The 144,179-nt window shown below is 46.9% G+C and overlaps 1 protein-coding gene across 1 annotated transcript; it reads left to right on the top strand.

The window, feature by feature from the left end:
* The first annotated feature begins 437 nt into the window (after positions 1 to 437).
* TUFM (Tu translation elongation factor, mitochondrial) lies at positions 438 to 95,304 on the top strand. Its single transcript, XM_085618989.1, has 11 exons — positions 438 to 554; positions 11,695 to 11,741; positions 27,811 to 27,970; positions 36,285 to 36,451; positions 62,160 to 62,264; positions 62,575 to 62,739; positions 63,225 to 63,357; positions 87,239 to 87,343; positions 91,219 to 91,370; positions 93,444 to 93,563; positions 94,619 to 95,304. Exons 1-11 carry the CDS (start codon positions 515 to 517, stop codon positions 94,787 to 94,789), a joined length of 1,365 nt encoding a protein of 454 aa, XP_085475115.1. The 5' UTR covers positions 438 to 514; the 3' UTR covers positions 94,790 to 95,304.
* Positions 95,305 to 144,179: the final 48,875 nt, after the last annotated feature.

Raw genomic sequence — 144,179 nt, forward strand, 5'->3', positions numbered from 1 at the left:
AAAGGATCCCACTTTTTTCAACCCACCAAAACCCTGTAGTGCATACCGCAGAAAGTATGAGAGATTGTTTTGTATTTCTATTAAGAATTATAATTAGCTCTATATTTTCACTTATTGTAGTCTCACTTCGGTACTGACAATTACTCACTATTTTAGCTCATCCTCTTTGCCAAGGAAATATAAAGTACCAATATATTTTTTAGATTTGCAATACTTATTTGGGGAATGTAATCGCATGCTATACAGCAATAAAACGTTATCCTATTTATGATTATGACCCAACCGTGGTCTGTTTCTAGACCTATCTACCTTTTAGAAATTAGGAGCCCTTTCCAAAGTAGAGTGAGAGGGCATACGTTATTCGCCAGGTTTGTGGTGTAATTTGTGTGTTCTCGAATGCGTCGTCTATCTTTTGTTTTGAGCGGTGGCTGGGTTGTGAAACTGTTTCTACTTCGATGGCTGAATGCGGAAATGAAATTCCATGGGATAGACGTCACGTCCTGTCTGATCCAAAATGGCGGCGCGCATGATGCTGGTGAGAAGCCGAGGGGTCGGTAAGTTAAGGGTCATTAAAAGGGTATTACGGGACGGGAGATGAGGATTGTGCGATGCCTATGTCAGGACAGGAAATCTTGCAACCCTAAATGTATTATTACTTTAGCAGAACCCTTTCATCGTTTCCACCAGCTTTTCACCCCAACGTGCTACTACCATTGCAGAATTAGACACCACCAGAATACTATCTTAAATAGCCCTCGCCGCCAGCTCTTACTTAGCCAATACTTCTGTTTGCCAACTTGATTTTTAACAGCCCCTCTCACCACCTAAATCCCTGTACTCGTCACCCAAGGACTACAACCGACTACACTATCATTTCCAATGCCATCATCACCTGTGCCTGCCACCCCTTTGCACCCCCACGTCAATGTACCACCCACATTCGGTTTACCAAAGATTGACGAGTGGAACTACGACCCGGAAATAACGGTGGTCACTATAGGGCGGCAGGTACGCCAACCCCGCTTAGGAACGCAATGAGACGGTGTCGCTGAAGTGATGTACTCCACATTTTTAAAACTCTGAAGCGCAAGCAATACACCTGGATTGTTCATTCAGATTTTCATTTAAATACAGGATAAAAAACCTCCAAAGGAAGCGCTACCCCAGTATAAGTCAGTTAAAGAAGAAAAAGGTTCATTCATAATTACATAAACCAAGACTAATTCCCAAAATATTAGCAGTTCTCCTACATTCCACTGAACTGTTGAGCTTCCACAAACCCGAAGTTTAAATACATTTTCACATATCACGTTACACACCTGAACAATGGACACTTTTCCTAAAGATTGTACATATAAATGGTTTAATGGCTGATCAAACATCTTCATACTTAGACAGTGATACCAAGTCAACGATGCAGTATTTTCTTTATTTATATTTCAAAGTATTTTATTGATTTTTATAAACAAGACATCAGCATTTCTGTTCCCAGGTTAGCCAATCGTAGTTTGTATAGCAGTGTTAGCAGTCACTTCGATACATATGCTTAGCTAACCCCACCTGACGTGGTTTGGTGAGGACAAGAAGAAAAAAAAAAGGATGAAATAAAAAAGCAGAAGAGAAAGAAGGGTGCAAGGAAGGTTCTGTACTTGTGAGGCGTATAGGCCCGTGACCTGGCCTCCACGTCAATGGCTTGCTCCTGGCGAGGTAGGGAGACACGTCGGTCCAACCGCTTCGTAGAGCCCTAGTGATTGCGCTCATTTGCATTATTTTTGCCGCACTTAACGGGGCAGGGGGGTGTGTCACTGGGGTGGATTGGTCTCATGGGGGTTCGTAGAAGTCTAGGTATGTGTTGAGTGAGTTCCACATCCCTCTGGATGCTGGTTTCCAGGGAGAGTTCTGTAGTGAAATGTTGTCCGCACCTCCGAGGTGCGTAATCCAGTTGAGCCATCCCTTGTATGAGATCTTAATTGTGTCCTTCCAATTGGCTAGGACCATTTTCACTGCTGCGGTCAGCAGAAGGTCAAGTAGGTCCTTATCGAGCTCTGATCTTAGTTCTCTGGTCATGAATGCGGTGGCGAGGGAGGATAATTCAGTTGTTAGTGTACAGCCCAGTACCCTGTTTATAAACCCAAAGATTTTCTTCCAGTACGTTTTGAGAGTTGGACATTGGTAGATAAGGTGTGCTAGATCCCCTTTTTCCTTGCTACAGTTCCAGCATAGCTCCTTGTCCCTGAGACCTAGCGAGAATAAGCGTGCTGGTGTTCAAAAGGCCTTGTGGAGTAGCCAACATTTTGTCTGTGAGAGCACTGGTGAGATTTTATTGCGTGAGGCAGAAGCCCATAGTGTTGCCAACTCTTGTTCGTCCATTGTTTGTTTAATTTGTTTTTCCCAGTAGTTAATTGTCTTAGTGTTAAGATTGGTGGAATTTGGTGGAATTTGGGTGTAGGAGTTTGTATAGGTGTTAGACCTAGTGTCCAAGTCTGTTGATGTTTGCCATGTACTGGGATATTGACGGCTGTACGTGCAATGGTTTGCTTTTGGACAGGGCCGTTTTGATTTTCAAAAAGTTGTAGAATTCAATCTCTACTAGGTTATGTCTGGACTTCAGTTCTGCAAACGTGGCGGGATACGCTCCCTCTTCTAGTTGGTATGGGTGGTGAAAGCCTTTCTCTATCCATGTGTCGAAGACTAGGCATTTCCCCTTGTATAGGATCCTACTGTTGGCCCAGAGTGATTACAGTTTAGAGCCCCTAATGCTGTTTTCCATTTTCTTATCTATCTTAAGTAAGGCCATTTTTGTGTTTTTAAAGATGGACGTGGAGGCGTGGTTATGTCTATTATCTGTTAACGGTGCCAGGGGTTTCAGGTTGTTTAGTATGGCCCTCTCTACTTGTAGCCAGGCCGGTGTGTATCCGTTAGGGGGAGATATCCAGTAAGAGCCTTGCTTTGCTATAAAAGCTATTTGGAGTATCCTGAAGTCTGCTAGGTTTACCCCCCCCCCCCCCCCCCTCTAGGTTTTTCTCTAATCTTAGTTTTTTTATGCTTATTTGCGCTTTCTTCCCTCTCCATTGGCATTTGGAGATCAGGATGTCTATCTTGCGGTGGAAGTCATCTATGAGTAGGAGTGGGAGCATACTGATCAGGTAGTTAATCATTGGGGTGATCATCATTTTGATTGTCTCAATTCGGTCCCACCACGTTATGAATTTTGGGGACCGGCCTCCAGGAGTTTCTTTATCTTTTCTAGCAATAATTTCTCGTTGTGGCCTAGTGTGCTCATTAAGTCACACCCAAAGTGTATTCCTAGGTATTTGACAAATCCTGTTTGCCAGGTTAGCCCTGACCCCCCTAGGACGTCCGTGGTGCAGTGGATGTTCAGGGCTTTACATTCTGATTTGTCCCTGTTGAGCTTGTATCCTGAATGCCCGAAGTATTCCCCTATGGTGTCTATCAGGGCCTCAATTGATGTCTTCGGTTGCTCCATTACTATTAGTATGTCACCTGCGTATGCGGCGAGTTTTTTTCTACGCCATTGACATCCACCCCTTTTATCTTTTTGTTTATCTTGATGTCACGGATTAGGGGCTCCATTGCAAGCAAAAATAGCGAGGGGGGACAGTGGGCAGCCCTGTCTTATTCCCCGCTGTAGTGTGAGAGGTTCGGAGAGTGACCCGTTAATGACAATACAGGCTTTTGGGTCCCCATACAGGGCCATCACCATCCGTATATACCCTTGCCCTAGGTTCAACAATTGCATGCATCGCTCCAGGAAGGACCAGGAAACTCTATCAAAGGCCTTCTCGGCATCAAGGGTAATGGCTACTGCTGGCTCTGCTTTTGTGGCCGTATGGTCCAGTATGTGGCAGAGAAATCTAGTATTGTCGTTAGACATCCGTGTACGTAGGAAACCCACCTGGGAATTGCTTATCAGGTTGGGTAGGACGGAGTTGAGTCTGGTGCCTAAGATTTTTGCGTAAATTTTGCAGTCCACATTAATAAGGGATATGGGTCTGTAGTTGTTGGGTGACAGATGGTCCTTTCCCTCCTTTGGGATCACTATTATGTTTGCTTCTAACATGGTTTGGGACACAGTCCCTCTATCTGCACAGTGATTATAGACCCGCTTCATGGTAGGTTTCAGCTACTCTCAGCTTTAGGTTAATACATGAGTGGTCTGAAACGAATCTAGGCGCTATGTCTGAGTGTTCTATTAGGTGTGTGTGGGGCCCTGAGATCAGAATGTAGTCTATCCTGCTGTACGAGTTGTGTGGGTTGGAGTAGAATGTATAGTCCCTAGTGTCGGGGTGCTAGAGGCGCCAAGGGTCCTTGAGGTTAAATTTAGAGCAAATGTTTTTGAGTGTGGTGTGTGCTTTAGTCGTCTGATATTCGCAAGGTGATTGTCTATCTAATATATGGTCCAGTGGTATTTTACATGCCACCCCAATTGTAATCGCTAGACTAGGCATGAACCTCACATTCCCCCAAAAAACACCATGCGAAAGCAGCTCCTGTAGCGCATCACTTCCACAACCACACCATCATACAGAACATTAAAGTAGCAGCTCGCACACCATACTTGCACGCCGGTCCGGTCTCGGCTCCACCCGAAAGATACTGTAGACACTGGAATCATACACCCTCGGTTATCCGATGTCGTCTTTTTTTTTGTTTTACATTATTATTTACTGTTGTTGGATGAGGTTGAACTGTTAAAAAAAAAAAGAAAAAATATGTCTAATGCACAGACTTGACATTGGAATGCCCATTGATATATTTACTTATGACACGTTTTATGATGCAATTCTAGAGTTGGATCTCCTTGCGAAATGTACTTAGCAGTATGCATTGATGTTCTTACGAATTGCCCTCGCTGCCATGGAGAGGCGTACTTAGCACCTTCACCCTGGCCCTCCACTGGAGATGACAGAATGCGGGCTGTAGGAGCCCGAAGGGACTTGTATACGTAAATGTAACCCCCACGCCCCAGGCATGGCTGACAATGAAGTAAAATGACGGAAATGTTTTGAGTTATATGCAAAGTGTTCAGGAACAAGTGATATCGTTGACGTATTGATGTGCACAGCTGCTTGTGGACTAATGTACTAGAAAAGATAAAATGCAATAAAGATATAAAAAAAAAAATTATATATATATATATATGGTTCAGTGGTATATTAAAATCCTCACCACCACTATGAGGTCGTTCTGAGGGAAGCTATCTAGTTTGTGTGAAACTCCCTCCCAAAAGGTCGGGTCGTCCGTGTTTGGGCTGTATAAGTTAGCTATGCGCTGTCACTTTTCCTGAATTTGGCGGGGCCACTAAAAGAGAATTGTATGTTTTTCTTCCTCATTTTATCCCGTAAGGCAAGGAACCCTTTCCTAGTGTCCATCGTGGGTTTAGAGTAGTCCTGCGTGAAAATGATCTTCTGCCCATTCCATGTGATCTGGTGGTTTTTACGTGCAAAGTTGAAGATGGCTTCCGTGTGCTGTGACCTCCGAGGTTTGTAGATTATTGGTCGGGCCGCAGTCCTTGTTGTGGATCTGAAGGCAGGGACTCTATATGCGCTGTCAAGCTAATTCGAGTTAGCGAGTTTCTTCAGAAAGCTAAAACAGAAAGCTTTTTTCGAAGGAAAAGAAGAAGCTGCATCTGATATCAGCAAGGGCGATACTGGCCTAAGAACAAAATCTACTTTCACACCTCCACCCCATGCAATACAAGCTGAAATCACTGCTTTCGAACAGGCGGTCTATCTTGAAATAGAACCTCTTGAAGAACCAAGGCAATTCAAGAATTTGACTGCATCTGAATTCGAGGCACTCGACAAACTAAAAACAAACGCCATGATAACTATCAAACCTGCCGATAAAGGTGGGGGCGTAGTGATTCTGAACACCGTGGACTATGATAATGAATGCCAGCGCCTTCTGGCCGATAGGAAACATTTTCAACCACTGACCCTACACCGGAGCTTAGGGCCCGCATCTCGGCCATAGTGAGTGAGGCAGAAGAGAATGACCACAAAACATGAGGCAGAATTTCTGACAGAAGGGGACAATGTAGTGCCATACTTTTATACACTACCGAAGATACATAAAAACAGATTCTATACCCCCCCCCCCCCCCTCTCCGGGACATCCAATCATCTCAGAGATAGGCTCCTTACTTGAACCTCTGTCGCACTTCTGCGATTTTTTTCTGAAACCTCTGGTTCAGCAAACCACTACCCACCTTAAGGACACCAAGAATCTCCTTAACTTGCTCCAAGAACTACCTATCAATACTGAATCCACCATACTTGTAACCCTCGATATCGAGAGCCTTTATACCAGCATCCCCCAGGCCGATACCATCAGGGTCCTGGGGGAAGCCCTGGACAACACCACCTGGGAATACCAGACACCCAAGACATTTATATTGGAATGTGCCACTTTGACACTAAAACACAATTTTTTTTTTAACACAAAGGTGACCTGTACCTCCAGTCTACCGGAACTTCAATGGGCAGCACTTTTGCCCCGAGTGTGGCGGGCCTTTACGTCCATGACTATGAACATAAATTCATCCAAAGTGCTGACAACCCATATGCCTCTTCCATCAGTTTCTGGAAAAGGTACATAGACGACATTCTTCTGGTATGGCAGGGATCAGAGACAGACCTCATGTCTTTTTTACAATGGATCCACACGTTAGACCTTAATCTGAAATTCACACACACTTTCAGTTGTCATGAAGCAGTGTTCCTTGATGTAGTCATTACAAAATCCAATGGGTGCCTTACAACAAAAACCCCATTGTAAACCTACGGCTAGGAACAACCTCCTGGAATTCTCCAGCTTCCACCCAAGATCCTTAAGGAAAAATTTACCCTATGGACAGTATTTACGGGTCAGGAGAAACTGTAGCAGTCTGAATGACTTTCGGAGTCAGTCCTCTGACTTAACTACCAAATTAAAGCATAGGGGTTACCCGGACAGAATCCTAAACGAAGGCTACAAAAGGGCAAGGAATCAGCCAAGAGAGGCACTGCATGAAGAAAATCCAAGAGAAATCCAAGAAATACCCCTGACGTGTGTCACGACCTTTAGCAGTGTATCCAACACAGTGAAAAAGGTCATTAATAAACACTGGGGCATACTTACCAGTAACAATAGACAATGGGAAAAACACTTTTTTAATTTAAAAAGGGATGCAGTCTCAAGGACACCTTGGTCCATACTCGTCCGAGAAGTCAACCTAACAGCGTCTTCCCTTCTATAACTGAGTCATGGGGCCCTGCCAAAAATTACGGGCCAATTCGCTTGTGCTAACTGTAGCATTTGTCACCTCACTACGCACACCAGAAGTCTTAGACCTTGAACCAGGAAAATCCTGGACACAACGTGCCCACACCAATTGTAACTCCGCAAATGTGGTCTATTTGATCACTTGTCCATGTGGGTTCCGGTACGTGGGCATGACCACACGCAAAGTAAATTTGCGTGTGTGCGAACGTCGGAGTAACATCAGGTGTGAAAGAGTCACCACCAAACTGAGCGAGCATTTCACACAACCACACAACCAATGATTTAAGGTGGACAGTGATTGAGCAAGTCCAAGGACAGAGAAATACTCAAACAATCCTCTTTGAGAAAGAACAGCGGTGGATGTACCGGCTGAACACACACAAGCAAGGATTAAATGACAACATCCCGTGGGCAACGGCCCTGCAACGTTAATTGAGTGCGCTGTCTCTCCCCACGGGTTGCCTGTCCACACAACACAGTCTGTCTGGCTATTTAAAACCATTTACTTCTCCCCATTACAGTGTCTGTGCCCCCCCCTTTTTAGGCAGGTTGGTCTTACTCCTCACCTATTCCTAAACAGAGTGTCGTAGGATCGCAATATCCAATAATCTTGGATGACCAGTTTAGCTGGTCTTTTCTCCTTTTTTCTCCCCTCTTTTTTTCCTTTTTTTTCTTCCTCCCTTTTCTTCGTCCTTCTTTCTCCTCTTCTTCCCTAATCAAACCCCCCCCCCTCTTTCTTTCCACCCCCCCCTTTTTTTTTTTTTTTTTGGATGTATTCGAGCCGCTTTTTTTTACTATCTCCATGCGAGCACAACCATCTATGGGCTGCCTGTGTTTCAGTGTGACTGCCGATAAATCTTGAATTATTGAGGCAATTTGGGACGATACACAATTTTTATTGTGTTTATTAGGCTTTCACGCATAATATAGCCACGAGTGCCCCCATCGGCCGCAGCAATACCGCTGATGCTCCGTCAATCCTTTTGACAGCGTGGGGTAGCACGTAATGTATTCAGTGTTTATCAACACTCCTCTCGGCCTCGCTCTGCCATATTCAGCCACGAGTGCCCCCATTGGCCACAAGGATGTGTACCTAGCCACCTCCTGTCTTGTTTGGCTGCCTTTGTTCAGCCTTGAGATACGAGTATCTCTATTGGCTCTAACGACCATGTGATCGCTTCACCACTCACGCAGCCGGTGCCGCCCAGCCTTTCTCCGGTTTCGGTGATTTCTTTCACCTGCATCTATAAATTGTGTCGACCGACCCCGTTACTTTACCATCGGGGTCCGGCTTCTTGAGGTATTGCGCAGGTACCGAGCGGGTGCCTAGCAGCGAAGGCATGAGTTTCACGGCAATTACAGAAGGAGCTAAGTACCCGCGCCATTTATCCTTGCAGTAATTAACCCCTTTCCTCTTACACCACCTCCCCCCTTCTCTCCCTCCCCTCCGTCCGCTTTCCTCCCCCCCCCCCCCCTTCCGCCTTCCCCTCTCCCCCCCCCCCCCCCCTTCTTCTTGTGATTTTAGGGTGTGCCACTGTGCTACCACCCCCCTCCCGAGACCCATGGTGTAATTATTGGTTACACTCCATGTAAGATATGTTTTGACATTGTTACCATCAGTGCCCAGCGACACTGTTTCTGGATTTATATAGCATCCATAGTCCACCAGGCTAATCGCTGTAGGCAAACGCCGCTTTGGGCATACGGGGCGTGACACCCCCTTTTGTTTTTTGTTTAAAATTTTTATTCATCATGTTTACATTTGAGTGCACTTGTTTCATCACAGCAGCACGTCTGGCTAGTGTTAAGGTTCAAGTGCATCACAATGAGCACAAGTGTCTGTATGTACGTCTCCTGAACAAACTGATGAAAATAACGCCTAATTGCTGTTCCTTTCTTCTTTTCGTTTGTTTGTCTATATTTGTTAAATTCACAATTCTATTCAGAATAAACTCGGTTCCTCTCATACACTAGATCCTAGTGAATGTGGCTCCTCTCAATACGAGGCTGATTAAACGATTTTTGTTTTAATAATTTTTCACATTTACACCTATGGTCAGGGTGGGCCAACACCGCCAAGGTTCACCTTTTTTACCGGTCCTGAAGAATGCCTCATTAATGATTATATTTAGGCAGAAACATGTTGACAAAACACTAGTGGATAGGGCTAGACAATTTATCTAGCCAGTATATCCCTCACTTTGTTTTTATACATGTCTGATTGGCTATTAATAAAATTTATTTTGTGACACAATCTAGACTTTTTTAACTCACTTTCGCTTTAACTGAACACAAAAAAAAAAACAGCTCCACAGTAATTCTGGCGTCGAAGCACACCAGGGTGGCATTCGGCCTCTCCTGGTGGGGCCCGATGATGAAGCATGTCACCAACCAGGTTGGTGAGTGAGGGCTTTATTAAGAACCTATTTGGATTCTTCACTTGTGCTCTATTTATATGCTAAACAAATGAGTACACTCTTCTGTTGTTTTTGGCACTAAGAAAATACTTAAAGTATTATTGGTGGCCTGGCATGGATGTTGCTCTTGAACAATTGTAAATAAATGTTCGGAATGCTTCGTGTCTGATAAAAACTGGAAACTCAATAAGCTGAAAGCTAGTATAATAACCTTTTACCGGAACAAACTTGTTTCAAAGTTGCAATTGATTTTTCAGGACCGTTTCAAGTGTTGTCATAAGACATTACATTTTTGCTTGTGCTTACTGATTATTATTCTAAATGGATATTTTATGAATTTGTTTCCATGCCTACCACTGACATTTGTATTGATTTCTTTTTAGAAAAGGTCTTTACTAGTGAAGGAATTCCTAAAATACTTGTTTCTGACAATGGCACTCATTTTGTGTCCAAAAGAATGATGTTCTTTTTGGAGAAGTATAACATCAAACATGAGAAAACGCCTCTTTAATTTCCAGTGGCAAATGGATTAGTGGAAATACTTTTTAAAAAGAATCCGCATTAGCATCCAGGTTAGATGTATGCACGTTTTTACATAAGAAAGTTTGGAGCTATCTTAATACCCATCATTTCGTCACAGGATTTTCACCATTCTTCTACTAAGAGGAAAAGATTTGCTCCTAGATCGGTTGATGTTTCGGGTCCACATTTGGTTGAAAAGGGGTTAAAACACATTCTAGTGTTTATGGTTGTGTTAGGGAAAATTTCAGTTGCAGATACAAAATGGCTCCGAGTGATGCTGAAATGGTGCAAAAAAGTAAGAAAAAATATAGAAATATGAGACTGGGTGTTTGTTAAAACAGTAGTTAAAGGAGAGTAACTTTTCAGATCCCACACAACTTGTATGCCTCGCACGGTCTGCTGTTTTACTTAAAGGTCGTGGGTGGTAAAATAAGGGTGGTGTTGTATGCATTAAACTGTTCCAGAAGGAGCTGAATGAGAAGAAGAAACAAGTCCATCATAATCTTGAGAATAGTTGTGTTATGTGGAATATAGGGCATGTTAAGAAAAGCTCTGCTTCTGGAACTCCTGAATGTGTTGTTACAAGTATCCCTGACAGCCTGATTGATTGAATGTTGAGTGATCTGGAAGAGACTGGTGGAAAAGGAGAGTCAGTAGGTGCCAGTAATCTCAACACAAATGTGTGTGATTCTCTTATTTTTGGAGAGTCAGTAAGTGTGAGTAATCACAACCCTACTGTTTTTGGTTCATCTGTTTCACTTTCCACAGGTAATGATACTAGGAGGAATATCATGTTGCCTGTAAAGTACAAATATTATCATTTATATTGACTTTTTTTTTAGTTTCTCTTGCCATGTATATTCCTTATGCATTTGTAGGTTATTTGTAGACTTTGATATCTTTTGGTTGTATTAAGTTTTTTCCTTCTGTTTTCTGTTAGGAAAGGGAGATGTGGTATTGGGGCTGTTGTACATGTTGTGCACGTGTATATGTTGTGCACGAGCTGGGTACATATTGTGTAAGCCTGTGTGTTTAGATTCAATTTTATGTGTTTGTCTTCTTTTGCCTTGGTTGCTGCTGCTCTCCGTCCAACATTCCAACTAGATTATCGGTCTGGACAGCAGCATTTCCAGAAGGTTCCTGCCTGCTCTTCATGGGCATTGGTATTCTACTTAATAAACTTACGCTTGCACAAGACAGTTTCTTGGTGTGAGATTTATGTGACCTCTGGACACCACAGTATGGTTACATGAGAGAGGGAGAGAAACTGACGCAATTAATTGTACTGAATCTGTCTCTCAAAACAGGGACGTGTATTAAATTTGTAGAAATGTGTCTGGACGCTGAGATTGAGTTCCAAAAACTGGGAATATTCTGGAAAATCTTAAATCTTTGTGCACCCTCCTGTTAACTTAATGTGCCTATTTGTTAAGTTAATCTCATTTGTGATTTTTGTCTTTTCTTTTAGTTTTAGGAAGGACAGTTTCCAACTTTCTGCATAGCAGCCTCCAGGCGGTGAGTCTTTGTTGCCATTGATGCCTCATTTTGTACTCTTGTGTGTTTTGTCTTTATGCTGGTGAAGTATGCAGGGCTGAGCATTCATTGGTTTGGTGATGGTTGGTTTAGTACATAATCTCAAAGGGAAAGGAGGAACATGACATGGAGGAAGCCCTCTTTAAAGATCTCCTGTGTACCTTGTGTATATTTTGCAGGAGCACATGGGTCTTCCTCTTGGTGGGAATAGCTATTTTCTAAGCTTTAGAGGAAAGGGAATCAAGATTTTATTAAAGACAGCGAGGCTCAGATTATATGCAGTCTCTTTTAATGAGCTCCACAAACGCACCACAGTACATAGCAACATGATCAACTTTCAAAGGCATTTTAATCCTTCTGGAACTGTCTCTTTGCAGATTTCAGATAATATATTGAATCCAAACAGAAAATGATAAGGCCCATCCCCTTCTCCTAAGACTTCTCCGAAAGTCTTTAATCTAGAAGCACCATTGGCTCTGCCCTGAACATAGTCCTCCTTCACTAACCTGCAAACAAACCACATATCTGCTATGAACATATACAGAAATTACCCGAGTGCCTAGTCACCAGAAGAACCCCATGAGAGTGAGAAGCAGAAATGTTTGTTACACATGACTAATGTACACACTATCATTCTGTTTAGTATTCTTCAAGGATGGGAGGGTCACCAAGAGAGGGATATTCTGAGCCTCCATGTATTTAATTACATCTTGTTTTTCTTTACACTATCGCTGGAAAATCACAAATTAAAATATCAAGATTGAATGCTGTGTGTGAGGAAATGGTGTGTATAGTGTGGTATGATTGTGTGTTCTCACCATATAATAAATACACTTACCAACCCCTTTAGAACCATTAGGTTTCATTCGTCAAACCTTCAGCTCAACTCTCGGTAACTGTGGCTCTGAGCAGCAAGGCTTACACAAAGGAACAAGTGTAAAGTATTTAAACAGCACCAAAGCAATTGAAGAAGAAATCAACAAGACCGCAAAGAAATATGATGCCAATTTATAAAAAATATACTCTTTTAATGTATTTTCAGACACTACAATGAAAAAATTAGCAGAGTGTTCCGTAGCAATAGAATTTACAAGGTATATTTAATCAAAGCAGTTCATTCAACAGCCAACGAGCATTGGCAAATTCAACAAATTTGATACTTTTTCACCAAAAAGGGGGGCTAGTTGTAATGTTGTCACTTAAGTCAATCAAATCTAGTAGGGAGCCATTCATGGGGACCAGCAAGGTCTTTGGAATCCGTTACCTCTACAGGCGAAGCAGTCTCCAGGAAGTTCCAAGCACTTTATCCCCTTTTGCAGTGAATTCCAATGGAATTGGTGCTGATGCAAGGGATGCTGAAGATGCTCAAGGATATGGTGCGGTCGATGGGGGTCTTCCTGAGATTATTCCTTGGTCCATGAAGGGGGTGAGGTCCTCGTTAAAGGGTCGGGGTCCCTCAAAGTCCTCTTGGGGCTAGCAGAAGTCCAGTTGCCACTGGGCTACTGGTCCTCTGGTATTGCGGTCACAGCCAAATCCTTCCCTGGGTGATAACTCTGCTTCTGGGCGACCAAGCTGCGCTCCGATGACTCTACCGGGCTCAGGGAGTTTGGGTGCAACTTTAAGCATCAGGTCCTGGTCTCTGGTGCTGCACAGCGACATATGGCGGCAGCTTGAAGATTCTGGACTACCTACTTGCCTCAGCAGGCTTCTCAGCTGCTGTGTCCCAGTGTTGTGAACAGGAGGCCAGCTCCATGACTTTTAGTCTTTTGGCTTTGTCTGGGCACTGGAGACTACTTCTTCTCGAGCAGGACACAGCAGGCACAGTCTCTATCCTTTGCCGGTCACCAGATTCAGCTGGTGCAGTCCACTTTGGTGCAGACTCTCCTTGCCGGTGTCACTGTGCAGCAGGGCAGTCCTTCTTCGGTCCTTCTTCCACTCCAGACAAGATCTGAGTTCTGGGTGGATTCCTATATTGCGGCTACTGCAGGCTCAGCGGATAGAGGCATAAAAACATTATGGCCAAGTCCGAACAGACAATGCAACTATCCAGCGATCTTTGTTGAGGTTACTAGCAAAGTTTGGCCTTCTCTACAGAAATGGTGGAACTCCAGCAACGTGTCTCTGACCGGTACGATGTGGGATCAGCGGCAAAAAGTCCATTGAGGGTCATGATTGTACTTGGACTCAATGCAATCTAAAATTAAGGACTTAGAAAATCGACCAAGACGAAACAACCTCCGTGTTTTTGGCATACTAGAAGGGAAAGACGGTGACGATCCCACATCAATTCATGGTAAAGCTGTTAGGGGAAGCATTTCTCGAATTTGATGCCTGGGACATGGACTCTAAGATCCGAAGGGTGCATAGGCTTTCTATTAATTGGGTCAACAAAACGAATTCCTCCAGTGCCAGGCCAGTGAACTCTCGCTCCAACCTGATATACATCAGCAATTTTCTCTTAACACACATGCTATTTCTATTAAAGCTCAACCCATCTCGCCTGTGGTGGTTGATTCCATGTCCATTTCAGGCCGCTCAGATCTTTGTAAATCTGCGATGGACATGCGCTAGAAAGTTCGTCAACTCATTGATCCGCTAAAGGCTGTCGAGTTTGGAGTCCAGGATTATTCTGAGGTTGTGTGTCCGTGGGATAGGATGACTCCCCGATGGCGGGGGCCACCAGGAGTTGTTCCAGGCGTCGGGGTGTGGGCTCATGATGAGTACTTCGGTTTTGTCTGTGTAGAGCTGTAGGCAGCTGTTCTTCATCCACCTGGCGACCCCGTCCATTCCTTCTTGAAAGTTGTGTTTAGAGATGTTGGGTTTGTTAGATAGGGAGAGGATGAGTTGGGTGTCGTCTGAGTTGGATACAATGTTGAGTCCATGGGGTCTGATGATGGGTGCGAGCTGGGCCAAGTAGATGTTGAACAGAGTGGGGCTGATGGAGGATCCTTGAGGAACTCTGCAGGTGGTCGGTGTGGGGTCGAGAGGAAGAATGGGAGTCTGACCCGCTGCGTTCTGCCGGAGAGGAATGAGAGGATCCCGTCGAGGGCCTTGTTCCGGATCCCTGCATTGTGGAGTCTGTTGGGCTAGGGTGCGGTGAGAGACTGTGTCGAAGGCTGCGGAGAGGTCCAGGAGGGTGAGGGCCACAGTCTCCTCTCTGTCGAGGAGGGAGCGTATGTCATCTGTTGAGGTGAGGAGGGCGGTTTTGGTCCTGTGGTTTTTCCTGAAGCCGAATTGGGAGGTGTTGAGGATGTTGTTTTCTTCAATGAAGGCGGCGAGCTGGCTGTTGACAGCTTTTTTTAATGACTTTCACCTGGTACAGGAGTAGGGAGATGGGTCTGAAGTTTTTGAGGTCGGTGGGATCTGCTGAGGGTTTTTTCAGCAGCGAGTTGAACTCTGCGTGTTTCCAGTTGTCTGGGAAGGAGTCCTTCTCGAAGGAGCGGTTGATGGTTCGTTGTAGCTCGGGGGTGATGATGTTGGAGATGTTTTGGTGCTTCGCCATATCATTTCGCGGCGACTGCAGGTTTGTCTGGATTCTCGGAGTTCGGTGGTGAACCAGCTGGGTCTCTTGGTAGTTTTCTTGACGGGCGATGGTGTTGGCGCCGTTGGCCATCCAATTGTGCAGGGTAAGGGCTTCAGTGGTTGGGTTATTGTCCGTGGCGGTTGGAGTGGAGCTGCTGAGGGAGGTGATGAGCTGGTCGTCGGGAATCTTGTTCCAGTCCTGCGCGGGAGCTGGAGTGGAGGTTTGCGGGTGGTGGTTGTCTTGAAGGTGAAGTGGATGCAGCGATGGTCCATCCATGGGAGTTTGGAGTTGTGGCTGAAGGTGGTGGAGTTTCCTGCTGTGAAGATGGGGTCAAGGATGTGTCCTGCCGTGTGTGTGTGTGGGTTCTGGTATGATCTGTTTGAGTCTGAAGGGGTGTCCAGGAGGGAGGTGGAGTTGCGGTCTTGGAGGTTGTCAAGGTGGAAGTTGAGGTCTCCCAGCAAGGTGTAGTCGGTGGAGGTGATTATGTCGGTTAAAGGTGCGCGGGGTCCAGGCGGTCTGTAAGTGAGGGTGCCTCGGAGGGTGGTGGTAGGGTTGGTCTGTGAAGATGTTCCATCAGGTTTGTGGGCTCGTCGGTGTGGGTGCTTAAGCGGAGGTTGGATTTGTGAGCGATGGCCATGCCTCCTCCAGGGGGGTTGGGAGCAGTCCTTCCGAGTGATCTACTCACTTGTCTGCATAGCCACCTAAGAAGTCATTAATTGGCACTGTCTACTATGGTTTTTGCCAGTATATGGTCAACGAAAGTCATGGAGTAAGGCTCTGTCTGACTAAATATTACCTTCTGAAGTTCTTGCCGCCTTAGAGACTGTGGAGGGTTCTGTACATTCCTTTAATTTAAAATGTCAACAATAAAAAAATACATGCATGTTATACTACACTCCTGATGGAATTACAAGGTGGACTGGGATCTGCAGGAAGGATAATACCTAGTTCTCCAATTGTGGTTGTATGGTGGCCGGTATTTTACATCTGTGTGCTGCTTGTCCTAACCTGTTGGAGTTCTGGACAGGTGTGAGCCAGCTTTCTAGATTGTACACTTTCCACGACACACAGTTCACATATAAGGAGATTATGCTAGGCTATAGAGTGGAAGCCAAAACAAATGCTATCTATAATCATTGTGCCGGCCAGGCTCTACATTGTCAGAGCTTGGATTTCTCCAACGCCTCCTAGCATAGCTTAGTGGTGGGCAATTATGCAGCAAATATGAGTTGGAATTAACACTGGCTAAATGAAGGGGGGCTCGATCGATCAAAAAATATGATCTTATTTTGGCTAGAATCAGTTGGCATGCACATGCCAATGTCAACCTCATTACTGCAAACCAATTTGCTTGACCTGATGGCTAAACAGTGTGGGTCTGTCCGAGACTATGGTAAAGTCTTTGATTGTTTTCTGATATTTGTATTATTGTCATTGCTGATTAGATATGCTGTAAGTATCCAGCTGGCTTTGCACTCGCATTTGTTTCTTTTCTCATCTTTTTTTCTTCCTCTTCGTTTTTCTTCCGCCACTATCCTACACATTTAAGATGTAATTGTAATGTACTCCAAAGTTCGGGCTAACCCTTAGCCTAATTTATTATATGTTTTTGTCGTGGGCTTAATTTATTTTTGGTCAATATACCAATAAACATTTTTTTTTAAAAAGCAAGTATTTTTTGTTTTAAGGAATAGTTTTCAAACATGCATTTTGAAACGTTCATGCTTCCACCCACCCTGACAATGCCAATGTGAACTATGAGGCAAGTCAGTTATGGCCACCCTTTGGATTGCCGAGTTGCTATTCTACATGGACAACATTTTAGTAAAATCAAATGCTGGACAACTTTTCGTACAGCGCACATCCTGAAGGTATGTATTAGAAGAACATATTATATGTAATAATAGAAAACTAGCATTGGCAAACCCAGTAGATTTCACCTATCCAAAATCTATTGTCTTAATGTTTTTTGCACATGTTGCAGATGACTATAATAAAGATGTGAAATAACGGAAAGAGCTACCAACTTGAGGAACTGGGTTTGAGTCTGCGTCGGCTCAACATCCTGTGATCCTTGCCAAATCATGTCATCTCCACAATGCCACAAAAAGTGTCTTCGTGTAATATACATGGTGTTCTTAGAAAGCGCTGGAATACTTTATAGAACTTTTAAGTGCTTTTTATAAAAGCTGGCCGTACTGTGAAAATAGGTGATCCATACACTTTTAAGGTATGCTTGTGTCCTAGGTGAGGAGAAAAGGAAGCCTGCGAAGTAGGAATCCCGAGAGGGGATAGAGGATGGGTCAGGAAGTGTGGTGGCCGCGGTGGAGGAGGTGGTGCTCGCACTGCATCACAGGGAGCACTGGGACGGCAGATGGTTGGTAGGGAGCAGGGAGATATCGTCCAGAGCTTGGTCCAAGTTGGGGGTAGTAGTAAAATATAACAATAATCTGTATTCAGTGGGTTTCCTAGAACTCTTGGCCCCTGTGCCGCAGCACCATTCAAATCATGGCCTTAATCCCTGCAAGGTAACTGTACTTGTGACTGCTTGTTTAGTAGTAATAAAATAGCATTAATTGTTGTTCAATGGCTTCATAGACCTTTTGGCCCCTGTACCTGCTGCAGCATTCAAATAGCCCTGGTGCCTGCAAGGACAAATTAGGAAATCATTTATATCCAGTAATACATCTGTTCCGAAAAAGGCACAGTTGTAGACAGAATACATAATTATTGTGTGGCTAAAAATAAAAGCACAAAAGCTTTCATTAAAAAGCCACTTTAAAATTCTCTAACTCTCCAAAACGAGTTGCCACAGTTGTCATAAATAAAGCATATGCTTTACACATCAAAGTGGCTCTTTGCTGTGAAAAGTTCTTATCCTGTGCTTGACAGTAAATGGACCATAAACAGTGTAAATTGCCCAAGATCACCATATGCTAGTCTGATGCCAAGACTGAAATACGGTTTTGTATTTTGTTCCTAAAAAAGCAGCTTCACAAATTAAATGGACTCACCAAAAAGAAGAGGACTTTAGCAAAAAATGTGTTCAAAGTTAAAAAGTCTCTGCAAAAATTCCAAACATGTATTTCATTTATATGCAAAACCGTTTCATCTTAGTAGTACTAGTACATCAGACTGAATCGGTGCGGTCCGCAAGCGCTCTCCTGAACTTTGCATTTGGCTTCCGTTGAAAATGGGCAAGCATTTATTTACAAGTTAATCAATTTGAAATAAACAAAGAACTAGTACATCAGACTAAATCAGTGCAAGGTTTTTTTAATGTGTAAGTGTAGGAAGCTGGATATTTATATAGTGCATCAGGCAAACTCCAATTGGTTTACAGAGGCACAAATGCTCTCTTTTGTGGTAGTTTGGGCGACCAGTTGGGCGTATCAGAGGGTGGTGCTAAGCATTTTTTGTACTCAAAGAGGCAAAAAATGAGACACATACACCCAAGAATAAATCCGAGACCAGTTGAGTAAAAATCATATTGTTAATTAAATGGTGATACCAGGAACTTCGTTATCAAGTTAGTACTTTTGCAGTTATGAATTTTTAATGTAAAGTAAAAAGGTTCAATATTATGAGTCTTTATGCAGCAATGCTTCCCTATGGGAGAAAAGGCATATGCTGCATACAGTAATTTGCGATCGGTTTCTGGGGGTCTCCTTCGGGACTTGGGGTCGTGGGGGGCTAATGTCCAAAGTACCACCAGCAGTTACTCGTTACCTGCTCTGGAGAGTCTGGTTGCAGAGAGGCTGGTTGGGCTGGTAGCTGTGCACACTATGCCAGTGGAAAGAAGGGGATCACCTAGAAGCAGGCTGCAGAGAAGGGCTTGGAGACCAGTCCAGTAGCTTGCAGCGGGGGGCTCTTGTCACAAGGGTTCCGGGGACAAGGGGTACAGCTGGGTCGTCTGTACCCAGGCTGGGGCCCTCTGGTGCAGAGTGAAATGGTTGGCTGGGCTCTGTGCGTCCTGAAGTCTTGTGTTTGTTGGTCACGCTGGGTGAAGGTGCAAAATCAGGACAACTGTACTTTTCAGGAGGTGGGTCTCTGCAGTGCTGATATCCCTTACTGGCTTCTCAGTGCTGGAGTCCGAATTGGACTCTCACAACCTTTGTTTATTGAAAGGGGTCCGGTACTCCGAGTATTAGTCCTGTTTGCCTCCGGTCGGTCCTGTGTCCTCTCACTTGGTGGGGGAACAGATGTGACCTTCAGGAGCGCAGGGTCCTCTTACTGTGGTCTGCTGCGTCTGGCTAGCCAGGGAGTGGCAACTTAGTAGATTGCACTTTGCGTTTCGGTGCCTGCAGACTGAAGGGCAGTTTGTCCTCTTCCCCTAGGGAGATTACCCGGCAATTTGTGAAGGCTGGCATTGTCTCCTTTTCGTCGAAGCAGGTCTGCCTCAGAATGAGTCGCTGCTCATGATTGTCAAGAAGTGGTGCAGGCAGGGTTTGGTTCTTAGAGTCCACAGCAGTCTTCAGTTCTTGCAGCTCTTCTTTGTCCTCTCTTCTTTATCTGTCCAATCGAATTTCCTAGTAGCAGGGGTGCCACCTAAATACTCATTTTGGGGCATTACGGGGAGTTACAGGTAGTAGCCAATTGGCTTCTTAACATTTGGGTATCTACACCCATCTCTATGACCACTTCCTATAGGAAGTGGGCATAACCCTGACCCAGAGAGCCTAATTGCACCAAAACTAAGATTGTGGAATTCTAAAAGTCTTATTCACTTCAGGTAGCCCACCTTATGGGTGTTACTAGCCTGAGATGGGACATGCCTCCTGACTTGCTAATTTTCCCACCTGTCCTGATGCCAAATGGGCCCGGGGCAGGGGGTGGCATTTCACCTGTCTGGGGAAGCCTTGGGTCGCATATCAAAGGCGGCCAAAGGCCTTTGAAGCCTCCTGCCTTGATATGCCAGGCATTGCTTCTGCCCTCATAGAGCACTGGCTATCACCTACAGGGGAGCATAAACCTGACTGTGGTGGCAGGCTGGTCTACACCAGTCAGCCAGTACACATGTCTGTAGGTTTTCTGGGGGCACCTCTAAGGTGCCCTCTGTGTGCTTGTATTAATAAATCCGTCGCTGGAATCAGTGTGGGTGTATTAATACGAGATGATTGATTCCAAACAGCTCTAGTTTTAGTGAATCCATCATGTAGCTAGGGAACTCGTAAACCCCAGTGTCCAGCACGTACTCAAAATGGCTTCCCTGTTCACCTGAAATATCGAAGAATCACTATTCTTTTAATCTTTATTTCGATCAATAAGATCATAAAAGATATGCATAACAGTAAAATTATTAAAAGCCATGGAACATGAATTGTAGTGCATTACATTGGCAATTTGTCTATTAAAATCAAGTAAAAGTACAATTCAATTAAAAATCATCAGTACAATAAATTGTAAAACTTTAAGGCAGAACTGCGACCTAGTTCATATAACGGGTACGAATGTGCCACATTGCTGTTTAAAATTTGGCTACCGCAAACACAGTTGAAGATGATACATCGGTTTTTAGTACTCTATAAGCCGTGTAACACTGTCTGAACCCTAGGTTGTTAAGCAAGGGAACAAGCCAATATTTTCTGGGTTTACTATAAGCAGTACAAAAGAATATCACGTGCATTTCGCTTTCCAGGCGATCTAGACATACAGGGCATTGCTCGGTGGACGAGGGCTGAGACCAAGTACTGGTGAAGGACCTGAGGGGGAAAGTGCCAAATCTCCACTGTAAGAATAGTTTTCTGGTCATAACAGGGCTGATTCGGTCCAGCACAAGTTCCAGGTGATATGAATCTTTAAATTGAATAAAAGAATTGGTTAAGGAACCCAACTTTGTGCTTTCTAATAGGGAAGTTAGTTTAAAATCATAATATTCTTTTGATAAGACTTTGCGTGGTACATTTCTGCAAGAATTTACAGGATCTAACCATAATTCCGGCCTTCCTAAGCTCTCGCACATTCGTTTGATATATTTTAGCCAGGGGATGTTTGCTATCTTTGGTCAGAGTAAAATCTCCTGTAACTCCATCCTGTAGCTCAAGAGCTCCGGTGTGCTCCAAATTCGACGCCAGAAATTTAGTGGCTTTAGACCCAGTTCTTCTTCGATTGATCTGAGACCAAGGTCTAGTCTCAGAGGGAGAAGCGGGGTAGTTGGAGGTAGAGCCACCAGCTGTTTGATGAATTTGTTTTCGGTGGTGTTGAGGTTTTGGGCCGGTAAATGTCCCCACATTTCCCCCCCATAGGTAACTGCACCCCTGGCCTGCATGCTGTAAATTTGAAGAAGTGTGCCAATGGGTTTGTAGGTCGCCCTGTTTGGTAACCTGCAAATACCACCCGTTAGCTGTACCAGTTTAATATTGGCCTTTGTCCGATGTGTATCCCAGGTCATATTTTGGTTGATAGTCACCCCTAGGTACTCAAATGTAAAAACCCTCTCTAGTCTGTGTGCCTATGGTGGGGTTGGGACGTGTCAATGGCGGGGGATTAAGAATCATATATTTTGTTTTCGAAGCATTGATCTCCAGCCCCCGCTCTGCACAGAATAACGAGAAACCATCCAGAACGCGTTGTATTCCCATTGGGGATTTTGACAGCAGCAGGGTGTCGTCTGCAAACATGATGGCAGGCACCCTGCTGCCGCCGAGCTTTGGAGCATCAATGTTCCCCATTTTAGCCAAGTAGGCGATTACCCCGTTGACAAAGAGGCAGAAGAGGGTAGGTGCAAGCACACAACCCTGCCTCACCCCCCTGTCAACAGGGAATCTTTCTGAAAGGGTCCCATTCCTGCCACACCTAACCCTCGCAAAGTTATTTTGATGTAACCGTATCAGGATATTCAAAATGTCTACAGGAATACCCAGGTCCGCCAACACTGACCATAATCTGGCTCTTGATACCAGATCGAAGGCGGCACGCAAGTCTACAAAGACCGTGTATAAGCTTCCGCCCTCGATTATTGCAGTTTTCCAGAACAAGAGGTTCAAACGGAAGATCTGGTCCGTTGTTGAAACTCTCCTCCTGAATCCCGCCTGGAAGGGGCTCAGAATGGAGGATTCTTCCATCCAAGTTTGGAGGCGGTCTAATATCAGCCTCCCAAACAATTTCTGTGGAACATCAATGAGGCTGATGGGCCTGTAGTTGGCTGGGAGCAGAGGCGATCCCTTCTTGTATATGGGGACAATCTCTGCGCCCAGCCAAGTACAAGGCACCTCCATGCCCCTCAAGACTGCGTTAAAAATCAACAGCAAATATGGGGCCCACACGTCAGGCTCTTGTTTAAATAGGTCTCCTGGGAGCCCATCCAAGCCAGGCGCTTTACCTGTTGCCAGCCCGTGAATCGCGGCACGTACCTCCCCCTCCGTGAAGGGGTCCCCCTCGTGTTGCCTGTGTATTTTGGGCGATGCTTGTGATGGGGGTCTATCTCGGACCTTATAAAGGGACTGGAAGTGATCCTGCCAGATTTTGGCTGAAATATTGGGCTCAATGGTCGAAGCGAGCTCCTCGGACCCTGTGTTTACTATTCTCCAGAATTTACGGGAGTCCCTGACAGCTAAGATGATGGTGAGATTCTCCCATTCTTCATAGTCCCAGTCAATCTTAGCATGGGTAATCAACTTCTTATGTTCCCTTCTACAAGCCTGTATCACCAATCTATTTTTGCCCTCCTTTATCGATGTCAGCAGGTCCTATTTAGCCTTTCGGCATGCAGCGTTGTACCAGCTGGGGCATTTTGCCCTACTGGCTCCCATCTTTCCCATGGAAAAGAGAACGTCAGCCGTGGACTTAATAAGGTCCTCATGTACCGACCCCAATTGTTCATGAATTCCGTGGGCGCTAGATTGGTCCAGTAGTGCGCTCACCTGCTCTAGTGAGGGAACAACCCGCGCGTACAACTCTGAGAGTTTACCTGGATTGGCAGCTAGTTTTTCCCACCTTACTCTCCGTCTATTGTTTGCAGGAACCATCCCTGTGGTGGACCCCTCATCTCCAGCCCCATCTACAACTATACCCGGGAGGAGATATTCTAATTCAAGTGCGTTGTGGTCGCTCTCCTCTCTGGGAATCACCCTGAAATCTATAACATGGGACCACGAGGACAATTGGACCAGAATATAATCCAATCTAGACTCCCGTCCTGCTTTATTGAATGTACAGATAGCGGGGATATCGGACTTCGTACGTCCATTGCATGCCCTGAGACCGTGTGAATCAACTTCGACATCACAGGGGCATATCTACTCATGCAGATATGTATGTATGTAGGAAGCTGGCTCTGTATATGGTATACCACTAAGTGGTTATACCGTGCACAGAGTTCAGAGATTCTGCCAGAAGCGTGCAGGTCTCAATGCAAACCCAAAGTGCTCTATTTGTGATAATGTGGGCGAGCAGCCTTAGGCCTTACACAGAGGAGTGTAAGACATTTGTTGTGCACACAATGACCAATAAATGACACAACTCAAAAAGCAGATTCACACCAATTTGATAAAAAATCAGCTTTGCTCAGCATTTATTTTAAGACCAAGATCTTAGCAAAAAGTTTAGTACATTTTTAAATAGATATTCCTTCCATTTTCAAAAGTGGGCACTTTTCAGTCTTTGCAATGTTAACCTGTGGAGGAAAACAACAATGTTGTTTTATAGGTTAAGTAGCCCACTTAAAAATATAGTCTTCGGGTTGCAGGGTCAGCAGAGGGCAAGGTTCAGGTAGGCACAAACCCTACACCTCCAGCGGCACTGAGGCGGCCTTGTGCAGAGGTCAAAGTTGAAGATCAGGTCCAATGTTATCCATTAGAGACTGGAGGTGCTTGAAGAGGCACTGCTTGCAGGTAAGTAGATCGGTTGCAGGGCTCAAACTTAAGAAGTTCAAACGAGCACAGAGGGGGCCATGAGGCAGCACCAAACATACACCACCAGCGCCATAGGGGTGGCAGGGTGTAGGGTGCAAACATTGTGTCAGACGCCCAATACAATTCAGTGGAGAAACTCAGTTTGGAAAACAGGCTGCAGGCAACGAACTGAAGGCTGCACGAAGGAAACCAACAAAAGTAAAGGTGAGTGGGAAAGCTGTAGGTTGAAGGCACACAGTCAGTCGAGCCCTTCAAGGCTCAGGAGCATCAGGTGCAGGGGTGTCCTTTGACGTTGGGTTTCTCTTACCAGAGCTAGTCTTGGTCGGGGAGCCTTTGGATTCGCATTCGGGCATCATCGTGGAATCAATGAGGGGGTCAGCCAAGGCTGGACTTGGATTCAGGATCACTGGGGAACCTTTTCTGCAACGGTGGTCACCTGGACACAGGCCGGAGGCGTCGGGTGCAGAGTGGTCAAGGATCGCAAATCCGGAGAGCACCAGAATCCTTGGTATTGCTTTCTTGTAGACAGAGCCACTGTCCTCGGGAGTTGTGGTCTTCTTCAGAGGCAAGTAGTCCTTACAGGGGTTGTGGAGGTCGCAGACTGCCAGACAGGTGACTTTTCTTTGCAGGATCTTCGAAGACTGCAGACAGACTGGTAGGGCTGGGGCCAAGTCAGTGGGTATCAACAGTCTCTGCACAGTGTCTTCCTCGTCCTGCTTCCTGGTTGGCAGGAACTACTTTGGGGGTTTGGGGGAGCTACCTAAATACTAAATGTAAGGGGTGTTTTAAGAGCGTGACAGGTAGGGCCAATGCTTCATTATGACACCCTACTGTGGAAGGCGCATAGTCCTAGCCCTGATTGGAGGAGTCCCTCATCTTCAAGATAGCGGGGACTAAAAGATGTGCTTCACCACACCTCTTACAACTTAAGGGTGAAGTTGCAGAGATGGGCACACGCCACCCATTCTTCCTAGCTTTTACCGCTGGTTTTCCTGCCCAAGGTGGGGGTGTAAACCCGGGGGCTGTCGTCTTCTGCTAGCAGCAGAGGCTAGGGGTCGCATTACAAAGGCAGAAGGCCTTTGAAGGTTTCCTCTCGAGCAATGTGCCGATCCTGGTGGCGGATGTGTATCGCCTCCGTCCAGGATATGCTTTGTTTCTGGTTCCTGCGAGCGGGGGCTCTCTACCCAGGTATCTAGAAACATGTCCGGTGGTGGCAGGTTGCCTAAAGCCAGTCTATGACCACACCAGGGTTAGGTTTTCAGGGCGCACCTCTGAGGTGCCCTCTGAGTACATGTTTCAGTAAGTCCCACCTTGGCATCAGTGTGGGTTTATTGAGAGGAGTAGTTTGGTACCAAACACTCTTGGGTTCAGAGAAGCCCTCCTGGTGCTGTGGAACTCGAGGTATTGATTTTCCAGCCCATGTACTCTATGGTTTCCCTGGCACTTACAGTATCTGAGAATAGACTTAAATATTGTAGGAGCACATATGCTTACGCAGATATGCCCACACCTCTGATATAATGCACCTTTCCTTGGGGATAAAGGTCTGCTAGAGGGGTGACTTAACAATACCTCAGACATTGCTAGTTGGCATGTGCCATGTCAATTTTGTCGTTTTGTCTACACCGGGTCATGCATGCTGCAGTGGCAGTCTGCATGGCCTAGGTATGGGGTCCCCAGTGGACCTTTTTCAGTCCCAATGCCCTAGGTACCCAAGTACCATTTACTAGGGACTTAGATGGCTCCTAAAGGGCCAATTGTGGAATAGTTTTAGGGAAGAAGCATTGGTACAGTGGCCCTGGTTGGCAGGGACTCTGTGCACTACTATCAAAACCACGTAATTTTCCAGGCAAAAAAGTGGGGGTCCAACCATGTCAAAAGAGGCACTTTTTCCACTGTCCACACATGTGGTATAGTGCGCATACCTCAGGGCTGTAAGGCCTGCTTTTGGGGTGTCTTACCTATACTGCATGCAGTGTTTGCAGGCATGGCACACAGGAGGATTGCCATGTGGTTTCCTTCACTTTTCTCTGCACCATGGCGCACCCTGCAATGGCAGTCTTGATGTTTGTGCTGAGGGATCTCTTTGGGTGGCACAATGTGCCGCAGCCCTTAGAGACCCCCTTTAGCCTCCTTGCCCTAGCTACCAGGGGTACCGTTTACTAGGTACTTACAAGGGGTGCTAAAGTTATTGCCAATTGGGGGAACAATTGTACAGTTTTAGGGAAAGAGATCTTGTACTGGGGACCTGGATAGCAGGAACCCAGTGCACTTCTGTCAAAATTGCATCCGATACCAGGCAAGAAGTGGGGGTGAGCATGTCAAATAAGGGGCACTTTGCTACAGTAAGTAATAGTATTCAAACATGATTTTAGAAACGTTCATGCTTTCACTCACTGTGACAATGCCAATAGTGAACTTCATGCCCCACAAATGAAAAGCAAATGTTTTGTGTAGCCGTAGAAGGAGGTACCTTTTGAGGTGGCTATGTCTAAAAAAAAATATTTAAAGTGCACAAGCGGGCTTCATGGAGAACGTACGCTGCATTCCTCATTCCTGTAAATGCTCTGACTTCGAAGTCAGCCATAAGCAAAATAAACACCAAGCTCCCTTGAAGACGCAGCTTGACATTTGACCTTTGTCTTTGAATGCCCAGCAGATGTGACGAGATCAGAACAATATTTACAGACCTGTTTACTACAGAAACCTATTTTGTGAAAGAATACTGTAAACACAGATTTGGCATACAGCGGTACAAACTGGAACTATACAGACTAAAGCAAATAAAACCACCAAATGGAAAGCCAGAAAACATGTTACAAACCACAAAGCCAATGGCAAGCAATGGGCAGAATGCATTCCCAAGTCAACTTTCTGAAACTCCCCAAGATGTATTTCGCATACCACACAGCTGCTGTGGCGTACCAAAAGATTGGAATGTTATTGAAGGCATTCCAAAAAGATTGTAATGTTATTGAAGATTGGTTCTTTTGCTATGAAATTGTAACTGTGGGAATCTCAATAAAGGAGGCTCCATATTATGGGACTCTCCAGTCATGGCATAAAACCTGTAGGGTTGTAAAGATCTCAGGCAAATGATCTGAAGGGATGCACTGCGCTTGAAAAACCTGGTACATAATTTATAGGGCTGTGCAGACATGCAGGGTAATTTGCTATTGTCTGTAGAGCTGTGCAGAAAAAGTGGAAAGGGTTAGCACCAAATCTACAGGGATGCTCACACTCTCCGTGCCCTAGCACAGAGTTTTAATTAATACGGATTTCTGAGAGGCAAGTGGAAGATAAATTATAGAACTAAACTCTATCTTCAGGGTCTGGCACAGGAGACTCAGGATTTACAGAGGTTTGTGCAAACTTGCAAAGTGGTTCCCATGACATTTTATGCAGTGACTTGGATGCTAATTCTTCTTGGATCAGTGTTTTTTAGTAATTTCCTAAACACCATATGTTAACTATATACACATTAATACATTCTCACTCGGCGGGGTGGGGGGGGGGGGGGGTGGTCCTGGAGATAAGTTTCTGGTATCTCATAATCTGGAACTTTGAGAATTAATGAGGATGGGCAGTGTTTGTCTAACAAAAACAGTTGTGTATTCTGACTGAGTAAAAAGGCTCCTTCTCCAAATGACTTTTTCTGCATCTTCTCTACTTTCAGAATCTTCTTGCCCAGCCAGCAGCTCTATGCTCTGTACTACTGCGGCAATATGCTGTGGAAGCAAAGAAAACATATCAGCGGGACAAACCTCACCTGAACATTGGCACCATCGGGCATGTGGATCATGGCAAGACCACCCTGACAGCAGCCATCACCAAAAGTGAGTCTCCCAACAACCACAAGACTGGAAGACTAAAGTCCTGCCGCATTCATAGCCGATTCACCCCACCACTCCTTTCACACAACCACATGCAGAGGGAAAAGATGACGGGTTACTTCCTGTAGCGACTGTTGTACACCTGATCCTCAGCCCTCTCTTTGTGTGCGATGTAGTTTTCTATTTGAAACCAAACCACAACACTTTACGGAGCAAAAATACCCAGAAAGTAGTAATCACGATTATAGCATTAAGACAAGTTTAATGTGGAATAGAGAAGCAAGGGTGACAGAGTTGATATTGAGAGAAACATATTGGGTTTTAGCTGCAGAAAACGGTTATCATACATGTGATTGGGATGTGAGCCCATGCATGTTTAGACTGGTTGAAGTAAAGATGGATTATGCAATGTAAGACTTGTGTGAACAAGAGGTGGGGGTAGGGGTATTGGATTAGGATCAGCCGGATGTAAAAGTAGGAGTGTTAAATGCTGGATTTCATGGAAACAGTTCATGTTCAAGAAAGGATGGTCAGAGCGGCAAAAGGAAGATGGGAAAAGAACTAGTTGGTTGCCTCGTATTAGTATAAGTGATATTATCCAATAAGTCTGTCCGTGAAGCTCATAATAGTTTGTTTGACAGTATTTAGTCAGAATGTGAGATTTTGGTTTTCATTTTATGATGTGGTGTACTGTAGCAAAAACAGTGGTTGTTCCGGAGGATCCCAACATGCTGTTAATATCTGCAGAGCAGATGTTCTCAAATATAGAGTTTGATGTAAGTTCTAAAATGAGTCGATTTGGGTTGGAAAAAATAGTTTCTATAGAAAGTGGTCATATCTATGAGCAATTCTATTTGTAATCACTGTGAAAACACATTTCCTATATGAATCTAAGAGGTGGCTTGTGAATAACATGTTTGGTAGATGTGTAGTTATTCTAATGCAAACACTGAGCATATGCTGACGACGTCCTTCCCCTGAACAACTCCAAGTCCTTAATACCGAATTTCATGCAACAAATTCATTTCTTTGCATCCATTTCTGATTTTAAGATCAATGAGCAAAACGTTAGAAACACCTTAGACTGATGAATAATGAGTAAGTCCTTTGTAAATCCTGTATTTTCAGTTTTGAGCACTCAAAGGTTGCTGGGCCTTGTCCTACATTGATACTTTTGCTAACCATTAATGTCACAATGCCAAATCACTTAATCTCCCTGTGCCTACTAAAAACAAGCATTTGCATTGAAATAGGTCCCACATTTGTGACAGTTTGAGCAATTGGCATTGGAAATGACAATGCCTTTGTGTTCAGAAAACCTACAAAGTACATGTTAACCTCTTGCAGGTTTTCAAAACCCATATATAAAAGGCAATGCCAATAGCTCAAACTCTCCCAAATTTGAGACCTATTGCATTGCAAATGCTTGTTTTAATAGTTGCCTTATTGCCAGTGTTCTCCTATTAGACTGAGTTGTGGTTGACTCAGTGAGCTTTGAAAGTTTACAGGTCGCCTTCTGTTTTTTTTAAGTGATTGACCAGTATACTGCCATCCAAATTTACTTTGTTGAACCACCATGCTCTCCAAAGGTCACTTTAAAAAAAGATGTTACTGTCCAAATGTGTAACACCTAGACAATGCCTCCACCCCAAGAAATTATTTGGGTCCCCTAGTGATGTTAGTAATGTCCAGGAGACCTGGTGTCCACTTGAAGACACAGTCCAATATATTGATGTTGAGGGACTAGTTATATGATTGCAGAGGTGTCATAAGTTCAAGTGCTGACATATAAGGATCTCCCAGATGTAGTCACTATATGTTACCTGGTGGTGGGACACCCACAGGGAATGGGGGACACCTACAACAGGCAATTGTTTCACCAGTTGATCTTGATTACTGGTCTTAATCGGGCTAGACTTGACTGTGGCTGCAACCAGTGATCGCTGCTTGAACATTAGGGCCAGAATAATGGTCAAACAGTTTGAGAATTAAAAGTTTCCTAGCAATCGTAAGGGAAAGTTTCAATTGTATTAAGGACACGGAGGTCCTTGCAGTAGTGTTCAACTTTAAAAACTACCTTTCCCATCAAACACTGTGAAAGGACTACAAAACAAATGTTTATACAACGACAACTCAGGTCATGTCCATATTTCTGATTGTATCATGGTCAACCTCCTCTTTCTTGAGTGTGACTGAAAATTCTCCAGTACCTTTCTTTACTCCCCTTTGGTTGACTCAGAACTTGGGGAAAAATTAAGCACGATCACGCACTTATCTAGTCTAAATGGAAGCCTCAATGCAGACAACAAATAATGAACAAGCAAATTCAGGATAGCATGTAAAAGACTCGAGTACTTTCAGTTAAAGAAGAGTTATCATACTTAGATCTTAAGACCATTTGGGCCACAATCCATGATTTCAGACCATATTCCAATAGATTAACCATGCTGGGTGAGAAGTTTACAGAAACCTGGGCGGAAATAATCCTCGCCTCAGTGTCTTTTATAGAATTGAAACATCCCGTTACAATTGCTTTGAAATTTGTCATTCTATGTCCGGACCAGAGGCGAGGATTATGCTCATTCGAAGCTTGTCAACCACCAAAGATGCCATATCTATCACCGGTTTAAAATAAAACCGTTTGAACATAGTCTGAAGACCAATCTGCGGCATTATGAATATCCTCTAGTCATGCACCTAGACTAAGGACTTTAGAGGCCATTGTCTTTCTCACAGAGTGAGCTCCAAATTGCGACGCATCAATGTGTGCATCTTGCATGACCCAACGGATCCATCGGGCAATAGTGCTTTGAAAGGTTTCTTCAGTGCTATCAATAACTGCCACTCTCAGTGAAGGCAAACTTCTTCCGTCATATTTTCGTATGTCTTCAAACATCATACATCAAAAGACAAAAACACTAGTTTAGGAGACTTCTCGAAGGACGGATAGGATGTCACTCTGGAATTTGATTTTGTTCTCTGCAAAATGTTAAAGGTAACCCCTTGTTGAGTAAAAACCAGCCCGGTAATGTCCAGCGCCCTGGCGTCAGAAACCCTGTGGCAGGAGATTAAGCATAACAACATTGCCAATTTTGCGAAAAATTCCTTTTGTGACAGGAAATCATTATGCTGCCAAGACTTAAAGGGGAGCACCTTGTTAACATCCCACAACGATGAGTAATGCGGCTCCGACGAAGGAAACAAGCCGAATCCCCCTCATTAATTTGCAAACCAGAGGATGTTCTCAAACGTCCACTCCTTCTTGAATCGGCATATGGCCAACTGAGATCGCTGAATGATACAAGTTGATAGTTTGCCTGGCCCAAGAGCTTAAAGAGGCCACAAAATTCAATATGGGGACAACATCACATCCCAGGGATCTTCAACTGATTTGAAGACACCAACCAGAAGAACTGGAACCCACACTTGCGACCGCCAGTGCGGAGTGATCAGTGCTCTGTTCGCCTATTGCTATTGTAACGGAGTTGAAAGGCGCATGATCATCGCAAAGGGGAGAAACGCATACCTGTGCTCTGCAGACCAATCTTGGAGGAAGGCATCTGTCGCCGCCCCCAGATGATTCATGTAGTAAACTGCTGAGCTGTTATTCATCTTGAGAAGGACACAACAAGTTACCTGGTCTTTTTGTCCAGCATTGGACCGCAAACGAGTCCACCATGAGCTCCAGACAATTTATATGCATTGCCTGCTCTACAGCGGACCATTTTCTGCCTGTGAATGAGTCCCCGCAGCGAGCGCAGCCCCCCCACCACCCCAAACTGGACTTGCTTGTGTCAGACTCAATAATTGACTAGATCTGGATCCAAGCCGAAAATGGCCCAGCCGCTCCAGGCCTTCATGTGCACCAATCGCCACCACATTTTGTCCTTGACCACAGCCGTCAAATGGACTTGTTTTGAGTACTCGATGCCCCTGCGGAGATGGGAGGCTTTGAGCCACTTGCTGACTGACCCTGTAATGTTGCTGGCCCGTAAAAATTGCTTGAATCGAGATCGATAGTAGACCTACCATGCTCGCGAACTGTCTTAACGCAGTTGCATGTTTGGACAGTGTCTTCCGAACCTCCTGTCAGATTTTCAAAAATGTTTCGCGACGGGAGACTTAATATTTTCTCTTGACCACAAAACCCAGAAAGATGGTCTGCTTTGAGAGAGTCAAACATGACTTCTTCTTGTTGATGATAAATCCTAAGTCCTCCAGGAGGTAAATGGTTGTTTGCAGTTTGTGTGCCAAGATGGCCCGATTCTGATCTATTGGCAGAAGATCGTCCACGTAGAGGATCAGGCGGTAACCATGGGCACTGAGGTGTTCAATAACTGGCTTCAAAACCTTGGTAATACACCAAGGGGTAGAGGAGAGACCGAATGGTAGGGTCTTGAACTCGTAAACCCGTTCCCGACATTTGAACTGTAGAAATCTGTGATGGGGGAGAAATGGGGAGGGTTAAATAGGTGTCTTTGAGTACCATCCAGTCATCTGTTCTCAAGAGATCGTGCAAAAGGTGTATGCTCTCTTCAAGTGGCAATACGCTAGCCATCCATTGAATTATTTGAGGTTGACTACTGGCCTCTGTCCCAGCCCCACTTTTCCACTAAAACTATGATTGCTGAGGAACGCCTATGGAGGAAGATAGGTAGGGGAAATCGCCTGCTTACTGAGTAAGTCTGCCACTTCTTACTCTCTCAAAGCTGATTGGGTGTCTGAAAAAACTAATTACATGGATGTGAGGTCTGGGAGGGCGAACCTTAAAATTCTATGTGAAAACCTTGGACTGTTTTTGCAAAGCTCATGCATCGGAGGTAAGAGCCTCCCATTTGTGCAAGAATAGAACTACACGACATCCGACCTTTACTCCTGAGGAATGGAGTACACTCAACTGACTGGGTCGACTGGAACTGTTCCCTGGAGGCGCCTCTGTGGTTACGTCCCCTTTATCCTCTTCTGGTGGGGAAGAATTCCCCGTAGCAGGACTGTTCCTGCCCTTTACAGAAGCCTTAATCCCAGAGAGGGCCTTGGGTGTAGAAATGGCCAGCCAGTACCCTCTGCCATGTCTCCCACAAAAAATCGAGAGTGGAAAATTTTCTTGAATGAGGTCTGAACCTTGTCCATGGAGGTATACGTGGGGACAAATTTGCCTAATTCCTTTTATGAAAGGCTCTCAGAACAGCTCTCCTTTTACCACTGCCCCTGTCTCTGTGGTCGCCAAGTCCCCTAGTTTGGGCTCCACCTTTATGAACCAGGAGTGGCCCGCTCTGCTGATAAAGTGCAATGAGCTTTCCCCAAGAAAATAGCTGCCCGTTGTGCCCAACCTAACGGCGAGTCTGGGGAAATCCCTGAAGCCGAAGCCTTGGCCTCCTCCACCAGCTCCAAAATTTTCATGAGGGGCCTTATCACATCCAATAACGTGTCCCGACAGGACTTCCACGATCTGTTGGTCCCTTTTTTGGGATCACAGATATATTTCTGATGAAAAGTAGCCATCCTAGTATCTATCTCCGGCGTAAGGGCCACCTTACAGACAAAGGACTGGCGCGGGCATTCTGCTTTAAGGCATGCACGCACCTCCTTCTCTAGAGGGTTTCCTTAGTCAGCTTTCCACATAATTGCCTACTTTTGCCGTTGGGAACCAGTCTGCTGAACGTGGGTACACCATTTCGTCAAGATTAATTATGTCAGAGATATCTTCCGCCTGAGCGGCTTTGGGGGCCTCATGGGTAGGGTCAGGAGAGGGGTGCCAGGGCCTGCTTAATTATGGGAATCTTCATTTTTCACCAATGGCGGTGAATAGGGGTAGGGTAATTCGAGTTGCGCGCCAAATGCATCCTCCGTGACTTCCTCTTGAGGGTCGGTGCGCACCAGGAAGGCCTTTTTTTAGCCTCTCAAAGTCACCAAGATCCATGGAGGGGTCACCTTTGCGTTTGTGGGGTCGTGTCTCCTGTAGGATTCCTTCCGGAAGGTGTAGGGTGAGTCTGGCACAGATCTATGGGTCTGGCACATGTGTGCCAATTTCATTCATGAGGTGCGTTTCAAAGGGCCCCATGGCTGCCACTACGTCCTGGTGAACCGAGGCGTCAACTGCCTCACAGAATTCATCATCCAAGGGAAGGATCGAGATGGGCTCTTCCTCTTGGTCGTGCTGCATGGTATCTTAATACGGGATGAAACACAGGCTTTAATTCACATAGTGCCTTATTGTTACAGGTCTTTTTTAGGCAGCCCTAGAAGTCTTGATTATGGCACTGGATGGCACCAGTGTCAATTGAGCTTGCACAGATACACCTTTTTGGGGGGTCTGCGCTCTGAGGTTATACTCCTTCGGGGATCATGCGCCCCGGGGCTAATACTCCCTCAGTCTTATTATATAGGGAAATATACAATACCGCCTGGGCCCCAGCGGCCACGCGCGCAATGTGCTAATTAGGGATGGTTTAAATTGCCGAAATACAGACCCGGTGAAACGAGGGGTTAGCCGCTTTGTTGAAAATGCCCGTACAGGCTTTATACAGACCCCAGCGGGGCGTCAAAGGGCTTACAAGACGGCCCAGATAGACCGAGGACTCCGCGGGACGTCGGCTCTTCCATCCTCCATCGGAAATTAGCGTGACCCCTACGGAGCAACGAGATGTGGCACGCGTTCTCTGAAGCTCCGTATGCCCTTTGACGGGCGAATTGCCTCACCGCACTTCAGCGGTCCCGGGAATCATCGGCGCATGTAAGTCGGAAATGGAGGGCTGACTTGCGCTCCCGCGGCAGGACTCTGTAAGGTGAGCCACAAAAGAAAATGAAAATACGACATTTTAGTAGTAAAGAAAAACGGATACTCATCTGGCTGGAAGCAAGAAGTTGATTTTATGGACATGACCTGAGCTGTGATTGGATGAACTTTTGTTTTGTAGTCCTTGCCCGGTGTTTGATGGGAAAGGTAGTTTTTAAAGTTGAACACTGCTGGAAGGAATAAAGAAAAAGTTTAGCATAATGCTTGCATCTGGTCCCGACATAGAATAAAGTTGATCTCCACCAGCAGAAATGGACCAATGTTGAGGTGCAGACACACTGTCTCCTTGTGCCTCTGTGCTGAACTGAGGTTTGTAGGGGCATCTTTCAGGCAAGGAATTGGCTGGAGCAGTGTAGGCTCCCCCTTGCCTATCCATGAAAGCTGTGGTGCTGCTCCTTGGCCTAGCTATTCATTTTGCTTTTGCGCTGGTCATCAAATAACTTATTTCTAATAAGAGCCGCATCACGCTGCTGCTCCAAATCCACGAGCCCTCACCTAACTCGGCAGAAACACTCCCGTCCTTGCCAAGAGCTTAATTTCTGCTCTCGACCCACTACCTCGCAACTCTGCAATCCTCATGGTATTGGCTCACTCGGCACAAACAATTTTCGGTGCTGCATTATTATTCAACCAGCCGCAACATATCTGACCGACCTCCATGATTCGCATTTGCTCATGATGTGATTCCACATCAGTGAGGTGTTTCATACAGGCTGCACTGAATTCGTACCTTTAACGTACACCATCACCAATCCAACTTGGGTAGGTCTCCAAACGAGTCGGTAAATATTAATAAAGTTCATTGTACAGGCTACTGAATCTGTCCTTTAAATGCTACCCTGGAAGTATCTTTAATTGCTGGACTCAATTTGGTAGGCAAAAGGAATAGCCCATACACTGCTGTTGATCTCCTGAGGTGAGCTAAAAAAAGTATAGAACAGGGGTTCTTAACCTTTTGACTTCATTGGACCCCCCCCCATCCCCCCCAAGCACACTGAATCGTTATAAGAAATCCCAATGAGTCGTTATTGGAAGCAGAAGACCCTCGGCCCAAGCAGTTTCTATGATTTGAACCTCAAAACAAGTGTAAGTAAAATACAAAAACCAGTATACACTATACAAATATTGAACTGTTTTGTTTAATTCACAATTGGATGTGGAAAAAGTTTCATTTTTCAATTTTGCTTCTTTATTTGTTTATATTAATGTAAAAGCTATTTAATTTTGAAAACTGTTGTGAACACCCATAGGTCAAGAACCACCCTTGTAGAAAATTCAGGCAGCTCCTTAATTAGACCACCTGTAAAATAATACACTTACTTCAAATACATGCCCACACACTGGAGAGGTTAAGAAGGAATCTTCTTGTCGTTCTCTCTTTTCTTCCTTAACCCCCATCAGCACCCTCTTTGCTTCTACATAAGAGTGCAGGATATTTGTGAATACTGGGTAATGTTTACTCTCAGCAGTTAGAGTGCCAAGAATTATCATAATTCTGACACTTGGTTTTACTCCCCACAGTTCTTGCCGAAGCGGGGGGAGCTAAGTTTAAGAAATATGAAGATATTGACAACGCTCCAGAAGAGAAGGCTCGTGGGATCACCATTAATGCTTCGCATGTGGAGTACGCCACTGCAAACCGCCACTATGCACATACGGACTGCCCTGGGCATGCTGACTATGTTAAGGTATTACATCACGTTCCCTGGTATAGGCTGACTGCCCTATGGAGAGTTTGGAAATTGAGAAGAGGAGAAGAGGCACTGGGGTGAAAAGGGGCAAGGGGATATTTGATCTGGGATCGGTCCTCAGACGTAAAGGATGAGGCCAAGAAGATAATGTGGGGTGGGGGATTTGGGACAGGAGGATGATAGTTTATTTTCGGAGATATTATATAGTGGCTACCTAGACAAGGAGACCAGTGATGTGTTTCAACAGGAAACTTGACTTTGTGTGCCGTACAATGCAGGTTACATGCACACTTTTGAACGTTTTCAGAAGCACTAAAGGTGATTTGATGTTGGATACAATTCACATATTTACAATGGTCCAGGTTTGTATAAAATATGTAAGTTTATCCTGATTTATGCAATAGTGGGATAGGAGTATACATGCATTGAGATGGGTCTTTTATTGTGGGTCTTTTACTCTTTTCCTGGGGTCAAATGTAAGGGTGCCATTCTTGAGTGGGGGGATTTTTCCACCAGGAGACAGAGGTGAAAGATAAGAGGCTAATTTTCTGCTTATGTTTTGGGTACCTTCAGAATCCGCTTGTTAATGCTGTTGGTGGTTCAGGAGTGGTTGGTGAAGGTGTTAACTTAGTAGGTACTCAGATTTCAGAATATTATTGTCCATTAAATAATTGCAGTTTTAGATTGGTAAATGGGGAGAGTCCTGAGAGGGGGAGAATGATGAGTGTGTACTTTGGAGAATTCTAAGACAAAATAAAGATTGGAATGAACCCCGTTAAGGCAAATCTCTTCATCTGGTGAAGTTTTACTGCCATAAATCAAGCATGAAAAGACAGTCCGGTAGGTTTCTATGTTGTATTTTAATGTAGCGGACAGCAGATGTGCCCATCTCCCGTGCTGTCCATGGAAGCTGCCAAACATGGAACGACAGCCTCAAACAATGGGTGGATTTGCAAATGCACGTGAAATTCCACTGCACGATTAAAGCCTCATTACAATTCTAATATAATAGTATATAACACATCCCCTTTCCTTCCCAACAAAAATGGAAAAGGAAGAAATAAAATAAAGGAACTTTGAGAAAATAATAAGCATGTTGCATTATTACAACCCTGCACGCAATCAAAACACTGACTGTACATAATCTTTGAGAAAGGTAGGTGGCCTGCGTTCCTTTACAGACCTTTTCTCAATAGCAACATCGTGAACAGCTGAACACTCAGTGTGAGAACTCGCACAAGTGAATGGCTCACATTCTCTTACAGACCTGTTCTCCACAGCAACACCTTGAACCTCCGAAGACACAGGATGAGAGCCCACACAATTGCCATCACTCATTAACATAATGGCACTTTCTCTGTCATCGTTCCTAACGGGACATTCGCCACCTTTCTAATACAGAGCCACCCTCTGACGATTCCACTTCTCACCATTCTCAAGTAACACATGAAAATTATATACCTGTTTGATTTTACACGGAACCCTACATTTTGATAAACCCTCCACAAACCTCTCCGCTTTGATCTTAATCCAATCACCAACCTTGAAATTATGACTCGTACCATCAGCAGCCACAGGGCCAGTTACCTCCCTGTCCTGTTTACTACGTACCACCGCCTCTCTCAGCCATGCTGATACCATTTTTGAGCCTGGTAACCTACTCTTCATGACCTCAAAGGGGGATTTGGAAGTTGCCTCTTGCACATTGGTGCTGTATGCCCACACCATCTCCTCGACTTGCTGCTTCACACATTCTCCACAGCCATTTGAATAACACCATTCACCAATCTATTGGCCCTTTCTACAATGCCATTACCCCGGGGATTATAGAAAGAAGTGCGGTGTTGGCAAATACCACACCTTCTTAAAAATCTCAATATCTCATCAGAAATAAGTTGTGTGCCATTGTCTGTAATGATTATCGATGGAACACCTTCCTCCAAGAAAATACTATTCAAACATTGAATTGTACTTTTGGTGGTGACTTCTTTATTAATTCAACACAAACCTATCTTGAAAACGCATCAACTAATACCAAAGCAAACCTCAATTTACTATGCAACTCATTAATCGGTAACCAATCCTTCCACGGAACAGAAGGTTCTCCTGGCTGTGGTGTTATTGCAAGAGTGATGTTGCCATTATTCTTGGATGTCTACAAACTGAAAATGTGACTAAAGGAACTTATAACATGTGAGCACTAAACTGCAACTGAATGCTGTGTATTGTAAAGCTATACTAATAAAGTATTGTCAGTGTAGAAGTACAGAACCCTCTACTTGCTGTAGCTGTATGTCACTGTAGAAACACACACAATGGGTGTGCGTGTCACCGTTTGAATACCTCCATAGAAACGCACACAATAGGTGTGTGTGTCACCGATACGGTGCCGTGACTTCTCTCTTAATAATCTTTAGCAGGTGTGTCCATAACTGTTTTGATGAGCACTGTAGAATACGGCTGTATGTGCGGCTGAAATATGATAACCAGTTTAAAAATGAGGGTAAAGATGGCCACTGCATAGTACATCTTGACGTGGGGCCTTGAACAGCTAGAGCGGGTGAAAAACACTGCCCAAGATTGCCACTGTGCGTCACCGAATGTATGGAGCGTGACGCTTGGGTTATCGAAGATCGCCCTTGGATTTCAGAGGCTCAAGCGAGGGGAAAGGAAAATATGATTACAGACTCTGGATTAAACCATAAAATATGGTTGTCCTTGCCGCTAATATGGCTGTAGATCGCCACCCTGTAATCTGGTCGCAGTCCTTTATCGACTTTCGTGTCGCAGAGCTGCAGGCTTCTATGGGAGCGGCCACGGGTTCTGTGTGGTCACACAACTGCTGTATACTCCTGTCATTGTCTCCAACTCAGGAGTACCTCTAGCCAGCTCGTCGCCAAAATTGGCATAAATCAAAACTTGAAAAGACCGTCAGGTAGGTTTATATCTTGTATTTTAATGTAGCTGACAGCTGTGACCAACTCCCATGCTGGCCAGGGAAACTGCCAAACATGGAACGATAGCCTCAAACAATGGGTGGAATTTCACAAGCACGTGAAATTCCACGCACATGATTACAACCTCATTACAATGCTAATATAACAGTATATAACATTTACCAGCATACAAGCTTGTCAGAATATTTTTTTTATTATAGGGAAGGTTTCTGTAACAGTTTTGCATCTGTTATAATCTGTAATGTTCAATATACGTCTCTTCATTTTTGTTTGGGCCTTTAAAACTCGTCTACTGCCGCAATAGCAGTTGGGACAGAATTCCTCTTCGTGGCTTATTAAACTTCTGCTGCCCTACCCCTTTAACACCTGCTCTGTTTTTCCTTGAGTAAAGTAGACAGTCCGTGTTCAACTTTTTTGCAGTGCTATTGGTCAGCGGAGTCTGGTGTAGTAAATATCTTAAATAGTAGCATCCATTTATGTCACTGTCTGAATGGGTGTATAAGATGGCGATCTCCATTCAAGTTGCAGTTTGACATGGTGGCCAAGACACCTACATTTTCCTGCATTCATAGCCCCCCCCCCCCCCCCCCCCCCCAACAATCCAGTCTTATTTTGGGTGAGGAAGAATAAGTGTAAGTTTGTTTGGTGTGTAAATAATACTTGACCATTCCGAACTGGCCGGACAATCTACTAACTGCTCTAGACATCTGAGAAAAGAGGAGGAGGAGGAGGAGGATGATGATGATGCACTTCTCCAGGGGTGTTTGAATGAGGAGGTGGAAGAGAGTAACAAAGCAGTCTACAAAACAATGAAGTAGTATCAACTTTCATCAGATATCCAGGAAAAAGATGAAACCTTCACGCTCAAAACAGAAACACTCCACAGTCTTTCCTCTGAGTCGACCCTGACCTTTCATCTTGTTCCAATTTCTTCATGCTGTCAAATTCTCACGCAGCCTCCTAATCTCTGAAGACATGTATTCAGTTTTTTTTGCCTACATGCGTTTCATGTTACACCAAAGCGATTCATCCAATCTCCGGACCAATGCTCACATCCTAGTGCTCTTTGATCTTTTTTTCTTGCATGAGTTGGTTGAGATCAGGGGATGCAGAAATATTCCACTATTTTAATGACAATTATCTGTTTTCAGAAGTTGTCCAGGTGACTCCTTTATATTGTGTCTGGTGCCCCAGTTTGAGCAGCACAGTCCAACTCCTTGAGTTCTTTTTCTAGGTCCCTATGTGTTGGCCTTTACCTATATCCAAAATCAGAGGGGCTTTTGGACTGCCCTCACCTTGTGAAGAAAAGCTTTACTTCACTTGGTTCATGCTTTCGCCCTTATGCAACAGACACCTGGGCCAAGTAAGTTGTACTTTGACTGAACATTGAGGAGGTCTTCCTAATGTTGTTGGGCAGCTGCATCCCAACCTTGGCTAGTGGTAGCTCTCCCTCAGGCTGGGGACAGCCCTGGATTCCTGGAAGTCATTGCACTCTGACTCTAGACTACTCCACTAAGAGAGGAGCTGCGTAATTGCTGGCAGCTTTACACACGCTGAAACTTCTGCAGTTCTGCTTGCCTGCATTTAGGATTGGTTGCTATTGTTGTGTCCTAATAGAGGTTGAATTACTATACCGCATTGACGTTTTCCTTTCATTGATAGACTGCTGTTCCACGAGATCGGGTCTACATCCTGCTTAGTTTGCAATACGTTTTGTGTTACAGAAAGAGTCCAGCTGGTGTCTGTTGTTGCGTTTTTTTAATTGTATTGCATTTTCCTGGTGTGAGGCATTTTTCTGCTTTCCCAGAATGCAGTTCCGACCTGCATGTTTGAAAGTGCAGGTCTAAATTGAGGTATTTTCATTGCCATCACTTTACATGATGCTCGCACCTATCAGTATCTACCTAAAGATATTTTGCCATGTGGTAATTAAGTTTCCTTTAAAGAAAGATTCCAGGTCCCTTTCTTGACTCCTCATTTGATCTGCGTTTAGCCGATATCGTGTAGTGGATATTTTCAGGTCCTGTGAGGCGCTTGTGGACAATCATAACTATGGATTAAGTGTTAAAAACCTTTCATATCAAGACAATTTATTTTTGTTATTCATATAGAGCATTCAAAGCCCTAGGTGACAGAGCTTTGCTACATGATACAGCTGTACAAAGCATAAATGGTATACGGCATTTGTTGATGTGGTTAACAGTACAGTTGACAAGGACATTCAGCACTTGTAGAGACATTTAACATTGGCCATGTACAATTGAAAGATGCCGAGGTGTCATTATGTAGGAAGATGTTTTCTAAGTTTGCTTTTTTTATTTGTATAACTAACTATACTTCATAGACATTAAAGCTGTGTTTTGTCGTTCATAAACCCTTGGGTTCTGTTATTTCCTTGCGCAATCCATTTTTACTTGCTACTTTATTCATCTACAATTAGAATGCCATAGAATCTTTCGCACTGTATAGTGTTTCATGTAATAATGACTCTCAAACATATAAATGTTCCACTAATGCAAAAGCAAACCAGTCACTTTTTGAATCAATAGGAAATGTTTGATCACCATATTTACCAAGCAGACCTTTTAAATCTCACAATTTATAAATCTGATCTGAAAAGTGATCTCTTAATTCTCAAGGTTACCAGTCAACAGTTGGTTAAGTCAAGTTCATGTTGAAACAAGTTGGTTTAGGTAACCTGTAACTCATACCGTGATATTGATGCCAGAAGTAATATAAATGCTCTACATTTAACAAGTGAGTTGAAATGTAAATTAATGTCTCTCAGAGACACTTAAATGAAAAATAGGAGACAAAGAAAAAACCGCCACTCAAATAAGAGGATGGCAAAATTGTCAACTCGGGAGAATTTTGGGAGTGTTAACTGCAGATGGTAGTCAATCTTTCATTAGAAATGTTTGTAGGTGTCTAGACATGATTTTATATGCACAGATATATCTGTTAACCTTTACACAGAAACGGACCCCAGCGTTAAAATTTTTTTTACACCTGCTTAGATAAATATGGCACATTCTAAAAGTTTGAACTTTTATTAATTGAAAAAGAAAAATTCATAATTTTCATAGTACCCCCTAGAAATAAAGTAGACCCTTTGAATAATCTGTGTTATTGCATTACCATTTTGTTGTGAAAGGTGATTGTGCACTTTATATTTGTTCGATATTTCTAATATAAATATTCATTTAATTTGTGCTTTTGTCTTTGCTGTAATGTTGCACTTCCTGCCTCAGGGAAAGCGTCCATCAGGTGCACCGCTTTAATCCTCAAGTAGGATGTAATCCGATTCATCAATTTTAAAAAACATATTCAGAAATGAGTGTTGCTCGAATATGAATTTACCTTGAAAAAATGAAAGACCGGAGGCGTTTGGCAAAACAGGAACAGTTGGCTTAATTAAACGTAGAGGCCAAGAGAGCAGGCAACCGAGTCGGGGGTCTGAAGACTGTTTCAAAGTACATTGATTTTGGCCGTCGTTTTATACATTTCACAAAATGTAATAAAGCAATTTTTGCATTCTTTTTAGAACAGGAATCTGTGCCTAGTCACAGGGCCATAAATCCCGTAGTTTGAGAAGAAGCGCAGGTGGGTCTCGACTCTTCATGGACACAATGCAGAGCTAATGGGTGTATGTCCAGATGTCCGACATGGGGAGCGCGTGATCAATGCGTATAGTGTACTTGCTGTTCTGATTGGCGAAGTGTTCCTAACTTAGTGTGCCATCTGACTTTATGGTTTATTGATAACGTGCGTCCCTCTGGCCAAATGTGTTTTATTGGGACCAATCTCCTAAGTCCATTGTGGTGTCGCTGCCTATCTGTGGGATCGATCTGGGTTTTTCTGTTTGCACCTTTTTCTAAGGGTTACGTATCACCCCACTGTTGATCTGTCAATCAGTTGCTTCGGGCCTAGGTCACAGGGCCTGCCTGACCATGTACTTCTGACTCTGGTTGAGGGGGAGGTCAAATCGGGTTATTTGAACAACAGTGATGCGAGTTAGTTATTATACGTACATATACATCGTGACGTCCATTGGTATAGTACTTTCCAGTATTAACATTAGTCTCCACGATTCAATTATCAAGTTCAAATGCTTTTTTCATTCTTTCAGTTAAATTTTAGTATTTAATCTGTATTCATATGCATACATGTCAGCGTAATGATTATTCTCACATTGCAAATGTTGCAATGCATTTCGGGCAAAGTGCCCTTCAGGGGAATGAGATTCATGTGAATCAAAGTTACGGCAGAAATGATAACTCTCTATCAAGCATTCAGGTCGACTGCCTTGTTGGCTTTGCAAAATCTCGCTATGCTGGCTGGGCATTCACATCTTTATTGCAACTTTTATAATTTTATGTTTTGTCCCTGGCACAACCCTACCCCACTTCTTTAGCTAGGTCTTGACAGCTCGTCAGGGGGTCTTGGGATACCAGTTTTCATAACGGGCCAAATACCCAGGGTCCTAAAGAGCAAAGAGCACCACCACATTTGAAGATTCTTGGTTGTCCCTGTTACAGCATGAACTGGGTGAAACGTCTGAGACCTATGCATAGCTTGTCACAAAAATTTCATAAGGAGCTAGAAGCTTTCGAAGCTGGTTCAAAAATGACTCAACCAAGACCTTTAAATTAGTGACAAAGTTGATAAGGTGCCGGGTGAAATTGTGGCAGCCTTGGCAAGGGTTTGTACTCTAATAAACCATTGTTAAAGGCAGATGAGATTTTCCTTCAAAGAATCTAGGTTGAAAATATACAGTTGACGCATTTAGGATCTGAAGTTATCCTTTCTAGCCTTTCAGTGCATTCAAACACAATAGTAATTTTGGAGAGCAGAATGGAAACGTGACGACTCTTTAACAACCAGTCCTTGAATAGCTTTAAGCTCTGAAATTATTCCTTATAAAAGTTGTAGTAAAAAGGAAACCTGGATTTTGCAAATAATGCATGCCAGCCCCGTTTGCTAAAATCAAAGGGTTAACATATGTTCCTGTAGGCTGAATGCTACTTAGTAATAATCATAGAATGGGGCCTTTAAATCTATGAATGGTAGATTTATTTGCAAACACTAAAACACATATGCAGCAGTGAATACACAATAGAAAATCTACTTATTTCTAGACATAAAATGCTTATTTCCAACAACTTCGGATTTCCTTGAAAGGTGAACATGGGTTCTTTGAGCCCAAAGGAGACAATCCAACAGATAACAAAACAAGTATTGTCAAAGCTAATAAGTCTTGCCTATGAGAGCCCATGGCTTTGGCAATGATTTGTAGCCATGCTGTACAGCAGCTTGGCTGTCGAGCAGCATTGCGCTATCATGCGGCCAGTGCTAATGCAATATAGTGCTGCCCTCATCATTGAGCTTTTTTATAATATATATTCTTCCAATTTTATTTTGCAGTTTATTAGGGATGAAGGACGCACACAATAATGGCACAATTATTTGCTATATTAATTATACAATTTGTATCATTTTTAAGCGTGTGCACCTCCATCCCCTCTTGCCTATTTGAATCTCCCATCTGCATCTTCCCTCAGTGTTGCCTCATTCCCCAAGCCACTCCTCCGTTTGAGGGAAAAATCAAATAGGGGTGTGGGTTGGGGGACAAACAAACACGGAGGGAGGGAAGGTGGAAGAGGACACAGGTGGTGGGGGGAGGCAAGAGGGAATGCAGCAGCACATGGGCAGAGGAGGGTTGACTTTTGGGACTAGGGCAAACACATGGATATCGCAGTGGGTGGATGGGGCTGGGGCAAGAACAAGGACAATAGGTCAGGGCAAGCTTCAAGTGCACAGATAATGGAGGGTCAGCATGAGGGTTTTGGGCAAGCACACAGACAACAGGGATTGGGCAGGAGGGGCTGGGGAAGCACATACAATAAAGGATGGCAGAAGGATTTGGGGAAGCTGTGCTGATGCTTTGCAGTGCGGCTAAAACAAATTTTTAAAAAGCGACATGACGCTACCAAGGCTAATGCACTTTTTAAAAAAGTGCATTAGCTCAGAATGCAACATAGTCCTTATTAGTACTAATTTTATCCATGCTGCAAAACAGCCACGCTTCAGTACATTTGGCTACAAATCATTACCAAATTAGGCAATGCCCATGCTGTACAGCATGAAAAAAAGGCAATGGCAGAGCCAGCAGTCTCAAAAGTTAGACCCATATGCTTCGCTAATGCTTGCTAGCTCTCGCCACAATGCCCCTGTGATTCTGAGCAAATCGGTTGATCACCCCTTGCGTAAAAAAGCATTTGCAATGCAATAGGTCTCGCATTTACGTGACTTTTAGCTATTGGCATTGTAAATGACAATGACTTTTATTTATGTGTTGTTTTTAACCTGTAAATAAAAGGCATCATCATTTACAATGCCAATAGTGTAAACTCTCGTAAATGTGAGACTTATTGCATTAATTATGTAGCCCACGCGTCTTGGAAAGGATGCCTAGCTATGCTCCTCTTACAGAAACCACCACACTTTTCTCACCCCAACTACTGTCCTGATGGGACACATTGGCCTAAAAAGATTAAGGTCATTAAGAACGTGTATCATACACAGAGTACTAACAAACGCACTAACCCACTGAGTTGTCTTGTCAGTATCCAATGGCTTGCTGTTGTTTCTTACTGTCTGTTGCCCTGAGTGTACTCAGTTTTGAAAGTATCCATTCATCATTCATTCATTATTTATTACCAGTGGTCTAAGGGGACACCCTCTCATACAGAGAGCGTCTGGAATTCGCTGGAAGTCTTTGGCGCATAATTATAGTAAAGTTGAGATGTGGAGCATTGCTTTTGAAAAGCTAAAGTTCACTTTCAAATTCAAAAGAATACCTCGTCGTGGCAGGGACTTGCATAACATGTTTCTGAGACGCAAGACATCCATGATCTGACAGCCCTGGAAGGCAGACAGACCAGAACAATGGCATTCTTAAAGGTTTAGGAGGATTCTCGCGCAGCCCTTATTACACCGCGACTGGATTGGGTTGACCCGAACCTGCAGAGAACTCAGGCCATCGTGCGCTTAGACACAGATAGAAAACGCTGCACAGCCACCATCACCACAATAAGAGTGACATCTCAGGGCTGTCCCCTCGTCAGAGATGGCATTCGCTTGCATGCATAAGCGGGATGCACACAAAGCATGACCGGCAGTTACCCGGAGCCTCAGCGCTCCGAGCCCTTTTCCAGACAGGATGCTTTCTGCGCGTCCGGGCCCAGAACGCGCACCTGAGGTACTCACCGTTCACTCTGAGGCGTGAGGTGACGTGGTGACTCCTAGCCGGGCTGCTTACCTGCACACTGCTGGCGTATGGCGAGCCTGGCTTATCCTGCTATATCACTGCCTTTGTGGACAGACCCCTCCACGAGGTGCGCCGCGCCGTCAGTCGTTCGTGGTGCTGTGTATGTGTGTGTTTTTACAGTGCGGCACCATAATGCTGCGCCCTTTCATTCCTATACCGGCTTGGTCTGGTTTGAGGGAGGCATTGACGGAGCAGGCACGCTCGCTCCCGCGTCTGAGTGAAGCGTTTGTGCTTCCGCAAAGCCCAGCCACTATCCAAGCAACCTGACAACGCAAACATCCAGATATCGAGGTTTTCTTGTCTGCGTAAAGGTCATGAACGCTGGTTGCCATACGCCATAAATAGCACCACTTTACACCCGACAACCAGTTTCTGTTGCCCGCTGCCATGACACTGTGCTGGGACCCCAAACCTTCCAAACCCCCAATGCTTCCGAGCTCCCCAACTTACACCACCGCCCGGAAGAAGACTTCATAACCCTCCTCACGTGACTAAATAGGCGTGGAGAGAAGGAAGTGGAGGGTCAGTACGTAGACAACCTGCATGGCAAGTTAGAAGAACTGTCGAATGAATGACGCGGAAAGAGTACTAAAGAAAACTTGCTACACGAACGAGGAGTCTGAAAAGTTAAAACGTCATCCATCATACAAAACACATTTTCGAAACCAAAGTGCACAATTGACGTGTTCTTGATGAACACAATTTCAAGAAAATGATAGCTTTGGAGTGAATGGTGGAAGGGAAACAGGACACAACATGACGAGATGCAGCGTGCATGCGCTGCAATGCTAGGAGACTGGGCGGGGCCTAAGGCAGATAGGGCGGACACAAACCCCACTTCCAAAGAAGCCGGACAGAAAACCAACAACTATAGATCTCGCCAAGGCAGAAGGCAATTGCACCCATGTCTATGTCTTAGTGAAAATACATTTGGAAGAAGATAACATCTATTGTTAGAATAAACATCCATTTCAAAGTAGAAGGACTTCTTTGCGTGTGGCATAGTAAAACATAGCTACAAATGGCAAAAGGTTCAACAAGAGTGACGGTAAGGGGGAAAAAGAAATTAAGTAGTACCTTAACCACGGCACAATCAGCGGAAAGACAGCAGTCAAGGTGAAGCAATCAGTACTTTGCCCATGCTCCGACTGTAAGAAGAGGAAGTGAAGCCAACAGGATCTTGCCAATTTGAAGGCAGCTTAATCAATGGTGAGCGGCAAGCCCCTTGTTGTATACAATCTCTCTCGCAAGTGAGAGAGCATGCAGCGCATGCTCGGTCACAGGAGAGACTTAAAAGCATTAAGGATATTTTTGTCAGAATCTATTTGCTTACCGTTTCCAGGTTATCCCTTTCTGATAGCAGATATTGTCTCAACAACCCCATATTTCTTTGGGTCTGGATTGCTGTGGCAGAAGCACACCATAGTTTTCTGATTGCCTGTTGCACCGTACCATATCGTGCACCGTACCATATCGTGCACAATCTTCACTTTTAGGGGATGATCTACTTCTTCCCCAGCACATGGTTATCCTTCGCTTAGCTCATAGTCGTGCTATCACATTTAGCCTTCTATGCGGTTAGCAGTAACTCACACATATCCCAGTAGTGCCACCAGCAGTGACTGAGATATTTAGGTCTGGACCACAGCGTTCAATTTCAGGAGTATATCGTCCCAGTATTGGTGGATTGTAGGGCATGTCCATGCTAGGTACAGAAAGTCTGCATCACGGGCTCTGCCTCTCTGGTATCTTGTATCCGTTTCAAGCCCTTTCCTATATAGGCTAAGTGATGTGTGGTAAGCCAATATAGTTTTTTTGTAACATATTTTTATTGACATTTTCAGATTTAATATACCGTACATCATTCACATCTTTCCAGTAAGTATGGCATAAAGTACAGTATGCGGTATTACACACCAACTGTAAATCCTGACGTAGAGTCCTCAGAAAGATGTTAGGATCAAGTACGAGGCAGTGTGTGTATCCCATGGATACGCATGAATACTATGTCACGTGAACAGGGGTGTAACACAGGTTTAAACTAGGAGAAGGGCATGGAAATTCACCTCCGGACCGCGTGACCGAGTGTATAACTGTCGTGTGGGTGTGGCCCCTCGTAAACTCGCGCTTGGAACTCCTCTTAGGGTCGACCGGCAGCGGCATTAGTGTGCCCTATCCGGCTATGTGGGACTACTCTATTGGGGCAGATTGTGTGAATGTGTCATCTGTAGGGTCCTCGCCAGGGGTCCATTGCTTGAATCGAAATAGTAACATGGCCCATTCCATTGATATAGGGTTCTTGCGGGCCCCTTTCACTTCCTCCTCCCGTAATGTCTCCTCCTCTGCCGCCGCCCATTTATGTGTCGCTCCCACCCAAGCTGCCAGGAGAGGGCCAGTGGGGGATCGCCAGTATATGGCTATGCTGCGTTTGGCCAATAGCATCGCTAGGGAAAGAAAACTAGTCTGCACCTTTTGTTGCTTACGTGCTCGGAAGATCCCTAAGGCGCTGGCCTCCCATGTGTTCATAGTGGTAATCCCCGTGAGGTCACTCAGAGCAGCGTGAATGCGCTGCCAGAACACTCGAATGATGGAGCAACTCCAAAACATGTGTTGGAAATCTGCGTCCTGCGCGCTGCATCTCGGACAAAGGAACTGTGTGTCAGGGTATTAACGTTGGAGGCGTGCGGGTGTTAAGTAAGCTCTGTGCAGTATGTAGTATTGAATGTTTTTAAAGCGTGCGTTTCTAGATACCTTCTTGGGGTACTCCAGAGCCCTCTCCCACTCCCTCTCATGAAGCACTCGCCCAATTTCAGTTTCCCATGTGGCCCGCAAGGTCTCAAGTGGCCTGATGGTTAGCTCCCGTATGGCCTTGTATAGCCATGTAGTTAAATGGCTACCCGCTCCCATGTGTAGAATCGTGTGGAGGACTGGATGTGCGCGCGGTTCCCCCCTTGCAAAGTCGTGATATGGCCGGTAGCTAACTAGTAGTTGACGGTGAAGCAGGAACTGCCCTGGAGGTAGGTCGAATTCATCCACCAGACTGTGGAAGGGTCGAAGCTGCCCGTCCTCGAAGAGGGTTTCCATCTCTGTGATGCCACAGGATGTCCATGTGCGCAGAACACCACTTGTGTAATAGTGTTCCCGGTTGGGCCATCCTACCAGAGGGAGCAGTGGGGAATACAACGGTGTCCCCGAGGACATACGGTGAATCCTTAGCATGCACCTCCGTGCCACCGCCACCTGGAGGGGGTACACGCGTTTCGGCTTAGTGCCGGGGAGCAGCAGGTGCCGTATCTCCGGAACCGAGATCCGCCCCGTCATGGTATGCGTTTCCACAGTGTATTTGTCTGCCGTCCAATGGGACAACCATTGCAGTTGCGCAGCTAAAAAATAGGCCTCGAATGAGGGAGCACCCAAGCCGCCCTGCGTGGTGGGCAACTGCAGTTTTTTAAGTCCTATTCTATGTCTGGCGGATCCCCAAATTAGCGTGCTAAGGAGGGAGTCTAAGTCCCGAAAAAAGGTTCTTGGAGGAATCACCGGCAGATTGGTGAAAAAGTATAATAATCGCGGGACCATGATCATTTTGGCTAAAGCCACTCGCCCAATTGGGGCCAACGGGAGGCTCCTCCAAAAGCTGACTGCAGCTCTAACGCCCGCTAATGCCCTACCGTGGTTACCTTCGAAAATGTCTGTCGGAGTGTGGTAGAGACGAATCCCCAGGTACCGAGGGGCTTCCGCACTCCAAGGGACGCGTTTGGTACCTAGCCTAATCTCCTGAGGGGGAAGGCCCGGGTGCAACGGGTATACCGTGGATTTGTCCCAGTTTACCTGGAGTCCAGAGGCCGCTGCGAACTCCGACAAAGTCACCCATAGGGGGGTCAGGTCGTCCGTGATATCTCGTATATAGATTAACAGATCGTCAGCATACAAAGACTCTGTGCACTGTGCCCGCGACAGGGATGCCCCAGTGAGCCCCCTCCTGACGGAGTCGTATGGCTAAGGGCTCGACTGCCAGGGCAAAAAGTAAAGGGGACAGTGGACATCCCTGTCTCGTACCCCTCTGGACCGCAAACTCTGCTGAGACGTACCGGCCGAGGCGCACCCGCGATGTCAATTTAGTGTACAGAAGTTGCGTATACGCGAGAAGGGTGGAACCAAAGCCCGCCCGCTGTAGGACCGCAAAGAGATACTGCCATGTGAGGGAATCAAAAGCCTTCTCGAGATCTAGGATGAGACAGGCCGCCCGTGGGTAAATCTCTTGTACCTGATCTTGGATGTGAAAAACCCGGCGTATGTTCTGTGAAGTGCGTCTGCCCGGAATAAATCCGCACTGATCCGAGTGGACCAGGGGTGGTAAGCCAATATAGTTATTGGTAGTGTACCAATCTGGTTCTACCATTAGCAGACATTGTTTGCGTTTGTGTACAGAAGGAAGTCCATATTTCATCCTTCATGTCTTCTCCGAAGTCTCAGCTCCAATTCGTCCATACTGTCCTTTGTATTTATGTGCTGCGCGTAGTCTGCATTGCTGTGGTCAACATAGGGAAATCACTCTGGTTGAAAGTGTGAGTGAATCACTAGTGTTAACAACGTCCATTCTGCTGGTTCAGCTGGAACCCTGTATAGCGCTCAAGTACCGATCTAGAGAGTCTGGTAAATGTATATGTCTACGGCGGTGTCAGGCCCCAAGTCTTTAGAGGCCTCCAATGTAACAAATGAGATCTCGCTGTATCGGTGCCCCTTAGTGTGGAGTTGTTTTTCAAGCAGTGATTTAGCTGGCTACTGGTTCGCAAGTCGTCCTTCAGTCACCGGTTATTCAATAGGGGCAGACTAGTGGGGGAGGGGGGGAGGGAGGCAAGAGTACATCACGTCATTGATAGTACTGGCTGCCAATTGCGACCAGGCACGTACCATGTAGTCCACCATGTGTATTTCTGCCTCCCCTGAAACCCCCCATCCTAGTTTGGCAGCTGCATTGTTTTCCAGCTTATTCTGATGGGCCTACCCGCCCTGGTGACTAGCGCTATTTGGGTGTCTACTTTTAAAAAAAATAGTTGCAGGTGTGTGGTATTGGTAGGTTGTGGTAGAGTAGCTGTGTAAGGAGTACCATCTTCATTATTTGTATCCTCCTCGCAAGCATCCTAGGCAGCCTTTTCTATTTATCATTATTGGAAATTATTTTCTCCATGCACACCCCATAGTTTTTGTGCAGTAGCACGTCTATATGTCAGTGGTATTGGCTGCCTAGGTATCGAATTGGATCTTTACACTGCATAATAATGGGAAGTCTTGTGCCACCTTCTTTGCACTGTTTGCCAATGGCACCATAACTGATTTGTCCCAATTTATTGTTAGGCCGGACCAGCCACCAAAAGTTATCCTCTCTGTAGTATGGGGATTTAAAAAGTCCCCGGTGTTACTGATCAGTAGCATAATATCATTGACCTAGTGTGACACCAAAATTCTGCGTCGCTCAAACTGTATGCCCCTCCCCATGTGCATCTCTTAGACTATTTGCCAGTGGCTCCACCGCCACCACGCACAGAATCGGTGACCGCAAGCAGTCTTGGCGCATATCTCGCTGTATAGGTATGGGGTTGCACAGCTGCTCATTTTCTCCTACTCTTGCAGTTGTTTGAGTATGTAACAGAGGAATACATCTTACTATGTCCCTCCCCAACCCCATTCGCCACAATGTTGTGAAGAGGAACAGCCTAGCTACGGAATCAAAAGACTTGGCTGCATCAAGAAACACAGCTGCAGCCTCCAAGTCTGGATTTATTTTGATGTGTTATCGTAAACGAGTCTGCAGTTTATCCACAGTGGACCTACCGGGAATAAAATCCCACCGATCGGTAATTATCTATATTAAGGACAAAGGGCGGTATGAGCTACAGTCGGGGGGGGGGGGGCGCTTGTTTATGGAGGGTTATTACAACAACCTCTTGCATCATAGGGAGGTGGCAAGTCCATCGTCCAGGCCTCTTCATAGGCCATCAAGAGCACTGATTTATGTTTCGTAGAACTCACTGGAGAGTCTGTCTTTGCCAGTTGCCTTGTTGTTTTCTAAGGATTTAATAGATGCTTAGAGTAATCCATGGGCACAAGGTCTTATGCATGGCTCCCTCCACCCACATCAAGGTCGGGCTCTCTAAATATTGGTAAATATCCGCAACAGTATGGGTGGTTTCTGACCTAGATCAGGTGGTGTAGGACTTAGTAAATGTCTGCATTATTTCATCATGGGCATACACAGTTGGCCATCTGAGGTCTCAATCAAGACCACCTTTGTGGCCGCATGATACAGGCTGAGGCGTCAAATCAGTATGTGTCACTGCCTATCTCCCACCTGTTTTATTCCATATAGGTACCAAATATAGGCTTGGGTAACATCCCATCCTTTCACCTATATTCATCCCTACATTACATACATAACGGGTTGCTAGGACTGACCCTTTACCTAGTTACAGTACTGCTTACAGAGCGTGGGGTTTTCCCTGAACAATAGCCTCATACATTATGCATGAGGATTCTTGGAAACTCAGCAGGGCTACCATCTCCTGCATAATACCTATGTACAAGGTTCATTCCCAATGTTGTCCTAAGTCCGACAGTGGCACAGCAAGGTAGAACCCCTGGGGATACCTTCGGGTATATAAACATCACATCTTGCTGACATAGTCAGAGGAGATCACGACTTCCATGCCGACACACTGACCTGAGACGCTGAGGTTCCTGCATGCAGATACTCCAGCTCGCAGTGGTCTAACATCCCTTGCGGGGTGTCCAGATCGAGATCAAGACGGGGTCCCACAGTCTCTCACTTCAGGTAAAGGGGTTGACTTTAGCCTAGAGGGATTCTTGGCTTAACACCTACTCACATGCTAGGTACACTAAGGTACATCTAGTTAGGGTAGCATTGTAGGAGTATGCATTTTATTGTCATGTATTATGTATACTTGCCTGTATTCATGGTTATAGCAAGATGGTAGAAACCTACCATTCTTTTACCTTCATAGTACTTCTAATCATTTATATCTGTTTCTGTCTAGCGGTTTTATCAGCACACCTATTTTACACTAGAATGACGAATGTTCAATAAATACTTATTGAAAAACTTCCATATTGTTTATTCTATATATATGTTTGACACTAAGTGAGTACGAGTGAGTGAGCAAAAAGCATTTCACTGTTTCCACGGTTCTCATGGATCAGGGTTGTCCTGTTCGATAGTTGCCAAGAACTATTCTCTCCTTGGTAAGAGGAGTTTCTAGTGGCACTATGAGCTAGCTGGTATACAGGCCAACATACCCGGTGTGGGTGTCTAGAATCAGTCCGGACCCCAAGCCTGCAGTGTATGTTGTCTAAACACGCAGATCCTGTATAGGTTTTATAGGAACTACACAACACTCTCCTTATGTGCTTGCCACTGCATATTTGCTGAGACATTTTATCTCAGCTGTACCCTGGGTATGGTATGAGACCTGGAGATTTTGAGCTCTGTCTCTAGTTTTGCTAACGTGCACCATATGGACTTAAGTATCCCATATCCTTTCGTCATACACTCTTCGAATCACTGCCCTTAAGGCCTCCCAGAGTGTCCCAATGGATTCCACCATGCCAGTGTTTGTTTTAAAATAATGTAAGGTATCCAGTCTTTTACCTTCTTTAAAAGCAGTGTCCTGAAACATGATGGGGTGGAGACGGCACAGTTTGTCTGTCTTTGAGTCACCATATCCCTAAAGATGAAATTGTAGACCCTATAAACTCTCTCCCAAATAGTAAAGCACCTGGCTTGGACGGGCTCCCTGGAGAATTTTATAAAGCATATAGTGATCTGTTGATAACCATATTTGACCGAAATGTATGAGGAGGCATATGAAGACGGCAAACTCCCGCTTCATTAAGGGAGGCTCTCTTGGTAGCACTTCCCAAACCAGACAAAGACCCCACTAAATGTGACTCTTACCGGCCGTTGTCTTTAATAAATATAGATGTAAAGATTTTAGCAAAAATAATCTCAACCAGGATACAGCTCCTACAGGAGAAACTGGTATTGCCAGATCAGGCAGGGTTTGTACCCAATAGATCTACTACTCACAACCTTCGCACCATCTTCGCATTATATCACCATTTAGATCAAGAAATCCCAGCGGCGGCGCCCCTACTAGATGCGACGAAAGCCTTTGATTCCGTTGAATGGGTGTACAGTGTTACGAAGAATGGGCTTTCCAGTGACCTTTCTGAAATGGATAGAAATATTATATAACGACCCCATTGCCTGAGTTAGAATAAACGGGCATACATCGGCTCCTATAAGTAGAAGTCGAGGGACGAGACAAGGCTGCCCGCTCTCCCCTATCTTGTTCACGTTGATATTAGAACACTTAGCCTGTAAGATTAGACAGACACACACTCGGAGACCGCATTGCAATTCCATCTCCGCCCCCTCAGCATCTCCCTCTATGCTGACGATATGGTGCTATTTACTCTGCACCCGAATACATATTTAAATACACTTGTAAGGGAATATGTTCGATTTGAGCAATACTCAGGCCTACGAATAAACTGGGATAAATCGGTGGTCATACCGTTAACATCGGCCACAACACAGCCGAACTTCGACTAGCCCCTGAAGTGGCACACAGACCCGGTAAAATATTTGGGCATATGGATACATAGCGATCCGGAACTGGTGGTAAGGGAAAATTATTGCAGAGCAATAACTAAACTGAACGAACAAATAGACAGATGGATACGGATGCCCCTTTCACTAGCAGACCGTATAGCTTTGCAAAAGATGATTGTCCTGCCAAAGTTTTTATATTTATTTAGTAATATCCCTATTTGGCTAACACAGGCAATGTTCTCAAAATTGAGGACAGCCATGCAGAAGCTCACATGGGCGGGAAAACAGGCCAGAATACGCTGGGATATTTTGACGAAACCGTACCACAAAGGTGGTTTTGGGGCGCCAGATCTCCAATTATACTATTACTGTGCACAGGCACAGCATGCTCACTACTGGCTAAAACCACACACGTACATAGCACACGTGTCAGTGGAAAGGGATAATGTGTACCCAACCCTTCTGACAGCCTATGTATCGGACCCTAAGGCCTTTGCCCACAGAGATAGGATTCAAACAGTACACTGTACCTCGAGTACCTGGTATATGCTAGCACGTCAAGCTGAAAAACTTCCCGTTTATGCACCATCACTTTCTATTGCGTACCACCCGAGACTGTCAGTCATGCAGGAAAAGGGGATGTTACAGTTGTTGGACGAGATGAAACTAAATACTATGGCGGATGTGTTCCCAAATGGTAGATTCATCCGGAGGGTGGACACATCACTAAGCATACACAATACACCCATGAAGCTATTTGCCCATATGCGTTTGAAGACGGCGATAAGAGAACTATACGCCTAATTTCTGGAGGAACCACCCCAATTGCAAGCCCTACAAACACTAATTATTGCACCTAGCCGCCGGAAATTAGTCACACGCTTATACAACACGTCACAATCAGAGCAAGGAGGGATCGTGAACACATCGCTAAATAAATGGGAAAAGCTGCTAGGTGACACTATAAGCGAACAAGATTGGGAATATAGTTGTATGCAGCTACAACTAATGACACCAAACTGTAGTTTGCGCATAGTACACTTGAAATTCTTACATCAATTTTATTATACCCCGACTCAGTTACACAAATGCAGCCATCAACCACATGATAAGTGTTACAGATGCGAGGCTCTACGGGCAGACTTCTTACATACGGCATGGATACATAAATATTGGGAAGAAGTTATGGGAGCCCTCACAATTATGTTATCCGAAATGCTACCAAATGCGCCACTGGTATGCTTATTAGGTATAAATAAGCCAACACCTGTAAAAAAGGACATTTTTGGCTGTAGCGCTTTTACTAGCTAAGTGCCGCGTTGCCATCAGATGGGGTAGTAAACGCCCTCCCAGATTCAAAGACTGGCTCCAGGACATGTCATATTGTAGAGACATCTTGGAGGTCTACGTGGAAGAACTACCGCAGGCATCCAGGCCTAGAGATTACTGGGAACCTCTGATGCAACTTGCACAAGCAGACGGGTAAAAAAAGGAAAAATCATGGTAATAGTGGGACAGTAGAATATACGAAATTCCCATCCGCTTCCTATTAGGAGGGGACCATAGGTAATGTCAAATAAATGTGATCTGGAAATGTACCCAAAAAAGTAAATTGTATGGTAGTACGTTTAAGGAACCTAGAGAGAGGATGGGTAACCTGAGAGGTGGTGACAGGTATGTGATCTCCCCAGATACGGAAAAAATACACAACTATTAATGTATACTATGTGATGCAATATTATATTATACATGACTGTGCTATACTACAATGGATGCTATGTTTGATGTTGACCAGAATCAATAAACAAATAAAAAAAAAAATGTGTCTGTCTTTATCCAAACCGGTAGGTACAGTATCCGTGTTACTGGTGAATGATCGGAATATGTGTGCAACAGTTGTTGTGCATCTCTAACCCAGCTGGTCAAGTCTCTCGTACCCATCCAGGAGTCCAGCCTGGAGGCTGAATCAGAGGCAGAGGTGTAGAATATGTACTCCCTCTCCGTCGGGTGTCACAGTCTACATATGTCTACAAAGTCATACTGCTGTAAGCTGTAATGTTGTGCTGACTCTCTGGTGCGCACTCCCTCTTACTCCTGTACTATCTAGTGTTGGATGTAGTGCTATGTTATGATTGCTGCCCCATAGTAGGGTAATGGGGGTCACGCCTCTGTTAAATGTTCGGAAAAAAAAAAGTTGGAGTCGTCATAGTTCGGCTGTAGGAGTTTATCAGGGCAGTGTTTGTTGTGGGAAGACGTCCATGTATAAATTACATACCGACCCTCTGGATCATCAGTGTCCTAGAAGTGTGTTTACTAGCCCTTTACTGATAAATATTGCCACTACCCTCACATATGTCAAAAATGAGACGAAAAAACTGTTGGAGCTCAATTGACGTTGTAGGAAGCTGGCTCTGTATATACTATACCATAAGGTATAGTGTGCACAGTTATATTTTATTTTAAGAACCATGCAGGACTTGGTAGAGGTAAGTAGAATTGTACTTTTCAAAACAATAGATATTTGTAATTACTTTGTGATTACTTTTTAGATTACTCTTTAGAGTACCTTTTCTACTCCATGTGGTATGCCTAGATATCACACTGGGAAATTTCCGAAATAAAGGCAAGTAAAACAGTTTTGCATTAAAACACAATTGCTTAGGTTTCCATACAAATACAACTCAATTCTTAGAACTTTTACAGAGGAAAACAGTCCATGCAATCCTATGGAGTAAAATGAGATCATCGGTTTACAGGTTAGCAATCGGTCTTTAGGGTTGAGTTTCTGGGGTTAGAACAAAGGTTCCCCCAGGGTCAAGGATGCACTCAAAAAGCACCCTAAGTTGCACTAGGGCTGCTGAGTGCTGAGGCCCAATATTAGCCTAGGGGGCTAGCCACTGAGTTAAGGGAGCAAAGGGTTAAGCTCGGGGCAAAGGGACGCCCACAGCGGCGGCCGGGTGGGCATCTGGTGCCCTGTTTTCAATGGAAGATCTCCGGTCGGAACAAACACTGCAGGTTCAGGCACGGAGACTTCCTGGAGGAAGTGAGTTGGAATGCAAGGGGTTGCCTGGACACAGTCAGTTGGCCCACCCAAAGCTGTGGGGCATCTGGTGGATGGGTGTCTTTAGATGTTGGGTTCCTTAGCACCTCCAGTCGCGGTTGGGGGGCCCTCCACATAGAGGCTGCAGGTGTCGTTGGGAGGCTTTAGGTAGGTCAGAGATCACCAAGTCAGGATCGCTGGGAAGACAACCTCGTGGTATTGACCCACTTGAACTCTGTCCGTGGGTGTCTGATGCAGAGAGGTGCGGATTCAGACAGAGTCTGGTTCTTGAGCAAGTCTGATTCTCATGGAAGACATCGTAGGGAAGGCAGGGCAGGACCTCCAGGTTCTGTGGGCTGCTGGCTGCAGGACACGCCTGAATTTCTGCTGGAGCAGGTCGAGGTCGGGACAGGCCATTAGGGCTGGGGCCAAGGCAGCTGGTGTCCTCCTTCTTCTTCCTTCAGCACAGCTCTTCGCACCTTCTTCTTGCTTGTCTGAGGAGGCAAAGTTCTGGGTGGGCCCTAAATACTAAATTTAGGGGCGTTTCAGGTAGGTACAGGTTGGGACTAATGGGTCTCTAACTTGGGGTGGGCACACGCCCTATTATGCCACCCTCCATTAGGAGGGGTCATAAGCCTCTCTCTGGTTGGCTGGGTCACCACATCTTCAAGATAGCGGGGACTGAGAGTTGTGTTTCGCCTTGCCTCCCCCACCTGAAGAGTGGTGTTAGCAAAAGTGAGCACACCTCTTCTCCTAGCTTGGTTTTAATGCCGATTCTCCCTCCCAAAGTGAGGGTTAGAACCGGTGAAGGCCAGTTGCTGGAGGCAGTAAATGGCTGGGTCAGCTCACAAAGGCGGCAAGCCTTTGAAGCTTCTCCTTCGTGGACCCTACCCATCCTGAGGAAGGAGCCTTGGAACCTCTGCCCAGGATGTGCTTTGTTTAAGGACCCCGAGAGTGGGAGGCTCTGGACCCAGAGGTCCAGAAACATTTCTGGGGATGGCAGCTGGCGAGCAGCCACTCAGCCTGGACACCATATTAGGTCATTTTTCAGGAAGCATTTCTAAGATGCCCTCAGAGTGCATTTGGCATTAAATCCCATACATCAGTGTGGGTTTAATGGACTGAGAAGTTTGGTACCAAACCTCCTAGAATTCAGTCAAGCCATTATGGTGCTGTGAAGTTCGTAATGACAAACTTCCAGACCATATACTCTTTGTGGCTTTACTGCACTTACAATGCCTAAGAATGGATGTAAACACTGTGAGGGTACAGGGCTCATGCACCTGTACCCTCACCAGTGGCATACTGCACCCTGCTAGGTGGGTGTCTTGACTATACCACAGGCAGTGAGTTGTAGGCTTGGCACACAGGTATATGTGCCATGTTGACTCTTCACTTTTCTCTTCACCAAAACACGCAGCCTGCAAAAAACAAAAGTGTGTGTCTGTCTGTCTGTCTAAGTGTGGCTCAATATGTGCTGCAGTCAAAGGCCTTCCCTGGTACCTTTTACAAGAGAATCAAATGTGGCCGGAGAGGTGTCAATTGAGGGATGCAAAGGTACAGTTGTAGGGAAAGAACAGAGGCCCTGGTTAGCAGGAACCCTGGGCACACTTTGTTTTAAAGAGCATCAACATCAGGCAAGGGGGGGGGGGGCAACAACCATGCATAATGGGGCACTTTCCTACAGGGGGGTTAAGAAGGCCCAGACTTTCCATGTCAAGAACTCCAGTGTCTTCCTGTCAACTGTCTGTATATTGCACTAAGTTAAGCTTGAGCTCATGAATGATGTATCCGTCTGCCACAGATTATTATGACAACACCCGCCAGTTGTATTACTATATGTTTAGACTATGCATTCTCTGTCCTTCCCTCCCCCCACCCACACTGAACCCAACATTTCAATGGAATCTCCTACCCACCCTCCCCCAGCAAGTTATTCAAAGAAAATTCCCATAACTCGCAAACCAATGTCGTAGACAACATGGTATATGGCCGCAGCTGGTGTGAGGCAGCCAGAGTGTGTCTCATATAGTGAATACAGACTGTCTAAAAGGTCATGAGAAGTGTGGTACGTATGTCCGTCAGCTCAGTGTCTCAGGCAACGAGGCAGTCTCCTGTATAGTCGTTCTCCTATTCTATGTTCCAGTCTAGGTGAGTTGGAGTGTTTTAAACGATTGACTGCGTGCTGCCAGGAACACTATTCTCAATATTTCACTCTCATTTATACGCACTCCATTATGGTCCTGCACATTGTTCATGTAGCAGCTCAGCGACATTCCCCTCCTTGGGCATGGGGGACGTTTTTGTCCAAACATACTTCGGTTAATAGTGGGCTAACAGTTGAATCTAAACTTAGTTGATGTCAGTTCTCATTGCTCTCATTGTGCGTCGCTCAGTGCCTGGCTTGTGGATGCCTCTTAGGTTCTACTTTTTTGGCTCTTGTTTGGCATAATTTTGTTCCAGAATTCTGCTACTGCTTGAGGTTCATTGAAGCACCATGCCAACCCAGTTGAATCTCACGAGCATAGCATGGATTATTTAACATTATCATGCAGCGGTTTATTTTATTTACCTCTAGGAATTTTTACCTTGCTTCATGCACTGCTGTTGTGGAGTCTGGTTAGATTGAGACTAGAATCCAGAGTGTTCCAGGTCTCCTTTTTCTCTAGCCAACCAGTGTACGGTATCTCAATCGCAGTAACACAGCAGTTAGGCTGTAACTGGATGTGGCAGAGTTCTAGGAGCAGGCCTCGTTTCTAGCAATCTGAGCTCCTTTGACCATATACATCTGGTATAGTTGATCACGTCCCAGCAGAGAGGCCAGCATTTCTACAATATAGTCTTTCATTTCCCCCGTTTCTGTCATCTCAGGGAAGCCCAGAATACGCAAAGTGTTCCTCCGCGAGCCTTCCTCTGAATCCTAATTATGCACTTTAACTGTGTCAGTATCTTTGGCCATTTCTTTCTGTAGTTCAGCCTGCTGGGTTTATTATTTATATATTATTTATATATTCCAGCCGTGGGAGCCTCCTTAAGCCACAGCAATCTTTTAAACAGCGCTCTAGCGCCCACCAGCATAATTATAAGTGACACAATGGAAATGTAACTTTGAATAAGCAGTTAGGGATGTAAGCACAACACAAAATATTAAAATTGTAATCATATACTACATTTGAGATTTAACTGACTGACTGAAAAGTCATAGGTTTTATAGTGCATCATAAAGCATATAGGAATTCAAGAAACTTAATGACAAAAACAGCTAAATGATGAAGTATATTGCTTTGATAAAACATGTAAATATACTTAAATATTTCAAGTCACAAACTATAAAATAGTGCTTTAAGCAATAAAATATAAATGCACCGTGGATACAAAGTTTCTGCCAAAGAATTAGTAGAAAAAGAGTAGAAAAAGAGTGCCCTAGGTGAGAGTTTAGAGTTGCGTCTTATTTAGGCCAAAGCAAACAGGAGGAGCATAGAGTAGATGAGTTGTAGAGGTATCCTGAGTGTTTGCGATCTCACTCTCGTACAGGAATTTTCTAACAAGCATGCAACTCTGTAGAAGTTTGCATGCTGGAGTAGTAAAATATGTTCTCCGAATTTATATTGTGGATGGTACCTCCGCTTCATGCTGAGTGCCTCAGAATTCCTGATTTATGAGGTACTGGGTGGGAGTGGAGGATTTGGGGTGCATCTTGGTTGAGTGCAGTTCGTGTTGATTTATCTGGTGCTTGTTTTTCCTCTCAGAACATGATCACTGGCACCTCCCAGATGGACGGCTGCATATTGGTAGTAGCAGCAACTGATGGTCAGATGCCGCAGACAAGGGAGCACTTACTGCTAGCAAAACAGGTGAGTCAACATTCTCTGAAGTGGGGTCGAGTGCCACAGTGCTCACTAATACCACTAACAAAGTATTGAATTCCTCTTCATCACCAGTGCTGACCCCAACTAAAGAATACCTCATGGCTAGCAGAAGGTGAACCTAATAATTCCCAGGAGTGTTTTTGGCAGCCATTGCAAAATAATGCCATGGTTCTGGGGTCATTTGCTGCTGTCAGAGAAACAATCCTTTATTGGGGTAATGTGTCCTACCTCACCCATTGATTGCCACAGGAAACCATCTGACTTGCCCCATACTGACATTTGCACTCTCTCTCAGATTGGAGTGGAACACATTGTGGTGTATGTCAATAAAGCAGACGCCGTGGATGACAAGGAAATGTTAGACCTGGTGGAATTGGAGATCCGAGAGCTTCTGACTGAATTCGGATACGATGGAGAGAAAACACCTGTTATTATCGGCTCTGCCCTGTGTGCGCTAGAGGTGAGGTCCAAGGAGATTTAATCTTAAGGTCTAGCTAGTTTTCAAAATGTTGAGTGGCTCAGACTGAGGGGTTTAGGTTGACATGACAATTCTGTGGAAGCCTTTTTTATTAAATGAACACGTCCTCTCCTTTTTGGGTGGAGGGGTGCAAAGGAAGTTTATATTTGTTTGGCAGGCTTTGGGGTATGTATGGATATGAATGGGTTTTGATGTGGGATCTGCTTTTGGGGGGGAGGGGGGAGAGGGAGATTTTTTTTTTCTGGGAATATAGGACTTGGGATACTTTTCGATGAATGTCAGAGCACTTACTCTTAGCTAGGGTTGTTTCACTATAGTGGGTGTTGGGTTTAGTCGGGCTGGAGAATGCCTCGCTGGTGGAGGGTTTAATGTTTGGGTGGTTTCTCGTATGAGAGATTAGCAGTGACTAACATTTGTGTACGATAAGTGTATTGAGTAGCTCTAACACTGCAACTTTTTTTAATCAGCATCGAAATCCAGAGATTGGCTTGAACTCCATCATGCACCTTTTGGATGCAGTTGATAAGTACATTCCGCTTCCAGCTCGAGACCTTGATAAACCCTTCCTCCTACCAATAGAGGGAGTTTACTCCATTCCAGGTGAGATGAAGTAACTAGCATGGTTTAACAAATAGAGATGGGTGGAATGCTTGAAATGAATCTCAGCCACAGGTAATTACTCAGACCATATCTCAGTCCATCATTATGTTGCTCACCATGCCACTAGACCCATTTTTATGTATATCAGCCCGAGCCCTGCTCCAGTAGGAACATCACCTTTTGTGTACCTAGCATGAGACCAGAGCGGTTTCCACCATCGACTATGGTGCGTTCTTAAGAGAGAGTAATTTTTGCACTGAGACTGTTTTAACACCTAAAGTAGGGGACAGATTTAAGACTATTTGGCATAATAGTTGTGAGCTTCTCCTTTTTGGGTGCCTAGCCAATTAGATGGTTCTTGTTCTCCAAGACAAGAATTTGATTGTTGCATGATGTCCATGGCAGAGCTTCTGCTTGGTAGCCTGAGGTAAATACTATATGCACACACCAAACATTTGTGTCACTGTTGTGTTATGTTGATATTTTGTGTCAAAGTGCCTGGATCGCATCACCCTGGAAAAGGAGTCCCAACATAAGACTACAATAATCATTTTTATTAATCCACACAAGTTGTCACTGCAAAGTTTCGGAACAGGTTCACGATCAACGAAAACAAACATACATGTAGTCTTAGTTCTCCATCCTACAATCTTCATTTGAGTCATAAACACGGAGTAGTCTCACTCATGTGCCTGATCCCAGACCTTTTTTAATAAAACACACACCCACACTCTCACACTCTCACTCTCACTCTCTCTCTCACTCTCTCTCACACTCACTCACTCTCACTCACTCTCTCTCTCACTCACACACTCTCTCACACTCACTCACTCTCTTACACACTCTCACACACTGCGGGCTCTTCGACCTTGGGAGTGCCACCTCAGTTGTGTTTGCCCTCCCATGTGGCCCTGGTGTACTTGCGCTCAAATGTCTATCAGTGTTGGGATGCTACAATGGACAACTGGCAGGCCGCCGCCCCTGTCTGCTTGCAGTACACCCTTATGGGGCCAAAATAGAGGCCTGCACCCTACAATGTCTGGAGGATCCTCCTTAGCACTTACAGATACTGCTGTCTTTGTGCCAGGAGGTACCCTGCTCCCTGCAGAAGCGGGTAGGTGTACTCCGTGCACTGAGCATGGACCTGTCACATCTAGTTTGTGCTATTCGAGACCTGGAGGCTCGCTTCTATGCTGAGGGCCATCGGCAGCTACTTGCGGACACGTGTGATAGACTAGCAGAATACGAGGATGCCACCCAAGGAGGAGCTGCACTATTTGGGCCAAAAGGCATTCACACAGTCACTGCAGCGGTCCAGGGTATTATGACATCCTTTTTCTCTGCCCTTTATCATTCCAGGCAGGACTCTGCCCCGCTGGGTCTCACTGATTATTTGGACTCTGCCCAACTCTTATGGCTCGTGGAGGGGCATAGACGATTTCTTAATGAGCCCTTCACTGCTGAGGATATAATCGAAGGAATCCGCTCTATGCCTGCAGACAGGGCGCCAGGTCTGGATGGCCTCCCAGCAGCATTCTATAAAGAGTTTGCTTCACTTCTTGCTCTGCACCTACTGGAGGTATATGCTGAGGCTCTCACATCAGACGTTTTGCCACCCTCATTGCGCGAAGCGCTTATTGTTACTGTTATTAAGCCGGGCAAGGATCCCTCAGGCTGCGACTCCTATAGACCGCTCTGTTTAATCAATACGGATAACAAAATACTCGCAAAGCTTCTTGCCTCACAACTCCTTCCACTACTTCCAAGTACGGTGAGGCCTGATCAGGCAGGGTTCGTTCTGGGCAGGTCTACTTCCCATAATCTTTGCATGTTCTTTGCCACACTCCATACTATTGACACTTCCTTGCATGCTTTAGCTGTATTTTTAGACGCCACTAAAGCGTTCAACTCCCCCAAACGGCCATACTTATTTGCTCTCCTTGAGCACCTCGGTCTAAGCGCCTCTTTCCTTAAATCCGTGAGCCTGCTCTATTCACAGCCCACGGCTCGTCTGCTTAGTAATGGTTGTGTATCTGACCCCTATGCGTTAACTTGCGGCACACTGCAGGATTACCTCCTGTCGCTCTACTTTTTGTGATTACAATGGAGCTGCTCGCGGCCGGTCTGCGACATCACGCACAATAGGGTCTGGTGGTTCTTTTTTTCGTAGAGTCTTAGTGTCACTATAGGCAGACGATGTCATTTTATATCAAAAACCCACATGTTAATTTAGACCTGCTTATCATGGAATTTATCAGATTCGGGGGGTGTCCGGCATAGACATCAATTGGTCTAAGTTTATTATCTTTCCGCTGGCGGAGGCTACCCCTAAAACTGTCTCGGGCAGAGGGTGTGATCAGATATTTGGGGTATTGCTTAGCAGTAATATCGACAAGCTATGGAAAACTAATTACGGTAGATTGTTGAACTGACTGGATGAAAGATTGGCTGTATAGAAGCATCTCCTGTTATCTTTGACTGGATGTCTGGCCATAGCAAAAATGATTATCCTGCCAAAGTTTCTTTACCTATTTATACATTTGCTACTCCCCCTGCCTCTCTGTTTTCGCCGCCAGTCTAGTCTTGTTTCGTTGGCCTGGGCGGGGTTCTCAGCTGTGCATTGCCTGGGAGTTACTAACACTGCCCTTCAAGCATGGTGGCCTTGGAGCCCCAGATCTGGTCCTTTATTACCCTATCAATACTTTCATAGCACCATAAGACGCTTTGCAGGCGGATACAGCCTCACTTCTATTCGCTCATTACCTACTTAGTTTCCCAATGCCCTGCCGATATTTCAGGTGTTATACGCATTTCTTACCTCCCCTCTCACTGCATAGGCTAGTCATGAAACTATATACCAGCATGCAAATATCTGCATCAATACGCACCCCAAGCAGTAGGACAGCCTCGGCTGCCGACATTACACCACCATTGACTGGTGCCCAGTGGTATTACTGCTGCGCGCAGGTGCATTCTCTGTTTCCAAGTTACCGCCTTCGCCTTATCCATTTTAAATTCGTTCACAGACTATATTACACCCCAGTGCGAATGATCTGAATGGGACTTAGTGCGAATTCCAGTTGCAACAGATGCCATTCCCTAGTCGTGGACTTCTTACATCTGGCCTGGTCGTGCCCGGGCATCTCTGCATAGGGGGGAGAGAATTTTTACTACACTCAATGGTATTCTGAGATGGCCCCTTGAGTGCTCTCTCCGGGTGGCGTTATTAGGATTTGTGCAAGAAGTACCACCAGACAGGCGTAGGCTTTCTGCCCTTCTGCTGTTGGCTAAGTATAGAGTGGCAATGAGATGGGGTCGCAGTGCTTTGCCATGTGTAACAGACTGGCTGTCAGATGTGGTTTACTGCCAAGATCCACTTACCCAGTATTGAGGAAATAATGCCCATACAAGCACAGCCAAAGATATTTGGTCTCCATTAGAACATCTATTATTCTGCTACATGCCAACCACCAATACTGCTCGATCATGTATTAGAAAATTTCATTTAATGATCCCAACTGTTGCCTTCCTCCAGTGTGTTGAATTGCACCAAACACATCTGTTATATTTACATGCTGATGCTATTTGTTGTTCATTTGTTCTATAGTAACTCTTTCTCTTATTATTGGGGGAATTTTCAGTATCAACTTTTGTAATAATATTGATGCTCAGAAATTACTTTGTCATGAGATCGGTACATTGTAATGGGAACCTTAATAATTTTCCATGTCTGTTATGTAAATTGTACTATGAATAAATCTTCAATAAATTGAATTTTTAAAAACTGTAGAATTTAGAAAAATTACCCTCTTCACATTGTTAAAAAGCACGTTCTGTGCGCAAGAGAGATCGTGAAAGCTATTATCTTCAAGGTGCAGTTGATAAAGGATACTAGTTGGAATTAAAATGTTTAGGTTAGTTTTACCATTGTTAGGAAAAACACATATTTTCTGGGTCCCTGTGAAATATGTCTTTACATCACTTCATTCTACTAAACAAAAGCACTCGTGTATATTTAAATCTGTAGTATAGACCCTAGATGTGCAGTGTGTGTTCTATGGTACTAAATTACTGTCTCACTGTTCTGGTGATATTCGCAAATCACTTGACCTTTAACACCTCACTCCATATAGAATCACTGTTTTTCTTCGTTTATTTTTTTACATTTTTTAAAATTTATTTTTTGTCATTTTCAAAACAGTAACATCAATTACAAACAGCCAGTAGCCACGTCTTGTAAAATCAAAGCAGTAGTAGCATCATTAATCATGTATAAATTAAGTTTCGCCCACAACCCGCACCACCCCCACCAGATAAAAAAATTACACCGTACAGTAGCAGCATGTAAATAGAAACTCAGGAAATCATACGGGCAACCAGTAATGACACCAACCGAGAGTAAGGCCTGTGACGTCCAAAAAAACATGTGGTCCAGGCGAAGTACCAATGCCATTGGTCCGACTATTACATCGTGAAACAAGAGGAGAATCCCATCCCTCCCAACCATCCAGCCCCCCCCATCCCTAGGCAGCCTGTGTGCTCTCTTCAGCTGCCTGACTCTCCCGAACCCAATGAAGAAAAGGTTCCCAAATGTCACATGGACATGATGTGGGAGGCATCAGTTCCCAAAAGGTGGTTAGCTGTGAATACCCATACGGAACGTCCCTGATCCACTCCTTGATGGAAGGCACCCTCTTACTACCCCAGTGTACAGCCACCAGGCGTTTAGCAAAAAGGAGAAGTAAAGCATGCAATTTACGGACTTTAACAGGAGTGTCTTTTACATAGCTTAACAGACCTTGTTGGAGAGATGGAGTCCCAGGTGCGCCAGTGATCTGATGTATCAGTGTGAAAATCGTGACCCAGAATGGCAACAGCTTCAGGCAGTTCCATGCCATATGGAAAAAGTCGGCTAAAGAGACCACGCCAACATCTCTCGTCATCCCGGAGACCCATACGGTGTAGACTCATAGGGGTTCTGTAATAGCGATGAAGGAACTTAAAGTGAATTAGACGTAGTTCGGGGAGAGCTCGGAAAGTTGGCAGCAACAAAACGACCACTGCTCCTCAGTAATCGGATCTTGTAGGTCGTTGTTCCACGCCTGAAGTGCCTTCGGCTGTGTCAAGGGTGCCGTGGTTTGCATTTGTGTATATAAACGTGTAACAAGTTTGAGGCGAAGGGGACTTCAACAAGTTTTCCAAGGCTGCCAGAGGTGTTGAAGAACTCTGAATACTATTGTGTAGGGAACGACAGGTGGCCCTGAGCTTATGATATAAAAATAGTTCACCGAATAGCACTGTCTGGCTTCCCTTCACAACTGGCGGAGGACGTAAATAGCCATTGGGGTAAAGATTTGCGAAGGTTCAGAGATTCAACTTTTGAGCCGCAGTCCCACCAGTACTATCCCCGAGGTGAGGCAACAGGGGGTTATGCGCCAGCGGCATAGATGGGACATAGAAGACAGGGATACCTGCTCTTTTCCGCAGCCCGTTCCATGCCCAGCAGAGAGCTTCCACAGCGTCGGTCTCCCCTAGGGCGGCGATATGGCTGGTACAGGGCAACCCGCAGTGGCACAGGTGCTGCTATATCAGTCTCAACGGCCACATGAGGCTGAAAAGGGGTCGGATGAATCCAATAATGCAGGAATTGGGCCTGCGCACACCAGGCATATAACTGCATGTCTGGAGCACCCAGACCGCCCTGGCTCCCCGGGAGTTTTAGAAGGTTCGAGGCATGTGGGCTGCTGAATTCATATCTGTGCATAGATCGCCGCCTAGTGTTGGGTCCGGATGTTTGCACGTTGTTGTCCTGGAAGAGTCTTCGAAGTATCCTTGGATAGGTGACTCCTCCCATGGACTACAGTGCGCATGGGCATCCTCTCCATCCTCAGATTGTTTTTTTCCGCCATTGGGTTCGGATGTGCTATCTTAGCTCAAGTTAGGAAAAACTTTTGTCGAGGCCACAAGGCCTTTAGTTCGCGTCGGTACTGTTTATCGATCGGGTTTCGATACTTTTTGTTAGTTTACTAACTTTCAGCACCGACTTTGTTCGCATTTGCCTGTCCATCGACTCTACTTCGACGATGGAATCCAGGACGCCATTCAAAAGGTGTCCGGTATGCAATGCGAAGTACCCACACATCGACGTCCATCCGGTGTGCAACAAATGCCTTTCGCCGGACCACGACGAATCGACATGTATGGCCTGTGCTCGGTTCCGTTCAAAGAAGACTCTGCGGAATCGTCGAGCGGCGAGGCTCGAAGCGCAGCACGCGGCACCGGCCCCAGCTGACATCTTCGACGAGGCTGACGACGTCGAAGAAGTAGAAGTCTTACCCTCCAGTCCCGTTTCCGAACACGAACACGAACCCGGATCGGACGAGGCCGACGAGTCACTCTTCCACAGAGGTGAAGACGACACCGAGGTAGGAGACGACGAGGAGGCCTTAGGAGCCGAAGAGAGTAGCTCCGATGATGAACAAGGCCTACCTGTTCAGACCGAAATTTCACCAGCGCCACAGACTATGGCTCCGGTCGAGGGATCGCCTTCGGGCCTTACCCGAGACCTATCACGCAGTCCTTCGGCCCCGCCCTCGGGCCCGGCCTCGGACGTTCAGCGGCAGCCATTACCGCTTAAGCCAGCTGGTTTCCCTTCCACGAAACCGAAACCGAAAGCTGCTCAGGTTCCTACGAAACCGAAACTGAAAGTGGCGCTAGTCGGATCGAGGCCTTCAACACCTTCGACGCCAGCGCACCGGGTCGGCACCGACCGCACCAAGAGAGACTTCGGTGCCGAACTCGAGACGGGCGACATGGGAGTCGACAAACGGAAGAAGGTCATCGGCGCCGACAAACCTGCCCGGTTACCGGCGTCGACGCCACCGACACCGAGGGCCGTCCCGCCTGCTACGCCTCGCAGCACTCCCTCGACGACACCAAAACCTCACGTGTCGAAGACGTCGACGGTGATCTCCGCACCTCGACTCGATGCGCCACGGGCGCAGAAGATATCTGCAGCCGCCTCGACGACCCTGGCGGGGGCCACGACCTCTAAGGCGCCCCGAGTACGGCCTGGCGCGATGCCAGGCTGCAGATCCAAGGACGCCCTCCAGGACCCGTCGGGTTCCGGTTCGGCTCCGGCGGTTTCGTCGGTGCCGACCAGCATTACCTTCGGCTTGCCTCCACCCACAATCCCGAAGGCGTTTCAACTCAGGACACAGGTCACCAAAACTGCGGTTACACCTGTCGAGCCGTCTCCGTCACACGTCATCGACGCCGACACTGGCAGGATGATTCTCCACGGCCGAAGGATAACTTCGGAACCGCCATTGGAACCTTTCAGGATCCCGCTAAAGAGGAAGCTGCCTGTGGACTCAGAACCTCTCCTGTATGAACCCTTCTATTCACCCTACCAGGATCCACACCGGGCCTCCCCCACACGCTCCGACACGGATGCATTGGGGGACTACTTGGATGAACAAGTCCCCTACCATGTGGACACGGACCCTGATGACCAGCAGGACCCTGACCAAACTTGGGGCGACCCTGCAGACCCCAGTGCACCTCTTGATGCACAGGACACACAACTATATGGGCCAAAAACATCACCCACAGAGGATACTGCGGCGTTCAACGCTCTGATTGAACGTGCGGCAAACAACCATGATGTACAGCTTCACTCTGATATCATCGAAGATGACTTTCTAATGGACACCTTTGCATCCTCAGAAAGACATGTAAAGACTCTGCCAATGTTGAAGGGGGTCCTCAAGCCAGCCACTGACATTTTCAAGGAACCCACCAGGGCACGAGTGATAAACCCCAGGATCGATAAAAAATACAGATCAGCACCTGGGGATCCTACTTACATCAGAGGCCAATTACCACTCGACTCCATCGTTGTGGCGAATGCCCGCAAGAGGGCACACTCGCAGACAACGGGTGACGCTCCTCCCCCGGACAAAGAGTCCAAGGTGCTAGAGACCTCCGGCAAGCGAGTTGCCGCACAAGCTGCAAACATATGGCGCATAGCTAACACTCAAGCGCTCCTCGCTCGCTACGATAGAGCGCACTATGACACACTGGAGCAACTTCTTCAGCACCTACCTGACCCCTACAAAGAAGGTGCAGAAATCCTTATCAGAGAGGGACAGCTACTCACAAATGCTGCCATTAAATGTGCACTAGACGCTGCAGACACGGCTGCCAGGGCCATCAACACTAGCGTCATCCTACGACGTCACGCCTGGCTACGTATCTCAGGATTCAAGCCTGAGGTACAAAACAATATACTTAATCAGCCCGTCAACCCCGACTTTTTGTTCGGACCTGAGGTTGACACCACCCTCGAGAAGATAAAAAAGGACACGGACACTGCAAAGTCCATGGGCGCCCTACAAACTCAGTCCTTTCGGAGCGGCTCCTTTCGTCGCCCCGGAAACAAGGGGGCAGGTAGAGGACAGGGGTCACAACAAACATATAACAAGGGTAATACGCAGACCACCTACGATAAGAACACCCGAGGTGGCTATCGTGGCTCCAGTACCAAGGGCAGAGGACGTGGCTACGGCAACACCAGGTCCTCCCCCAAGAACAAGCAGTGACGCCCTCTCCCTTCCTCCCGACCACATAACACCTGTCGGGGGAAGGCTACAACGGTTCCTGTCCACGTGGAACTCCATCACCACGGACAGGTGGGTCAAAGATATTATAAAACACGGTTACTGTCTGGAGTTAACTTCCACTCCACCCACAATACCACCAAGAAACCGTCCTATGTCCTCAGAGCACTTAACGCTCTTACAGCAAGAGGTAGAAAGTATGCTTCTAAAAGGCGCTATCGAGCTCGTACCCATCCACGAGCAGGGCACGGGGGTTTACTCCCTCTACTTCTTAATTCCAAAAAAGGACGGGTCGCTCAGGCCTATATTAGACCTGAGACCCCTGAACCAGTACATTCTTTCAGAGCACTTTCACATGCTCACTCTACAGCAAGTCCTTCCGCTTCTCAAGCAGGGAGACTTCCTAGCATCACTGGACCTCAAGGATGCGTACTTCCACATACCCATCCACCCCTCACACAAAAAATACCTCAGGTTTACTGTTCAGGGGCAGCACTATCAGTTCAAAGTCCTTCCCTTCGGCGTGACAACAGCGCCCAGGGTTTTCACGAAGTGCCTAGCTACGGTGGCAGCACACTTACGGAGGCAGCATATACACGTCTACCCCTACCTAGACGACTGGCTCGTTCAAGCGAAGTCGGCCCAGCAATGTGCAAGCCATATGTCCCGCACCATTCACCTTCTTCACAGTCTGGGATTCTCACTAAATTACCCAAAGTCCCATCTCCAGCCCGCACACGTACAACAGTACCTGGGCGCGACTATAGACACTCTGGCGGCCTCAGCTCAGCCAAGTTTAGTGAGGATCAACAGCATACAACTGCTGATCTCCAAGTTCAAACCCAATCACTCGCTTCCAGCGCGAGTGTTTATGCAGTTGATAGGCATGATGGCCTCCTGCATCTTCATAGTCCCGCACGCGAGATTACATATGCGCCCACTTCAGGAGTGCCTAGCACGTCAGTGGAATCAGGCTCAAGGACAGTTGAAAGACCTAGTGTTGGTGAGCGGTCGGGCATACAACTCTCTGCATTGGTGGAATCCACAAAACCTTTGCAAGGGGCGACCGTTCCAAGAGCCTGTTCCACAAATAGTACTGACAGCGGACGCGTCTCTCCAGGGATGGGGAGCTCATGTACTACACTACACAGTGCAGGGACTATGGACGACACAACAGAAGAAGATGCACATCAACCTTCTGGAACTGATGGCAATCTTCCTGGCCATGAAGGCTTTCAAAGTACATCTGTGCAACAAGGTCGTGTTGATCCGGACGGACAACATGACCGCAATGTACTACATACAGAAACAGGGAGGGACACACTCTCCACAGTTGTCTCATCTGGCTCAGAGCATGTGGAAGTGGGCCATTCAGAGGAACATGTTCCTCATGGCGGAACACCTCCCCGGCAAGGACAACCAGATGGCGGATCTGCTCAGCAGACACAGCCACCAGATGCACGAGTGGGAGTTACACCCATCAGTACTCCAACCGTACTTCCAGCAGTGGGGTCACCCAGAGATAGACCTATTCGCGACAAGCGAAAACGCAAAATGCCAAAGCTTCGCCGCCAGATTCCCACATCCGCAGTCGCAGGGCAATGCGATATGGATGAACTGGTCCGGCAGATTTGCGTACGCTTTTCCCCCAGCACCGTTGATACCGCTGGTGGCTCGCAAACTCCGACAACACTCCCTGACACTCGTCCTAGTTGCTCCCACGTGGGCACGCCAGCCGTGGTACACCACCTTCCTCGAACTTTCCGTGGTACCGCATCAAAGGCTGCGGATCAAACCCGCGCATTTGACGCAGAACCATGGAGAGGTTCAGCACCCAGATCCGCAACAGCTGAACCTGGCGATCTGGCTCCTGAAGTCCTAGAGTTTGGCTATCTCAATCTGCCACCTGACTGCATGGACATCATCAAGGAGGCCAGGAGACCCACTACAAGAGCTTGCTATGCAGCCAAATGGAAAAGGTTCGTCATTTATTGCGGTAATAATGACATTAACCCGCTGGACGCATCCATCCACGACATCATATGTTACCTCTTACACCTATACCGATGCAATCTGGCGTACACCTCTATACGTGTCCATTTGACCGCAATATCAGCCTATCTGCAAACCAGGCAGCACCTCTCTCTATTCAGAGTGCCTGCCATCAAAGCATTCTTGGAAGGACTCAAACGAGTCATTCCACCTAGTCACCCACCGGCTCCAATGTGGAACCTCAACTTGGTCCTCACACGCCTGATGGGTCCACCCTTTGAACCTCTACACTCATGCGAGATTCAATTCCTTACCTGGAAAGTAGCCTTCCTGGTAGCGATCACTTCCCTAAGAAGAGTTAGTGAACTCCAGGCACTAACCGTTCAAGAGCCATTTATTCAGGTTCACGCCAACAGGGTCGTACTACGTACCAACCCCAAATTCATGCCCAAAGTAATATCGCAGTTCCACATGAACCAGACTATTGAACTGCCCGTTTTCTTCCAAAACCCACAAACTGTTGCAGAGCGGGCATTACATACACTAGATGTACGGAGGGCCCTCATGTACTACATCGACAGGACTAAACCCTTCAGGAAGACAAAACAACTATTCGTTGCCTTTGCCCCACACCACAAAGGTAACGCCATCTCCAAAGCAGGGATAGCCAGATGGATAGTTAAGTGTATTCAAATCTGTTATCAAAAGGCAAAACGCACATTAACTATTCCACCACGAGCCCACTCAACACGCAAGTTGGGGGCTTCCATGGCCTTCCTAGGAAATATTCCCCTGCATGATATATGCAGAGCAGCCACATGGTCCACTACACACACATTTACAAAACACTATTGCGTAGATGTGCAGTCAAAACAGCAGGCAGCTGTAGGACAGGCTGTTCTCAAAACACTTTTTCAGACCGCTGCAGCTGGCACGGGTAGCCGCCGCCAATAGAGGGCACTGCTATGTATTCTATGCACAGATATGAATTCAGCAGCCCACATGCCTCGAACTGAATATGCTACTTACCAGTATGCATCTGTTCTTGGCATGTAGGGCTGCTGACATTCATATCGCCCTCCCTCCTCCCCGGCGCCTGTCGCAGCTGCAGCTCTCAGAATTATTGCAAGCATGGTCATCACTTTCTGTATCTACTCCATCACTGCCACAATGGCGAAAAACAATCTGAGGATGGAGAGGATGCCCATGCGCACTGTAGTCCATGGGAGGAGTCACCTATCCAAGGATACTTCGAAGACTCTTCCAGGACAACAACGTGCAAACATCCGGACCCAACACTAGGCGGCGATCTATGCACAGATATGAATGTCAGCAGCCCTACATGCCAAGAACAGATGCATACTGGTAAGTAGCATATTCAATCCCAGGACACCCGAGCTTTCCCACCCACCCAAACCAGCGAGATCAGCAGTGTTTTTAGAGTACGGAAAAAGGCCTGTGTAAGGGGAATCGGAACATTGGTAAATAAATAAAGAAATTTATGCCAGACTATCATTTTAGCGAGTGCGATCCTCCCGGACAGAGAGAGGGGGAGTCTTGCCCACAGTGCGACCTTCTCCTCCAACCATGTGATGGCACGCCCATAGTTTAAGTTCCAAACCTCCTGCAGGTCTCTACTGTGCCAGATGCCCAGGTATTTAACGGAGTCTCCTTCCCACTTAAGAGGGAATTCGGAGAGAACTGGGGCAGTGTTGTCTGTCAAGGGAAATATAACTGACTTGGCCCAATTGATGGAAATGCCAGAAAGGCCGCTAAACCTGATGAATTCCCAAAGGAGAGGATCAAGATTCTCGGCAGGGTCGAGTACATACAGGGTGACATCATCCGCATAAAGAGAGATAAGGAGACTCCTGGTACTGAACCCAATCCCCGGGCCGTATGATGTTGTCTTATACGCGCCACGAGTGGTTCCATAGCGACCGCAAACAGCAGGGGGGGTAAAGGGCAGCCCTGCCGGGTGCCACGCGATATAGTGAAGGGTTCAGATAGGTCATTCACCCGGATCCTAGCCATCGGTTGGGTATAAAGTAAGCGGATGAGATTGATGAAAAGCGAACTGAAGCTCATGCGACCTAGAATGGCAAAAGGTTAGGCCATTCAAGCGTGTCGAACGCTTTAGTAGCGTCGAGGAACACCGCTGCCGCTCGTACATCTGGGTGTAAGTAGTGTAAGACCGAGAACACCGTCCTGAGATTCTGGGAAGTTGCCCGCCCAGGAATAAACCCCGACTGGTCGGGCCTTGCGATTAACAGAAGAAGGGGTTGCAACCTGTTTGCAATCAATTTAGCAAGGATCTTGACCTCCACGTTAATTAAGGATAGCGGCCTATAGGCGTCAAGCTCCGTATCGGGCTTCCCAGGTTTCAATAACGTAATAATTATTGCTTCCCGCATAGAGGGCGGAAGGATGCAGTCAGTCTGGGTCTCCTCGTACACCGCCAATAGATGCGGTGCAAGTTCTTCCGCGTATGCTTTATAGAAAGCAGTAGTTAGCCCGTCGGACCCGGGAGCTTTATCCAGCGGCAGGGCTCTAATCACCTGAGCGACATCTTCCACAGTAAAGGGAAGATCTAAATAGTCTCTATACAGCTGGCTAAACCATATAAGCTCGAGGGAATCTAGAAAAGAGTGCATACCTTCGGGGCATTCCGATTGGGTGGCAGTATAGAGGGTGGAATAAAAAAGGAATAATTTGTCGAAGATAGCCCTCTGCCCTCTAATAGCCCTCTGCCCTCTAATAGCCCTCTGCCCTCTAATAGCCCTCTGCCCTCTAATAACCCTATCAGGTCCACTGGCCAGCTCAGGAATGTAAACTGTGGAACGAGTGGTACGGACCATCGCCGCCAGTGTCCTCCCCGGCTGATCTCCCTCACCGTATCGTCTTGCCTCGCCGTATTTGCCCAGAAACTTGACCTCGTGTTGAGCCTCCTCCTCAAAGGCTAGAAGTTTGGATTTCAGGAGAGCCTACGCGGCAGAGTCATCAGAAGCATAAAAATGTGTTTCAAGATCCCCAATTTCTTTTTCTAGGGAGGCAAGTGTACCTCGAATGGCCTTCAACACCCCTGCCTGTCGAGCTATGCATTGACCCCTAATGTAAACCTTAAAGGCCTCCCAAAGGGTTGCCAACGAGTCCACCAAACCGTAATTGAGGATGAAATATTCTATGACATCTGCCCTGATCTCTTCTTTAAAGGCATCGTCTAAGAGCGCATGCGATGGTAATCACCATGTAAACATACGAGGAGGAGAGTCAGGGAGCGCCAGACGTAGAAGACAAGGGGCATGATCAGACAGGGATCTGGGCAAGTGCGACACTTCCAAGGCCCAAGTGGCAATATCGCGCAACACAAGCCAAAAATCCAGCCTCGACCAGGCCCCATGATACTCCGATATACAAGTGCCCTCCGAACCCCTGGGTATCTGCATCTCCAAACATCAACCAAATTGCCATTGTTTAATATGGCATTTAGCGCTGCGATGGAGGCCGGGTGTTAAGTACGGGATGCCTAATCACAAAAAGGGCTCCACAACATGTGTGGAGGAGGGAACAAGAGGCATGGGGTTCTAGGAGCTAGCAGCCTCCAATACTAAATGTTTACCACAAAAAGCTGCTCCTAGTGTGATAACCCAAAAGAGTTACGAGAACGTTGTGAGTGTGGGCATCTCACAAAAAGTTAAGGACTGGTCTCACACACCACCTGGTGTCATGCTTCATCATTGACCAGTCCTCGCCCTCTAAAACCTTCGTTTGATAGAGGGCGGGCATACACTTGACGACAAGGATGCACTTCTAAATGACTAAGTGGGGGCCCGTGATATTGTGAGTGAATTTAAAAATCATTATGGTTATCAGGAGTGTTTTTTAATGTGACTGATAACTATATGATATTAAAAATATATGTGACGGTGAATGGGGTAGTTAGTGTCCCCTAACCGTCTCGTGAGTGGTCAACATGTTTCTGCCGTGTCGGCCCGGTTGGGTCCAAGGCATTCATCAGGACCTAAAATAACAGGGGGCTCCGTTCTTACCAACTGGTGGCAAGATACTACCACTGAGCGGGTGTGGCAAAGGCCACTCTCCACTTCCTAGATGGCTTCCGACAAATTCGGGAGGACCAGGAGCGGACGCATAGGACCCAGGAGGAATCCAGTACCTGTCATAAGGGGACAAACAGGATTTCTCTCCTCCCCCTCCCCCCATGGGGCAAGTAGTTCGTAGAATTAGGGCTTCACCGTCTGAAGCCGTCCACTCACCAGCTACTCCAGTTGAAGCGATGCAGCCAGGACCTCCTCTCATGCAGCCTCTACCTCCAGTTAGACACGGTCAGCGGGACCACGAGGATCTACCAGGTAAGACCAGCCCAGGAGCCCTGAGGGGCAACGGGAGGATCAGCTAGCTGCCACGGGTATAAACCACACAAGCAAGAGCGGCTAGCCACAAAACCCCACAGCTAGCTTCCTCAGAGCTCCACCTGGATCCTTAAAGGTGCTCACCACAGACCGAGGCCCACTCCAGTTATGGGACCTCGCCGTACAGTTAGAGCCCACGCGGCCTAACACAAAATGGCGCCCAGCGCTTCTGAGTAGGCCTGCACCTACTGCCAAATCACCAATGCTGCCAGGAATTCCACCGAGTCCGTTTCACCTCTCCAGCCTCAGCCAGGCCGATCTAGCATACCAGAAGACCCGCTCCAATGGGAGAATTCCAGGAGGGCGCAGCGGCTGCAAGGCCCGGCCGCCGTGGAGACGCCGGAGCAGCCGCCGTCATCCTGCACCTGCTAGAGCGTCCTCCCGGACTCTGGGGCAATTTCGAAGGATCTGGGTCTCACTGCCATTTTTGAGGTACAAACAAAATTACCAGCAATGTGCAAACAGTCTAAACATTTATTTAAGTTTCATAATTGCAAGGGCATTACTTTTAAAGTGAGCACTGGAGGAGAATTCTTTGCATTACTGACACTGTGATTCCTGTAGAAACAAGCAGTGACAAAAGCAATAACGCCTGGCCAAGCATGCAAGGTGTGTGTTTGTTTATGCAATAGGCATTAAACATTTAATTTACAAGTGAATAAAAACAAATGCCACAATCTAAAGGTGGCGTGCATGTTTAAAAAAATTTAAAAAAAGTAAAAAGTTAGCCATCGTAAATAAATAAATAAACATGTAATGAAAGCGCATACCTGCCCGCCTGTACTAACACTAAAGTGGACTACTTTTTAGTCAAATGTACACATGTGCAGAAGCAGAATGCAGTCACTCAAAGAGCCAATGAGCGAAACAGTGGCTACAGTTTCCTAACCTCTTGCTTTAAGCTGTTTGCTGTGGAATTAGAAAGCAAGATGCGAATGACACTTGAACAGACCAGTGGATGGAGAGGCTAAACTGAAGGACCCTGTATGTTTGTATTTTACCTGCTTAGAGGTACCTGCTCTAATGTTTGCTGACGACACTCTGTTGTTGTCACGCACTCCCATGGGAATTCAGCGAGTCTTAGATGGCTTCGTTGACTTCTGTGGTGACAGAGGCCTTGAGATCAACCTAGCCAAAACGAAATTCATGATTCTGAACCCCCCTAAAAGTACCCGCCCGAGCCCAGTCCTGAACGGTATCCCCCTTGAAAGGGTGAAAACGTTCTCTTACTTGGGGATTACACTCCAGGAAGACCTTGGCTGGGGAGGCCAGGTGGTCAATTCTACACTTAAGCTGACCCAAACTACAGGAGGCATGGCTAGATTGTTTAGTGGCACAGTTTTCAAACCAGCGGCCCCAGTGGTAGAAATTTTTAAAACTCAAGCCCGATCTGCCGCTACTTATGGAGCAGAACTATGGGGGCATTCCCAAATAGATAGTCTAACGAGGGTCGAAAACTCCTTTATCAGGAAACTATTAAGTTTACCCCTTAGTACTCCGCTGGTCCCAATTAGATTAGATCTGGGATTGCTACCCATTGAAGAAGTGGTGGTGGCCCGGCCTGTCCAATATTGGAAGAGACTATGGTCCAATCCAGACCTGGAAATTTTCAGAGAAGAATTTCTGGATCTCTGGCCTACACTTAAACACATGAAGATCCCTTGGTTAACCCATGTTAGGGAAACATGCCTCAAGATTGGTCGCAGGGAACTCTGGGATACCCCAGAAGTTTCCTGCCTATCTGTTTCTAAAACCAATCTTGCTGAAGAACTAAGATATTTTCATCTAACACGCCTGCACATGGATCCGAACATGGGTAGGCTGACTGAACAGTTTCTCCAGATTAAACCGAACTATGGGAGGGAGTTATTTCTGGATCTGATTTTCCCTCCTGTAGCCAGGAAACTATACTTTCAATTCAGAATGGGTACCCTACCACTAAGGTCCTTCACTTCTAGATGGGACATTAATAATAGTATCTCATGCCCTGCATGTGGCTACAAACTGGAGGATGAAATTCATGTGTTCTTTGTTTGTCCAGCGTACATTATCCCTAGGAAACGCTGGGTAAAATCGATTTGTAGGAACCTTGGTTTTAGAGACTGTGTTAATGCCCTGCGAGTTTTAAAATACGACACCCATCCCCCAATTGTGTTCGCAGTTTCACGCTTTCTTAATGCTGCATGGCTTCAGCGTAGGAAATTTTCCACCAATTTTTAACAATGTGAAAATTTTAATTTAATCATTTTATTCTGTTTTGGTGGTTAAAAAGTGATCTGCTCTTGTTTTCGATATATATTTTGTTGTATTGTATTCTGCTTTTATGGCCCTTGTGGCCGAAATAAAGTTTTTGACTGACTGACTATTTTCATTATGTTGTGTTTTTTTTTTAAAACATGCAGCTTCCAAGACAGCTAAAACTGTCTGAAGTCAGACCTAAATGTAAATTCAAAATGTATTATTTTGTCCTAAGCTCTCAAAATGCTTTTTGATTGTGTACAACTTGGGCGCAACCCTCAATCTAATCATCTCCAACCCGGACACCATTCTGGTTAAATCGATAGCCCCTTGTGACTGGTCAGATCACCACTTTATCACCTTCCTCATACTTGAACGATGGAACACCCAAAGACTTCAACCCAAGAAACTGAAGCACTGGAAAAGTTTGATGCAAAATGCTAACATGGACGACCTAATTTTACACCGCAATCTGTCCCTGTCTCCACCCATGCTCATGGCAGATGTCCATGAACTCACCGATCACTACAACAACTCCATGCTAAATGTTTTGGATGCAATCGCCCCCCTTCAACTAAAAAGAAAACCCTACAAAGACTCCAATCCTTGGTTCAATGACTGTCTAAACTCCGACAGGCGCCACTTAAGACTAGCAGAAAGAGCTTGGAGATCATCTCCATCTGCTGAAGTCCTCAAACTTCTGAGAGCAAGAAGGAGTCTTTACAACAAACACCTCAGAACTGCAAAAGCGACCTTCTTCAGAAGCCAACTAGACCAAGCTAGAAACCGCCCCAAAATGTTGTTTGAACTGATCAAACGGCAATCCAACACACCCATTCAATCGACAACCACCGCCAGTCCCCAACCTAATTGCGAGGACTTTGCTGCCTTCTTCATCGAAAAATCCAACAAAATTGAATCTGATCGAAGGTCTGCCTTGCTCGAATTATCTTCCTCACCAGACTCGCAGCTAACTCCCCAGTCCCCTCTTCCTACCTACCACTTCCCTAAAAACAATGTGCATTGGAATCAATTCCCAACCTTCAATAACACTTCCAATCTCAACATTCTCTCTACCCTGAAACCCTCGAATCACTTTGACGATCCCCTTCCCTCATATTTCTTTAAAGAAATGATAAGGCCTTTAGTTTCGCGCTGGACCAAGATCGTTAATGCTTCCCTTCTTCAAGGTGAGGTCCCTGACTGCCTAAAGTTGGGGCTAGTTCTCTTCATCCTCAAGAAACCTACGGCGGACCATGAGGATCTAAATAACTTCCGACCAATCACTAACACCCCTACTCTGGCAAAGCTCATTGAAAAATGTGTACAGGTACAACTATGTAACCACATTGAGGAATTCCAGCTACTAGATCAATTTCAATCCGGCTTCCGTCAAGGCCACAGCACCGAAACAGCCATCACTCACATAGTTGATGACGCACTTACCCTACTTGACCGAAACAAATCCTGCCTATTAATCCTACTCGACCTCTCATCAGCCTTCGATACGGTCAAACATGACAACCTCCTGAGCCTTCTGGAACAAAGGATGGGGCTGTCTGGCGTAGTACTAAAATGGTTTGCCTCCTTTCTCCACAATAGAACACAAAGAATTAAATCCAACTAATCCCTTTCTCATCCCAGTCCCTGCACCCTGGGGGTGCCCCAAGGCTCCTCGCTATCACCCACTCTTTTTAACCTATTCATTGAACCCCTCACCGAAATCCTCAAAGCATCTAACATCCAATACCACATGTATGCAGACGACACCCAGCTGTGCATGAAAGTCTCCTTGCCTAACGACATCCAGTCACTCAACGGAACCTTACACAAAACCCTCAACTGGCTTACCTTCAACCATCTCAAACTAAACGCATTCATAACGGAATTTCTCCTTATTTCCCTGCCCAAGCAAGCACCCATCATTGAGGAATACATGAAAAATCTGTCTGCTCTCAACTGCACACCACATATCATAGACTCTACGAAATCCTTGGGTATAGTGCTGGATAGGAACTTGAGCATGCAGGACCACATTAGTGCACCTGGTCCAAGCCCTCCACAGTTCCTCCTGTGGACAGGAACGTCGCCAGGTGCCACCGCCCTGCTCCGGGCGACCCCAGTTTTCTGTCCCAACACCCTACCCCTGAGAGCCTGGTTATCCAGGCCTCTACCTCCCAATCCTCCTTCCCGACCGCCCCGCCGGACCGGGATTCCAAGAGACTGGAACAGTTTGGCAAAAAGCTGTTCTCCTCCCTTAGTTTGGGCCTGCGGTCTTTGAACACCGCCTGTCTCTTGGACCGTTATTCCCACTCTCTGTGGGATGCGGTGAAGGACGTGCTGCCCCTGTGTCCGGAGGAGGTCCGGACACGACTTACCCAGGCTCTGGCCGATGGGAGGGATGCAGCGCGACATGCTATCCGATGTGGGCTTGACACTACGGACTCGCTGGGTAGGGCCATTTCTACCACAGTGGCGCTTAGACGTCACGCCTGGCTGCGGTCCACGTCATTTTCGGGCGATGTCCAGAGCACTCTCCTGGACATGCCCTTTGATGGCACTCGACTTTTTGGCGAGAAAGCGGACAGTCCGCTGAATCGCTTTAAGGACTCCCGGGCTACGGCCAAGTCCTTGGGCCTCTCGGCCCCGCGGTCGCAAGCTTCCGCCTTTTGCCCCTTTCGTGGCCAAGGAAGGGGTGCCTCCTCACATGCGCCTAGCCACCAGCCGCAGAACCAACCTGCGCGTGGTCGCGGTTTCCGCCGAGGCGGTTCTGGAGGACGACTAGGTCAGCCCACATCCAGCCCGGCAGCATCCGCCTCAAAGCCTTCCTAGTCCGAGCTTTCAGGCCCATTCCACGCCAGTGGGCGGCAGAGTTCGCCACCACCTGCTCCACTGGCGGTCCATCACATCGGACAGGTGGGTGCTGCAAATCGTCCGAAGGGGCTACTCCCTCCCCTTCGAGACGACCCCTCCAGCCATGCCACCGCAGCACCACCGTATCTCGGGGGATCATTTGAATCTTCTCCACGAGGAAGTTTCGGCCCTCTTGGCCAAGGGGGCCGTCGAGCGCGTTCCGAGCCCAGAAGTAGGTTGTGGTTGTTATTCCCACTACTTTCTGGTTCCCAAGAAGGGCAAAGGGGGCCTACGCCCTATCTTGGACCTCCGGAACGTCAATGCCTTCCTCCGGAAGGAAAGGTTCAAGATGTTCACTTTGGCTCAGGTTCTAGCTGCCCTAGACCCCGGAGACTGGATGGTAGCGTTGGACTTGCAGGACGCATATTTCCACATCCCCGTCCTGCCGGCCCACCGGCGTTACCTGCGGTTCACGGTGGGCCAAGAGCACTTCCAGTTTACCGTGCTCCCCTTCGGCCTCACCAGTGCCCCTCGGGTGTTCACGAAAGTGATGGCGGTGGTCGCAGCTCATCTGCGCAGATCAGGGGTTCCAGTCTTCCCCCTATCTCGACGACTGGTTGTTGAAGGCGGGCTCGCCCCAGACAGTCGTCTCCCACCTCCAGACTACGGAGGATCTCCTGCATTTGCTGGGATTTTCCATCAACGTGCCGAAGTCACACTTGAGTCCCTCTCAGAAGCTCCTCTTCATCGGAGCGGTTCTCGATTCGGCGCAGGTCCGGGTCCATCCACCGGAACAGCGGGTCCGGGATATACAGGCCCTGATTCCCATCTTTCGGCCTCTATCCTGGGTTTCGGTCAGGCTAGTGTTGCGGCTTCTGGGGCTGATGGCCTCCTGCATCCTACTAGTGCATCACGCCAGGCGGCGCATGCGGGCTCTGCAGTGGGACCTGAAGTTTCAGTGGGCCCAGCATCACGGCAACCTGTCCGACCATGTCTTGATCTCGGAGGGCACTGCACAGCAGTTGCAGTGGTGGCTCACGGACCGCGATTGGGTCAAGGGCAAGAGCCTCTCCCTTCCCCAACCGGAGCATGTCGTAGTGACGGATGCGTCTCTCCTGGGATGGGGTGGCCATATGGGAGAGGCGGAGATCAGAGGCCTCTGGTCTCCGGCGGAGTCTCGTCTCCACATCAACCTGTTGGAGTTGAGAGCGATCCGGCTTGCACTGAAAGCCTTCCTTCCCTCTGTCAGGGGAAGTGTCGTGCAGGTGTTCACGGACAACACCACCGCCATGTGGTATTGCAACAAACAGGGCGGGGTGGGGTCGTGGACCCTTTGTCAGGTGGCTCTGCGCCTCTGGACATGGCTGGAACACCAGGGCGTCACCCTAGTGGTTCAACATCTGGCGGGCTCTCTGAACGCCAGAGCAGACGAACTCAGCCGCCGGTGCATGATGGATCACGAATGGCGTCTGAACTCGGACGTGGCGCAAGGTCTCTTTCAGCAGTGGGGAGAGCCTTGGTTAGATCTATTCGCCACCGAAGAGAACGCGCAATGTCAGCAGTTCTGCGCTTTTCGTCACGAGTGGAGTTGCGGTCTGTTGTACGCCTTTCCGCCTATACCACTTCTGCCCAGAGTGCTGAAGAAGATCAGGCACGACCGGGCCCAAGTCATCTTGGTGGCTCCGGATTGGGCACGAAGGTACTGGTATCCCGAGCTACTCAGTATGTTGACCGATCCTCCGATACGTCTGCCCCTTCGGGAGGATCTTCTGTCGCAGCAGCAGGGGACGGTCCTCCACCCGAACCTGTCCAGCCTCCACCTCCATGCGTGAAGATTGAGCGGCGGCAGTTGATGCCATTTGACTTGCCTCCTGAAGTCTGTGATATCATTCTGGCAGCCAGGCGTCCCTCCACAAAGACGGTATACGCCTGCCGGTGGAACAAATTTGTGGCATGGTGCCCAGCAAAGGCTGTGGATCCCCTTTCCTCCCCTCTTTCTGAGGTTCTCCTCTTTCTTCTTTCTTTGGCCCGGCAGGGCTCTGCCCTGGGCACCCTGAAAGGTTATCTTGCTGCCATCTCTGCCTTCTTGCGGCTTCCTGATCAGCCTTCTCTTTTCAAGTCCCCTGTAGTTACACGCTTTCTAAAAGGCATTACTCACGCGTTCCTTCCTGTCCCTTTTGTAATGCCTCAGTGGGACTTGAATCTTGTTCTCACATTTCTAATGTGTGCTCCCTTTGAGCCGCTTCATAATTGTCCTCTTCGTCTGCTGACGCTTAAGACTGCTTTTCTAGTAGCCATCACCTCGGCTAGACGGGTGAGTGAGCTCCAGGCTTTATCTTCTAAGCCTCCTTTTCTCTCTGTTCATCCGGACAAGGTTGTCCTTCGGCCTCGTCCCTCCTTTCTTCCGAAAGTGGTGACTCCATTTCATCTTGGGCAGTCTGTCACCTTGCCCACCTTCTTTCCGCCTCCGCATCCTTCCAAAGAGGAAGAGAGGCTCCACCGTCTGGACCCAAAACGTGCGCTCTCCTTTTATTTGGACCGCACAAAGCAGTTCCGGGTGGACGACCAACTTTTCGTTGGATACGTGGGTGCTAAGAAGGGGAAAGCTGTGCACAAACGGACCATCTCTCGGTGGGTCGTTTTGTGCATCAAAATTTGTTACTCCTTGGCAAAAAAGGACCCTCCTGTTGGGCTGCGCGCCCATTCTACTCGGGCCACAGCGGCTACTACTGCTTTGGGACGGGGTGTCCCTTTGCAGGACATCTGTCAGGCGGCAACGTGGGCTTCGCTACACACGTTTGCCAGGCATTATTGCCTTGACAGCCAAGTCCGGAGGGATGGCTTCTTTGGCCGTTCTGTCCTCCAGGACTTTCTGGTGTGATCTTGGTTCGCAGACCCACCACCGGGGATGGTATTGGTTGGGTATCTATTCTAAGGTGAGGAATCTAACTAACGTGTTTCTTTCAGATGAACAAGTTACTTACCTTCGGTAACAATGTATCTGTAAGAAACATTAGTTAGTTAGATTCCTCACCGACCCACCCATCCTCCCCGTTCTGCGAACTGACATCTAGGGTTAAGGTTATCCTTTTCAGGCCCCTAGATTTTATTTTTGGCACCAGTGTCGGTCTTTGCATGGCTCTGCGTTCCTGGTGCGGAAAGCTATGTACAAGAACTGACGTCAGCGCACGAGGGCGGCGTCTAAGTACTCCGACGACGTCATTCCGGCGCACGACGCCGACGACGGACGCAGAGCCGCAGACGACGCCTAGCGACGCGCAAGGGGTATTGCTGACGAAAATTCTTCCGGATCCAGTCTGACGCCTGGGGATATTCTAAGGTGAGGAATCTAACTAACTAATGTTTCTTACAGATACATCGTTACCGAAGGTAAGTAACTTGTTCTTTTTGACCAAGATACAGTTAGAGGTTGCTCTTCAATTGAAACATTGCGTGAATATTTCTTTATAATAATCTGTTTATTTTGATGCACCACCATCTTTTCCCACATCCGAGCGCAATTTATACATACTTACTGAAATCTAATATCGGTACATCAAGGTGAGGCGTGAGAGTTATTAGTGCGGTAGCATATGTTTAGTTTGAATGGGGAGGAATGTGGACATCAACTGAAGGATGAAGTGAGGGTTGGAATCTGTTCACTTTTTTGCTTAATGAATCCTCCATGTTGGTAAATGTTGCCCATTTTATATTGCTTCTGTAATTTAGTCCTCTTGTGTCTGGCAGGTCGTGGAACAGTGGTGACTGGAACAATGGAGAGAGGAACAGTGAAGAAAGGAGATGAATGTGAATTTATTGGACATAATAAACACATTCGCTCTGTTGTTACAGGTCAGATTCCTACTATGTACCTCTAAATGGTTTCATTTGAAACACTGACTTCTTATTGTGCTCCCTCTTGGATAAGTTGTCCGATGCCTAGCATGTCTACCAACTGTTAATAGCCACTAGACAGATTACCATGCTGTGCAGACCATGGTCTTTGGTTTCTTCACTGCTGAGGTTTTGTCTTGGCTGCATACATGCAGCAGAGCATAGTCTCATTCTGTTGATAGACTTCCCATTAGTATTGGAAGCTTCCTTCTTGGCTCAATAAATACCTCTGATTGGTTCAGAGCAATGGTGTAGGTTTGTGCTTAATGAAGATATACCTTCATCTTGTTGATGTTCGAGGTTTTTGCTGTTAGAACTGTTTACAGGCAAGTCGCTCCCCACGCCGCACAGCTCCACCAGATTGTGCCGGTGCTCCCCCCTCGCTGCTGCCGCGAGTTCGTCCCAGCCCTCTGCTTTGATTTTTTCCCTTCCACCTGTCTGCTGCTTTTTTGCCACTTTTTCATTTTTCACTCCTATTGCTCTATTTGTCTTTCCTGCTCCTTTTTACCTATTGCTCCTTTCTCTCTTGATCGGGGTATCTGCATCCTCCCCTTCCCGCCGCTGCGTCCCTTGCGACCCTGCCCCCCCTCGCTCGCCCATTTGCTCCCAGCTCCCGCCTCCCAGCTGATCCTCCCTCCCACCTCCCCTTCTTAATGGCGATCGTGCTGCTGGTGCGCCGAAGGCAGCGCCAGACCCCCTGGCCCCCACGAGCGCCACGACAACCGACGCCGCTACGACTGCAACCTCCTCTACGCACTCGGCGCCGGCCGTTCATCTACCTGATTTCAGGCCACCCGAAGCGCACCCACGGACCTTTGACCTGCCGAAACTGCAGCTTCACCAGCCAGCGTACACCAGCACGACCTGCCCCTCCCACCAGGGCAGGTCACAACAATCTCAGATGCATACTCCTCAACACCTGCTCCATTCACAAGCACGCCGTCGAACTCTGGGACCGGCTCCACTCACCCTCCCCGGACGTCGCTTTCCTGACAGAGACCTGGATGAACCCCTCATCAGCACCCGATGTTGCCATAGCCATCCCGGATGGCTGCAAGATCACCCGCAATGACCACACCAACAGACTGGGAGGAGGAATCGCCATCATCCACAGAAATACACTCAGAATCTAGACCAACACCGAAGACACCCTCGGCACTGCTGAACACCTGCACTTCCAGATCCACATCGATCCCAACACCACCCTCAGAGGAACCCTCGTCTACAGACCCCCCGGACCCCGGCCACAGTTCAGCGACCATCACAGACGTCGTCAGCTCGCTCGCCTTGACCTCCACAGACTACATCCTCCTCGGAGACCTGAATTTCCGCCTCGAACGCCAACGACAGCAACTCCACCACCCTGCTGGACAACTTCGGACTCAAACAGCTCGTCACAAACCCACCCACTCCGCCGGACACACGCTCGACCCCATCTTTTCTGCCAGCAACCATGTCCCCTTCAGCCACACCACCGAACTCCACTGGACCGACCACCGCTGCATCCACTTCTCCTTTGAAAAAAACACCGCACACAACCACCCGCAACGAATCCCCCACCGCAGCTGGAACAAGGTCACAGAAGACCAGCTAATCACTATCCTTGCCCGAGACTCACCTACCGACCACACCGACACTGACACAGCCGCCCGCAACCTCAGGCAATGGCTCGACGACTGCGCCAACACACTCGCCCCGATCAAGAAACCCACAAACAGACGCACCGACAGTAGGGCCATCTGGTTCACCACCGACCTCCAGACATCCAAGCAGACCTGCCGAAGACTCGAGAAGAAGTGGCGCCACGAACAGACACCAGACAACCGCGCAGCCCTCGAGCGCCAGCTGCAGGCACCACCAACTCATCCGAACAGCCAAAAGGACCTCCTTCAAGGAATGCATCGACAACAGCAAAGAGCTCTTCAACATCGTGAAGGAACTCGCCACCTCCAGCTCTAACGTCATCCCACCATCACAAGACCTCTGCGACTCTATAGCCACCTTCTTCCACCGCAAGATCGTAGACATCCACGACCGCTTCAACACTAGGACCCCCCCCCCCCCCCCCGACAGCCGCCGCACTTCAGACTCACTGCCCTCCATTCACACCAGCCTCTTGCTTTCCTCGAACCACGTCACGACGAAGACACCATCAAAACCATGAATACCATCCACTCCGGCTCACCATCCGACCCTGCCCTCACCACATCTTCAACAAAGTGAGCTCCATCATCGCACTTCAACTCCGAAAGATCTTCAACAGCTCCTTCGAGGCCGCCACCCTCCAGGAGAGCTGGAAACATGCAGAGATCAACGCCCTACTCAAGAAACCCAAGGCAGACCCAAAGGACCTCAAGAACGTCCGGCTCATCTCCTTGCTCACGTTCCTGGCGAAAGTCATCGAGAAGATCGACAACAGACAACGGATCCGCTTTCTCGAAGAGAACAACACCCTGAACTCGAAACCGCCCTCATCGCTGCCACCGACGTCATCAGGACTCTGCTGGACAGTGGCGAAACCGCGGCCCTCATCCTCCTAGACCTCTCAGACACCTTCTGCCACCACACCCTACGCACACGCCTACACAAGACAGGGATCCGTGACAAAGCCCTGGACTGGATCACCTCCTTCCTCACCGACAGAACCCAGAGAGTCCACATCCCTCCATTCCGATCCGAAGCCACCAAGATCACCTGCGGCGTTCCCCAAGGATCATCCCTCAGCCAGACCCTTTTCAACGTCTACATGACACCGCTCACCAACATAGTCCGATCGCACGACCTCAACATCGTCTCATACGCCGACGACACTCAGCTAATCCTCTCCATCACCAAGGACCCCTCCACCGCCAAAACCAACATCCACGAAGGAATGAAGGCCGTCACCAAATGGATGAAGAACAGTCGCCTGAAACTGAACTCAGACAAGACGGAAGTCCTCATCTTTGGCTCCACCCCCTCCGCCTGGGACGACTCCTGGTGGCCAGCCTCGCTGGGAGCTGCGCCGACACCCACCGACCACGCACGCAACCTGGGATTCATCCTGGATTCCTCACTGTCAATGACTCAAAGTCAACGCCGCCGTCTCCTACTCCTGCTTCAACATCCTCCGCATGCTTCGCAAGATCTACAGATGGATCCCCACCGGAACCAGAAGGACGGTCACCCAGGCCCTCGTCACCAGCAGGCTGGACTACGGCAACGCCCTCTATACGGGAACCACTGCCAAACTCCAAAAAAGACTTCAACGCATACATAACGCCTCTGCACGCCTCGTCCTCGACATCCACAGCCACATCATTGCCCACCTGAGACCTGCACTGGCTCCCCGTCAACAAGAGGATCACCTTCAAGCTCCTGACCCACGCTCACAAAGCACTCCAAGACGCCGGACCAACATACCTGATCAAACGACTCCCCTTCTACAATCCCAACCACCAGCTTTGCTCCGCTGATCTCATCCTCTCCACCGTTCCACGCATCCACCGAACGACCACCGGCGGCAGATCTATTTCCCACCTCGCCGCCAAGACTTGGAACACCCTCCCCATCCACCTGCCACAGACTCAGAACCTGCTGACCTTCAGGAGACTTCTCAAGACCTGGCTGTTCAAACAGTAGCAGCTTTCCCACCCTGTCCGCGCCTTGAGACCCTTGCGGGTGAGTAGTGCGCTCTACAAATGATTGATTGTTTGGGAGCCTCTTCTCTGCTTCTGTCCATCTTGACCTTAGTACTCCTCTACACACTTTTCCTCAGAATTTATAGATGGTGAAGAAATATTTATGGATATTTGGGGAGTCTTTGTGCACCTCCTTTGATTATTACTTTGCAGGTATTGAAATGTTCCATCAGAGCTTGGACCGATCGGAGGCAGGCGATAACCTCGGTGCCCTTGTGCGAGGGCTGAAGAGAGAAGATGTTCGGAGGGGGATGGTGATGTGCAAGCCAGGTTCCATAAAACCCCATCAGAAAGTAGAGGCACAGGTAAGTGTGATTTAAGGAAATAAAGGAGATATAATGTTTCCTGTGGATTTTACAGAGTCCTATATTATCCTCCTCATTCACAGATTGTTTAACGGGAGGAGAATCTTAGGATAGAGACCACATTCTAGAAACTATGTGATTGGAGGTGTTGTCTGAAATAACCTGTCAGGTGCTGGTATAACAATAAATGTCCTGGAATTTGCACACGATTTAGGAATTATCTGACCAGTAGGTAGGCAGGACCAAGTTAGTTCATTGTTTTTTGCTGAGAAATGGCATCAGTTTGTTTTAAACATTTCTAAATGCATCACATCGAAACTGAAGTGTTTTCCATTCAAATGAGTTAAATGCAGAGTCACTGTGAAAAGCAATGCACTTGTCCCTGATAAATATAAGCTAAACTAACTGTAGCACTCATCAGGACACTGTAAATTAAACATATCCTACCATGATACCACACAAATATAATTGAAGGAGTTAATCCGGTACCATTAAACCCAAACCTCTGACATGATGCCCTTCACCACCACTGCCCTGTAACGATCATCCCTTTAGTCCTAATCCTGTACCTTTAACCACTTATCTCTAACCATTAACCCTATATCCCTAACCATTAAACCTATACCATTACACTCTCTCCCCTAAACTCTTAACTTCTAACCCCTATATCTCAAAACTTTAAGAAACCTATATCCTTAACCCTAACTTTGTATACTTGACCCCTGTTCTCTACACCCTTAACCTATATCCCTTTGCCATTAATTCAATACATTTTGGGAACCAACATGTAGTGTTATTTTTTCTTTCCTAGGCCTAAATAGCAAAGCGACCTTTTACGTACATTTGCCCCACCTTGTTCTAGCAATGACCTTTTACCCAGTTGTGTGCTAAATAAATGTTCTTTGAAACTGGCTTCATTTATTATGCATAAGGATCCTTAGCATCATATCTTAATCCCCTGCACCTGACCTACAGAACAGGATTAACATACTTTGTGCAAAAGTCATCGGGCCACAGGGCTACTTTGCATAGTTACAATTATTGATTAAGGTTAATTTACATAATCACAATCATAAACATATCGATCTAGATAGAACCCCCATGGCTACTCCTTTGATATAAAAGAACCGCACCTTCACTAGGTAGCTAGAGGAGACGCTTCTACACTGACACAGAGGTCTCTGCCCACTGAAGTTTCAACATGCAGTAGTCTGACATCCCTTGTGGGGTGTCCAACTCGTGGCCAAGACAGGGTCCTTCATTCTCTCCCATCAGGTAATGGAGTTGGCTCTTTCCGAGGGGATTTTTGGCTGTACGCCACCATACATGCTCCTGCACACTTGAGTAGGGTCTGCATCGTAGGATTATGCAGAGATTACTGTTTTTATATATGCCTGTATATATTCATTGCTTTAGCACCATAGTAGAAATGTATCAACTATTCACTCTTTTGGTGCTTGTGATCTCTTATGTTTGCTTCTGTCTACTGATTGTTGCAGCACATCTGCTTTATACTAGATGGGGCTGGTTCAATAAATTCTTATTGAAAAACGTACCCAACGTTTATCCTGTGTATCTCTCTGATACTAAGTGAGCATGATTGACTGAGCGAAAAGTACTGTACTGTTTCCACGATCCCTGAAGGGTCAAGTGAACTATTCGCTCCTTGATGAGGTTAGGGGGCTTATGGTGGCACTGTGAGCTAGCTGGTCTATAGGCTGACATATTCTGCGGGGGTGCCTGGAACCAGTCTTGTCACCAAGCTCCTGTATATTTTTAGGAACTACACAACAGTATGAAAATGTTATATTTTTTTGTTTTTGTTTAAAAAAAATAATAATAATTCATCTTTAGAACTAATGAGAAGTTTTATTTTGGGAAGATTTACTTAGTTTTTTAGGGCAGCATTTGGAGGTATAGACCGCCTATTCAATTGTTTATATTATGGAAGCCAAGAAAAGTTATGGGATATGCCATTTTCAGAGATATTCTTACCTAGTAGGGGATAAAATACATAGCCTACTCTGTTTCACTACTCTGTTTTCTACTTCCCCGCCCATCTCTCTCTTGCAGGTTTATATTCTCAGTAAGGAGGAGGGCGGACGACACAAACCATTTGTCACCAACTTTATGCCTGTGATGTTCTCGCTGACATGGGACATGGCCTGTAGGGTTGTATTGCCCTCAAACAAGGTAAACCTTCCCCATTAGACGATGATGGGTGTCTTTTAAATGGTGACCTTCCTTAGCATATTGATTTTAAGATCAGCTTCATTTGAGACTGTTAACCCAGAGGGAGCCATATTTGTTAGGGGGTTTTCTCTTATGCTCCTTGTCACATTTGTGCCATTTGTGAATAGCAGGTTTTATTGTGACAGTGTTTTAATGGCAGCACCAAGTGATCTCAGGGATTCTCACACTATGCCCTGTCTGTGCAGGGTCAGCCAGGGAATCTGTCCAAAGATACAGGAAGCTGTTTTGGCATGCTTGGCAGGATGAGTAGCTTTTTAAATAGTAGTAGTGTTTAAATTAACTTAGAGACGGGCACTTCGTTTTTATTAACTGTATGCGGTTTTTGAAGCTTTCTTGCTCTCATTCAGCAGCCAGCAAATAAATGGACTGAAGCTCAGTGATGTAGTAGTGTGCCCATTATTTCAGTGTGGTCTAGCAAAGAAGCCAGGATAACATGTCAAGCTTGAACTTCGCATTTTAAATAGTATGCAAAGTCTCCTCCATAAAAGTGTATTACAACACTGCTGTCTTGAGTCCCTCTAAGCGGATGAAGGCACAAACATTGTTACATTATGTTCAGTCAGTTATTTAATATTGTTGAAATCATAGCTACTAAATTCCTGAGCTTAGTAATGGAAAATAATCGCCCCACCTGGAGTGATCATGTTTGATCTCTACCCCATTGCACCCCCGTCTGCATCAAACTCCTACACAACTATACTGACCAGACTATAGTTTCCCTTTACTGTCTGTTCTCTCGTTCTTTACCTTAATGTGTATTTTCCACAACTTGGCTTGCTTGTGTTTCCCGTGTAGTTTTGTCATCCTGTTTACTATTGCATGCTTTCCCTTTTGCCACCTGCCTTGCTGTCTCTTTTTTGTGATTTACCTTAATCAGCAGATGTGCTTGACTCTCCTCCTGTTTTTCTTCTTGCACACCTTCCCTTCCCTCTTAACCCAAGTTTTTCTTTACTGGCTTTTTTCCTGAGCTTTGCTTTGTTGTCTCTCTCGTATAGGAGCTGGTAATGCCAGGGGAAGACACATCTCTGATCCTTACCCTGCGACAACCTATGGTGCTGGAGAAGGGCCAGCGATTCACCCTGCGGGATGGCAACCGAACCATTGGGACAGGCCTGGTCACTAATGTCCTGGAGACCAAGCCAGAGGATGTTGCAAGCTGGACCTGAATGCCTGCTTCTTAAACACTTAAGTTGAAGGAAGGGTGATTGAGGAGAGGTGGCAGGGATAAGAGAGCAAAGATACCTTGCATGTTCTGAAGGAAGCCCTCTCCACAGCTGTTTCAGTTGCTAAAAACATGGACTAAGCATTGGTCCTTCTGGTCTCTTTTCTCATGTATCCTCCTTTTCAGAAAGTTGTTTCCACTCATTACCCCGCAACTGCAGAGTGCCAGTTTTTCTCTGTATGAATCCCTTGTTCAATCCTCTGCTAACTGCTGCTCCCAAGAAGCGTTGACTTTGTTAAACTTCGCAGAGATTGGATTTGACATGTTCGATGGTGGTTGTTTGTATTGAAATAACCAGTGTTTGCTAAAGTCTTCATACTTAATTTGGCTCGCCCTTGAGATTAAACATCCACCTTCAGGAGACATCTCTAATAAAGTATGTGTCAGTCAGAAAGCTCAATACGATTGTGCCCTAACCTATTTTGTACATAATATAATAAATAAAAAAAATCATGACAAGGCTATTGTTTTAGTATGTTGGCCTAGACTGTCTTTACTGGTAATAGTATGCCTAAAATGGCTTTGTAAATAAGTATTTTCATGTTTATTTGTCTCTTTATTTGCTTAGCAAGAAAACTATCTCGGTTATACACTGCTACATACAAAATCGATAATATAAACACAAAAAAAATTAACAATCATTAAAAGCTATTTTTCTAGGACTGTTCTATTACCATGAAGTGCAATGCATACTTAATAATCCTAATGTATACAAAGACTTTATTTCAGATAAATATCAACCAGTAAAACATATGATGAATACTTTCTTAAAACATAATATTGTTATGGAATCATTTCAGAGATAAGATCCCATATATGTCATTTTAAAATTCCACAGGCAAATACCATGCATTGTACAATCAAAAGTACAGAGATGCAACATCCTTGGGTAGTGTGAGGAAATGGGATGTATGGTGTGGTTGCGTGACCTCACCATGTAATACACTTACCAACCGTTTTAGGACCCTTAGGTTTAGTTTGTCAAACCTTCCCGTCGCCCCCGAGTAGCTGTGGCTCTAAGCATCAAGTCTTACACAAAGGAACAAATGTAAAGTAATTAAACCGCACCAAAACAATTGAAGAGGTAATCAACAATACACTAAAGAAATCTGATTCCAATAGATAAAAATAGAGTGTATTTTAAGACTCCACATCTAAAAAGATCCACTGGGTTCTGGAATTAAAGAATTTACAAGGTATAGTATATAGTTGTTTCACTCAACCGCAAGCACGCATTGGCAAATTTAACGAATTTGACATTTAAAAAATGTTCACTAAAAAGTTTGAACTAGTTGGAATGCGATTACTTTAAGTCACTTTAGACGAGCAAATCCAGTATGGAGCAGTCTTCAGTCAGTTCCCGGCATTTTTATCCTTTGCAGGGCTTATTCCTATTGAAGTAGTCCTGATGCAAGGGATGAAGGATGCTTCAGATGCTCAAACGATGCTGTGGATGTGATGCGGTTGACGAGGGCCATTCTGCAGCTATTCCTCGGTCCACGAAGGGGGTGAGGCAGTCCTGGTCAGAGTCGACGTTCTTTGAAGATCTCAGTGCTGGCAGAAGTCCATTTGCCACTGGACTACCGGATGCCCAGTAGTGCCGTCACAGGCCAATCCTTTCTGAGTCTGTAACGCATCATATGGGGGTCCCAGCTGCACTCTGACGGCACACCTGGAATCTGCAAACTTGGGTACAACTTGTGTGTGTTAGGTCCTGGTCATGATTTCTTCTCGAGCTGGACACAGCAGGCACAGTCCCTTGTCTTTAATAGCCACCAGGTTTAGTAGGCACAGTCCAAGCCGATGCAGCCTCTCTTTGCTCGTCCCATGGTGCAGCAGGGAATCCTTCTTCAGTCCTTATTATCCATTAAAGATCTGAAGGCCCTCCTTATACTCCGAAAATGGATGCAAAAGAAACAATTGATGGACGGAATGCTGGACAATGCAAGCATTCATCCCCCCGTCACAAGGATCTGGGTTAAATCCATCATTCTTTTGCTCACCACACCACCCCAGTTTAGGCCCAGCCATATGCAAATCAGTCTTGACCCTGATCCTTATGAGAAAAGTCCAGCCCGAACTGCCAAGCCAGGTCCTCCCTGGACTGGAAACAAGCATCCTGGGACCGGTTTCAGGTCATCACCCTCCATCAGCCAGGCTAGCTCGAATCCAGTGGTGTAGTGAGCACGGGACCCACGTCTGGGTATACCCTTCCCACTTAGGGCGACAGATGCAAAAGAAACAATTGATGGACGGAATGTTGGACAATGCAAGCATTCACCCCCAGTCACAAGGATCTGGGTTAAATCCATCATTCTTTTGCTTGCCTCACCACCCCGGTTGATACCCATTGTGCTACCAGATTTCCTCCCACCTGATGGCCACTACCTGCGAAGTGTGGCATCTGGGCATCACAGAATGCACCGTTCTGCCCACACCCAACATGGCAAGACCACTCTCCCGGTGTGTAGAACTCCCTAGTTCGACCCAGAGGTGTGGCCACCAAGGGAGCTGCATATCCTTTGAAAAACATTTGGCAACTGGTTTCCTGTCTCCTGTCCCAAGTGCCAGCCTGTCTGCCTGAACAATGGAGCAACGCCTCTCCCAAGTGTTACCCATTTGCCCTTCAAACGTGGCATTGCCATTTAGGCCAACACCCATGTGGCTTCTGGCAGGAGGAAGGTGGCACCTCCTTCCAGAGCAGGTCCCTATCTGAAAGAAACAGTTGGTTATAGATTCCTTACCTTAGAATTACTCCTAGGTGTCAGACTGGATCTGGAGAATTTTTCGTAGGCAGTACCCCTGCGCGTCAAAAGGTGGCGTCGGTCGGCTCCGCGTTCGCCGATGGCATCGTGGTCGCCGGGATGACATCGCAGTAGCTACTTAGATGCCGCCGTTGCGCGCTGACGTCATTCTTTCTTGTTCCGCGCTAGCCAGTGCAGATCCGGAGAGAGCAGCACCTCCAGTCACTTTTTGACTGACTTTTTGGCGACTTTTGTTGACATCGTTTTTGAGTCTTCGACTCCTGGTTCACGACATCAGGGATGCCCGGTTTCAAGACTTGCAGCTCCTGAAGATGACAAATGTTGGTGATGGATCCACACCGCGTGTGCCTGTTTTGCCTGTAGCGCGACCACGATCCTAAGTTGTGCTCGGATTGCCGGACCATGAATCCGAAGTCTTTGTGGGAGCGGTCCAGAAAGCTTCTGAAGGCCCAGCAGTCGGTTCCGTGCCGTTCGAGGTCCCGGTTGCGTGGGAGGTCGAGGGACCGGTTGCGGAGCCACCACCGCCAGTCTTTTTCCAAGTCTTTGCACTCCTCAGGTAAGTCGAAGCACAAGAAGAAGTCGAAGAAGCGTTGTTGCTCTTCGATTTCTCCCCGTCGGTCGGCTGACGCGACGAAGGATGTGGGTGGTACCCGAAGGGTCATCTCAGAGTTTCCCTCCATTCCAAGGACCCGTAGCGACCCCTGCCCAGCTTCGCCGATTTTATGAAGCGATGCATGCCATCTTCGGGCAGCCCAACTCCGCCGGCGCGCGTTCGAGCCCCGCGGACTCAGCTTGGAGCCCTGGGCCTTCGACGCCGGCGGCTCCGACCCCGGCACCGCAGGGTCCCTTGGATCCAGGCCTTGATCCAGATCGGTGCCTGTCAACCTGATTACACCTCCACCACATCCGCAGCCGATGCCGGTTGTGTCCCCGGCCGGCATCGATCCCGGGCTCCACCTCGAGGTAGACACGGAGCCGTACCGGCTTCAACCGATGCCGGATCTGGTGCCGATGGATACCTTTGTGCCATTTTTCTACCCTGGCTCTTTTAGACCAGATTGGCAGCCAGAGGAGTGTGATGAGGACTGGGAGGGGTCTGGAGACCCTTCAACTGACCAGTTGGGTTACGAACCAGACTGGAGAGAGGAACTGGGGGAAGCCAGTGGTCTGAATACCTCACCAGACTTTGGCATGTTGTCTTCTCCTACCGTGACAACGGAGGAGGGAGCGTCTTAGGCCGTGGTGTTGCATAGGGCGGCCGAGGCTCTCAACCTCGAACTACCTACGGTGGCAGTCAGGACTAACCTCCTGACTGAGGTGCTTCAACCGGCAGCGAGCTCTTCGGAGCCCCTGCTACCGTTTAATGAATCCCTCTCTGACATATTTTTGGGCACCTGTTCCAGGCCCAACACAGGTGCTCCTGTGGATAGGATGGTTGCCCGACGCCACCGCCCGGCCCCGGGCGACCCCACTTTCCTCTCCCAACACCCCACCCCTGAGAGCTTGGTGGTCCAAGCCTCCACCTCCAGAGGCGCATTCCCTAACGCACCACCTGATAGGGAATCCAAAAAGCAGGACCATCTTGGGCAGATGTTTTCTTCCTCCAGCTTGGGACTGCGGTCGGTAAACACTGCATGTCTGTTAGGCCGTTACACCCACTCCGTGTGGGATACGGTGGCGCAAGTGCTGCCCCAGTGGAGGCCCGGGCCGTACTTTCCCGTGCAGTTGCCGAAGGGAGAGACACAGGAAAGTTTACCATCCGCTGTGGGCTGGATACCGCAGACTCACTAGGCAGGATGATTTCCACATCGGTAGCCCTTCGACGCTACGCCTGGCTGAGCACGACTTGTTTTCAGGAGATGTCCAATTCACTCTTATGGACATGCCCTTTGATGGCCGTCGCCTATTCGGCGACTAGGCAAACAGCATGCTGGAGCGCTTTAAGGACTCTGTTTCAGGCCAGGTCCTTGGGCCTCTCCGCCACCAGTCCTGCGTAGTCTGCTTTTTGCCCCTTTCGTGGCTACAGAAGGGGTGCCCTACCTAGTCCCGCCCAGAGCCACAGACCAACACAAGCTGTTCAGCCCCTACGTGGCTGGGGACGTGGGAACCACTGCCGTGGTTCTGGGGGCCAGCGGGCGGGCCAGTCCACCACAGCCCCCTCTGCAGCAACCTCCAAACCCTCCTAGTCCAACCTTTCAGGGCCACCAATCGCTAATGGGCGGCAGGATTTGCCATCACCTTCCCCACTGGCGCACCATCACGTCAGACAGGTGGGTTTTGCAAATAGTCGAAAGGGGCTACTCCCTCCCCTTCGAGACTACCCCTCCATCCATGCCACCTCAGTACCATCACATGTCGAAGGATCATCTGGCCCTTCTCCAACAGGAAATATTGACACTCTTGGCCAGGTAAGGAATGCCTCTATTCTTTATTAGCAGTAAAAGGTGTATTCAAATCCGCTCTTATATGCACTATTGACAGAATAAGTTGTACCCTCTGGAATTAGTTCAGGAATAGTCCTATATGGCCAAGGAAAATTACTGCAGAATTTCTCTTGCATATTTAATCCATTTTACGCCACTCCCTCTCATACTCCGTACCTCTTGGTGTTTCTCTGAAAGGTTACAGGTTCAAAATATTCCAGATCTGCACCCATTATAGATGTTTCAGCTATACCAGTGAATTTACTTTTTGATGAAAATGTTTGTAATCGACCACAACTGTAAGTGTGCTTCAGTAGGTTTTCAAGAAACTTGATTTCTCATGTACACAACGTAAACCCACTTTTAAATGTTTTATTGCAAAACTTAATTAAAGCCCTGACTGCTTGAATAATAAAGGCATGCTTTTAACAGCCACATTGTCAGCATTTATTCCTAAATAATCAGTCAGTCAAAAAGGCTTTATTTCGATATAAATATATCTTAAAAAGCAAACATACAATAATGAACAATAAAATAGTAAAAAGGAACCAGTACATAAAGAGAGAGACAAACATTTCATGCTGCTACTGGTACCAATAAATTAGCTAAAAACCATTGTGTAATTTATTAAAAAAGCAAATTAAACAAGATACGAAAGCCTAGTTGATCTGATACGCCATGCCCACCCTAGGAATTTGGCTAAGCCACATGCAAAGAGGGGCCGTGGGTCATTTGTCAGTATTCGTAGGGCCTCCAAATAGTGTCTAGTTCCAAGTACTCTGCATAGTGGCTTTAACCATCTGCTCCGAGGTGCTGCATAGGCCGGGCATTCGAACAGAAAATGGGGAACAGACTCGGACCTCTTTGCACAAAATGGGCAAGAAGAAATTGTCTGGGTCGATGCCTTCCACCTGGAAGTCAATTCTCCAACAGGAAGTAAGCCTATTCTAAATTGGAAATAAAGAGCCCTATCCTTGCGGTTTAAGATGACATCCAGGTATGGTTCACAAAAGTGCACTTCCTTAGTCAAAAGAAAGTACATAGTAGACCTGCACAAGTTGGCGTTGCTACTCTTGGTTTCGGCTACCCAGCTCCAATATATCTTTTTTAGCTCAGACTTAGGAGGTGCAGATCTATTATTCCAAGCCTCGCCGAGACCAAGGCTGACGAGAAGACGCTTGACTTCCCTCAACCAATGAATCTTGGACCAGCCTGGTGACCCCAACACATCGGTTAGGCCGTCCGCATAGCTGGACAATTCTGGTGTTCTCCAAATTCTTGCCCATAGGAGAAGAGGGCGGAGCTTAGCCTGGTCACTAATTGGCCGAGTACCCATATCTAGAAGCAGTGGTAGGGTTGGGGTACTATGGGGTAGACCCATTAGATCTTTGTGAAATTTGCTTTCGGAGCGGGATAGGTGGTCCGCCGTGTAGACCCCCCAAAGTTCAGCCCCATAGAGGGCAGCGCTAACACCCCTTGCCCTGTAGATGTCTAGAACAGGAGCTATAGGTTTAAGGGATGAAGCACGATGTTCCTTAAGGAGGGCACCCACCACCCTCTTATGGGTCAGCAACATCTTTTGGTGGTGGCATTTCCAGCTCATGGTGTCACAGAGAGGAATTCCAAGGTAGTCGAACTCTGAGACCCTCTCAAGGGCAACGGAATCTAGAGTCGGCGGTTTGGCCAGTTTTCTCGGAGGGTTAAGGACCAAATACTTGTGTTAATAACTAACCCTCTAGCATCACAAAAAGACTTGAAGTTAGCTAATAGACTCTGCAGACCTGCCGGGGTTTTAGAGATCAGGAGGGTATCATCTGCAAATAGAAGGGTAGGTATTCTTCTGCCAGCCAGGGTTGGTGCATCTGCAGGATGTTGTAGCAGGTGCTCCACCACTCCATTGACATACAATGAGAATAGAGTGGGGGCAAGGACACAACCCTGGCGCACCCCTCTATTTACAGGTATACGTGCTGTTTTTTGCCCCTGGTTACCCCACCTGATCTGTGCAAAATTATCAGCATGGAGTTTTATCAACATGCTTAGCAAATAGGGTGGAATACCCAGTTCGTCAAGCACACTCCATAATTGGCTACGGGGAACTAAGTCAAAGGCAGTCCGCAAGTCTATAAAAGCGAGGTACAGACTGCCCTTGCCCAATACAACCACTTTCCAGTATAACATCATGAGTCGAAAGGATTGCTCTATAGTCCCCGTGCCTGATCTAAAACCAGCCTGAAAGTCTGAGAGAATGCCCTTTTCCTCTACCCACTGCAATATCCTAGCCAAAACCACTTTACCAGCCACCTTTTGTGAGGTATCTAAGAGGCTTATTGGGCGGTAATTGGCTGGGTCATTCCGACAACCTTTCTTAAAGATTGGGACGACCTCAGCCCCCTTCCATGAGGTCGGGAAAGTTGCGCCTTCAAGACTGGAGTTCAATAAGGCAGAAATAAGTTTTCCCCATTCTTCCGGGTTAATGCGTAGCAAATCTCCTGGTATGCCGTCCGGACCTGCTGCTTTATTGGGCACAAGACTATTAATCGCCCCCACCACTTCCTTAGATGTGAACAGAAGCTCGACCTTAGACTGGGAAGATGCATAAGGGTGTCGTACTATCAAACTTTCCCCCTCATCCGGGACCATTGAGTAAAGTTTGGAGAAGTGGTCAACCCACGCACACTCAGGTACGTTACATGTAATCATTGTGTCCACAGGTTTCTCCCTAGTTCTTAATAGGTCCCAAAAACCCTTCGCATCCTTCCTGAAGCTAGCGGCCTTCAGGTCACACCAGAACTGATCATCCCATTCTGCTTTTGCCTTGGTTAGGGCCCTCCTATAATTTCCCCTTGCAGCACAAACCAGGACGCTATTCTTAGATTTTACTGCCTTTAGTAGTTCCCATTTAGCCGCTCTGCATGCAGATGAGAACCACACAGCAGAGCCCTTCTTACCGCCTCTCTTATTGTCCCCTTTTCCCACGTTGTGGGTAACGAATAGCTCACCCAAAGCCTTCGTAGTTTGTGCAAAAAGTGCTGAAACCTCCTGCGCACTGGAAGATGGGGAATCGATGCGAGGAGTGATATTGGCCATAATAGATTGTACCTCCAGCATTTTACCCTCATTACCAATGATGTTCTTCCATTTCAGGCGCCTGCCACAGTTGGAGGGACACACTTCATGTGTTGATTTCCACACATGTGGGGTTGGGGAACGGGAACTACCCTTCCACAAAGGGGACAAGGACAGAGATAAAGGGTTATGGTCGCTGTCAATGGATGGGCGGACCTCCATGTCCACCAGGAAAGGCCACAACCGAAAATTCAGCATGATGTAGTCAATCCTAGAGGAATGGCCTATTCTATTGAACGTATGTGCCCCCATTAGATCTGATTTAGATCTGCCGTTGGTTGCTCGAAGACCATGCTCCAGACAGAGGACATTAAGGTCAATTGCATTTTGGGTCCATCTCCTAATTGGAGTGATGGACAACGGCGGGATGCCTCTCCTTACATCGTCATCGCTGGTGCCCAGCACATCGTCCGCAGCAAGCGGTTCGAATGTGCAGTTAAAATCCCCAGCTAATAAGACGAGGGAATCTGGACCACAGCTCTTAAGTTCCTCGTCAATGCCGGTTGAGGAGAGAGTGGATGAACCACCCCTAGTGCCTCTAACATATATATTAAATATTTCGAGCACTTCTCCTCCACACGGGCCTCTCAAAGATAGTCTCTGGAGGTCCGGTGAGTTAGTGGCTGTACATTTGATGGAATATCGCAGGGAGGTGTTTACCCAAATTAACAAACCTCCAGAAGGACGCCCCTTACCTCCGTTCGGGCGAACAGCCGGTACAAAGTAGGTGGTATAACCCAGCTTATGCTGTGGTTCCAGGCACCAAGTTTCCTGGAACAAGCAAATCCCAAAAGAATCAATAAAAATGTTCCAATCAGGGATACTTATATTCCGAGCTAGACCAGCTATATTCCAGCTAGCTACCTTCAGAGGCATTCTGGGAACCCCTCCCTGCCCCAACGTTAGGGCCCTTTTAGAAGGGGTATTATCAGTGGCAATGTCCATTTCGACGACAAGTGTTGCCATAGCATGAGGAGTTTGAAGGCCTCCAACAGGCAGGTCCCTACTAAGCTGGGGCGGCACCTGTAAGCATCCCCTAGAAGTGAATAAAGAGGAAAGGGTAGTAATGGAAGAGCTCGCCTGCTGCTCTCCAGGGGGTAAGCTGTCAATTTGTGACTCCCGGAAGCTTCAATATACAACTTCCGTACAGGACAAATTTCCTGTCAACAACCTTGCCAGAAACAACCCTGCGGCTGACTCGGGATATTGTTGAATAGACTAAATTTAGAGATGCAACCGCTAGTTCTGCTGTCCCAACCCTCCCACATATCGATTCCGGCTTGCCTTGCGAGGGGAATATGGGGGTTAAAATAACTAAGGTCACAAGTGCCAATTGAACCCCTGCTATCTATTAGACTATGATCATTCATAGGTCCTCTACATATATAGCTAACGATCCTTGGATCTTCGAAATTCACTATAATACAATCCCCACTTATAGATTTTTTCCTGGTGCCAATCCATCCGACTCTACGCACGTGAATGATCCGGCCCTCCCAAAACTCGGGCAGAGGTCTATTCTTTTTGAGCCAGAATAAAGTCTTGTTAAACAATTCAATATAAGGCTCACTCTTACCTGGGCTAAGCACAGGTACCCCAGTCAACACAACTACATAGGGCAGGCAATCAGGGGGGAGATTTATATTCTATTCCCTCCCACGAATATGGCCCTCATCTGGCTGCAACACTTGGACCTTTGCAGTTTCAGCTGGTTTAGAAGTTGGGATCTCAAGTACACTATGGGCTACTGGAGGGCTGGCTACAGAAGTAGGGTTTTCCTCACCTGTAGAGACCGGGGCGGGGGGGCATGCCTTTTTTTTGCTTAAAATATTAGTAGTGGTCTTGGGGGACTTTAGTTTCTCTGCAGGCTTAGAAAAAGAGTGAGCGGGGTTATTTAAAGTACCTGCCGCCAGCACAGTAGGGTACAAACTCCGATTAGTCGCTTCCAATGCAACCGGTGGATTATCAACTGTGTTGGCTAAACTGTGCTGAACAGTAGACGTTACCTTGCTAACAAGTCCACCCCCTAGATCATCCCTCGTTTTTAGCTGCAATTTTATGAATGATTTTAATGAGAAAAAATTATCTAAAGTTGTCTGCTCCATTTTGTCCACTCGCTCGGTTAGCCCTCTAATTTTATCTAATACTGGAAGGAGTAGAGATTTTATTAGTTCCTCCAATTTTGTGGTTAGGTGGGAATCTGAGGAAAGAGACGCTACACTATCAGCAGTCTGATTTTTGGGAACAGAAGTCACAAGCCCCTCAGTAGTGCCCACTTCTTCCTCCTCCTGCAGTAGGCTAGGGTCCCCCCCTACTACGTTGTTTAGGTCACCCCTCTTGACACCCGCCCGCCTCTGGTATCTACAGTTTTTGGGCAGTCTGCTTTTCCGTATAATGGCAGATCTTCTCCTCTTTGGGGGGTCTGGATGGATTTCCTCCTGCAACACAAAAGCAGCCGGGGAGGGCGGCATTGGGTGGATAATGGAGTCAGCCGGATGCGGAATAGAAATGGCTGACTTGGTTGCTGCTGGGGCAGGGGCCACATGATTTTGGGCATTTAGTGCCGTAGCCGTCAAATTCTCCAGCCCTTCTATGTTAGCTCTCAAGGCCGCCACACAAGGGTGATCCAAGGAGGAGGAGACAGGGAGGAGCGGGTCCAGTGCTCGCTCCGGGAGGGTGTCAAGGCTGTCGGGCCCATCGAAGATCGTCTATCACCAAATGGGCTTCGAGATAGCCGCCGCTCGGCCATGGTGATTTCTTTATCGATGACATTGGCCACTCTGGTAATGAACTGGTCCATAGTACCAGCCATACCCCCCTCACTCCCCCTCAGACTTTTACCTGAGCGAGTTGACATTGCTAATATAGGACCAGGCCTTTAGTGAATTCAAACCAATCCCCCGACAAAAAGTAAGGCAGCAGGTTACGAAGAATACCATAAATTATGAATATAACATAAGCAAATATCAAAGAGGGGGTCCCAGCCACAGACAAGCGAAGGAAAATAGGGCAGCTTCCGCAAACAATGTCCAGATAAGGTCCACTAAACGCAGCCACAGGCCAAGTCCACAACAATAAGCAATAAGCAAGTATCGGCATACGTCACCAACAGTACCTGATATGGGGCAGGTGCACCAGTGCCAAATTTTTAGAGGGGGGGCCCAGCCCAGCCTCTGCCAGCCCCGGACGGCCACAGACGGCCCGCCCTTTGTCCGGGCTTCGTCCGGCGCGTCCCGCGAAGCGGGCCTCAGCGTCTTTTAAGCGCGCCTCCTGGCGCTTGCGCTACGTCCGTGGTCCGCGCCGCCGCTGGGACAGCCGGGAATTGTAGTCCCGGGGCGGCGATGCTGTTGTATGCACTCGGTATTGACCCCCGTGACTCTTGGCGGTGTCGGCGTGGAATAGAGGTCAGGTAAGCTAAGCAATGCTGGTCACAGGTGCCCCCTTGACTCTTGGCGGTGTCGGCGTAAAATAATCACAGGTAGGTCTGCTTCCCCCCGCTCCGCCGGCCTCAGCGTATCTTAAGCGCGCCTCCTGGCGCTTGCGCTACGTGCGTGGTCCGCGCCGCCGCTGGGACAGCCTGGAATTGTACTCCCGGGGCGGCGACGCTGTTGTATGCACTCGGCATTGACCCCCGTGACTCTTGGCGGTGTCGGCGTGGAATAGAGGTCAGGTAAGCTAAGCAATGCTGGTCACAGGTGCCCCCTTGACTCTTGGCGGTGTTGGCGTAAAATAATCACAGGTAGGTCTGCTTCCCCCCGCTCCGCCGGCCTCAGCGTCTCTTAAGCGCGCCTCCTGGCGCTTGCGCTACGTCCGTGTTCCGCGCTGCCGCTGGGACAGCCGGGAATTGTAGTCCCGGGGCGGCAACGCTGTTGTATGCACTCGGTATTGACCCCCGTGACTCTTGGCGGTGTCGGCGTGGAATAGAGGTCAGGTAAGCTAAGCAATGCTGGTCACAGGTGCCCCCTTGACTCTTGGCGGTGTCGGCGTAAAATAATCACAGGAAGGTCTGCTTTCCGAAATAATCAGTATCTGTCACCTTCTCGAGCAGTGAGTCATCCAGTCACAAGTTAGTTCTAAACGATTTAAGTAGTTTGAAAGCCATGAACTAAGCCCTACTGGTCTTTAAAGTAAGTCCTCTCTTCTTGAAGCACATAGTAAATTTGTTCAATAGGATTAAACGTTCCAAGTGGTATTCAGGAGACTGTGTTATCCGCAGGCAATAAGGTGACAATATTATGGACCCCACTCTTCCACGTTAGGTGCATATTTAACTTATTCTTCGAGGTAATTCTGCACTTTACATGGTTAATGTAAAGTGTAAACAAAGTTGGAGCCAGCACACGCCTTGTGCGTCCTTTGACAAACAGGAAAAGAGCTGATAGCCTCCCTATTTATCCTCCCTGACAAAATTCCACCTTTGCAGTTGGATCTAAATTTCGTATAGTTTCCCAATTCCTTCCAAAGCCACTGCCATACTATATAATCGAAAAGTAGCCTTTGAGGCCACAAACAACATCTGGGCACTGAAGGCTCTTTTTTCCTTACATTCTTTCCCCAACTGATTGAATCTAAAGCCTCTTGCTTTACTTTGCTAATCATTTTCCGAACCCCACGTAATAGTGGGTTAAAATATTAGTCCTAACCCAAGTTCCTAATGTTGGCAAGAGCATCTTCCCAAATATTTTTTGACTAAACTAATGTAATGAGGACATAATTGCAGGAGAGGAATTGATTGTGTTAAGTAATGATAAAAAGTAACCGCTCGAGAATAGGGACAAGTATATACAAGGCGGGCACCCTCCTACTCTTTTAGGTCGAGCCTGGGAGGTGCATGCACAGCTCTGTGAGCCATGCTGTACTGCAGTATGGAGTAGAAGCCCCGCCCACTCTCCGCCCGTATTTGTCATTGGCTTGTGTCATTGTCCTTCGTAAATGTTGGCTTCTGATTCGTTAATAGGCTAGTTAGTCCCGCCGTAGTACCGCCTTGTCTTCATTCGTAACCGCCTATGAGGACTGGCCCTTTTACTTCATGTGTTACACAGTGAGTATTTTTTAGTCCGTAAGCACTATTTTCTTTAAATAGTTTCTCCTACTGAGGACAGCACGACTTGCTTTCCTGCAACATTCAGCGCGCTATGCACGCTTTCACTTTCTAAGCAGCCTGGGACAATGGCGGCCGCTTCTTTAAATAGGCGCGCATTTACAAGAGTTTGAGCTATTGGCATTGTACATGACAATGCCTTTTATTTATGTGTTAATTATCAAAACATATAAATAAAAGGCATTGTCATTTACAATGCCAATAGCATAAATTCTCGCAAATGCGTGACCTATTGCGAATGCTCTGTTGACCTGATAACCTGGACAGCTTCCTTCAGTGTACATGGTTACAGATGGCGAGGGTGGCCACTGATATGCCATCAGTTGATGCTCAGCATCAATCAACAGTGGTTCTAGGGTGTTACTGGAATCAAAAGAAGAAAACGAATACCAGTTTCCTTCCATGGTGTGCTATACTTGCTCTGGTATTGCTTCTTTACAACCATGTAGAATATGTTGCAAAAACGTAGGTGAATCTTTAGCTCTAGAGACTTACAGAGCTAGAGCCACTGCTGCTGAACCTAATCTGATATATCATGTACGTCTTTCTGGGATATCCTGAGAAGCATGATGGCATTGTTCCTTACCCTTCAGTCCACTCCGTATTTCTATTTTATAGCTATTTGCAGTATGCATTATGCCAAGGATGATAGACGAAATGGTGCAATGCCCTCCATCGTCCTTTTAAGTGAAGATTCTTAAGAATTGAAATCCATGTTATTACCAAAGACCATTCCAAAAATGGGAGCAACCCTCCAACAGTGTTCTTCCTATTTTGGCTTTTCACAATGTTAGTTAAGCAGACACTATTTTTAGGTCGAGCCTGAGGCAGTGCACAAGCGCTGCTCTGGGGATGATCTGTGGTAGTTCAGTATGGGAGAGAAGCCCCGCCCACTCCTCCACCCATATTTTTCATTGGCTTGTGTCTTTGACCTTCCTAAATGCTGGCTTATGATTCCTAAGTGGGCTCGTTAGTCCCTCCGTAGTAGGCCCTGTCCTCATTTGATTCCTCCCATGGCGACTGGCCCCTTTACTTGGTTGTTACACGGGACCTGTTCAATATTTTCTTTGAGTTTCTCCTATCTCAAGCACCACCACGACTTGCTTTGTTTACATTCAGCAGGCTGAGCCTGCTTTCACATTTGAGGCAGCCGGGACAATAGCGGCCGTTTGTTTGCAATCCCATAGGTCTCGTATTTAAATGCGAGACATATAGCATTGCAAATATTTTTGTCTGTGCGTTTTCCTTTTCCGCTAATGAAAGCTGAGCATCGTGGCCAGATACAGCAGAATGGGGGGGTGGGGAAGTTGGGGGTAGGGGGAATGGGAGGCAGCTTGCCCGAGTGCCAGTGGCAAAACATAGATCCCCATTAAGTGCAGGCTGCAGCACCAGGCTCTGATGGTAACACTGCCAGGTTGAGGAGCTTTGTGAGGCTCGGGCCGCTGATTGGTGCGAGGGCTTACAGCACCGGTTGTGCTCCTGCTGTGTGTGTGCATTCTCCAGGATTCCTGCCTATACCCGGGCCAAAACCCTAAAGACGCAAATGAAAGAATTTAAGTCTCGCCTAAGTAGCGCACATGCGCTGCTTAGAGGATCTTTAGCCGTCGCTCTGCTCATTTTCAAGCACACACTCGTGCTTGTGGCGGCATCCACCTTGCGGGAGCGAGCAAGGGCACGCCACAAGCATGAGTGCAGTGCTTGAAAATTAGCAGACTGCGCACGCACCACTCCCGGGCTTGTTCCTTCCATGCAGTTACCAGCAACATGTGCACGCGCACCACTCCCTGGCGGGCTTGTTTGTTTTTGTTCTTTTCCCTATTGGAGGGCACCTGCTCAGGAAATGAAGAGGGTTTGCATGGTGGCCGCTGACAAGCTGGAGCGTTTCATGTTCACTGAAGTAATCGCACAGCCAGGTCAAGAAAACCTGGCATCACATCCCAAGCCTGGCGAACGTTTCTCGCACTTAGAAACGATGCCTTCAGTACAAAGGTAAACCGAGGGCTACACAGCCATTAAATAATGATACTCAAAACAGGAGTGCGTGAAGGACATGGAATTCAGTTGCTAATGATCTCCCCCCTCCGTGGCCTGCTACTGTTTTACTTGCCTGTGGACGCGGCGCACTCAGGCATCTGTGGAGGCCCCGATGTTTTGACAGCGTCAGCAGAAAAACGCATTATCGTCTCATTCGTCTGGAATATGGCGCAGCTGCCCGTAGAGCAGCGCCAGCTGACAGGGGGCATTTGCGGCTCGAGATGCTTCCTCGCGCCCTGCACTGGGGCGGTCCTCGCACCTGAGCGAGGCTGACCCGGAAGATAATTGATAGACTTTCAGGCATCCGAAGGATTGATTCTAGTTCTGCAGCGCCCTTAATGTCTTGCAGCAGGCAGCAGAGTTTAAACCCAAGCTTCACCAATTTCGACAGAATTGAGATATTAATTTAATAAATGTAGATGCCTGCCTCGCCTTTGCTGTTGCTGTCTTCTTGCTCTGAGCACAGAAGCAGACTCGAGCACAGGGAGTCGTTATTTCTGCTATGGATCATTTTATTTATTCCCTGTAAGGTGTCGAAGATAGTTCTTGAGTAGAATTCGAGCTGACTGAAATGTGATGTGCATAAGGCCAGAAGACTGAGGCGACGGTCGCCTGGAATTCCTAGCTTATGGCAGATGACTCAGAAGCAGTAAATCCTGTTATATCTGCTCTGAGAGCGTAGAGGCTGTGACTGCAGCAGGGGGCAGGTGCTGTTGGCCTAGCGTCTTCGTTTTATCTGCTTGTTTTGGGCTTGATTAACATGAAGACTGATGAGCACTGGAGCGGGAGATTTAATACGATGGGGTCAGCTAATATCTGGGACAGAGCTGTCACTGTTCCTCAGATTAACTTAAGTGCTGCTTGTTTGGATGTTCACCGAGGAGCAGAGACGTGAAGGAGGGGTCAGGGCACACTACATGTGATTGGTGAGCATGGAATGTGCATTAGGAATTTGAATTTCGGAATCTGCCAGAGATGCTTTTCCAACCTTATATAAATATTCAATAATGCTTTAACTGGAATTAATGTATGTTGGTGCTATGTCTTTGTAGGAGAGTGGGGTGACCATAGGATAGCAGACACTACTCTCCTGAATTTTTGCTTTTTGCTTCACTGGTTTTTGACATATTGAGGCTGTGGGCCTGCTAATCAGACCCCCAGCCTGCTGTTCTCTCTAACTAAATTGACACTGTGCACCCTAGGTGCATAACCAATTGGAATTGGATCACCCTGTGAGCCCCTGTACCAGTGTACACTAGGTACCCAGGGCATTGGTGTATCTAAGGCCTACCATGGGCTGAAGCATGTATTGTGCCACCCCTGGCCTGGCCTAGCAATTTGACACAACTGGCTGATCACTCAGCTGGGGTAAGTTGGTGTAACCACCTCTTACTTAGGTGTAGTATGTAGGAGAGTAGGGTCTGCAATCCTATGATCACCCAGATTTTTTGCTTTTGCTTCATTGGTTTATGACTTTCCCCGGCTGTGGGCCTGCCAATCAGACCCACAGCCTAGCTGTTCTCTCTCGAAATTACACACATGTACATTAGGTGCATCCACCAATTGGAACTGGGCCGCCTTGTCAGTCCCTGTCCCAGCATACCACAGGTATCCAGGGCATCGGTGTACCCAGGGCCTACCAGGGGCTGCAGCATGTATTATGCCACCCCTGGAATGGCCGCCGAAATCTGACACAACTGGCTGCACGACAGCTGGGGCAACGTGGTGTAATCACCCGTTGCTGTAGGTGTAGTATTCCTACACCTAACCCTAAGATGGACACATGGATTCCTATCAGTCACTCCTATGGCAGGCCTTATCAATCCTGAAGGCAGAGTGCAGGGAATCATGTGGGACGGTGCTCTGGCGCGAGCTGAGCCCGTCGACGGCTTGCGGAACCAAGTCCTAATAGCCGTTCCATGGTGACGCGGGCCAACTACTTTTAAATGCATTATAATCCTCGCGGTTATTTGCTAACTTTGGCATCGCATCACCTACACATGTCGAGTAAGGTGTCATACGAATGGGAATACGAACCCCTCGCCAGTTCTGGCGACAGGGTTAGCATTCCCCCCTTTTAGAGGGGCACGACATGGAAGTAACCTTGAACCCCGGTTAAAGTTGACTCAAGCCTCAGCATCACAAAATGGATGCTGCCACCAGACACAAGTCTGACCTCCTGCTTCTGGGAGACCTTCCAGCGAGGGGAGCTTGGACAAAGGGTTTCCTGTCGAGGGCGGTGTTAGCACCATCCCAGACAGGGTTTGTGTATCCCAGGTAGGCAGGGCTGAAAGGAAGGTGATTGCCAGTGGCACCCCGGTGCTCACTGTGCATAGCCCGGCTCAAACCAGTTTCGGGGGCACACCAGCCCCTGAGCTGGGGCGAAGCCGGACAAAGGATAGGGGTGTAACCACCCCCCTCCTGGCTCCACCCATAGGTAGAACCTAGTCACGGGCCAGCCCCTTTTCTTAGAATAAAGGTAGGAGCGAGTCCCCTTCCCAAATTGGATAATTCTGAATCTTGAACTACTTTCCACGAAAGGAACTCTTGACTATTTCTGAAGACTCTCCCTTGTAGCTAAGGAGTAGCCACCCTGCACCAGCAGGCACCACCTAAGCGCTTGCGGTTTGCTGTAAGTCTCTCCTACGGATCAAGACTGCCCAGCTCGACGAGACCCGAGTTCCCTGCCATCTCCGACCTTTTACCTCCCTCATCAGCTCAGCTGAGAGTCGTAGGTGTGACGAGACCTGCGGGACCGGCTATCCTCAGAACCTGCACGACGCTTATCTAAGCACGCCCACCGAGGGACCCTCGAGTGAGTGCACCTAGGGTTTGAGAAGCCCTAACCCTGAGCAGCTCCAGCACCGAAGTCTGCCTCCCCAGCATCCCCGAGATCTGCGTGGGGGCCCTTCCGCTCCTTGCTGTTCACCGCGTTGTTCGACCACTTGCCGACCGGCTTGTGGCCCTCTTCACGACGCACCACGTTTGTTTCATCACTAGTCTGGTTGCTCCAGACTGGCTCTTGCTCCCCTTCAACAGAGGAGTACCACGGACCCTCCTGGTCCACTCCAGACGCCATCTTGACTCCACCGCGTGGGCTTGCCACTGCCAAGATCCGCTGCCCCATTCCTGGGCCCAGCATCATCGACAGCAGACACTTGCGTGGGACAGCTCGCCCTCCATCCTGGTCGCCGCCGCGCCTCCTGGTCCGAGGAACAGCCGAGTCCGACGTCATCCACTCACCTGGTCGAGGTGACTTCAGCCGGTACCCTCCTGGTGCCCCACGATCGCTGGCTAGCGGTTGAGAACTGAGTCCCCTCTGCTTTCAGGTTTCCTTCATCACCGATCCAGGTTTGGATCTCGCTGAACATCGACACTGGTCGCCTGCCAGCAACTCTTCTTTCAGGCTCCTGAGACTACAACAAGGACGTCCGACATCTTGCCGAACCTTCCACAGCCGCAGCCTCTGGGCTAGGTAACTCGAGCATTTCGGTGCTCCATCGCAGGTTCGCTTTACAAGTGTCCAGTTCCTTTTACGTTTAGTCCCACTGATCGGATCACTCCGGAATCAGTCACTTTAGACTTTCTACACCCCTCCCCTTCCACTTGCAGTGTAATGGTTTCGTGCCCTCGGGCATTTGTGTAAATTGTGCAACCAGAAGTATTCTCCTAAGAGTTTTGTATTGTGCTTATCTCCATGACTCATAAAGAGCCAGGTAGTCTTGTTATAAATAAATATCCTTTATTTTCATAACTTGTGTGGTGTCCTTTCACTTGGTGTTCAAGGGGTATATGTGATGGTAAACAGCTGGCTTAACACGCCCTCTAGAGTTTAGCCTAAGACTGCTCGTATCCACGCTACTAGGATAGCTGGTCTATAAGGTTGACTTACAACCAATCATCAATAAGGGTCGTTTGGAATGATACACAGTGATCACTAGAATAGTGAGCACTACATATCAGGCCAACTTCTCACATTGGTGAGCAGCGGTTGGGATTTGAGCTTGCTGTTGTTTTACCACACACGTATCCTAAGAATATCGAAGTGAAAGATCACATAAGTACCCAGGTACATATAACTTAACTTAGAATATTCCGAGTTCTACTGAACCGGCTGTTGTAGTGTAACAGGGCTTAGCACACCCTGACTACAACTCTTAGCAAGGGATCAGTAGGTAAACACATAGTGTAGGTAGGTGCATCACTTACACCTCACTAGAAAAGCATGTCGGTCCACGGAGAGTCTTCGCAGACTCCCCTAGTGATCTGTGACCCTCCACAGGTCGTGTCACGATATGCAACTCTTAGCTTCAAGGAGATGAGACAGCTGTGTGCCTCCAGGAAGCTAAACCAGGGTTCTAACCCTACCATCGCAATACTGATAGGTCTCTTAGAGGCGTACGATGCTAGGAGGTCCTCTAACACAGGTCCCCCCAGTGCTGATGGGAACATGCCTCCCTTAGAGGGAACCCTCGGTGACCCAGACCTCCACACAGAGGAGGAGGACGAGGAGGAGTTATCAGGAGACGAGGCAGACAAAGGTCCAGTGGTAGTCGGCAGGCTTACAAGGACCAACTTAAGCAGGCATGAGAATGGAACTGGGGGAGCCCCGGGCCCATGCTCAAGCAGGCCTAACCTTGGGAACGGACGAGCTTGGTCTCTCTCCAGAGGCTCTGGCAGATCGGTTCATACACATGTCTCTCAGGCATCTTCTCAGAGAGGAATGACTCTCAGAGAAGGGAGCATGAAGCGAAGATGAGGGAAGTCAATCTGAGGATCGAGCGGGAAGAACTTGCCCTCGCCAAGGAAAGACTTGCCCTGGCCCGAGAGCAGAAATTAAGTGGGTTAGATCCCACTGGTGGCAGCATTCTCAATAGAGAGAAAGACAGGGGTATAGACACTAGACACCTGAGTAAAATAGTGCCCCCCTTTAAACAAGGGGACGACATCCACAAGTGGATAACTGCCTTGGAGAGGGCCTGCACTGTCCAGTGCGTCCCCCCAAGTCAGTGGGCAGCTATACTGTGGCTTTCCTTTGAAGGTAAAGGAAGGGACAAGCTCCTCACTACTAGAGCTGAGGATGCTAACAACTACCAAGTCCTGAAGAACACACTGATTGATGGGTTCGACTTAACCACGGAACAGTACCGGGTGCTGTTCCGGGACACCCAGAAAATTCAGTCTCAGGATTGGACTGACTTTGTCGATTGTGCCACTAAGGCTTTGGAAGGCTGGTTGCTGGGTAGCAAGGTTACTGATTACACAGGATTGTACAATCTTATCATGCGAGAACAGATTTTAAACAACTGTCCGAACCAATTGTTGCATCAGCACCTTGTCGACTCGGATCTGACCTCTCCCCAAGAATTGGGAAAGAAGGCAGACAGATGGGTCAGAACAAGGGTCAAGCAGAACCAGAACCAGAACCAGGGTGGTCAGAAGAAAGCAGACCAGAAGGGTAGTAACAAGAATGAACAAAATGACCAGAAGTCTTCGACAGGTCCCCAACAAACCAAAGAGGGTGGGGGTCAGGCTTCACAGAAGAAGAAGACTCAAGAAGGCCAGTCCAAAAGGTGGTGCCAATACTGTAAAAGTAAGACTCACTGGTTTAGTGAGTGCACCAAGAAAGGAGGGCAAACTCCTGCCATTGCAGCCCCTAAGGCACCTGCACCCCCTAGTACAGTCAGCAGTGGTAGTGCGCCTCCCAAGGCATTAGTTGGGTTAACCTTGGGAACCGAGGGGAGTGACGACTTAGTCGGCACACTCACTCAGGCCGTCCTTGTCTGTACAGGGGATATGGATATGTCCCCTGATGCCAGTCCCAATACTTTGGGCAAATACAGACAGACACCTTTGATTAATGGAAAAGTGGCTCAGGCCTACAGGGACACTTGTGCCAGTGTCACCATGGTGACGCCTAACTTTGTGGACCCTGGACAGATCATGCTAGGTACCAGTTACCTAGTGACCAATGCCAGCAACGTCACTACCAATCACAGTATGGCAGTTGTTGATTTCTCCTGGGGAGGGGTAAGTGGCCCGAAAAAGGTTGTGGTTAGTTCAGACCTCCCCGTAGAATGTCTGTTGGGCAATGATTTGGAAACGTCACAATGGTCAGAAGTGGAGCAGAGGACTCACATGGAAATGTTAGGCTTGCCAGCACATGTCCTTGCTGTGACCAGGTCACAGGCCAAAAGATGCCCCACTGAACAGGTGCTGGATCCTGGAAGAACGGACCAGACACCTTCCAAGAAGAGGAGCAGTAAGGGTAAGGCTTCGCCTTCCCCCTTGCCCCAGGTCGTGGATCAAGTCTCTGAGGAGGCTGACCTTAAAGAACTGAGGGAAACTGAGCCGCAAGAGCTTGAACCTGGTCAGGTTGAGTTGCTGGGCTCAGGGGGACCCTCCAGGGAAGACCTGGGGAAGGCACAGTTAGACTGCCCCTCACTTGAACCCCTCAGACAGCAGGCTGCTGCTGAGGCTGCAGGGAACGCCACAGGTACCCACAAAGTGTACTGGGACGATGGACTCCTGTACCCCGAGGCAAGAGACCCCAAACCTGGCGCGACCAGGAGGCTGGTCATCCCCTTGTCTCTGAGAGGTTTCCTTCTTACCTTGGCCCACGAGATTCCCCTTGCAGGTCACTTAGGCCAGAATAAGACTAGGGACAGAATTGTTCCACACTTTCACTGGCCCCACATGTCCGAAGATACGAAGGAGTTTTGCCGCTCCTGTGTCACTTGCCAAGCCAGCGGTAAGTCAGGTGGCACGACAAAGGCCCCCCTCATACCACTACCGGTGGTGGGGGTACCCTTTGAACGAGTGGGGATCGACATTGTCGGACCAATGGAACCCCAGACAGCATCAGGGCACAAGTTTATACTGGTGGTGGTGGACCACGCCACTAGGTATCCTGAAGCTATTCCACTTAGGACCACTACAGCACCTGTGGTGGCACGGGCCCTACTTGGAGTGTTCTCCAGAGTGGGCTTCCCTAAGGAGGTCGTCTCAGACAGAGGTGCAAACTTCATGTCGGGATATCTGACTGCAATGTGGAAGGAGTGTGGTGTCAACTACAAGTTCACCACACCCTATCACCCACAATGCAATGGGCTTGTTGAGAGATTCAACAGGACCCTAAAAGGGATGATTCACGGACTACCTGAAAAGCTTCGGCGGAGATGGGATGTCCTGATACCCTGCCTCTTGTTCGCCTACAGAGAGGTCCCGCAGAAGGGGGTTGGCTACAGCCCTTTTGAGCTTCTGTTCGGACATCCTGTAAGGGGACCCCTTTGTTTGGTAAAGGAAGGATGGGAGAGACCTCTCAGAAAGCCGGCATCAAACATTGTGGACTATGTGCTCGGTCTCCGCTCGCGGATGGCAGAGTACATGGAAAAGGCATCTAAAAACCTTGAGGCGAGCCAAGAATTACAGAAAGCTTGGCACGACCAAAAGGCTGTCCTGACTGTGTACCAGCCTGGACAGAAGGTGTGGGTGCTGGAGCCAGTGGCCCCAGCAGCACTCAAAGACAAATGGTCTGGGCCCCACACGATCACTGAGCAAAAGAGAGAGGTCACCTACTTGGTAGACCTGGGAACTCCCCGGAGCCCCCACAGGGTGCTCCATGTAAACAGGCTCAAGGCATATGTCGACAGGGAGGGCATGGGCTTGCTCATGGCCACAGACGAGGGACAGGAGGAGGAGAGTGACCCTCTCCCGGACCTGCTCTCTCAGAACCCTGACGATGGGTCAGTAGATGGTGTTGTCTTTTGTGGCAGCCTCTCTGGACATCAACAAAAGGATTGTAAACAGGTTCTTCAATCCTTTCGACATATGTTCTCTCTGACGCCCAGTCAGACCAATTGGTGTACCCATGAGGTCGACACTGGGGACAGTCTGCCCGTAAAGAGTAAAATCTATCGGCAACCTGATCATGTCAGAGACTGCATCACGACGGAGGTGCAGAAAATGTTGGAGCTGGGAGTCATTGAACCCTCGGACAGCCCCTGGGCTAGTCCCGTAGTTCTCGTGCCGAAACCTCACACCCAGGGCGGTAAGAAAGAGATGAGGTTTTGCGTGGACTACAGAGGTCTCAATGCAGTCACTAAGACTGACGCCCACCCAATACCAAGAGCAGACGAACTTATCGACCGGTTGGCTTCGGCCAGCTACTTAAGTACGTTTGACCTGACAGCTGGGTATTGGCAAATCAGGTTAGCTGAGGAGGCCAAGCCCAAAACAGCATTTTCTACCCCAGGTGGGCATTATCAGTTCGTGGTAATGCCCTTTGGTTTGAAAAATGCACCTGCCACCTTCCAAAGGCTGGTGAATCGAGTTCTCACTGGGCTGGACGACTTCTGTGTGGCGTATCTGGACGATATCGCTGTCTTTAGCTCCACCTGGGAGGATCACCTGGTCCACCTGAGGAAAGTGTTAGAGGCCCTGCAAAAGGCAGGCCTCACTATCAAGGCCACCAAGTGCCAGATAGGGCAGACACAGGTTGTATACCTGGGCCACCTTGTAGGTGGAGGCCAGGTTCAACCATTGGAGAGCAAAATACAGGCCATCCAGGACTGGGCTCCTCCAACCACCCAGACTCAGGTTCGAGCTTTCTTGGGCCTGACTGGTTATTACCGGAAGTTTGTCAGAAATTATGGATCCATTGTGACCCCGCTAAACGACCTGACAAGTAAAAAGATGCCAAAAAAAGTTCAGTGGACAGCAAGCTGTCAGAAGGCATTCGATGACCTAAAGCAGGCCATGTGCACAGCACCTATCCTAAAGAGTCCAGACTACTCCAAACCATTCATTGTCCAAACAGACGCTTCGGAACTGGGTGTGGGAGCTGTTCTATCTCAACTGAATTTTGATGGTCATGACCAGCCCATAGCTTTTATTAGCAGGAGGCTGACCCCTAGAGAGAAGAATTGGTCAGCCATTGAGAGGGAGGCCTTTGCTGTGGTTTGGGCCCTGAAGAAGTTGAGGCCATACTTGTTTGGCACTCACTTCAAGATTCAGACCGACCATAAGCCCCTCTTGTGGCTAAATCAAATGAAGGGTGAAAACCCCAAACTACTTAGGTGGTCCATTTCCCTACAGGGGATGGACTTCAAAGTGGAGCATAGACCTGGCACTGATCATGGCAATGCAGATGGGCTCTCCAGGTATTTCCACTTAGAGCAAGAAGACTCACCTGGTCAAGGTTAGCTTATTGTCCCAAAGTTTGGGGGGGGTCATGTAGGAGAGTAGGGTCTGCAATCCTATGATCACCCAGATTTTTTGCTTTTGCTTCATTGGTTTATGACTTTCCCCGGCTGTGGGCCTGCCAATCAGACCCACAGCCTAGCTGTTCTCTCTCGAAATTACACACATGTACATTAGGTGCATCCACCAATTGGAACTGGGCCGCCTTGTCAGTCCCTGTCCCAGCATACCACAGGTATCCAGGGCATCGGTGTACCCAGGGCCTACCAGGGGCTGCAGCATGTATTATGCCACCCCTGGAATGGCCGCCCAAATCTGACACAACTGGCTGCACGACAGCTGGGGCAACGTGGTGTAATCACCCGTTGCTGTAGGTGTAGTATTCCTACACCTACCCCTAAGATGGACACATGGATTCCTATCAGTCACTCCTATGGCAGGCCTTATCAATCCTGAAGGCAGAGTGCAGGGAATCATGTGGGACGGTGCTCTGGCGCGAGCTGAGCCCGTCGACGGCTTGCGGAACCAAGTCCTAATAGCCGTTCCATGGTGACGCGGGCCAACTACTTTTAAATGCATTATAATCCTCGCGGTTATTTGCTAACTTTGGCATCGCATCACCTACACATGTCGAGTAAGGTGTCATACGAATGGGAATACGAACCCCTCGCCAGTTCTGGCGACAGGGTTAGCATTCCCCCCTTTTAGAGGGGCACGACATGGAAGTAACCTTGAACCCCGGTTAAAGTTGACTCAAGCCTCAGCATCACAAAATGGATGCTGCCACCAGACACAAGTCTGACCTCCTGCTTCTGGGAGACCTTCCAGCGAGGGGAGCTTGGACAAAGGGTTTCCTGTCGAGGGCGGTGTTAGCACCATCCCAGACAGGGTTTGTGTATCCCAGGTAGGCAGGGCTGAAAGGAAGGTGATTGCCAGTGGCACCCCGGTGCTCACTGTGCATAGCCCGGCTCAAACCAGTTTCGGGGGCACACCAGCCCCTGAGCTGGGGCGAAGCCGGACAAAGGATAGGGGTGTAACCACCCCCCTCCTGGCTCCACCCATAGGTAGAACCTAGTCACGGGCCAGCCCCTTTTCTTAGAATAAAGGTAGGAGCGAGTCCCCTTCCCAAATTGGATAATTCTGAATCTTGAACTACTTTCCACGAAAGGAACTCTTGACTATTTCTGAAGACTCTCCCTTGTGGCTAAGGAGTAGCCACCCTGCACCAGCAGGCACCACCTAAGTGCTTGTGGTTTGCTGTAAGTCTCTCCTACGGATCAAGACTGCCCAGCTCGACGAGACCCGAGTTCCCTGCCATCACCGACCTTTTACCTCCCTCATCAGCTCAGCTGAGAGTCGTAGGTGTGACGAGACCTGCGGGACCGGCTATCCTCAGAACCTGCACGACGCTTATCTAAGCACGCCCACCGAGGGACCCTCGAGTGAGTGCACCTAGGGTTTGAGAAGCCCTAACCCTGAGCAGCTCCAGCACCGAAGTCTGCCTCCCCAGCATCCCCGAGATCTGCGTGGGGGCCCTTCCGCTCCTTGCTGTTCACCGCGTTGTTCGACCACTTGCCGACCGGCTTGTGGCCCTCTTCACGACGCACCACGTTTGTTTCATCACTAGTCTGGTTGCTCCAGACTGGCTCTTGCTCCCCTTCAACAGAGGAGTACCACGGACCCTCCTGGTCCACTCCAGATGCCATCTTGACTCCACTGCGTGGGCTTGCCACTGCCAAGATCCGCTGCCCCATTCCTGGGCCCAGCATCATCGACAGCAGACACCTGCGTGGGACAGCTCGCCCTCCATCCTGGTCGCCGCCGCGCCTCCTGGTCCGAGGAACAGCCGAGTCCGACGTCATCCACTCACCTGGTCGAGGTGACTTCAGCCGGTACCCTCCTGGTGCCCCACGATCGCTGGCTAGCGGTTGAGAACTGAGTCCCCTCTGCTTTCAGGTTTCCTTCATCACCGATCCAGGTTTGGATCTCGCTGAACATCGACACTGGTCGCCTGCCAGCAACTCTTCTTTCAGGCTCCTGAGACTACAACGAGGACGTCCGACATCTTGCCGAACCTTCCACAGCCGCAGCCTCTGGGCTAGGTAACTCGAGCATTTCGGTGCTCCATCGCAGGTTCGCTTTACAAGTGTCCAGTTCCTTTTACGTTTAGTCCCACTGATCGGATCACTCCGGAATCAGTCACTTTAGACTTTCTACACCCCTCCCCTTCCACTTGCAGTGTAATGGTTTCGTGCCCTCGGGCATTTGTGTAAATTGTGCAACCAGAAGTATTCTCCTAAGAGTTTTGTATTGTGCTCATCTCCATGACTCATAAAGAGCCAGGTAGTCTTGTTATAAATAAATATCCTTTATTTTCATAACAACTTGTGTGGTGTCCTTTCACTTGGTGTTCAAGGGGTATATGTGATGGTAAACAGCTGGCTTAACACGCCCTCTAGAGTTTAGCCTAAGACTGCTCGTATCCACGCTACTAGGATAGCTGGTCTATAAGGTTGACTTACAACCAATCATCAATAAGGGTCGTTTGGAATGATACACAGTGATCACTAGAATAGTGAGCACTACATATCAGGCCAACTTCTCACATAGTATACCTATACCTAACCTTAAATGGGACACATGTTAACCTATAAGTCACTCCTATGGCAGGCCTTGACAATCCTGAAGGCAGAGTGCTTGGTTCCATGTGAGATGGTGCTCTGGCATGAGCTGAGCCTGTCTGCAGTGGTCGGAACATCTTCCTTCTACCGTTTCCAGATATCGTCATACCATATACTCTTAAGTGCATTATGAACCTCGCGGTTAAATGCTATCTTTGGTTTGGCTTTATCAAAACATGTCGAGTAAGGTGTCATACGAATTGGAATACTAACCCCTCGCCAATTCTGGCGACGGGGTTAGCATTCCACCCTTCTAGAGGGACACGACATGTACAGTACCTGAAACCCGGGTAAAATCAGACATCGCCTCAGCTCCACAAAATGGATGCTGCCACCACAGACACAAGTCTGCCCTCCTGCTGCTGGGAGTCCTTCCAGCTTGGGAGACGTGGACAAAGGGTTTCCTGCCAGGGGAGGTGCGAGCACCACCCCAGACAGGATTTTGTGTATTGGTCAGGTAGGGCTTGAAAGGAAACAGACATGCCTGAGGCACACAAGGAGCCTCGGTGCATATGCAAGTTCAAACCGGTCCTGGGGCACACCAGCCCCGAACCTGGGGCGAGCTGGACAAAGGATTGGGGGTGTAACCACCCCCCTTCCTGGTCCCACCCTTAGGGAGGGACCTAGCAGGTAGTCCGGCCCCTAGAATCCGCTTAAAGGTAGGAGCTGTGTCCTAAGACTTCAGACATCCTGGAATCAACTTACTACAAAGAAGAAGACGGGAACTTCGACGCTCTGCTGCACAGAGGACAGAAGGAAATCTCCCCTATGGTCAGGGAGTGACCATCTTGCTAACGCAAGCACCAACCAGCTATTCGACGTCTGCTTTGCCGCCGCCTCCCGCCGGAGCCCGAGCCCAGAGCCCGACAAGACCTGGACCTCCAGACCTCTCACAGCCCGATCCACAGACCCTGCAACGAAGGAACCCGTGGAGGCACCGAGACACGTGGAGCCAGCCATCTTGAAAGACCGACGACAAGCTGCAAGCGCGACAACAGAGGCTCCCTCCAAGTTGTGCTTAGGGTCCTGAGAAGCCCAACACCCGAGCAGCATCTGCACCAAAGTTGAGCCCTCCAGCATCTCCACGATCTGCTTGGGGCCCCTCTGCACTTTGCATCTCGACGCCCCTGCCCGGTCCCTGGCCCGTTGGCTAGTGGCCATTTTGGCAACCTAACTTGAAATCAACGATGCTGGTCTGGTTGCTCCAGACTGGCCCCAGCGGCTCTCCAAAGGAGCAGCCCCTCTGACCTTGCTGGTCAGAACAATCAGCTTTCCTTACTTTCCACGACTCCTGCCTTTGCCAAGGCTTGTTTGCTTCTTTCGAGTCGCCGACACCGAGAGCCTGCGTGGGACAGCTCGTGAACCGACTCCTGGATGTCGTCGACCTTCAGGGACCACGTGGCTGCAGAGACAAGCTACACCTCATCACCTGTTTGCACCCGACATCGCCTGGTACCTATCTGGTGCCACGCCGGTCACTGGCTAGTGACTGTGAACACTGTCCCCTCTGCTTTCAGGTCTTCTACAACTCCGATCCACCCTTGGATCCAACGCAGCTCTTCTGGACCGACCGCCTGCAGCATCTTTGTCATCCGGCTCCATTGAATCGATAGACGAAACCCGACACACTTCGAGACCTATGCACCCGCTTCCTGTGGGTGAGGTAAAGCTGGCACTCCGGTGCCCAAGTGTAGAGAAACATCTCTAGTGTCTGTGTTTTGAATCTTAAATTCGTAGTTCATCCAGAAGACCCTTCTAGCAGTAATTTTTGAACTTTTACGCACCCATTGAAAACCTATGGGAGCACGCGTGTAACTTTCCTCACTGCACACGCGACCCGTGGACCTCCTGGTCACTAACTGAAGTTAGCTCCTTGTAGGCCCAGCGATTCTAGAGGCCCTAGGCCTTTTCCCTTTCCTGTTCGTGGTACTTATACCACTATTTTAGTATATGGTTTGAGTGGCCACCAGGGCCCATCCATATAAAGTGCAACTTCTGTATATTATAACGTTGTCTTGTTTAACGATTTGTGCTCCTGTGCTCATAAAGAGTCTAGGGGATACTTTGAGTAATAAATATATATATATTCTGAATATATATCTGTGTGGTGTCCTTTCATTGGTATAAAAGGGGGTTGCATATGGTAAAACAGCCTGCTTAACACGCTTTAACGAGTTTAGCCTCAAAGACTGCTTAGCCTACGCTACCACTAGGGCAGCTAGTCCGAAAAGGTTGACTTACAACCACACCAGAAGGGTTGCTTGGCATGGTACAAGGTGGTCACTTTAACTAGTGAACAGCATATACCAGGCCAACTTCTCACAGTCTTGATGAGTTCTGGCTAGGTACTGGGAAAAACACGAGGTCAGGTTGTGTGGAAATGCGAGCAAATCCCAGAAATGGCATTATTGGACCATAATGTATAGTAGCTCTTGTGATTGTACACCTGACTGTAAAATAATTGTTGGCTTTCTTTTGTTTGAACTCCATTTTATTCTTATATAGCGTGTTAATTCATCACATTGTCTCTACATGTTCTCACACTAGAAAAAATTCCAGTTACTAACACAATATTAAGCCTTACATGCTTTTTAGGCCATTCTTCTGTTGAAGACCATGCCTAGACCTGGCTCCTCACGGACTTCATTTTTGGAGTTTTATCTTTCCAGCATTAGCGTTTAATGGCTGGTTGTGCCATTCAATTTATATTCTTGAATGGGGATAGCTCATATCCATGGGCCAGGTGTTCTGGCTTTAGCAAATGCACCAGGTAGAATGTCTATCCTTTGAGACTCTTCATGCCTAAAATGTTGCTCGTCTTGGCATTTGCCATCTGTATGGCCCTAATGCCATTAACATAATAGCCCCATAGTCTCTTCTGGAAATTTGGCATAATTGAAACCAGACTAGCGGAATTAAGCCAATTTTAAATCTTATTATCACTTAATTAAAAAGTCAGTTTAGTTGGTCCCTGTGCATGCCCACAGTCTGCCTGTTTGGAATATCATTATATTTTGTTGCCACAGTTCTGAATCCCATATTCTTTCAAAACAAGGGTTTCTGCAGGTAACTAGTCCATGCATGTGCTAGCCCAATCTTCTGTCCTTCCTGTAGTGCTCAATGTTTCTTTTCTGAATTTTGTCAAGAGTGTTTAGACATCAAGGGTCGCTCCTATCACAAACCTTTGGGTGCCCTCCCACCTAGTGGCAGCACCAGAAGCTGCTTCTCAAGCTGTTATTACAAAGTCTTGCACTTAAAGTGTGTCGGCACCTTTCTCCCCACGTGGATGCAGACACTTCTGTATTCTCTATTTTCTCTCAGTGTGAGTGAACTAGAACCTGCCTTACTAAGGATCCATGATTCTAGCCCACAGGGCCCCTGCCCAGATTACTTTTTCCAGTTTTGTCGCTGTAATTCTTTGTATTCATGTTTTCAACGAAGGCTGCCAGTGCTGCTGTTTGTGCCATAGTCATGCCCATTGTAGTGCAAGCAGTTTGCTACAGTTGACACACATTGCGTTCGTGGTACTGCCTGGTGTACAACTATCCAGTGTGCATGCACGGTGAAAAGTTTAGGAATGAAGATTAATTCGGATATGACCATGAAGACCCAGGTTCAATCCACGGCAGGCATATGTTTTGGACTGCTAAAAACGATGAGAAACTTTCTCCCCCCTCCTCCCGATTGCGCACAGAAAAAACGGTGGTCCAGGCTCTGATCATGTCCAGGCTGGACTACGTAAATATGCTGTATCTGGGCCTCCCGAACTACCTATTAAACCGTTTTCAGGTGGTTCAAAATGCAGCGGCTAGGGCAGTCCTGGCAGTGGGTCCAAGAGGCCATATGTCCTCTCATTTGAGCGCCTTGCATTGGCTACCAGTAAGACAGAGGATCTGTTTTATATCCCTGGTCTTAACTTTTAAGGCTCTGAATAAAATTGGAGCCCCATACCTTAGAAATAAAATCCAACCCTATAAACCCTCCAGAACATTACGCTCATCCTTCCAACAACTAACAATTGTGCCCAAATTCCTCCTTTCTTGTAAGGACGGCCGCTCTTTTCAGGTGGTCGCAGCTAGATTATGGAATAGCCTCCCTCTTATACTGCGGCAAGAACGTGACCTTCTCAACTTTCGAAGAGGCTTGAAGACCTGGCTTTTTAAAAAATAGTGTGGGAGTTATTCTGGTTTGCTCTCTGTTTTGGGGTCAGGCTAGCGCCGGGACACTCTGTGGAGTAGCCGTGCGCTTAAGAAATACCCTATAACATAACATAACATAACATGTGCTCTTTGTGCAACCGTTTCCACAAGAACCCTGAAAGATCATATGGTGTGCATGCCGACCACTGCTGGCCCCTTTACTATAGGTGATATTAGATTTTTGGGGGGGAATCAAGAGGTAAGGATGGAGTCTCAGAAACCAATAAATGTATGTATGTGTCTTGTAAAGCGCACTGCTGCCCTGAGGCGTCGTGGCGCTCTAGACCGCTGGGGAACCCGTCCTGGCTATCCCTGTGAGATGGTCCCTCCAGGGTATCTCCAAGGTGAAAGAAAAGATACAAGAGGAAAAAAGAAGAGCAATAGAAGTGTCTCTTGAATAGAAATCTAATAGAGGAAGAAATTAGCATCCATTTTTGAGGCTTGAACATTAAAACATCCCAGAGCTCCCTCCTCTCAGTGAGGATGTTGTAGCCCTCAGTGGGACTAGGATTTCCCACTGGGAGGAGAAAGCCCAAATGATGAAGCATGTCACCTTTGGTGAGTGAGGGCATTCGTCCTAAAAGGGATTTCTTCCCCTATTAGATTTCTATTCAAGAGACACTTCTATTGCTCTTCTTTTTTCCTCTTGTATCTTTTCTTTTGCTGCTTTATTGCATTACTTCTAAGATGTATCAGACCTAAGAAATTCATTGTGTTGATAATATATTGCTTTAGGGGTATTATTTCTTGTAGGTCTATAAAAATACCCTTGGACCCCCTTCTTTTTAAGTATTTGGTGTGTTCTGAGTTTTTGCACGGCCTCGGCCGCGGGTCCTGTTGTCATAGTCCACCACACAGGTGCACCATTTTTCACAAAATAATTTCTTATTCATAAGATTGGGTTCGGCTGGCTTACCTTTTACTAATAGAGTGGTAACCTTTTGAAAAGCACATTACTACTTCCGAGCAATGGCTGAACTCTTGGGCTTAGCCTTTGATGAGGCAGTAGTACGAGATATTCTACTCACACCCAGTATTTTAGAGATTCCAGCCAATGTCAACTCTACATCTACCGACGATTGGGCAGAACTCTTGGTGCTGAAACGCTCGCACTCACGAACATACATACATGGTGCGATCATGACAGAATATTTGAGAGCCAACTGTGCACCAACTGGCCTCATAGTAACCAACACGCCACGTTTGTTCTTAGAGGACAAGCAGTTTCTTAAGGATTGGTCTTTGATCGCATGGCGCTGTACCAGAGATTGGCTTATCTTAATAATCAGCACTGCTAAACGCATTGCTGACACCATATTGGTAGAAATACAAACGCTAGAGACACAGATAAAGTCAATTTTGGTGACCTCTGTCTACAAAAAACAGGCAGATGAAACCAATAAAAACAACAAAGATTTTAAGGAATCTATATTGGCTATCAAGATATCCAAATTCAAAAAGGATCTTGATAAGTTTGCTTTTGAAAAGGTATATCCATATACGAGGGATTCCTTTGTGCCCCCGCAGTTCAATCAGAGGGGTAGGAGATATGGCTCCAATTATTCCACTTCATCAAGTGATGATTTGTCTACAGATTCAGACTCGGCCTCCTTTGGAGACCGTAGACGAAGAGGTAATCAGGGAAAGAATAGAGGGCAAAGGGGTGGTGGGCAATACAGCCAGGGACAGCCACAATGGTGGCCTCCGGGCCCCTTTGGTTATTCTCAACCACCATTCCCACTGCCTATGCACCCTTTTCAGCCTTTTAACAATATGATACCTCCACAGCCTTTTTTTAGGGTTTGGCCCAAGAAGATCAAGGGGACGCAGAAGAAACCAGGCCTCAGTACACTGGGACACACCAGTAGCACCCAGGATATTACGCAGCATGGTTCAACCACCAGTGCAACCAGGGACCAGTCAAGATGCAACCTAATTATGAATCTTAGCCAACACCACCTCACTCCAACTGAGAGATCTGCATTAGAGAAAGGTTTAGGCTTTGTTCCAACTTGCACTGGTGATGCTTTTTTAATCAGACAAGAGTTGGCTGTTTTTTTTCGAAAAATACGCCTGAGAGCTTTTTTTGAAGGCAAAGATGCTATAGATCAGTCCGCAGATATGAAGAACACAGGTCTGAGACCACGTTCCACCTTCAATCCTCCATCACATATGGTACCTACTGAGGTTACAACATTTGAAAAAGTGGTTCTACAAGATGTGGATCACTTGTTTAAACAAGACAATACCATAATTTACCTAAACAAGGACAATGGGCATTGCGACAACTGGCCAACAATGAAACTATTGTTATAAAGGCTGCAGATAAGGGGGGTGCTATTGTGATCCTCGATAGCACCACCTACAGAGCTGAATGTCAAAGACAGCTAAACAATAGGGATGCATACAGATTGCTGAAAATGGACCCTACTAAACGTCTGACCAAAGAAATTAAAACGATGGTGGTCGAAGCCAAAGAACAAGGGTGGATTACAGATCATGAAGAGGCATTTTTGCTAGCATCCCACCCGGTGGTTCCATATTTTTATGTGCTTCCCAAAGTACACAAGGGACAATTACCACCTCCAGGGAGACCCATAATATCTGGGATAGGCTCATTGTTGGAGCCTTTATCTACTTTTGTTGACCATTTCCTACAACCTTTGGTGTTGGAAATGCCCACATATCTTCAAGACACTAAGCACTTACTGCGTCTCTTAAATGATATCAATTTTGACCTAGAACAAGACTACTTGGTCTCTTTAGATGTGGAGTCACTTTATACTTCTATACCGCAGGATGAGACACTTGCCACCATAGAGTCTTTACTAGTATCTAAATCATTAGAAAGTATAACTCCAGTTCATTTTATAATGAAGTGTGCTCGATTAGCCATGAAAGAGAACTTCTTTAAATTTGAGGATGACATTTACTTACAGACATCCGGTACATCAATGGGCAGTATTTTTGCCCCTAGTCTGGCCAATCTGTATGTACATGCCTTTGAACAGTCTATTGTGTTACATGAGGACAATCCGTATATAGGTCATATACGGACTTGGAAGAGATACATCGATGATGTTTTCGTCCTCTGGAGGGGTACTCCAGAAACCATCCAATCCTTCCATGCTTGGTTGAACTCCAAAAACAACTTTCTGAAATTAACATTGGAATATTCAAATATGGGTTTATCCTTTTTGGATATCCGCATCTTTCCAGAAAGAGGAGGTCTAGGCACAAAACTCTACAGGAAGCCCACTGCTCGTAATTCATTATTGTCTTTTGGAAGCTTCCATCCGAAGTCCTTACGAGAGAATTTGCCCTTCGGGCAGTTCCTCAGGATAAGGAGGAACTGCTCCACTATAGACAAGTATAATGAGCATGCCAAAATTTTGAGTGACCAGTTGAAAGAGAAGAACTATCCACGTAATTTGATCCAGAGGTCACGTAAAAGAGCTGCCAATAATAACAGGAAATCCTTGATTGAAGTAGCTGGCCCTAAAGAAGAACTGGATAGGCTGACATGTGTCAACACTTTTTGCAGCTACTCCAACAAAATTAAGAAAAGTATTCTAAAAAATTGGAAAATCCTCAATATTGGTGCTAAAATTGTGCCATCACCTTTATTTGCTTTCAAGAGGAGTCCCAATATTAAGGATCAGATTGTGCACACCAGACCAAGAACTAAGCAAAAAAATTCTGAACAAACATCCTTATGGGGCTTACCACCTGTGGTGGGGCACTACCCTTGTGGCTCTTGTGCGGCCTGTCCTCAGACTACTCACATGACGGAGGTAGACATTGGTACCACAAAACCATGGTTGCTGAATAAACATTCGAACTGCAATAGTGAAAAGGTAATCTACCTGATCACATGCCCATGCGAATTGCGGTATGTGGGTACGACCACACGCAAGGCAAAAATGCGAATTTTGGAACACAAAAGCACCATTCGGTGCAAGAGAAGATCTACAAAGATGACGAATCATTTTCTGGATTCTAACCATCAAGCTGACGAACTCAGATGGACTATACTTGAACAACCTACAATACCCCAACATGTCACGGACATTTCTAAATTTTTGTTTAGAAGAGAACAACGTTGGGTATTCCCCATCAAGAGCGATACCATAGGATTAAATGAAGACATTCCCTGGTTATCGTTATGAGTATTGCAGTCAAAGGAGTACAACATATTTAATCTTTAGGAGGTTACACTTCAGTTCCCTTGCAGAACAATTTTGACAAAAATAGATATATCTTACATTTTTGCCCTATAATTACCCAGCAGTTTCATTCATCTCCATTTAATAATAGATTAGGATCTTTATGCTGGTAGGAACACTACTACTTGATATAATTGGTTATTTCACAGGTCTGATAGCAATGGTATTTAGAATTATACATTGCGTGTTCACCTAATAGGCATTTTTGCTTATGATTTCTAAAAAGCATTCTTACAACTTTGGCCTTTTTAAAGCATTGGTTAGCCTATTAAAGTTCTATTTCGCATCTTTTGTAACATCAAAAGAGCATGCGCTGCACCCTAGCACCGATCTGCAGCGCATGCGTGTTAATCGAACAGGCATTCCCAATGGACACCCTTTGGGTCCTCCGCAACTGCCTGAATGAAGACGAGGCGGTTATTTAAGACACTGAGCTGCTCCCGTCGGTACCTCCGGCCGCAAATTCATTCCGCAACGGAGTACCGACAGAGAGGTGAGTGGGTTCCCTTTCTCTAATACGGGTATATGATTACACTTTGGTGGAGAATGACATCCACTAAATTAAATAGGTCTATCCACAAGATTCCGTTTGGGGCTCCCTTTTGTTTGTTTGTACGGCGCCCGATTTAGACGAGCACTCTGGGAGTTTAACGAGAGTCTAAACCTTGGGGACTAGGCATTAAATACACTATGGCTTCATAGTAAGACAAAGCGATACACATGTCGCTATAGAAACAATGTTTGTCTCAATCTAGTGAATTAGCTCAATCATATGATTGTAAATACTGAGACTGGGACATCAACATATACCAGGAAGTTGTAAACACCAGTGCGCATCATTGGGGAACGATATGAGATGGATGCTATTTGTTTAGCCTATAGATGACACGGCATAAGACATATGTTGTACAAATGGATTCGAATAGGAGTGTCACTATTGGTTCCTTGCTAAATAAAGATAAGAGGTTACTTATGTATCACGTCACAGTGATTCTCACTCTAGTAATTTGGTTTTAGACGGCCTTACCCACATTTTTTCTTTAGAACTCAGCATGGCTGATTTACCACAATTTGGTTTTTCTGTTTGAACTTACAGAGCGGGGCTCCCCTTCCTGAGTTTGTGACCAGGTAGAGGTGGGCTTACTTGTCCTACTATATGGGTGAGTAAATATATGTTTGCGTACCTGAATGGATTTGCATTTGAGGATTGATGAGTGTGTCATCCTCTTGAAGTAAAAGAAAAGTTTCTAAGTACTCGTTGATTGAATAGTAATTGTCCTTTCTGTGTCTTTTTGTTTAGACCAGTACCAGTGATACCGATTCTGGACTTGGATCACTGTTTCTGTACTAAGTATACATTTTATATTGTTTTTTCACTTTTTGCAGCAGCGTTGTTATTGGTCCTGAAGAAAGCCAACACTTACTTGTTAGATGTTAAGTGGCTGAAACATGTCGACCCTCTTTTCTATCCTAGCAGTTTAAATATACACTGCTGAACACTGCGTTTTTAAATCTGCCAGCACAGATGAGCAAATAAAGTTTTCTTTTCATCTGCACTAGGCAGTTTTAGATTCACACTTTTTCTATTTTTGATTTGTTGCGCTGCACCCACACATCACCATCTTTCGCTCACATTTGGGATTTTAGCATCCATTTTTGAGGCTTGAACATTAAAACATCCCAGAGCTCCCTCCTCTCAGTGAGGAGGTTGTAGCCCTCAGTGGGACTAGGATTTCCCACTGGGCGGAGAAAGCCCAAATGATGAAGCATGTCACCTTTGGTGAGTGAGGGCATTCGTCCTAAAAGGGATTTCTTCCCCTATTAGATTTCTATTCAAGAGACACTTCTATTGCTCTTCTTTTTTCCTCTTGTATCTTTTCTTTTGCTGCTTTATTGCATTACTTCTAAGATGTATCAGACCTAAGAAATTCATTGTGTTGATAATAGGGGTATTATTTCTTGTAGGTCTCTAAAAATATACATACCCTTGGACCCCCTTCTTTTTAAGTATTTGGTGTGTTCTGTGTATCTCCAAGGTGAAACCAGGCATCCCCGGCGAATGTGGGGGGCCGTTGTGGAGATGAGGCAAGCTAATGCCCAGAGTTGCCGAGTGTGATCCCTGGTTAGAGTAGGCACCGAAGCGAGAATTATCGAGTCCGCTGGCCCTGGTCCACGACCCTGCCGCGTCGGGAATTGAACCCTGGTCCCGGGCCGTCCTCTGCTTCCGGGTCTGCTGCCTCTAACCAGTGAGCCACACCACTCCTGCCCACTGCTGAACAACTTTAGCCAGTGGGTAAGGATCGCACCATATTCATGGCCCTCATTCTCCCACCGAATGCAACCGGTGCTAGCAATGATTACGTGGTTTATTACTTGTGAAAAACCCGCATCCTTTGCAACTAATAACCCACTTTCTTACTATTATGTAAAGGTTCTTCTCAGTAAAACTTAGCACGTTTTTTCCGAGTACTTTGTTCATGTACACCTAGGCAAAACAATGTAATCTGCAGCTGTTTCCTATTAATGTAACATTTCACATGCAGCTGTTGAACACTCATAAGTGCATCTCAAAAGGTACATACAGTAGACCCCGCTACCTTCCTTAAAAGATAGAACTTCTAAAATACATGAAACAGTGATAGCTTTAAAAAAAAGGCCACAGCATGACAGCAGGACCTATTGCAGTGCCACGCAAATGCGCGGTTTATTCAGAAGGCTTCCATAAACTTCACTTGTTTCTTAGGAGCAGCCCTATAATTTCATACTCTGATGCCTGCTCAAGCGAAAACACCTCCAGAGAGCTGGTTAATAGAAAGCTGGTAGCATGACCATCTCACCGCTTCAGGCAAACCACTTTAGGCCCTCCCCAGGTGCCTTGTGGGCCCATCCCTGGAGACCTTCCTGGATCAAACCGAAGTGCTTGCAGACCATAGATGCCGGGAAACAATATGAACATACTTAGAAGTACTGAAAATGTGAAGAGGAAACTCCTGTAATCTGTCTCTGAGGGGGTGTCTTGTCCAATGCATGTTCAGTATCCACGCATAAATGACACCTTGATCATTTGAGTTGCATATGTGAATAGCGGGGTGTCTCCTCCTGAGAGTGGATAAGCATTGCCCTGCCAGCTAAAATGCCCCCAAAAATGAAATGGGAAAAAATTAATTTATTACCACTTTATTTTTCAGCCACCCGTACCAAACCGAGAGTCATGATGGGGCGGGGCTTGCTGAGTGGTAGCAGCAGGGAGGATGGTGGGCTGCCTGGGCACTTCAGTTCAAAGTGCGCATGTCTCTTTGGCTGGCCATCTTGCGACGGCTTGCCAGTCATTCGCTCTTTGAAATCTCTAACACAGCTGTCTGGGTTAGAGCAAGTGCAGGCGTCCAGTGCCCACGGGAGCACAGAGAGAGGCCTCTGCCTCCAATCCTGGTGCTTCTCTCATACTGGTCAACAGCATGAGAGCAGCACCAGGATTGGTTAAGGCAGTTGGCTGGGGCCCGCGCTGAACACCAGACTGCAGCAGCAGGAGGAGGACGTGCAGCGCGGGGGACGACGTGTCTAAGGTAAGTGGATTTTTGTTATTCATTTTACCCACCACCCATTTGCCCGCCCTACCATTCCCCATAGATGCCAGCCGCCATTGGTGAGTAGTTTTGAGGTCGAGCCTAGCGCAGCACGCATGCGCTGCACTAGGAAATATCTAAGAATATATCGAATATATCTAAGAATAGCGCCGTGACGCCCTTGGGCAAAGTTTAGCGCTCTACAAGTTTAATATTCATTCGTTCTTGGAATCACTCTAGACTTTTCACAAGCTTGTGCTTGTGGCTTTTTATCCAGCATTATTTCTATCGGGCTTTGCGTGCGTCTTTCTAAAAAGACAGCACGCAATTGGGCAAAGGCGGGTGCATGTCCCACCTTTCCCAGTAAATGTATCTACCCAGGGCCTACAGCTTGCGGGAGCGAGCAGTGGCGCCCTCTGTTCAGGATCATGTTCCTAATTAGCACGGTCGCGGTCACCACGCGGCCACACTTGTTTGTTTTTCTCCACGTCACCCAAATAGTTCATTTCGAGTAAACAGTCATCCAAGCGGCAGTTTCAACACTAGCACACAATCCTCACCGCTTGAAGAAATTTCGAGTGTCTGCATGTGTAAAGTATAAAATAAATACTTGACTACTGTAAAACGTTAAAACAGCGCCCACCACGGTAATCTTTACATAAGCCTGCCTTTGCAAAATGTTTCTAAAACTACAGAATTCATCTGAAGCCCTCCTGCCTTTCCAAAACGTTTCTAAAACTAGTGGCTAGAGCAGTCAACTGGAGAACCGTGTTTGAGTCTCGGAAGAGAAACTCATCATCCAGTGATTCTATGCAAATCACTTGATCTCCCAGTGCCTCCGGCCCTGCTTGTTTGTTTTTCTGCACATCACCCAAATAGTTTATTTCAAGTAAACAGTCATCCCAACTGTGGTTTTAACACCAGCACATGATCATCGCCGCTTGAAGAAATTTTGAGTGGCTGCATTTGTAAAGTATAAAATAAATACTTGAGTACTGTAAAACCTTAAAACAGCGCTACAAAGACACCACCGTAAACTTTACCTAAGCCCCTGGAATTCATCTGAAGCCCTCCTGACATTAGAATGTCATTTTTGGTTTAAAAACTGCACTGCAGGGTGCGTGCAAACTTCGGCCAGTTTAATTTGCTACCCTATTAGTAGTTTTGTTCATAGGTACCCTGCAGTTTAGTTGTACAAAATAACACTTTATAAAAGTACTTCTCAATGCCGGTCTACAATATGCTAAATAAATGTGTTAAAGCTTCCACACACAATAATGTAAAGCCAGTCAGTCAGTCAAAAAAACTTTATTTCGGCCACAAGGGCCATAAAAGCAGAATACAATACAACAATTTATATGTCGAAAGCAAGAGCAGATCACATTTTAACCACCAAAACAGAATAAAATAATCAAATTAAAATTTTCACATTATTAAAAATTGATGGAAAGTTTCCTACGCTGAAACCATACAGCATTAAGAAAGCGTGAAACTGCAAACACAATTGGGGGATGGGTGTCGTATTTTAAAACTCGCAGGGCATTAACACAATCTCTAAAACCAAGGTTCCTACAAATCGATTTTACCCAGCGTTTCCTATGGGTAAGGTACACAGGACAAACAAAGAACACATGAATTTCATCCTCCAGCTTATAGCCACATGCAGGGCATGAAATACTATTCTTAATGTCCCATCTAGAAGTGAAAGACCTGAGTGGTAAGGTACCCATTCTAAATTGAACATATAATTTCCTGGCTAGAGGAGGGAAAATCAGATCCAGGAATAACTCCCTCCCATAGTTCGGTTTATTCTGAAGAAACTGTTCGGTCAGCCTGCCTATGTTAGGGTCCATGTGCAGGCGTGTTAGATGAAAGTATCTTATTTCTTCAGCAAGATTGGTTTTAGAAACAGATAGGCAGGAAGCTTCTGGGGTATCCCAGAGTTCCCTGCGACCAATCTTGAAGCAAGTTTCCCTAACGTGAGTTAACCAAGGGATCTTCATGTGTTTAAGTGTAGGCCAGAGATCCAGAAATTCATCTCTGAAAATTTCGAGGTCTGGATTGGACCATAATCTCTTCCAGTATTGGACAGGCCGGGCCACCACCACTTCTTCAATGGGAAGCAGTCCCAGATCTAATCTAATTGGGACCAACGGAGTACTAGGGGGTAAACTTAATAGTTTCCTGATAAAGGAGTTTTCGACCCTCGTTAGACTATCTATTTGGGAGTGGCCCCATAGTTCTGCTCCATAGGTAGCGGCAGATCGGGCTTGAGTTTTAAAAATTTCTACCACTGGGGCCGCTGGTTTAAAAACCGTGCCACTAAACAATCTAGCCATACCTCCTGTAGTTTGGGTCAACTTAAGTGTAGAATTGACCACCTGGCCTCCCCAGCCAAGATCTTCTTGGAGTGTGATCCCCAAGTAAGTGAACGTTTTCACCCTTTCAAGGGGGATTCCATTCAATACTGGGCTCGGGCGGGTACTTTTAGGAGGGTTGAGAATCATAAATTTCGTTTTGGCTAGGTTGATCTCAAGGCCCCTGTCACCACAGAAGTCAACGAAGCCATCTAAAACTCGCTGAATTCCCATGGGAGTGCGTGACAACAACAAGGTGTCGTCAGCAAACATTAGAGCAGGAACCTTGCCCGATACAAGCCTAGGGACGTCAATGTCTTTGAGGGCTAGAAGGTGTTTTATGAGTCCATTAATGTATAGGCAAAACAACGTGGGAGCTAGCACACATCCTTGTCGAACTCCTCGACTAACAGGAAAGCGGTCAGAGAGTTCGCCATACTTCCCACATCTAACCTGGGCGAAATTGGCCTTGTGTAAGTTCTTCAAAACATCCAAGAGATAGGGGGGAATGTTAAGCCTTTGCAGAACGGCCCAGAGCTTTTCTCTCGGGACCAGATCAAAAGCTGACCTTAGATCAACAAAAATGAGGTAGAGGCTGCCACCCTCTACTCTCACAGTCTTCCAGAATATAACCTGAAGACGAAATATCTGGTCAAGGGTTGAAGTACCCTTCCTGAAGCCGGCCTGCAAAGTGCTTAAAACGTTATTTTCTTCTTCCCAGGCCTGTAATCTATTCAAAATTATGCGCCCGAATAGTTTTTGGGTCGTATCAATTAGGCTTATCGGGCGATAATTTGAGGGCTGTAAAGGGCAGCCTTTTTTGTGAATAGGCACTATCTCCGCGCCACGCCAGGTTACTGGTGGCTCTGCACCATACAAAATGGAGTTAAAAAGGACACATAAGTAGGGAGCCCACACCGTAGGTTCAGACCTAAAAATAATGTAAAGCAAAACTAAAAACGTATAAGGTCCCAAAGGCGAGACCTATTGGCTATGCCAATGCTTGTTTTTTTTCTACAGCGAGTTAGCACGCCGGTTTGGCAATCCCGCGGGCTAGTATCAGGCAGAAAATCCCAACATTACGAAGAGCTGGCAGGTGTGTGCTCTGTCACTGCTTTCTACACTCAGCAGATGTATGCTTCGCTGGCTTTGTACATTAGCACATTGCACTTTATGTCCACGGAAACAAGTCTATTGAAGGTACAGATAAACATTCTTGCACAGACAGTGATCAGCTGTTTTTGCAGTGTTATTAAATGTTTACTGCCAGATTGTGTTGATTGTTTTGTTTCGCCTGCGAAAGGGCTGACAGTAGAAAGAATCCTCCACACCCCACACTCAGGCAGGCTTCAAAGTGAAGCGTGGAGTGTTTGGTACAAGTGTCTGCATTTCCATCCACAGCATAAAGAAATGCCTTGTGTTTTTTAACACTTTAATCTGATGTATAAAAAGATGAAAATCATGTTTATAATTCTGTTCCGTATATGTTGACGTGTGCACCTATATTGGTAATTGTGTCATACTGCCAATTCACTGACAGACTAGTTATTTTTCGAGGCATTCTGTGTGGTGCCACGCGTCTCGTGTGGGAGCTCACGTTGTAGCTGTCACAGAGCTTCACAGACTGTTTGACATCAACGTGTATTTGTAAAATAAAATGTATATTGCCTGCCCTCGACAAATGTTCTGTGCTCTTCGTTTGTGCTAGATTGTGTGTGATTACTGCTCTTTGTTACAGCCAGTTGCCCACTGGATTGACAGCCTGCACCCGCCATATGAAATGAGAATGGCCCGCTGTTAAGAATAGAAAAGGGAGACCATCTTGACCAGAGGCCTTCTGAGACTGGAGGCCATCGTCCAGGGACTTGTCGAGCAGGCTTTGTGCTGATTGTGTGTGATTACTGCTCTTTGTTACAGCCAGTTGCCCACTGGATTGACAGCCTGCACCCGCCATATGAAATGAGAATGGCCCGCTGTTAAGAATAGAAAAGGGAGACCATCTTGACCAGAGGCCTTCTGAGACTGGAGGCCATCGTCCAGGGACTTGTCGAGCAGGCTTTGTGCTGATTGTGTGTGATTACTGCTCTTTGTTACAGCCAGTTGCCCACTGGATTGACAGCCTGCACCCGCCATATGAAATGAGAATGGCCCGCTGTTAAGAATAGAAAAGGGAGACCATCTTGACCAGAGGCCTTCTAAGACTGGAGGCCATCGTCCAGGGACTTGTCGAGCAGGCTTTGTGCTGATTGTGTGTGATTACTGCTCTTTGTTACAGCCAGTTGCCCACTGGATTGACAGCCTGCACCCGCCATATGAAATGAGAATGGCCCGCTGTTAAGAATAGAAAAGGGAGACCATCTTGACCAGAGGCCTTCTGAGACTGGAGGCCATCGTCCAGGGACTTGTCGAGCAGGCTTTGTGCTGATTGTGTGTGATTACTGCTCTTTGTTACAGCCAGTTGCCCACTGGATTGACAGCCTGCACCCGCCATATGAAATGAGAATGGCCTGCTGTTAAGAATAGAAAAGGGAGACCATCTTGACCAGAGGCCTTCTAAGACTGGAGGCCATCGTCCAGGGACTTGTCGAGCAGGCTTTGTGCTGATTGTGTGTGATTACTGCTCTTTGTTACAGCCAGTTGCCCACTGGATTGACAGCCTGCACCCGCCATATGAAATGAGAATGGCCCGCTGTTAAGAATAGAAAAGGGAGACAATCTTGACCAGAGGCCTTCTAAGACTGGAGGCCATCGTCCAGGGACTTGTCGAGCAGGCTTTGTGCTGATTGTGTGTGATTACTGCTCTATGTTGCAACCAGTTGCCCACTGGATTGACAGCCTGCACCCGCCATATGAAATGAGAATGGCCTGCTGTTAAGAATAGAAAAGGGAGACCATCTTGACCAGAGGCCTTCTGAGACTGGAGGCCATCTTCCAGGGACTTGTCGAGCAGGCTTTGTGCTGATTGTGTGTGATTACTGCTCTATGTTGCAACCAGTTGCCCACTGGATTGACAGCCTTCACCCGCCATATGAAATGAGAATGGCCTGCTGTTAAGAATAGAAAAGGGAGACCATCTTGACCAGAGGCCTTCTGAGACTGGAGGCCATCTTCCAGGGAATTGTCGAGCAGGCTTTGTGCTGATTGTGTGTGATTACTGCTCTATGTTGCAACCAGTTGCCCACTGGATTGACAGCCTGCACCCGCCATATGAAATGAGAATGGCCTGCTGTTAAGAATAGAAAAGGGAGACCATCTTGACCAGAGGCTTTCTGAGACTGGAGGCCATCGTCCAGGGACTTGCCGAGCAGGCTTTGTGCGGATTGTCTCATAAGACATGACTGCGTTGGGGGTTTTAAACAATGTCTGCAAGGTCTATTAAGCCATCTGTTTTTAGTGGCCACAGCAGTGTCAGGGTGGTCTTAAATACACTGCATAATGATGGCTGAAGCTGCTTCAGTTAATATTACAAACTGGAACACCATCTGGCTGGCACTCCCTCCCATTGAATTTGGCAGCTATGTTCTTACAGAAGATAGCCAACCACATGCCAAATCTTAGTCCCATCCTGGGGTTGCTGGTGCTCCCTTTCAGCTGAGGCACGGCCAGCAGTTGAAACTGGACGGTGTCTTTTGGCATGGGCCCACAACTAATTTGCATGTATTTGACCTATTTCTGAAATGATGTAGCCCAGTTAAAATGATTGAATGGAATACTATTCAAAGCTGTTCCCCGAGTTTGAGTGAATTTTCATAATTGTGAAATTAATGGGTCTCCCTAAATGAAAACACCCCTCAACCAAAACATGGAGCGTTTGAGCTTAACTTTAATAGAACTCAAGCTTCAATTCACCTCCGAGCACCATCAAGGGCATAGTGCATCTGGGGGTGTTTGTGTTCATGCGATGTGGCTTGGTAGTACTAGTTCGGATGGACTGCCCTCAGGTGGCTATGCCGTGACTGATTCCTTTATGGTTGGTCCTGTTGAGATATGGCACAGATGGCTCGAGAATGATGAAATGGTTCTATTTGCAGAAATTGCCAGAGGTGAACATTAATTCAATCATTCTGTTCTTCAGCTATATTACAGTACAGTGTACAGAATAGTTTATATTTAAAATACACTACTCCAACGCTCAACTGGTTGGGAAATGAATCCAGAATTGTCATCTAATTTGAGCCTGTTAGAAAACGTGTTCCATTTTGTAAACAACCATACTGGTTTGCTAGTGGACGTGACGTTACAGTGTGAATGCACAGGTATGGTATAAGCACTCAGCAGGTGTAACCTAGTAACTGAAACTTAATAATTCTCACCCTAAACTATTATTGTTATGGTTCATTATAGTATTCATCAATATTTCTTAGAAAGAAGTTTGCTGAAAGGAGTTGTGCACTATTATCTCCACTTAGCGGTACACTGTTAATTTCAGAAATATGCTTTCTAGATTATATTCATCCCTTTTTCATTTATTTCACTTTCTGTTGCATTTTAATAATAGTCAGGACCGTTCGAATTACAGGCAGGGGAGGGTTAAATTATGCAGCATGTTGAGTAAATTATGCAGCATTAAAACACAAATTATGCTGTATTATGCGGCACATTTTGTGATAGTTTTACTTAATTAGTTGGTAATTTGTAAGCTTGTTGACACTGTCGGAGCATTAGTTGTACCTCATTAGTACCAGTTTAACACCCAAATGTAGCAATAGGCTACAGAAAGGTGACCAGTCAACCTGTGCAAAGGGCCTTCCACTGCACTACAACACGTGTCGCTGTGATTTTACAAACTTTTGAACCGTTTCAGCTAGAAACAATTTTATTAGTATTCGCCTTAATATTTTTCAAAATTTTCTTACGATAAACTCATTTTGGAGGCAAGGATATATTTAATCAGATGTCCAGTAGGCATTCTGTCAGGACATCATTGCCCAAAGGTGAGAGCTCGGGGAAACTGTTCACTTGAAACAAACCCAAGAAAGAGACTGAGGCACTATAATCCGTGCAATTGTGGTACCTTGTGACCAATGCCATGCTAAAATAGTGAGTTTTCAGTCGAAATGGAGAACCTAATCTTTTCTGTATTAATTGCGCAAATCGCCATTCCGGTAACCAGTTGAAGATTTTTTTAATGGAGGAGTGCTATTGTCTTGAAACACGTTAGTGATTCCTTGTGTACTCTATGGGCCAAGGAAGCCATCTTGAACGTTGCCAGTGTCCTGAGAGAGCAGCTACTGCGTGACATTGAGCCCGCCTCAGGGAATACGCAGCTCTATTTTGGAGCTTTGGAGAACCCGCAGTTGGCAGCTTTGCAGAGAGTGTTACTATACTGAGTCCCACCTCACTAAGGTGCAAAACATTCGACCAGCAAAAATAGCGGAGTGAAAAAGCTGGTCTGCATTGACAGGAGGTGCGTTGTAAGCAGGAGGAAGGAAACCGCAAATGAGCCAACGACCAGTAACCAGAGGCTTTTAGTATAAATGAATCCACAGAAGAAATGGGAACGTTGAGGAGCTTGTTTCCATGACAGTAGTCCATCTTATTGAGTATTTTGACTGTTAAAAGAATGATGAAAACTACCATCTGTCAGGTGATTTCTGATGAGAACAGTTTTTTTTGTTAGTCGTGCTATATACAGCAATACCCTTGTTAGAAAGCCATGTTTCTCAACTGTGTTTAGTGATGTATAATTCACTTTACGTTTAAGGAAAATATGTTTGGTTGCTTATCCATTCATTTGTTTATGAGCTAATATTGAAATATAAGCTTTAACAAAATATGTTCTATAAATATACTGTGCAATAGGTAGGCATTTGGATTTCAATAAAACCCACACCTGGTTTGTGCCACACGGTGTTTGGGGGGGGAACACCCAGATCTGATCCTGCTTTGTCATGAAAAAGCCTCGAAATTCTTTGTGAACTGGTTCTGTCGCTCTACCACATCGTAGGCGAAGCCCAGGTCGAAACTCGGTTCACCTCCCCGCATTCAACAAAGCCTACTAGACCTCTCAAGCAGCTGCAAGCGTTGAACTGTGCGTTTGTCATATGACACAGAGTAAATTCACTAGATGCCATAGGATATGATGTATCATTTATTGAAAACCTCTGTTTGAAACACAAGGTGTTGAGGCTCAGGAAATCCAAAGGTTATGGTACAAAACACATTTCACTCAAGTTTCTGATACCACAAATTATTTTGCATCTGCACAAGTTAACAGCATCTGAGATTAAATAGATTACTACACCAGACATGCTTTAAAAGAGTGGAGCGTATGCGATGGGATTCGGACTTGACTGTTACTATTAGAACATGATCAAGACCGATTTGGGTTTGGTAGAGCTCTATCTGAAGTGGCATTGTGGCTGAAAAATGATGGACTGGAATTAATTCAAGCATTTCTTCCTTCACCTTGTTGTTTGTTGCTGTTCATTCTCTGAGGCCCGTGCTCTCTGTGCCATTGGACTCAAGCTGTACCTCACCGACGAGGTGTAAGTAGGCCGAATCCGTTCCAGGGTTGCTTATGGTCCTGTCCAGAGGGGACCTGGCTGGTTAGTGCAGGCTGGGCTGTTTCTGTTGAAACAGGACAAATACTAATAAGCATTTTGCAGGTCTCTGTGTGGTTTGGCATTGTGGGGAAAAAATGATGGACTGGAATTTGGCCCAGAGCGATCACCTGTGGTTTAGATTAATTCAAGCATTCCTTCCGTCACCCTATTGTTCGTCGCTGTTCTTTGTACATGGTGCCACTGGTTATTCACCAATTCTAGATATACATTGAGTTTATCAATCTTCTTGGCTCAGACCAACCTGTGTTCTGCCTCGGTCATGGCAGTGCTCGTTATTTGAGGGAGAGGCCGTGTTGTTAACTCAAGATAAGAGATTAATTCATGATCCAGCCTTCATCATACAATTGGACAAATCAATTGATTTTCTTATAGCAACATCGTTGTCCACAATCTGTTGCCTAAATGGACATTGAAGAACTGCTATTGACCTGGCTTTATCGATGAGTCAAATGAGAATGGAGCCAATAAATCGGAGCCCGGTCTTGACTTTTACATATTTACATACATTGTGGTTGGGTAACGAGGGCTTAAAGCCCTTAGTCGACTTTGAGATTTCAGATTCCAGCATTGCTGAGCACTGGGAGAGGGAGCTGAACTTTTTGGCAACTGTTGAGGGGTAGTAGGTAATGAAGTGTTGTCTCGGAGGGATTCAGTCGTCTCTTGTGAGGAGCCAGAGAAGTGAAGCATTAGCTATCTAAATATGGATAGCATCTCCTGTGACCGTTTGTCAGAACTGGCAATCTTGTTCTGAAAAAAAAAGCTGTTTTGATTCGTGACTGGCTAGCCTGTGACCATTGTTATAAATGTTGCAGGCTTTTTGTCCGGTTTCTGATTGAGTGCCTTTCTAGACTAAACACATGACTGTCAGTAGTCGTACAAACAGAACTTTCTTTATTAGAATTACAAATTAAAGATTGATTACCCTAGCATGACCCATCGGAATCTGTTGACTTCTAGCCACAGCTCGCAGTTCCTGGTGGGACCAATTAGTGCTGTCTCTGTCAGAAACTGTACTATATTAAAGACAGCCTTTTTACACTAACGCCTGTTGAAGGTCATTTTGTAACCGTGGCAATGAGGGAAAGGATC

This window comes from Triturus cristatus, chromosome 7 (assembly GCF_964204655.1).
Source record: "Triturus cristatus chromosome 7, aTriCri1.1, whole genome shotgun sequence".
NCBI lineage: Eukaryota > Metazoa > Chordata > Amphibia > Caudata > Salamandridae > Triturus > Triturus cristatus.

Bases quoted from the DNA above. Each gene is read 5' to 3' on its own strand.
- TUFM (XM_085618989.1), top strand. From the start codon at position 515: ATGGCGGCGCGCATGATGCTGGTGAGAAGCCGAGGGGTCG. The intron at 62,740-63,224 runs GTGAGGTCCAAG...TTTTTTAATCAG, and splicing joins CTGCCCTGTGTGCGCTAGAG to CATCGAAATCCAGAGATTGG. The intron at 93,564-94,618 runs GTAAACCTTCCC...TCTCTCGTATAG, and splicing joins TTGTATTGCCCTCAAACAAG to GAGCTGGTAATGCCAGGGGA.